Genomic DNA, 138,530 nt, shown 5'->3' on the forward strand with positions numbered 1-138,530 from the left:
CCTGTTGTCTCCCCGATTATTGGAATCCTGGAGCATCTTGGGGCAGGTTACAGCTTCCCACAAAATGTACCATGGAATTGCATTACTATACAGAGGGCTTGGGAAGGATGCAAGTTAGGGTTCCTCCTGATGGTGGCTGAATTGAGGAAAAATGCGTAAGAAATATCACAGTGTCTTTGACAGTCCCTCTCTTTTACAACAGCTGCATTTGCACCTGGGCTATTTCCAACAGGCACTGCGGACTGGTAAGTGAATTTAGCCTGTGCCCACATCTGTTCTGTGCTCTTGGAGCAATAGTCCAGTATCTGCTGCCAGAAGTGCTGTTTTGGGGCACCCTAAATTTATCACTCTGGACGACCTGCATTTCCAACCATGCTTTCCAGCTGAACAATTCTCCTGGCACTCTTTTCATATTACCTCCATGGGACTGATGATTGCTGTCCCTTTTTGTTCTGTGGCAGCAGGGAAACAGAAAGCAACAGGGCTTGGACAAGTTATCTCTGGTCAACCTGCCACCTACCTGGCCAGGGACGGGTAATAGGCAGCATGTTCCTAAAAGCTGCCAAGTTTGTACATAGGTTATCTAGGGGTATGTAACTGCCTGACTGCGTGCTTTTGGTCCCTTTCCTGGTAAATCCTGTCCTAGGTTAATAAAAACGTCATTAGCTGCATCTGGGGGTGAAAGGATCTGGGGGACAAAAGGTTGAATATGAGTCAGCAGTGTTCCTTGGCAGCAAAAGAGGCCAATGACATCCTGGGCTGTATTGGCCAGAGTATGGCCAGCAGCTCCAGCAAAGTGATCCTTCCTCTTTATTTAGCATTTCTGAGATCACATCTGGAGTGCTGTGTCCAGTTTGAGGCTCATCAGTACAAAAAAGACCTAGATGTACTGAAGTGAGTCAAAGCAGAGGCCACCAAGGTGGCTGGAGACTGAAGCATGTAATACATGAGGAGAGGTTGAGTACTGGATTCATTCAGCCTGGAGATGAGAAGCTGCTGGGGGATCTTAATGGTATCTGCAACTGCCTGACTTGGGAGGGTGTAGAGAAAATGGACCCAGACTGTTCTCAGAGATGTGCAGGAATAGGGCATGATGCAATGGTTGCAAGTTGGAACACAGGAAATTGCAATTAGACGGTAGAAAAAAAACTTTCAGCCTGAGGGTGGTCAAGCATTAAAAAAGGGGTCTGGAGAGCTGGCGGGATTTATATTCTTTGAGATATTCAGGTTGCTGTGAGCTGTGTATAGTTCAGTTCTGATTTACCTGGGCCTGTTTTGAATATGGGATTAAACCAGAGACCTCCAGAGGTACCTTCCCACTTACATGACTCTGATTCTGTGATTTCCACGAATTAAAGGCATTTTACCTAAGATATTGTATTTGGATATTTGATTAAGTGTACCTTTTATAGGGGGGATAATCAAATGCCTACTGCTGATGCGCACTATTATCTGCATAGTGGTGTGAAATTTGAATAGATGTACAATGTTTGCATGTTACATCCAGTTTCCAGAGAATGGAGACTGAAATATTCACAAGCATATGTTCATTTTGACTGAATATCATTAGATGAATTTGACAGCATATTTTAGTAATCTGTCTCTGTAAAAACAGATGTACTTCTTCACTGGAGCAGTTTCTTTTGATTAAATTAAAATTTGTGAAAGCTTTTTCTTCAGTGTTACCCCTTGTCTTTGTGCCACATTGCTTTGATTTATGTATATGATCTCAGTACATGCAAAATAGACATATGAATATTATGCATAAAACCCCCTCAAAATAGAAAACTGTATTGTTTAGCATGTCTCAGTTATGAACTTTACAACAGTGACTGATACTAGTTATTACTAGGGATAATTTTCTGAATCTTGCAACAATGTTACAATGAGCCTTAAAAAAATGAGTGAACTTGATATTTTTCTTAAACATTCTGGGTATATTCAAATATATGCTATTATTGAAATATGTGTGCTTCCTTTTAAAAACGGTGGTTTTGATTAAGTTTACTTTTGATGCAAATGTGAAGAGAATTTATTACTACTTTCAATTTTTTGTTTTTTAGTTTTGAAAGCTTTCATTGCTAGGCCCATATCTTAAAGAACTGCTGTGTAAATGCAGTAGACTTCCCTGTGATAGTCATCAACGGAATTATTCTGGATTAATGCACATTTTTATTTTGATCCTAGTTAAATTCAAAGAAACTGATGTAGCTGTAGCAAAGCTATAAGCTTGTGAGCCTACTGCATTGAAACTGGTGGGAATGAGTCTTCAATTGACGAGTGTGTTTGAGGCTAGGGGGTTGTTTGGGGTTTTTTAGCCGATTTAAAGTGTCTTAAGCTTTTTGTCTCCTCTTCTCTCTCCTCTCCTCTTTTCTTCTCTCTCATTTTTGAAGCTTGATGAACGCTTTCTCAGAACATTTCCATCAAATTAAGTGCATAAAAGCCTGAGGTGCACAATTGCTAGTCACTCTGAACATTCATAAGCTGAAAATTACATAATTATTTTTGGTGGATTTCTTTTATTTTTAAGGCTTTTACAGAAAGAATCTGACAGTGTTCTGTTCATACCTATTAATATTTCACACCAAAATGCACTTTTAAAGCTTTCTGGGCTAACATGCGTATCGGAATGATTTCACCCATTGTTCTCCAAATGCAATGCACTCTCACACTTCAAGTAAATACAAGTGTCTGCATTTAGGAATCTAAATTGTTAAAAAGGATTTTAAATGCTTGTGAAACAGCAGGAATAAGGGAGGGTAGGACCACAGCTTTCTGCTCTGTCATAACCCAGCTTTCAAGGTCCCGTAACACTAGGTCTCTGTATCTTTGCGAGGTCACGCTTAGGTTTGTCTAGGAGACTGTCCTCTTTAAGTGAGACTAGCTGGACACTCAGACTAATAAGAGGTGCTTCTAATAGACTTGGATGCTGTCAATAATCCCTTTCTGAACAGTTCAAATATCTGTAATTGCCAAAATACTGTCATTTTGCACTAGGTTATGTTCTCTTTAGTGTGCCATTTAGTTTGTCATTGTAGACGTGATAGAATATTCTGTTACATACCTTGGAAAGGCAAATAGCTAAAAAACCCAAAATCACTTTCAGTAATTAATATTAAATCCTTGTGACTTGAGCAGCCAGCCAGAAAGATGCCATTCTAGAAGGTTTTCCATTCAAAATGAGTAAGAAGCACTGGAGCTGGGTATCTTTTATGAAACTTCATTTATCTCCAGCAGTGCACCTGCCTTCCTGAATATTAGAAAGAAATGAGTCACCAGAAAGTGTTGCCTGTTCACAGAACCGTGTCTCTTGAGCAGTTGTCTCCACAGAGAAGTGCTCTTTAGGTTTTTCCAAGTTCCTTAAAGACCCAAACCCCAAAGAAGCTCTGCTATCGGTGTTTTTGTTGCCAAAGCTGTACTGTAATGGGATTTATCACACCTATGCTTCAGGTAGGACTCTGGTATAGTTTGAATAGTTTTGTTGACCTTTCTTGGAAAGAAGAATACCTTCTGCAGATGCTCATTTTACTGAGCTTTAATATAACCTAGAATTTAAGCCAACAAATTGCCTGTGTTATCTGAAAGGAAAGAAGACTTGTAGTGGCTGGTAGGTGCATTGCAGTGGTCCACACACCCAGCAACAGGAGTGAGATCTCTCTTTGCTAAAAAAGTGTGAGGGAAAGTCTATCCTTGTCCTTTTGCTTGATTCCTCTGCTTTATCTCAATGCTTTTGTGGGGTGCCTGTTGCTAGAGTATTGACCTGCTGTCCATGGAACAGCTTCAGATGTCTTCCTTAGCCAGAGCTGGGAAATGGTAAAAGACACAAACAGGGAACTTCTCACCTTTGCTAAGAACAGCTGGGCATTTAAGGAGCCAGGTGAGGTAGAGCAACAAAGGGCGCAGAGTTGAAATGGCAGGTAATTATCTTTATTTCTCCCCAGGTTTGTTGTGCTCATGCTAATTATGTTCAAGGTGCTTTTGAGGATAAGAAGTGCTAAAGTATTATCCTATAGTTCACATTTAATAATTTTCATTGCTTCTCCCCCTCCTCTTCTAATGCTGTTGACAAATGCAGTATCTGAGCTGCAAACACGATGAAACAGTTTTGTTCTCCCCAGTGGTTATGAATCTGAAATCACAACATAAAAATGGTAAGGAGCCACACGAGCTGTTACCCCTGCTCAAGGTGAGTTTCTGCAGTTTGGATAAAAAGGGAAAAAGTGGGTCGTTATAGCAAGCAATAAAAGGGGGTACAGAAGGCAGGTCATACACAGTAAGTGAACTTCTGTGTGCAGCTGCGTCAGGATCTGTTTCCTGCTCAGAAACAGGAACAGTGTGAACAGATTGTAGCCAAAGCAAAATAAATCCAGAGGGATTTCTGTGATAGAAATGTTCTTTGTGAATCTCCATGTAACACTTTGTTTTAGCTTCTGTAATTAGTAAATACCCTGGCTGTTCTATGACAGTATTTGGCACTTTGTTCTCTCTGGTGATCCATGGGGAGAATTTAGACTAGGGAAGGATGGTGATTAGCACTCAACAGGATAAGTATTTCACCTTTTTGCCCATTTGATCCATCATGCTTTGATAGTGCTGCAAAACTCATCTGTATTTTTGCTTGGGCTCTTCTCTGAGTTTCAGGTGGGAACAGATGACCCAAGAATACTTTCAGCCATTGAATTCTGTGGTGGCTATGCTATGAAACCCCATATACGAACCTCCAGTAAGACATTGTTGTTCAACAGTGTGCTAGTAATGTGTGGCTCAAAGCTTAGCCAAAACAACCGTATTCCTAAAAAGGATTTCATGGGCAGTAGTTGGTGATTTTAATGCTATTAGTCCATGACAGTCTACTTGGCATTAGAATTTTCACTCTGTGTGGTGAAGTGAGACTAACTTAGTTAAAAAACCAACCAAACAAAAACCCCACAAAACAATCTTTACTAGAGAATTAATATATTTGTTAACTACACAGGTGCACTGTCAATTCTGCCTTCACCAACAAAAAGCCCCTCTTAAGCTCTCCTAGGTCCTGGGATAGAAAGTGATTTACTGCCAACCACTGAAATTAACCCCACAGTACCTGACTTTCTGTGTAGCAGAGGCTGCAGGGTTCAGAAATTCCTGTAGCTCTTGGGGCACTATTTGCCTTAAATCTGCTCTTTTGCTTTATACTTTCTTTTTTTTAAAGGATCATAAGGTTCATTGGTGTGCAGAAGCATCTGTCTTCCTTACAGTCTCTTCTCTGTTCTTGGCATAATGGAAAAAGTTTTCATATCTATGTGAATTTCCATTTCCTAGTAATACAAGTGCTTGCTGTACTTTGATTCCTGCATAGATAACGGCACTGGTGGTCTGAACGCTGATCCTGAGGATGAGGGCTCTTACTTCATTGATCAGAGAAACAGCTCTTTGGCCGGGATCTGTAGTAACACCTTTTCTATTGTTCACAAATACTCACCTCTATTTAGTCCAAACCTGGAGTTATATACTTTCTGTGAATTAGGAAAGACAGCAAATTCTGTGCAGTTTGGCAAATTCTCACTGAAATCTCTCCAGTGGTGACAGACCTGATTTTGCTGGAATACAGTAAATATTAGTGTATTTGCTATCACTTGGTATAGTTACTGTGGGTTTGGCATACTTGCACGTGTATTCTCAGACCAGGAATGCAGGAATGCTGGGAGGTGTGAATTATTGCCAGTGGAGGAGCTCTTGTCTTTGGAAAATATTGATCATCTTTGCCCAGGTAGACTAAAAACTTCCTGACGCATTCAGAGAGCATCTCTGACTTATGCTTGGGGTGCCCAGTTTCTTACTTGAGGTATGGGGGGATTTGCTACACTTGAGAACCATAAAGTGGCCCCAAAAATCTGTCTGCTCTCCAGGTTTCCAATGCATAATAGGACCAGGCAGAAGGGTTTGTTCCCCAACTCTGCAGTTACTTTTTTAAAGGGATGATTGAGCTCCCCATTTATGTACTCATTGGTTTCTCTTCTTGAGAGTTATCAGCCAGGCTGGTTTCACAGGGCAGTGACTAAGGGACTTACTGCAGGTATAAACCACAATAAAGATTCATGTTCAGTATGTCAATAATGTTGATGCATGACCATATTGCTACTGTCTGCCCCTGAAAACTCTATTCTTGTGAAATATGATGACAGAAGATGTACAGAAGCGATTTAGCTCCCTCTCAGGATTAGCTGCAAGTCTTTGATATGTTTCTGTATGTTTCTTAGGAGTAGCGGATCATCACTTGGATGAGTTATGTCTTTGGTCTGAACACACATGTGGTAGAGGCAGGCAGGATGGTCATCCCTCCTGACTTAAATAAAAGGTCCCTGGCATGTGCTGTTCTAGGAAAAGTTTATCTCGTGGATGGTGAACCCGCATCCTACATTGCTGGGTCTGGGTTGAGTGAGGAAATGAAAGAAAACTTTTTGCGTCAGTTTGGCAGCGCACAGCAAATAAAATGCAAACTGCAATAGCTTCCAATGGTTTAAACCCTTAACCGCTTTTTACCATCAGCTTAAGGTAGGCTTCACGTGGTAATGGCTCTGACATGACAAGGGAAGGGAAGAGGCATGCGTATGAAATTACAGGCGTTATGGCTTTAGTTAAGACTTAGTTTTGCGTGGTTATTTTGTGATCCTAGTAACATGTAATGTCTAAGCTTCTTCAGTCTATTTGCTACTTATTTCATAGTTGAACCAATTGCATAACCAAGCCAAGACGGAAAGAAAATGGAGCAATGAAGTCCATGGCAGCTGCCTCTTCATAAGTCATTAATTGCTAGTCTGCAGTATGTATTGTAGGGCAGGCACAGAGCCATTACCCCTCTAACTGAAAACGCCTGCAAATGCAGATGTGTCTATGCCAAGGTAACGTGGGATTTAAGGTAAATAAAGCCATCTCCATCACAGAAGGAAAGGTTGCTCTGAGGCCAGGCTGCAGGCTGGAAAAATCCAGCTCCATTCCCTCACTGCCTCTTGGCAGAATGGCTTGGCCGAGTTGGTTAGCCTTTTTGTGCTGCAGGTCCCTGCAGAGTAGCAGTACCTGCCTCACCGTGACTAGAGGGAAAAGTGCATCTGATGCTTCTCACTCCTGCTCTTGCAAAAGCTACAGAAGTACTTCTGCTGAGCTTTTTTGGTGGTTATCCAGTTACATGTCCCAGCCCACTGAGTGCATGCTGGGAACAGATTCCTATGTGCATCATTCCCTCCATTTGGTTTCCAGAGAAAAGCCTGGAGCTGGGTGAGGGGAGGGAGCCCAGTGCATGGCAGCAGGTTCTTTAGTTTGGATGCTCTGGCATCACACTTCAGAATGCACTTGCACAGTATAGAGACACCCCTGATTGCCAGGAAACAGCACTGTGAGCTTTTGATCATCAACACAAACCCAAAACACCTCAGCTTGTTTTTAATGGTTGTGTTTTCAACACCCAGATCTTTAATTACAACACATACTTGTTTTTTCTTGGGCCTTTTGAACAGTACAGCCTTTGTTCTTTCCCTCTGCTGCTCGGGGATTGCTTATGGATTAGAAGCTTCTGCCCTCCAGAGCTGGATGCACTTTCTCCTTGCATGCTCATCCACTGTAGTGCAAAGTAAAATAGGATTGTGGGGGAGTGCTTGAGCTGGTGGGGTGGTGACATCTGTCCAAAGTGGGTGATGAAGAGGATGTAGAAGGTTCTCCAGCAGCACACCGGATAGCTCTGCTTTCTGCCTGGAGAGGGGACTGGGAACAATCCGGCTCTCCAGGGAGTCACTATGAATATCATGGCAATAGAAATAACTCTTACCAAAGTGAATAGCTTTAGGTTAAAGGCAGAAGGAAACCAGATTACTTTACACCAGTGAGTGTCAGACAAAAAATTAAAGAATTGAGAGCAAGTTTTTTGTTGGGTGAAAATACCAATTGTTGTAAAATCCTCTGTTGTACTCACCAGTGTTTCAATGACCTTGTAGTGAATTAGATTAAGAGGTGTTGATTTTAGAACTGTGTTTCATTATCTTTTGATACATTAAAATCGAATTATTTGTTCCCACAAACATTTCCTTATACTTCTGGCTTTCTAATAGTGCTGCCAAGTGCATAAATTTAGCTGCAGTATTGTTATCAGTTCCTGCAGTACATTGGCAGCAGGTGGGACAGAAGCATTGCTGTTCTCTTACAAATAACCTGCAACTGTTATTTCCTGTGCCCTGCTGCAATTATGCCTGTCTTCATTATTAATTGGTGAATAATCCTGCCGTTGCTCACTCCTGTGCATTATGTCTTCCTCCGTGCCCTCCCTTAAAAGGAAAGCATGACACGTTAAAAAAGGTGGGGCTTGCAAGCTGAAGTATATCAAAACCTTCGTCTTTGAGTAATGATTTCAGTAGGATCGCTGGGGCATATTCTGGAGACTTTGGTAAGTGCTCCACACTGGTATGTGATTAGGCAGTGTTTTTTCTCTACTTAAAAGTATATACTTTTAATATGCTGAAATTGAGGTAGCTGTGCATCTGAAGTTTGGCAACATCTTTTTCTTTTTGGAAGCTTTCACATGAAGCCAGCTGCTAGAATTATGTTAATGCAAATAGATTTATCTGAAACCTTTCTGAGAATGGAAGCTGGTCTTGGTTTTTCAGTTGCAGACAAGTTTTTAAAAACCTATTTATTAAAGTCTCTTTAGAACTAGTTATGTTTTGGCACTTTTTTTTTTTAATTAGTCCCTTCCAGGCTGAAGATTTCCTTGGAATATGCTCCTTCAAGTGCTGTGGAAGTCACAGTAATAGTCTTATATTTAGAGGATTATTCTGGTATTTATCTAATGGTTATTACTCTCAAAATGTGTTAGTTTAAGAAGGTTATGCTTTAACACGCTAGTGTGTGCTTTAAAAATGTCTTCCTATATATTTAATGGGTTGGAAATGTGATAGAAAATGAACTGTGTTTGCCTGTTACGTAGACTGCAGCTGTGTCACATCTTTTAAAGTATGTATGATGGCTGTGTAACTTCCAACACTCATGGAGTTAACAAGCTTTGCTCACAAATATCAGCTAAACACTGTGGTATCAATGCAGCTTTTCAAAACTTAAATTTACAAATAAGTCCAAGGTTTTCAGGGTTCCTTTGCACTCTCACTAACTTTTTTCAGATTGCAGCACGTTCATTCTTATCAATTATTTACAAATGCAGTGAGACAAACTTGAAATCCTTTAGTGTTTTGAATGAATAATTTAATGCCCTTGCTTCCTTTTAATCTTCTCTCTGTACAGTTACGTCCATAGTCACTTTTCTGGTGTTAACTTATTAAATCAACAAGTAAAGTAAAACTCTGCCAATAAGGATGTTGCATAGATCCAGACCAAAATGTATTTCTCCCCATGGAACTTTAATCTTGAATTACAGCTTTAAAAATATCTTTACACCAAACATCAGTTGTATGAAACGAGAAGAAATGCATACTGGCTTATTAGGAAATATGTCTCCCAGTGCACAGTTACCATTCTTACTCAGTTTAAGTGATGTGGTGGTGGGGGGTGTGTGTTTGCTTTGTTTTAAACAATGTAGTGTTTTTAGGGACTCTCTCAGCCATCATTGTCTTGGTTGTTACCAAAGTTAGCACTTCACAAGGGCAGGATGATTGCTTTGTGGCTGTAGCCTCTAAAGTCCTCTGGCAGCGTGTCTTTGTAGAAGAGGAACTGCTAGAGCTTTGATAGTTGCTTCTCTGCTTCTAGTTCATGCCTGGAAACCATCCTTGCGCTAGGTAAAATGTGCAAAGCTCGTGTGCTGCCTGGGGAGAGAAGGAGGAATCCTAAAATGTTTGGGGTGCTGGGTGAAACCTGTCCTAACACCAAGGTCAGCTGTCTTCTTGTAGCTTGCCCTGTTTGGAAACACAGCATGAGAGCTACCAGTCTTTTGTTGGCGGACTTCTTGTTTACCAGGCCCTTCTTGATGGGCCCTGAAGTTAGGGACATGCAGGGAAGGGGGCTGTTACCTGCAGGACCCCGGACTTGTTTGTGTTTAGAGGGTTGGTGAAAAGCCAGGCAGGCCTATAGATGGACAACGGATGGCCCAATACTTAGGGAAGGTAAAGCCAGACTGTATTTAACCAGGCCGTATAGCCAGACTATAAAGCCAGAACGACTGTGTTTGCTTTTGCATCTGTCAGTGAAGGAGGGATGCTAGCCAAGTCCCTAAATGATTCACAGGTGGTTCCTTGGACCTCACTTCATGGGTGCCCAGCATGAGGCTCCACTGGCCCTGAAATGGTCTTGGGAAAGTAATGGGCAGAAATGGTAGTTTGACTGCTCTTGGCAAGCTTCGAGTGCTTCGTATTCCCTTAATGGAGCCCTTCCCGTTGGGCCAGCGGAGCCAGGAGGTCACTAGTGCAGGCACACACACGTGACGCCCTCGGGGTTCACGAGCCCACGCACATTCACAGATCCCTCGAGCACCGGCACAGCCCCTCTGTCTGCCCAGCACCCCTGCCTGGATAGTTAAGAAGTAATTTATTAAGAAAATAGGAGAGACTGCAGTGATCAGGTGCAGGGCTCAGCCAGACAAGCCCACCAGGTTCACATGCAAAAGGCCCCTTTTATACCCCTTTCTGCCCATTCCTCCTTTGTTCCTCCCCGTCTGCCTTCCCCTCATCAGCTGGCAGGGTTCCACCTGCCCCCTCCAACATCCTCGAACCTCAGGTTTGCATCCTTATCAGCTGCAAAGTCCCAGTTCCCACACAGTTTCTTGACAGAACTATCAACTAGTATGACCGATGAGGTGTGGTTTTTTTCTTGCCTTTGTCTCCATTAAATTTGCCTGCCAGGTTTGAGCCTCTGTATATTTTGTGTATGGCTTCCCCCTTTTCCATAGTATCCCATTTGACAAGCCTGCCCCATCAGATAACTTCTCTGGAATAAACATTCCCACATTCCACAGCCCCTTATCAATTAGTGTGGTTGACTAGCTTTGGGTCTCATCGCTCCCTCCCTCACTGTCTGTCAGTCAGGTTTTCCCCTCTATTTGTTCTTGTTTGTGGCTTCCTCCTTTTCTTACCCTTTTTTGCATGGAAAAGGCCCTTGAGCAGATGCCCTTAAAGGAACAGATGCTCTCTCCTTCCACAGCCCCTTACAGTTCCTGGGCAAATAAAGCCATGCTTCTCTTCTGGAGATCTGAAGCAGGGCAGGACCAGATCGGTGGCCTCTTTGGAGGTCAGTTTGTTCTAGTGTCTTGTTGTTATGAGCTGTTTTACTAAGTTTGCTACAAAGTCTTTTCCTGAATCTGGTGCAAAGCTTGCCAGATTTCTACCCTTGCTCTGAAGATGGGAAGTGCTAGAGTTATTAATGCAAAGGAGATGATGAACTTCAAAGCAGGAGCATGCTCTATTTTCTTCTGCAGCTTTTACTTGAGAAACAGCGTAACACCTTTCTGCAGTGCTGAAAGAGGGAATAAATGGGTCTGAGGCAGATCCACTGTCTGAAACCTTGAACAAGTGTGCACAGCCTGACGTTTATCTGCAGCTGAAAAGAGTTCCCGTGTGGAAGGCTTAGGGCAGCACAACTGTAGCTTTCAATGGCACATGTTTTGAGAAGTCACTTTTGGATCAGTATTTTGAAGTTGAAATTTGAGGGAAAGATTATGACGAGTGATGAAGAGATGTGAAGAGATTATACACCATTGGGTTTTGAAGGAAAAGGATTCTTTTGTTGTTATTCCTCTGGGCTTAGAATCCCGAATCCCCATGACAGGGGTCTGTGGAAGGTGGTATGGTGCTTAGAAGCTCAGGTGCCTGTGGAGTCCACATGAAATGTAACCAAACTGCTAGACTACGTACCAGGTTTGCAGGTTTGTGCCTGAATCGTGGTATTACATGATTCTCACATGGCATGTAAGATAGCTCAGTGTTGTCTTGGGAGGCCTGAGATGAGATTTTTTTGACTGTTCGATTTTGTTTTGCAGAGGGTATATAGCCTTCCTTTCTTCTTTTTCTGGAGGGATCCAAGCATTTGGAATAGGGTCTTCTCTCTGGAACAATAATGCCAGCCCTGTTTGAAACACTGTGCTCTTGGCCATTCTTGGAGAGACGGGCACTGCTGTTCCCTCATCACACCCCTGTGTTCCTCCAAGGTTTTGGTGAACACTGGTTTTCCACAGGTGCTGGTTCTAAGTGGTCAAATTAAAACCTGTGCCTGAATTAAGTATGGGTACCTTTTTAGGCATCTTCCTTTCATACAACACTAAATCAGTGCAGAATAAATGAGGCTTAACTTCAAAAGTTGGGGACAACTGCACTATGTGAATTACTCAGGTTGCAATATGATGAAATGCACTTTCCAGCCTTTTGCCTTTTCTTGTGTTTAAATCGTTTCTATTATATGCAGAAGGTGGGAAGGAGGAAGAGGGCTTTTTCCGTGCTCTTTCATCACCTAACAGTGATAGAGAGTGATTGAGATCCCAAGCGTGCCGAAGAATTTGGGGGAAGTAGCTCCGGACTTGTACCATGCACAGTAAACAACACAGTCAATCATGCCCCCCCTCAACATGAAATGTTTTTCGAAGTATTTTTAAAATAACTGTGAAGTATAAATATATGTTTTTTTGTGGAAACTTGCCTTTTCTTTCTTGCTTTGGCGGTTGCTCACATCACGCTCTGTCGCTCTATTTACGACTACAGCTTCCTGCTGCCAGTACCATTCCTATTTTCTCTCAAATGCACTGAGTAAATTGTTTTTCACACTTGCTAGTTTTTGGTCCTCAGAAATTATATTCTTACACCGGAATGCTTTGTCAGAGCTCGAGAATGCATGTTCCTGTATCTGGGAGAGAAGCTTTTCGCCATACAGTGGCAGTGTCACCTGAGAGGCAAGCTCAGTGCACACAGCGAGAAGAAAAGGCAGGAGAGAAAATAGTGTTGAAAGGAGAAGTGGAATTTGAGCTCACCACATTAGCTGGCTGCCAGATGTCCTTTCAGGAAAAGACCTTTTCCAATATTATTTTGCAAAGTAATATAAAAGGAATTGAAGTATTTGCTGTTAGCATAAATAAAATTTTGTTCTGTTCTTTGGTGCAAATAAAGTGATGCTCCTTCAAAGACAGTGAGGTCAATACAGGTATCTGCTCTAGAGAGCAACTGAAGTGTGTTTGCTTCCAAGGGTGACTTGTTAACTTTTGGATCCAATAAACTTTAAATCCACTTACTCTTCAGATTGCACATGTTGACTATCCTTGTTACAGGGGCGGACAGAGACCTGAGGGATCGGTGTTCAGGTGCTGCATCTACTCTAAGCTTCTGGCATACGGCCAGACCAACTTCTTTTTACACTCCAGTTCGGTTTTCTCTGTGATTGAAATGTTTCTTAATATCCCACTTAATTTGTAAATACACTGGATTAGGGACTGCTCATTGTCTATAAACACTGAATAGCTCAAGTTCCTCAGCTCACCCATCAGAGACGGGAAGGGAAAGAGAGTTAAGATATGGCAATGAATCGAATGGGATGGCATGTAAGGTATGTTCCTTTCTCAAAGCATGTTAACTTGGAGTTCTTTTTGGAGTGGGGAAAGAGAGAGGAAAGTCTCTTTGTGGTATGAAATAAGAGAAGATATTTTCTCTGAATGTTAGTTTCACATTTTAGGAACCAATACACTTCCTAATTCTTTACGCTGGATTTGAATAACCTCTCCCTTGCCTTCCAAGGGCACTAAGTGTCCTTGCTGGTTTTTATCTACTGAAATAAATGACCATTGCTCCTTCATCTCCCCCTCTGCCGTGCTCTTTCAGGTTTCTATGTCCACCATGAGACACCGAAGAAATGGCAATTTTGAGAGTTCCAGACTCCTCTATTCCAGCATGTCTCGCAGCATGGATGTGTCCTGTAGTGATGCCGTGAGTATCTGGTACATCCTTGATAAGCTTGGGTGTTGTCTTGGGCGTGGGCCCCAGGGGTTATGAATTAGGTCATGTCCGGAGAAGGATGATTGATTTTTCAGTTTTCCCTTTATGGAGAAGTTTTCCTAGCCAACGACCCGTGAAGCAGGAGCGGTGCTTTGTTGACGTGGTGAAAGTCTAAGGACGTATTGCATTCCTTTTGAGCCCTGTAACTCTTTATTGTACGTTTTTAGTCACTTCTGTTTTTAAATCCTTTTTCACATTTCAGTTAGAGACAAATCCTCTGTCTCTGTAAAGAACCCCAACCTCTTCATGCAACTTGATGGCAAAGGCAGACAACATATAATTATGTTAAACATCCCTTGAAAAGCCTCAATCATTTGCTGATCACGGCGATTGTCTGGCAGATTTCTTGCTTCTGGTGGGCTTGCAAGAGGCCTAATGACTAGCTCTTAGGTCTTTAGCAAGTGGTTCCCCCTCCCTTTTATTTTTTTGGTCTTACATCATTGTGGCTTTTACTGGCTAATTATGTTCTCTTCCATTTTCTTTGTTTTGGATATTATAGTCCTTTTCAAAGATGCTTTTCCACTTGGAATAACTTCCTCTAACTGCTGTATAACTACAAGTGTTCTGTCAAAATGGTAAACTTAACTATAGCTGTATGTCTTCCCTTTTCATACCAAACTAAATCTTGGATTGCAAATCCAAGCTGTGCTTAAAAACAAACAAAAAACACCAAACCTCCAAACCTTTACCAGCAAGTGAGAAACTTCTTTTTTTGCTTTCCTAGCTTGCAGAGGCAGATTAGGAGTGAATTTGTGTCTCCCAAGTTGGAAAGCTTCCCCTGCACTTGTGGAGTTTCAAGGTTAATACGAGAGTTAATGGTTAAACAACCTGGAGAGACTTTGCGCTCCACTGAGCTCACATAAAGCATGACTTTAGTTGTTCAGGTCTCCTGCTGGGGTCTTTTTTGTTGAATTAAAATAGCCCCTACCCAAGAGGACGTTAATGTATTTTTTTTTTTTTTTCCTTGGGAAGAAACAGTGTTTCGCCATAGTCTTTTAAGCAGTATCTAGACCAGAGTTAACCACTGTTTGAAAAATATTGTCAGTGCTGCAAGTTATTTGGAAGCATGGCAATGCATGCAAATGGAAATGCTCTATAGTCTACAGCTAACCGTATTGTGCCACCGAATTCAAGTAAGATGTTTTCTATATGGGTCTTTTGGATTAAAAGCCGAAATTAAAATAGTCTTTCCAGCAACTCTTAGGATATCAAACCTGTTTTGCTGTTCAAGATTTTTTATTAGACAGGGAAGCCCTTTTGTCTCTTTATATTGGGCTTCATAGATATAAAAATATTGATATCACGTTTTTTGGAACGCCTGTTTGTGATTTTAAGTAGTCTTTTGTGTCCTGTCGACTGCCATCAGTACTTTCTAGTTGCCTCCCACCATCCACTTTGAGAAAGTAGACTTGCAAATTTGCACCAGTTTTACTTTGTGTTTAAACTGACTCTGCTGTTTCTGAGGTTTCTCCTGTTTTATGAGTTATCAGAAGTAAATTTTTTTCTTTTTCAAGGATTTGGTCAACTTCATTCAAGAAAACTTTAAGAAGAGAGAATGTGTCTTTTTTACAAAAGACACCAAGTCAGTGTAAGCAGACATATTAATCTTGGTTTACAAACGCGGGGGGCTGGGAGCTGCGGGTATTTCTGCCTGCTAAGCCATGTGGCAGGGGTTGGGCAGGGGGCAAACTTTTTGGTTTTTTGTTAAGAGTCTGAACCTAGCAGTGCAACCTCACCCCAGTCTCGCTTGTACAACTCCTTTTGTTGTCACTGCTTGTTTGGCTTGTTTGCATATGCCTGGGGCATTCTGCAGTCATGGTCAAAAAAGCTGGAAGTCTGATGGTGGAACAGGCACCCTGGAGTGCTTCTCTCAGCTCTAGGCCAGTGCTCTCCAAACTATTTTGATTGCACACCCCGTCACTAAAAAAATTTTGAGCGTATCCCCCCAATATATGTTTATTTATAAACTATGTACATCTACTACTGTACTAATATTAAGTACGTTATAAAACATACACAAAAATAGCAATTAAAAAAGGATGAGACAAAGATGACACAAACACTATCTTTATTTTTTTTTAAAGTTTACTTAATGCGCCCCCCACTTTGGAGACCACTGCTCTAGACTGTCAGGAGTTCGTGTAAAAACTGGAAATACATGAGTTTGAGTTACTCCACAAGTAACTTGATGCAAAACTAGGGGCCTGACCTTCATGCTAACTCTGTCAGCATGCCTTCCAGCAGCTCTGTTAAAGGCCTTTAATATCAAACTCCCTATTTGAAGCATAATTGTGGCAATATATAGGTGCTTTCAGCGATGCAATACCAGCACTGGTATTGGTGTATAACAATGTATGTAGGTGTCAGAGCTTTGCATAATTTAAATTTTCCTTTTAAACCCAAATCACAAATTCCACGCACAAGCCTTTACAGCAGAGAGATACAGCCGCTAGGTTTTGCTCAGGCTGATGCTCTCTTAAGATAGGATATTATACTTGCTCCATATTCAGGCATAAGTACTTATGCAATGTAAATTTGAGGACCATAACATTGCTTTTGCTTTTTTGGGTTTTTTTTGTAATCTCAGGAGAAAAGTGATCAAAGTAATGCAGCTGCAGAGTCCTAATATAGAGCTCTGAGGGCTCTCAGTAGCTCCATTCTCCTCTGAAGCTGGGAGGAAAAATGCCTTGGAGAGAGAGAGGGAGGGAAATTAGTCTCATTTCAGAAAGTCTTACTTAGGGTCCTCTTCTGCCATCTAAAATGGGATGTCTGGCAAAGGACCAACAAAGGCTGGAGAGCTGGTTCTTATCAGCTTCTCTTCCTACAAGCCCACTGGGAAAGGATTGCAAGTCATACTTTGTAACTTCCTGGGGTTTTTTGTCTATCTGTTTTTAAGGTAAGCTGGTTTTATTTGCAAGCTACAGCGGAGCAGAAGAAACCATGTAAGTTTTCTCTCCTTCAGAAAGGCATGCTGTAACTTACCTTTACAGCAATCTTCACAGGAGAGCATTACAATCTCATGTTTGCAGTCTGCAAGCTAACTATAAAGGTCACTGTAACCACACAAATTAATGTCCTCATCTTAATCCTTTTGGGCCGATGCATTTATGCATTTTTATTCCCCCCCCCCCGGTATATTGCCAAATTGCACAGCGCTGTTAATAGCATTGTTCCTCTTGCTTTGTCTCCCCATCTACTTTTCTTGTGCTGTCAGCAAAATTAACATTGTGCAAGTGTTTACCTGACGGTGCTTGTTAACTTAGACTGTAGGGGCCACACTTGCTCCCTCCTATTGCTGTTGACAATGCTTGCTGTACTTGTCTGACTACAGTTGTTAGTCAACCCGGTCTTTTCATAAGTAAGGACCCTTTCTCCATGCCCTCTGAGGAAGCAGGGATATAGGCTATGCAGCAGATTTCATGGTCTGTGCTGCAGCTTTTGCTAGGAAAAAAGCTCTCCTAGCTTTCCCAGCTAGTCCTGCACAACCAAAGTGCAGATTCTCCCTCCCCTTGATGCAATTTCAGCGTTGGTGAGGAGGGCATTGGCAGTGACTGCACACCATGCTGTGCAGCGGACAGGGGTGGTGGTGGGGGAAGTGCGCTAGAACACAGCAAACTGCCTGCAGAATCTGCTCAGAAACCAGATGCCCATTCCCTCTTGATGTGAATATGTCTTAGGTGTGCTTAGACACCAGTCAAGCCCTGGGTTTGCATGGAAAGTGATTACGCTTAGTAATCATCTTAGTGAACTCTTCCTATCTGGTTGAGAGCACGAAAAGGGAAAGAAATCATTTGTACACATCAGGTTAGCAGCAGATGAGGTCACTTCGGGTAGTGTCTCATGCCGACTTCTGGTTCATTTTTTCATTTCTGTGCACAGTTGTAGGGTTTCCGATTAAGCTGCTGGTGATCTAACTTGGTATGTGATAAAGAAAGGTCACATAGGTAAGGCCCATCTAGAAGTGTCAGCTCATCTCTCAGCACAGCCTGGTTCCTGAGATGTACTCCACTCCATTGCCCAGTGCTAGACAGAAGCGGATTATAGGAGGAGGAAGCATGATTAGGTGCTGGTCTCAGCAGAGAGTTGGTTCCTCTTAGCTGTTAATTTGTCACGGAGCAAATCCAAGTAGAGTCCCATGCACAACTGGTTCCGTAGCTCCATCTGCTGCTTGGCTTCTTGTGTTTGTACAACCCTGCTCCCAGACTTTGCACTTGATGTGACTGCTACGGTAGGCACCTTGTACTCTGTTGGCTCCAGATTTGCTGCAGAATAACACTTCTTGGAAATGTCCTGATTGAGCAGAAGTTTTGAAGGTGGTTTCAGCTGTGAAAAATTTCTGTCTCTTAATAAACATATCACAGCTTACTTTTCTGTGCTCAGGATGATAACTGGGGGGTTTCATGCCTATTCGCTCTTCTTTCAGGGGCAACTTATGTAAATGTGGATACCCTGAAAATCAACACATAGAGGGCACTCAGATTAATACCAATGAAAAATGGAATTACAGGAAGCACACTAAGGAACTTCCTACTGATGCCTTTGGGGACATTCAGTTTGAAAACATGGGAAAAAGAGGAAAGGTAAGTGATCGTATTAAGGGTATGAATCAGGTCCTGTTGGGTGAGCCATATTCAGAGTCCTGAATCCAATGCCAGTGGAAGCCCCTGCAAAGCAGGGAAGGTGAAGCTGAAGTTGGTTTTATTCTAATGGGAATGGAAGGAGTTAGGCTACAAAGGAGACAAGCTGATTTCTCAAGCCCTGATAATGGGTAACAAAGAATAATTTCTTTGGTGTTGTTTGTTTCATAGGCCAATGATGGGAGTGAAAAGAGGTTATCTGTTTCCAGGCGTGGCAGAAGAATGGGTGAATGAGGGTGATGCTCAATTATTATTTTTCTTTTTTTCATGTGGCTAGTTTTATTGTAATTGCCCTGTAATACAGTTCTGAAGGTGTTGGGCTAGGAGGAAATAACATTAAACTAGACCTGTGATGTGTCTCACTGGGCGTCTGTACCCTGACTACATCAGTGTGCATTTACAGTGGCCGTTTTGTAGTCCCCATCTATACTGAAATGTCATGGTGTTGAGGAGCAACTTAGTACCCTTTTACCCATCTTTAGTGGTGAAGCCAACATGATAAGCTTAAGTGCCTGAATGATCAAGCTCCTGATGAAGGTGCTTTGTTCCTGACTGTCTGACTTTAACACCAAGACAAGGCTGTTTTTGGAACATTGCACCTTTCTAGTGCGGACTAAGTTACGCTTTAGAAAATGGTGTGAGGGTGCATACCAGTGCAACTCGTGGGACAGGAACATGTGTAACATGCTTTGCCTTTGAAGGTGCAGCAGGATCCATGAGGTGATAACCACAGGGATTCCGTATCTGTAGGGATGGAAGACCTTTCTCTGGAGGATCTGTACTCTTCAGTGCAGAAGCTGCATGTACCTGCTTGCTACTCTATCGAATCATCACTCTTACTTCGTAATGGCTTTAACGTTGCACAGCATGTCATCTAAAGCCTGCCTACACAGCTTGCTGACCTATATTCCCTTCCTCCCCAGCTGTTCTATGTGCAGATCGTTGCAGTCTGTGGATGTACAGTGCTCCTTTCCATACAGTCGTATCTTATGCCTAGGACTGGACACTGAAGGATATTGTGGGATGTTGGAATGGGGCTTGTGTGCCCCACACCTTCATAGAGTAATTTGGTTTGGAAGGGTTCTCCAGAGTTTTCTAGCCAAAACTCTTGCTCAAAGCATAACCGCATAGACCAGCTTGCTCAGGCCCGTAACCAACTGAATATGGAGTATTTCCTAAGGTGGAGATCCTACAATGATGGTAAATTCAATGGGGATGTAAGATATCAGTGGAACTTCAGAGGTTTTATTCTGTTTGGTTTTTTTTCCCCCTGTGTTTTTCCTTGGTGTAGGGACAGTGGAGGGGTGGAAAGAAGAAAATAGCTGGTGTTGCTGTTTCTGATGATTTATACTGATACTGTGTGAGGAATCACATGTGGCTGAGCTCATCTGCCTCTTCTAAATGACTGATATTTACCACCAGTGCAGCTTGCTTGAGACAATCAAAATAAATGAGGAAAATCAGAGAATGTTATGTAAATTAATTTGATTTATTTTATGCAAAGTAGCAGAAACGAGGCATTTGGGTGGCAAGCAAGACTGAAGGTTTTGAATCACGCTTAAGCAGATCCAAGTACTTCACAGATTTGTTGATATGCATATTTTAGTTTCATACTACTGTGTTGTAAGCGGCTGTGTACCTTTACTGAAAGAATAAATTATTTGCTCTATTGCAAAATTTCTGAGTTCTCAAAGCTTAAATGTTCTTTCCTCATGCTGTGTCCGCCTTCCCACACTGGAAATTGATTTGTGTGCCCATAGTTGTTTCATGAGGACTCTCAAGGCCACTGTGCATGTTTCAGAGCATACTTTGTTAAAATGCTCTATGTAAGTCTGCTAATCCATCCCATCAGCACATTGGCTGGAGTTATGTCGCTATTCCACATTCTCATTCCCTATATTGCAAGGCACCTGCTGGTCTTAAACATTGCAAAATGTTTTCTCTTGATCTTGTGCACAGTGGGGAGCACTTCAAACCCAAGGTAACCTAAGAGTTGCAGACTATTATCGGTGAGGGTCGGGAAGTGTTATACCCCGCATTATACTTTTTAGGATGGATAAGTCCTAAAAAGTCCTGAGCAGAAATACGAGATGTGAACAGACCAATAAAATCTCTACATTTAATAAGTCCTGCTTGTGCTCTCGTATTTTTGCAGCGTTGCTCAGATCCTGTGACATCCGAGGACATTGCAGTTGCTGTCTTTTATGTTCTGGTAGCCCTCAATCTGAAAAAACGCTTCTCTTGAGTGCCTTTCTGAGTTCAGCTGCTGAAACACTTGGCATCGCCTGTGTTTGAGGGCTGGGTCGGTACGGTTGGGGTGCACCAGCCGGCTGTACCAGGAGATGGCACCGTTGTACCTCGGAGGAAGGACGTGGCTGAACCGAGGGGTTCCCCTGCTTGAGTAGAGTCTGCCAAGGGCTCTGGAGGTGGCAAGTGCCAGATGTATAGTTGGTGGTACATTGACTAAAACTTAGGTGTAACTGAAGTGTGTTTGCAATTATACACCCTGATGATGTATGAGAGAGCGAGATAAGCTGTACGGGCAAGTCAGCTTCAGCATCTTTTTTTTGATACTTGCTTTATATAGATGAAAATGACTTGTAGAAATGAAAACGACTTGTAGAGATTAAAACAAGTCATTCAACTGGGAACCTTAACTGTTGATGGAACAAAGGTAGTCATACAGATTCAAAGTACTTTGTTATCAGTAGGGTTTAAGGAGAAATGCCTTCTAACTACAGAGCTAACAAGATTTGCTGTGGGGATGGCTTACCAGCTGTGTGGAGCAGTTAATGTTTCTGGCAGGCTCCCTTCTCCTGTGGGGGACCCTCTCCTGAAAAACACCCAAGGCTGCATGTGGCTGATGCTTCTGAGAGCAGAAGCTGGGAGTCCCTTAGCTCTCCTGTGTAGCCACTGGAGCCTGCTAGGCTTCCTCTGTCATGTGCTGTTCTGAGCCAAATGCAATGACTGCTCCTGGGAACCGTCCTGGAACAGGTGAATATGTTCTTCAGTTCAGGTTAAATGCCTCTCAAGATGGGATATTTCTTCTTCAAACTAATCCCTCGGTTTTGCTCTCCTGCAAATACTGGGCAATCTATACAAAATCCACTATGATTCAGGTCCAAGTTACTCCTTTTCATCCCTTGGCATGGGTTGTATAGCCATGACTGTCTTCCAAAAGTCCATCACACTAAACAACTAACAATGATGACATTGCAAAGGGGCTCTTAAATAGCATAGCAAAAAAGCCGGAGAGCCTTTTGCGTAAATGGAGAGGTGGTAGGTCCAGCTGAAGCAAGTTTATCTGTCTAGTGTGCTTTATGGCATCCTCGTACAGTGTTAAAGCTTTACTACAAGTTTGATAAAGTTGTGATGTGTTAACTTAAAATGCTGTTAGGAGTATATGTTATGATAGGGACACCATGCTCATGGACCCTGGCATTTGTAGCTAGTCAAATTAAGGCTTTAATAGTGTAATCATAATAAGTCTATAATTATTAGTAGTTCACTTATAACAATGCTACCACTAATCCATAATCCAAGCTATAAATAGCTTCATTACAGTTAAAATTGTTATACTGTAAACTTCCTCGGTGTTGTGTTCATCCTTCTAATGTTCCTCTGAATGCCAAGGCCAGGGCTCTTGCCTGCCTTTAGTGGAAGGGTTTGGAGGCTTTATGCTGACTCCTGAGGTCTTTGAAGGGACACTTTCAGTACTGATCACAGGTGTGATCACTGATCACTGATCACACCTCCTTGGTCCTGGTGTGCTTGGAGTTCTTTCTATAGATTTCTCTCAAGACATTCTGCTTGTGCTCTTTCTTTGCAGTGGTTCTGAATTATACAGTTCTTTTGGTTGTATTTGGTATTTCTAAAAATAGTTGTACCCGATTCACAAGGTTGCACTCAAATAATGACCATTATTGGCCATTGTGATTCGTTTTTACAGACTGGGACCTCTGTTATTTGGTGTCTGCATTCTTCCATGCCACCTTTTATTCTGATCATAAATTGTTAAATCCCCACAGAATAACTATTTGTTACTGTTATAGCCTAAAGCAAGTCAAATGTAGACAATAGTTATTACACTCCTGGGCAACTGCTCTTACAACTATACTCAGCTCAGGCCAAAGAGATCCGGAGAGTCTGCACTCTCAGTTCAGTACAAAGCCTGTGGACTTTTACTAGTAATGGCAAAAAACATATTTCCAGGGCTACACAGTTTAGCTTCTGCCAAATTAAAGATGTAGGTGCAACCTTGCAGTAGTGCAACCTGAGCCCTGCGCTACCCCCTGACCCCACTGACCAGGGTGCTGGAGGTGCAGGTTACAGTTTTGGGCTGAACCTGGAAATGGTGGAGCTGGGAGATCGTAGGGCCAGCAGTTATGGTCTTCACTATGCTGCTGGTCTGACACTAGCACTTTTGTTCTGCTCGCAGTAAGACTGTGCCTTATCCGCAGTAGGACTGTGCCTTATCTCCAGACCTGAGCACTGGTCTGTCAAGAGAGGAGATCACCTTGCAAGTCCTAGTTATGGGTGTGTGGTTGTAAGGGAAGGATAAAGATGCTTTAGAGAAGAAACAAAGACTTGAGCTCTGGTTCATCACCACTTTACCCTTTGTCTACCGGTTGTTGAAATAAGAGTATACATCAGAGAATAAAAGGCAATTCCTGGTCCGTTCCCAGCTATCACTGTTTATCTCTTGCTTATTTGTTTCTCCTCTTTTCTCTCACCCAAGTACATCCGTTTGTCGTGCGACACAGACTCTGAAACGCTCTATGATCTCATGACCCAGCACTGGCACCTGAAAACCCCTAACCTTGTCATCTCTGTCACTGGGGGTGCAAAGAACTTTGCACTCAAGCCCCGGATGCGCAAGATATTCAGCAGGCTGATCTACATTGCCCAGTCCAAAGGTAAAGACCCGCATATGTGTCTGTATTATTTTATTGCTGCATAATGCTGTTGGAGAGGTAGCAGCTGAAAGGGTCAGCAGGGAAGCAGAGCATTCGGTTTGTTTCTGCTCAGCTGGTGCACTTGGGGCAAATGTGACCTAACAGTTTGGAAGTAACAGGGTTGAGAGCTAGCCATCAGGATGCCCATGATAACATAAGGTAAGTTCAGTAGCATATCGTTTGTGTTTAATTGAAGAATAAATGCCTCTTCTGAGGTAAGGTCTTGAGAGGGGATTGGGTTGTTGTACCTTAAAGGTAATGCATTAAGAGGGTGGGTATTCCACTACAGTCTCCCAGGTTATTGCATGTTGTCCCCAGGGGCCTGGATTTTCACAGGAGGCACACATTACGGGCTGATGAAGTACATTGGGGAAGTGGTCAGAGACAACACCATCAGTCGGAGCTCAGAGGAGAACGTGGTGGCTATTGGCATAGCAGCCTGGGGCATGATTTCCAACCGAGAAAGTCTGATTCGCAGTGGTGATAATGACGTAAGAAATGCGTACGGGTTGGTGGGGAAACGAAGAGGAGGCTTGGCTGTCAGTTACATAGATTGTGTCCCTGACTGACCGCTGCTCTCAGCAATAACAGTATCCGTGCTAGGCTGATGTTATCAGCCATGTGATGACTGACTTGAGCGGTCAGTGAAGCTCTGCTTGTATGTTCTGGTAAAGCAGAGCTCAGCAGAATGCTTTCCAGTGCAATGTTAACGTAGAAGCACGTCTGTCTACTTAGCCTGATTTACTGTGTCCTAAAAGATTCAGCTTGGGACCAGCTTTTCCTCAATGTATGTAGCAGTGAGATGAAACATCAGGTGCTCTTCCCAGAACAGGAGGAAACTAGAGTCTCCTCATGTTTGAGATGGTTGCACCTGTCAGGCCTGGTGGGGGGAACAGCATGTGTTTTCAGCTGTGGGCTTAGCGTGTCTGTGTGGAAGTTCAGCTGCTCTAATTTCATATCTGGCAGAATATTAGGGAATATCATCTTCCATGGTTATTCTAGCTGCTGCAAAATCCCTACGTAGTAGCCCGTTGTGGGGATTCCCATGAGCTAAGACATGTTGTACCTGCTGCTGCTGTTAAGGATTTTGCCCATCAATACTATTGTCCTATCTGTCAGATACCCTTGTCTTTTGTCCATTAGATGTTATAGAACATGTCTAAAAACCATCCTGCTAGATAAAGAGAAGCAGTTTAGTTTACTGAGGGCTCTAAGGAGGTTTGAGGGTTGAACTGAAGGCTCTAAGGTTGTTTGAGGGTTTGATCTCAAGAGGTTCCTTCCAACCTAAAAAATTCTGTGATTCCATGAGGTGTTGAAAGTAAATTTGCCACAGATTTCATGTTTCTAGTGGCTAAAGGAAGCATGCATTACTTAGCAGGCTCTCTGAAAGGACTAAACTGTTGCAAATAACTTCCACTGTTCCATTGGCTGAGGTGAAGTTACAAGAGGATCATCACCAATCAGGCCGCTCTTGTAAAGAAAAACTCTCTCTGCAATATATGCTGTGCTGTTGTATGGGGTTTCTCTCACTGTCTTCTGCTGCTGTTGGGACTGTCAGTGAGCAGTGTCTGGGGTCAGGAAATCCAGACTCCTAACTAACAGGGAGTAGTTGGTGGCTAGGGGTTCCGCGGTCACTGGCTTGTCCTTGAAGGCTTGCGCATGCTCTGCGCTTGGATCTCTGTTAAACGCTGTGCTTGTGCTTCTAGGGGTACTACTTGGCCCACTACATAATGGATGATCTCAAGAGAGACCCCCTGTATTGCCTGGATAATAATCACACCCATCTCTTACTGGTTGATAACGGCACCCATGGGCACCCGACGATAGAGGCAAAAGTACGAACTCAGTTAGAAAAGTACATTTCAGAGCTGGTTATCCCAGGTAGGTGTGGGCGTCGGGTTGCAGACCTCCTTCTCCTTAGTCCTTGCGTGCTTTGGGGCTGATGCACAGTGATTTTCTGGGAACAAAAGAGTAGTAGTAGCATCCCCTGGATGCTGAGCTGGAAGGGATGTGTTAATTGCGTTGCATCTTGAGCACTGTCAGGAACAACCAGGCTTCTTCAAAGCAATACCCCTCCCCTGATCCTCCTTTCTGTGCGTGACAATAGTCCTTTGTGGGACACAGCAAATGATCCGTTTCAGCCATACAGCCCTTCCCTCCCTTCCCGCTGAGCTATCTGTTGGAAGGTGACCCACCTACATATTTCCCACCTGGCACTGAATTCCAGGTAGCTGAAGCACAGCTACACAGGAGCTGAAATTAGGCTTTTTCCAAAATACTCATTTTTGAGGGTGATTGATCCATCTGCAACCTGCTCCTAAAAAATTTCCCTTTCAGCCCCTTCTTTGCCAAAATGGAAGGAAATAAAGAGCCTTGTCAGGAAATTCTTAGTTAAAGTTTGTTTTGTTTTGTATGTTTTTTACTGTGTACCTCAGCTGAAGCATACTTGCTGTTAGTCATGACGAAGCACCCATTATCATTATGAAAGTTGGTATGTCTCTTATGTCTCTTAAACACTAGCTCCTAGAGTTATGGGATTCTTAGCTTTTCTTTACAGTTGAAATTGTGAAGTCAGAGGCTTTGAATCTTCAACTTGTGATAAGAACCTTGCACCTAGGCTCAAAATGGTCAAAGCAGTAGGTAAATACAATAAAATCATGTGTTTTGGGGACTTCGGAGCTAGTAAATATTATGATTGTTAGGAGGAAAAAAGCCTCTGTTGGAGAATGGTGTCTGAAGCCAGCTATGCAGAATGTTAGCCAAAACTGAGTTTTCATTAAAAACAGGAAAGGCTGTTAATAGATTTGGCAAAATCAACAGTAAACTAATATCGGAGTGTCTGCATGAACTGCTTGGAAATTCTTCATTGTACTCAGGAAAAATAAGTTGTTCAAACTGCATTAATGGGCTGAATCTTTTTCCCTTTTTCTTTTGGCATGTTTCACAGAATCTAATTATGGTGGGAAGATTCCAATTGTGTGTTTTGCCCAAGGTGGAGGGAAAGAGACTTTAAAAGTAAGTTTATTTCTTTTACTTATTTCCAGGAGCAACAGTAGGGATATTGCTCTAATATTAAAGACATTACTTCACAAGCAGCATGATAAAGTAGACAGTCATTATTTACTGAAGCTTGCCCAGCACTTGCTATAGAAAGACCTTGCTTGCAATTGCATTTAAGCCTATGAAGTTTGTTTCAGTTAAAATTTTCTGTGTACAATTTCTACCTCAGGCTGACATCCTGGAAAACTTTTGGCTGGGACGGTTCAGTTGTCTCAGTTCTTCCATAACAAATCCGGCATGAAAATGTTTATTTCTTGTGTTTATTTGAGCAGCAATCAGAAAAGCCTTTGTCAACCACGTAGCTCTTGATATTTTTTATACAAATTTGCCTAAACTTTGGTTTGGGAATACTTGGCTTGCCCATGCTCAGTGGAGATCAGTGCTTTCTTGTAATATACAGATCAGCTTGAGCTGGAGATACTCCAGCTCAGCACTTGCTTGAATTGACTTGCGATGGCTGCCCCTGAGAACTGTGGGCTGCACCTAATTTAAATCTAGACAGCTGAGCAAGGCAGGAGGGTTCTGCTGACTCTGACCCCTAGAAGGGGAGGGAGCAGGCATCATCTTCAAATAGATGACAGGTAAGAAGAGGATGAACAGAACGGAGAGCAGAGGAGGCAGAAAGAAATTTATTGAAACAGGATGTCTAAGTAATACTTGGGGAAGGGGAAAAAAGAGATGACTTCTAGATCTGTCTCAGTGTTAAATAACAGAATTGTTACTTCCCCCTTCACCTTGCAAGAGTGACAATGAGTGAAGAGTGGCTGGAAAGCTGCCTGGCAGAAAAGGACCTGGGGGTGTAGGTTGACAGCTGCCTGAATATGAGCCAGCAGTGTGCCCAGGTGGCCAAGAAAGCCAATGTCATCCTGGCTTGTATCAAAAATAGTGTGGCCAGCAGGACTAGGGAAGGGATCGTGCCCTAGGGACACGATCCTAGGGCAAGTGAAGTGTACTCGGCACTGGTGAGGCCGCACCTCGAATGCTGTGTCCAGTGTTGGGCCCCTCACTACAAGAGAGACATGGAGGGGCTGGAGCATGTCCAGAGAAGGGCAACGGAGCTGGGGAAGGGTCTGGAGCACAAGGCTGATGGGGAGCGGCTGAGGGACCTGGGGTTGTTCAGCCTGGAGAAAAGGAGGCTGAGGGGAGACCTTCTCGCTCTCTACAACTGCCTGAAAGGAGGTTGTAGAGAGGTGGGGGTCTGTCTCTTCTCCCAAGTAACAAGTGATAGGACAAGAGGAAATGGCCTCAAGTTGCACCAGGGGAGGTTTAGACTGGATATTAGGAAATTTTACTTCACTGAAAGGGTTATCGAGCATTGGAACAGGCTGCCCAGAGGAGTGGTTGAGTCCCCATCCCTGGAGGTATTTAAAAGATGTTTGGATGAGGTGCTTAGGGACATGGTGTAGTGGTGGGCTTGGCAGTGTTAGGTTTACGGTTGGACTTGATGATCTTAAAGGTCTTTTCCAACCTATACGATTCTGTGATTCTGTGAGTGGCCTGAGCAAGGAGGGTGGGACGAAGGGAGCAAAGGGACCTGGCACCAGGGAGTTCAAAGTGAGGGGATGTGCAGTCAGGCTGTGTGGGAGGGGAACAGTAACAGTGAGGACGAGATGGCTCTAACTAAGAGCAAGAAGAAGAGCTGATGTAGTCTGGGCTGAAGGACCTTGAGGAGGAGCTGGGAAAGGGGCTGGGTTTTGCAAGAGGGTAGGATATAATGAAGGGAGTATGTCAGTGTTTGAGTCAGTAAAATTGAAGCAGGGTAATATTTATAATTATCTCTTTTGAAGAGGTGATCTTGGTACTACCTGTTCTGACCAGAGCTATGCTGTTAATATTGAGGCTAATCGAACTGGTTTGCCTGTCAGGATGACAAGCAATGTGAACTGAAAGCGCAGTCTCTGTTACCACTTCATTGCTAACATTAATCAATTAGTCTGAACCACTCTGTGAAATTTCAGATCATTATCCCAGCCTCCCTGTATGTTTCCTGGGTGTTTTGGTTCCATTCACATGATTAATTTTAGCTTGCCCACAGGTAGATTGTAGGTGAATACAGATACAGAGCTCAATGTGTTCATCAGAGGTCCTAAGATGAAACTAAAGCATCCATTCAGGTTTTAGAGCAAAGCTTTGCTGAAAGTGACATGCTGAATATGCCCATCTCTCCTTTTAGTTCCAAATTACCAATGTTTAAGAGAGGATTTGACCATCACTGAAGGAGCTGTTTCTATATGCCATGCAGTGTAGTTACTTGGGCAGCCTTGTGATTACAGGTATATTTTGTAGACCTCAAACCCACTGTTAAGAAATGATACATAACACAGACTTACTAGCCATCTAATCAGAATGAATAAAAACCTTGTTAAATCAAATGCATAATTCCTGGCAAGAGGTTCCTCTGAAAAGTGACTGGATGATAGTTCAATTAAGGGTTCATGCCAGTCTCTTGGCTTTTTATTGATGTTACTAGTACAGAGACATTCATGTCTGCCTTCTCGCTCATTTGTAGGTGAAGCCATCTTCTCAAGGAGTAAATAGAGTTTCTGATCAGCCCAAAATGGCACAGCAGGTTCCATGCTGTGGATGTCTGTCCTTGCCGTGCCTTGATCTTAGTGGTGTTGGCCAGGAAAGACTTTCTCAGCTTCTGTGACTTGTGCATGATGACAGGAATCAGCTTTAACAGAGGAGAAGCAAAACTGTTTCAAGCTTCTGTTTTAAACTCCCTGTGATGTAAAACATGCACTTTAGCTGGACCCTTCTTAAGAAAACCACTTTGATCTAGTTGGTAAGAATCATAGAATTGTTTAGGTTGGAAAAGACCTTTAAGATCATCAAGTTCCAACCCTTCACCTAACACTGCCATGTCCTCCACTAAACCATGTCCCTAAGCACCACATCTACACGTCTTTTAAATACCTCCAGGGATGGTGACTCAGCCACTTCCCTGGGCAGCCTGTTGCAATGCTTGACAACCCTTTCGGTGAAAAAATTTTTCCTAATATCCAATCTAAACCTCCACTGGTGTGACTGGAAGCCATTTCCTCTTGTCCTATGGCTTGTTACTTGGGAGAAGAGACCAACACCCACCTCTCTACACCCTCCTTTCAGGCAGTTGTAGAGAGCGAGGAGGTCTCCCCTCAGCCTCCTTTTCTCCAGGCTGAACAACCCCAGGTCCCTCAGCCGCTCCCCATCAGCCTTGTGCTCCAGACCCTTCCCCAGCTCCGTTGCCCTTCTCTGGACACGCTCCAGCCCCTCCATGTCTCTCTTGTAGTGAGGGGCCCAAACCTGGACACAGCATTCATGGTGTGGCCTCACCAGTGCCGAGTACAGGGGGACGATCCCTTCCCTAGTCCTGCTGGCCACACTATTTCTGATACAAGCCAGGATGCTGTTGGCCTTCTTGGCCACCTGGGCACATTGCTGGCTTAGACCGGCTGGCTGTTGACCAACACCCCCAGGTCCTTCTCTGCTGGGCAGCTTTCCAGCCACTCTTCCCCAAGCCTGTAGCATTGCATGGCGTTGTTGTGACCCAAGTGCAGGACCTTGGACTGAGCCTTGTTGAACCTCATACAATGGGCCCCAGCCCATCGATCCAGCCTGTCCAGGTCCCTCTGCAGAGCCTTCCTACCCTTCAGCAGATCAACACTCCCACCCAACTTGGTATCGTCTGCAAACTGACTGAGGGTGCACTTGATCCCCTCATCCAGATCACTGATAAAGATACTAAACAGAACTGGCCCCCGTACTGAGCCCTGGGGAACACCGCTTGTGACCGGCCACCAACTGGATTTAACTCCATTCACCACCACCACTCTCTGGGCCCAGCCATCCAGCCGGTTTTTTACCCAGAGAAGCGTACGCCTGTCCAAGCTGTGAGCAGCCAGTTTCTCCAGGAGAATGCTGTGGGAAATGGTGTCAAAGGCTTTACTAAACTCTAGGTAACCAACACTCACAGCCTTTCCCTTGTCCACTAAGCAGGTCACCTTGTCATAGAAGGAGATCAGGTTGGTCAAGCAGGACCTGCCTTTCATAAACCCGTGCTGATGGGGCCTGATCACCTGGTTGTCCTGTACATGCTGCGTGATGGCACTCAAGATGATCTGCTCCATAACCTTCCCTGGCACCGAGGTCAGGCCGACAGGCCTGTAGTTCCCCGGATCCTCCTTCCAGCCCTTCTTGTAGATGGACACATTTGGTAACCTCCAGTCAACTGGGACCTCCCTGGTCAGCCAGGACTGCTGATAGATGATGGGAAGTGGCTTGGTGAGCACCTCCGCCAGCTCCCTCAGTACCCCTGGGTGGGTCCCACCCGGCCCCATAGACTTGTGTGTGTCTAAGCGGTGTAGCAGGTCGCTCACCATTTCCCCTTGGATTATGGGGGCTTCATTCTGCTCCCCGTCCCTGTCTTCCAGCTCAGGGGCTGGGTACCCAGAGAACAACTGGTCTGGCTATTAAAGACTGAGGCAAAGGCGGCATTAAGTACCTCATACTGTTCCTCATCCTTTGTCGCTGTGTTTCCCCCCCACATCCACTAAAGGACGGAGATTCTCCTTAGCCCTCCTTTTGTTGCTGATGTATTTATAGAAACATTTTTTATTGTCTTCTACAGCAGTAGCCAGATTAAGTTCTAGTTGGGCTTTGGCCCTTCTAATTTTCTCCCTGCATAACCTCACGACATCCTTGTAGTCCTCCTGAGTTGCCCGCCCCTTCTTCCAAAGATCACAAACTCTCCTTTTTTCCCTGAGTTCCAGCCAAAGCTCTCTGTTCAGCCAGGCTGGTCTTCTTCCCCGCTGGCTTGTCTTTTGGCACATGGAGGCCTGTTCTTGTGCCTTTAAGATTTCCTTCTTGAAGAATGCCCAGCCTTCCTGGACTCCTTTGCCCTTCAGGACTGCCTCCCAAGGGACTCTGTCAACCAAGCTTCTAAACAGGCCAAAGTCTGCCCTCCGGAAGTCCAAGGTAGCAGTTCTGCTGAACCCCCTCCTTCTCTGGGAATTGAAAACTCTGTCATTTTGTGATCGCTGTGCCCAAGACAGCATCCAGCCATCACATCACCCACAAGTTCTTCTCTGTTCAGAAACAACAGGCCCAGTGGGGCATCTTCCCTTGGTGGCTCGCATACCAGCTGTGTCAGGAAGTTATCTTCCACACACTCCAGGAACCTCCTAGGCTGTTTCCAGCAAGAAGAAACATCTTGCTTTTGTCATGGACCTGCTATCCAATGGACAGGAGTAACGTGCTCACAGTTTTGATGACTCGGTTGATTTTTTGTTCTCGTGAAACTGTCCTTTCAGATAGCTAATAGAAGTTCTGTCTTTCCAGTAGTTGATGATTACTTGCATTGACTCCTTTTGTGCAATTTGCTGGCAGACAGCTTATATTCTGGTGACTGTGTTCTCAATGGTAGTGATCCAAATGAAATAAATGTCTGCTGTTACGGACTTTGCAACAGGAGGGCTAATGCTCCTTCCATCATTATTTCAACACCTTTTTTTTTCTTGCCGATAAGCCATCTACAACATTGCTGTGTGAGAAATCACATAAGTAGCTCCTTGGAGACATTCAGTAACATTGCAGTTTGATGTTCTCATGGTGCTGCAGAAGTGATCTCTCTGTAAAAGACTGCTGCTTTCATCTCCAGGAAGTAAAGCCAGAGCCCTTGTACTCAGCTGTGGTGTTAGTTGAGCAATGCTGTGCCATAAAACAGCAGTGACTAGCTAGGCAGTGTTGTAATGTGTCCTGAACGCCATTTCCACTTGGCAATTTTCCTGATCTGCTGATCAGCTCTAAAATTTGGCAGATGGTGATTTCTGTCCCTCAGTTTCTGTGGGGCTCTTCACAGCCCTCTGTCATTAGATGAATGCTGTTTTAAAGATTTATCACTGGTAAGGTATCAGTGGGTAGTAATAAAAATACTGCTCTGGCCCATGGGTTTCTGTTTTTCTCGCCTAAGTCAAACCTACAATCTCTAAGTCTTCTTACTGAATAGTGTAAGCTCTAACAACACAGTGATGCTTCAAGTGATCACCTCTCCCTCTTTGGCTTCCTAGTCTATCAATGTGGCCATCAAGAGTAAGATTCCCTGCGTTGTGGTGGAAGGCTCCGGCCGGATTGCTGATGTTATCGCTAGCTTGATGGAGGCAGAAGGCACTCTTGCTTCTTCATGTGTGAAGGAGAGCTTGCTCAGGTATCTGCCTCGCACCATTTCAAGGCTCTCGGAAGAGGAGACTGAAAGCTGGATCAAATGGGTAAGTGCGTACTACTGCAGGGAGCTAGCGAGGCTGAAAGTGGGAGAAGGGTAGAGGAAGCAAGAGGTCAGGAGCAGCCAGTGACTTCCAAATCAGGGATGTGGCTATCTGGTGATACTTATAGGATGGGCAGGGCTCCTTGCCATGACATATCCCCGAGGTGTGCGTTTAACAGGATTTAAAAAAGAAAAATTCCAAACTCTTCTATTTTATAGGGATTGGAACAAAAGGGGCAGGGAATCGCATTATTTTGGAAAGGCAGTATATGTCTGGGTTTAGGTCTGGGCACAGGAGAGCTAAGGCCAGATGTTTTGTAATGGTCTGCTCCCTGGATGCTTGCAATTCCTGCTGGATGTGTCTCTTGGCTGATGTGCTGTTGGTGTCGCAATTCCCTTGCATGCTTTATGAAGGTGGAGAAATGGGATATCGGGCCTCGCACTGCTAAATCCTGCTGTATTCCTCAGGGACAAAGGGTTATCACTGCTACCCCATGGACTTTCAAATTTTTGCAAATCTACTTCAGGATTCTCTAATTTGTTCCAAAAGTTTTTGTCTGTCTTCCTGCATCCCTTAAGATGTCAGGCAGCACAGATTTCCCTTACGGACTAGGAGCGGGGCCTTTAGGACTAGCAGCTTACTTGGTCAATATTTTGTCACAGCAGCATCCCTACACCATCTCCATTGGGGGACACTGTTGCTAAATAAAGCGGTGACTTACTAGTACTGTGTACATGGGATGCCGTTGAAGGTACAGGACTGTACATACAGCAGCAAATTCTTCTTTTGCTTTTCTCTGCCTCTTTGACCAGAGGTGGAGCCTTGAGGATGTAGTCACCATTGTGATCCCATATGTAACTGTTTATTACAAGACTGTTTTCCAGAGACTGGGGAAACTGGAGAACTAAGGAGAGCATCTGCTATCTTGGGCTGTATGGGCCAGTCTCAGGAAACTGTTCTAGCTCTCTGGTTACCTGACCTTCAGATGGACCTGGGTTTAGATATACTTCTGCTTTCCTTAATAGTAACAGAAGAAAATGGATCTCCAGAAAAATCTTAATGTTCTGTTATTTTTCAGAAGTCTTACTTCCAACAACACTTCAGCTCAGTGAACAATCCATTAACTTGAGCTAATTGACTTTCTCAATTAACTGCCCAATGCTTTATCCTGGGGTCTGATTCTGTTTTTCTCTCTTGGTTAATTATCTCCTACCCACGCTCACAGTGGGGAGCAGGGAGTGGGGAGTGATGGTGTATTCAAACCTCAGCCAAAGTTCATAATGGGGGATGGAAAATGTTATATTGCTTCCTGTGCTCTTAAGGCCCCTCCTCTCAGCTTTCTGACCCCCCTTTAACTTTTTTGTTTTGTTTTTGGTTGGTTGGTTGGTTTTTTAATGAATGTACCATTCCAGGTTGTTTGCAGGCCCCGGAGAGGAATTCAGATGCTCAAACTTTTGTGTGTATTTTCTTTGATATAAACCAAGCAAAGCTTGTGGTATTGAAGTTTAAGCAGCTATTGTTTCTGGCAAGGCCTGAGTCAAATCTCTTGGTCAGAGCTTGGCCGAGTGAGTCTATGGGACAACCTGCAAGTTCCACTGGGCAGCCTGCTCCACTTGAGTCTGTTTTGAGCAGCAGGCTTGGACTAGATCTCCAGAGCTATCTTCCAACTTCAACAATTTTCTGCTTCTGTAATAAGAAGCTTACAGGAAAAAGGGCAGGAATAGGGCATGGCCTTTTGCAGGGATAGTCCTGCAGAAACTGAGTCTGAACTCGCACTTTGAGCCTGGGGACTGTGGCGTCCAAACCTGAAGAGGAAGATCTGCCCTCTGAGCAGACCATGAGCCTCTGATTTCCAGAAGGAGCTCTGCACTGGGGAGTGTGGAGCTGCTGAAGGCAGTTTTCCCTGTTCGGTCACCTGGCCACGCTCCTCACAGCTTCTGCTGAGCTGCCTTGGTGTGTACCTCCTCCTGCAGTCAAGAATGGCTAAGATTATTTGTTTTGTATGTGCTAGAATGAAAGTAACTTTATAAGGCTTGGTTATGTAAGAAATTATCTCTGTTTCTGACAAAGCACAAGGAGGTAGAAACTGTTCTCTAATAAACTGCTAGACATTTGTCGAAACTTGCGCTGTCACAAACTGTTTTTTCTTTATAAGCAGTTTCTAATTACTGAGATTATATCTTTTTGGTTATGATGTTCTGCAAAGGGGAATCACAGTTATTTGCTGTATGTTCAGAGAATAATTAATCTTTGGTGACTTTAAAATAAATCTCATTATCTACTTCTGTGCGGACTTGATTAAATTTTAACTGTACGTGGGAATAGGACTGATGAGAAGCGGCTTTGCTACAATGTGATGGGAAATTTCTTTTAAAGATGCACTAGGAGATCATCTACTAAACAGCCTAGATTGCTTTGAAATGGGACTTCTTTTTGTAGATCAAAGAAGTCCTTGAGAACCCTCATTTGCTGACAGTTATCAAAATAGAAGAAGCTGGAGATGAAATTGTGAGCAATGCCATTTCTTTCGCTCTGTACAAAGGCAAGTAATTGTTTTTCTGTTTTGTTTTTGTTTGGTTGGTTTTTTAAATAGATGGAAAAAGATGGCTATTTATTTTCTAGAACAGTCTTACTTAGAGCAGTGCCATCTCTCCAGAGTTAAGCTCCTGCCACAGTGTGGAGCTTGTCTTCATCCGAAGCAGTGTGGACAGGCTACAGCAGCATTATGGGATCTGTTAGCGTGGGTGAGATCGAAAGCCAGTCCAGATAATCAGGAAGGCATTTAGCAGAGCGTTGGGGATGCTGGGATAGCATGTCTGAGAGTAGCACGCAAGTGTGCGACACAACAGGGAGTCAGCAAGCCAAGCAAAGGATCTTTTCTGGTTATACTGCAGAAGTGGATTACTCAGCATCCTGCAATGTAAAAATCAAGTATCTTTTGGTATATATGTGGATTTAAGAGGTTTGACCGGCATTCAGCAGGGAGAGAAGTATCCAGTTAATTAACGATCAATGTGCAGGGCTGCTTCCTAACTCTTTCAAATCCCAGTGACTAGCTACCGTGAGTAATTCAGACCTGGGCTCTGTACTACTCCAGCAGAGCAGAACTGGTACTCAGTGAAGGTTGCTGGGTTGACCTCATTTTCCTGTCTGCGCATGGAGGAAGCCTATGAACGTTACAGCTTCTCATGATGCTTCTTGTGTAGGGCCCCATTGGGAACCCTGCAGAATTTCTTTTGTGTACAGGATGCAGGACACTGAGGAGCCTGAAAGAAATGTTGTGCCTATTTTGGTTGATGAGATGCTCCTAGCAGCTTGTTTGTGCTCTTTGTTGGACCATAAATATGTTTCTCACCGTCCAGCATCCTCTAAAACCCAATCAGGAAGATGTGCATGAAGTCTGGGGAAAGACACTAGATAGGAGTCTTTTCAGGTAGAGTGTGAAAAGCAGAGACAAATAAGTATGCCAAGAAGCTCTTCTGTCTCTGGTCTTTTACCTAGAGGATTGTTCCTCCTCTGCAGCTTTCAGCACCAATGAACATGACAGAGATAACTGGAATGGGCAGCTGAAGCTGCTGCTGGAGTGGAACCAGTTGGACCTGGCCAGTGATGAGATCTTCACCAATGACCGAAACTGGGAGGTACAGACCACTTCTGTCTGAGTTCAGTGACATGGGACAGTGGAGCAGTGGGAACAGAGACATCGTAAGTGGCTGAGACAGCCACTATCTCAGCACCCCAACCTTTGTGTTGATAAGTAAGAATGTCTGTTCCTCCTTGCCCTGACATCACTGATTGCAGAGGTTATCTGCCCGTGCCAGAAATACTCTAGGCCATCCAACAAAGGCAATTGTATACAGAAAAAACTGATTCTGATGAAAATGTGTCAGCATGAAGGACAATGTGGCAGTTAGCCACGTGTCAGGTCCTTAGGTAAGCTTTACATTTCTCATGTGCTCCCTAATACTTGCTTTTCCATTTCTTCCTAGTCTGCTGACCTGCAGGATGTCATGTTCACAGCCCTAGTGAAAGACAGGCCCAAATTTGTTCGTCTCTTCCTGGAAAATGGCTTGAATCTGAGGAAGTTCCTTACCACAGAGGTCCTTAGAGAGCTGTACACAAACAACTTCAGCAGCCTGGTGTTCAAGAACCTGCAGATCGCAAAGAACTCCTATAACGATGCACTACTCACATTTGCGTGGAAGATGGTTGAAGACTTCCGAAGAGGTCTCAAAAGAGATGACAAAAATAGCAAAGATGAGATGGAGATACGTCTTTCAGTAAGTGATGAACAGTTTGATTCCACTGTGCATCCCCTGAAAGGAAAAAACAAAAAATATGTTTTGTTTCTGGTATAGCAGGATTTGCTTTAACGGTCTCAGCCTTGTTTTACATTTAACATACTGCCCCATTTTACAAATGCATGTAAGGGTCATTTAACTACAAGAAAAATGGGTGAGTTTGGGTGTTGAGTTAAAATATTTTCTATCAGATCAATCAATGCTCTAGTTAGGCTTGTAATTTATACCAATATAAATTCAGAGTCTGGTACAGAGGTGCCAGCTGGGCATGAGGAATTTGGACTCTTATTTTTGGTACAGGCTCTTGTATCTTAAACCTTGCTTGTTGCAAGGGTGTCAAGCACCTTCTGGACTTTGTCACGTAGAACCAGTCTTGTTAGTTACCACAGCACAGTAGGTCCAAACATCAGATCCACATCTGAGTTTCAAAACTGGAGCTCGGGCATCAGATAGGAAACTTTTGAAACCAGTTGTTGACGTCAGAGATGCAATACAATACACGTGACATTCGGGGGAAGCTTGGTTTGAAAATGCTGGTTAGCTTTGAGAGTTTCCATCAAACCTTGTGGTTCTTAAAAGTTTTGTTGCTCAGGAGTAATTTCGTGATGGCTTTACCATCCCCAGGTGCTAATTGCTCTAATGCAAAGAAGATGGCGGTATAGAAACTCCTCTCCGTTTAAGTTTTTGTGAAGTTCAGGGTCTTGCTTAAACACAAAAGGCATATTGGTATAAAGTTAGTATTCCTTTTCAAGGATGTTAATCTGTGTTCTCTAAACACAAAGTCAAGCTGTGAATGAGGCTACCTGAACTGCATGGGTTAAAGCAGAATGTGACTTTGACCCAAATGTCCTTTAATGCCAACTTTAGGAAAAACAGGGAGGCTGATTCTTCCACATCAAACAGGAAAATATAAGGCCTTAATATAAATATAAAATATAACCTAACTTACGTTAGTGTGTGACAACTGCCAGATAGCTGTGAGAGAGGATCGGTGGGCTGGCTGTAAAAGGAAGAAAATATGAAAACAGGAGAGTGGCAGGCTAGGATTTGTTCCAGTTAAAAACAGTTTGGTGAGCTTTAGTCTGAGGAGTTGTTGCTCTTTTTTTCAGGATGATTGTCCTATCACAAGGCACCCATTGCAAGCTCTGTTTATTTGGTCAGTTCTTCAGAACAAGAAAGAGTTGTCTAAAGTCATTTGGGAGCAAGTAAGTTGAATTCTCCTTTATTCTTCTTTGCAAACAGTACCATGGTGTTCCTTGTCTTTGGTTTGTAGGCCTTCAAAGGCTCTGGATCCATCTTCAAACACAAAGCCACAAGAGATAATTGCTAGATGACTCTGTTAAGTAGGTTTAATATTACCCATGTTGTGATTGGGTGTGGATTTCATACTTTCCTTTCCTAATGTCATATCTGAATCAGCAATCCAAGCTAGCATTTACCTATAGTTGTATGTTCTCATCTGTGTTCAAGCTTGGATGCTGAGTTCCCACTCATTCCACAATACAGATGTGTTCTGATCCCAGGTATTTGATTGAAATCCATTTCTAGTTTTGATTAGACGGTACATTTAGTGATGATTGTATCAAATACATAATTCGTAGGCTGTAAATGTGAGGTTAATGCAAGCAAAGCTAATGGATGCTCCTGTTCATGTTGGTCTTCGTGTCCGAAACAGAGTGCTTCTTCCCTGTACGTGTGGATGCACACTGGTCTGTGTGTCCAAAAGAGAGTGCTTCTTCCCTGCACGTATAGATGTTTTGAATGGAACAGACTAACGTAGTCTGGGCAGTTCTGGGTACACCCAACTGTTCCAGACTGGTGGACAGTGCAAATGGTAGTGTAGCTCGTGAGAGAGCAGACCCTCTTTTGTGAATCTTCAGCCAGAGATGCAAAGCTGATATATAACTATTAAACATAAGACCTTTTCAGACTGGCCACAAAGTTGTTGTCAAAGCAGTACGCTGAAGGTTACCATTCGTTTTGTGGAACTGGATCTTCATTTGCCAGTCTTGACTGGGAACTGAGCAGCTGCAAAAAAAGGGGGATAATTTTTAAAGAATATATCACATTCCCTTCGCAGAGGGCTTTGCATGACTTAACTCTATCTCCATAGACCAGAGGTTGCACTTTGGCAGCCCTCGGGGCCAGTAAGCTCCTGAAAAGCATGGCAAAGGTGAAGAATGATATAAATGCTGCTGGTGAGTCTGAGGAACTCGCTAATGAGTATGAGACAAGAGCAGTAGGTAAGTGCCTTCTTTAAGTCCTTTAGAAATTTAATAGGAGGGATCAGAAATCAGGAAATTTTTTCCGTTCTTGGAACATTACTTGTTTTAATGATCTCCAGGTCTGGTGCGTACCAATGATTGCATAGTGATGTTTTTATTTTGTGCAAAGCAAAACTGATAGCCCTGCTGGTTTTGTTCAGCAAAATGCAAGGCAAGATAATTCATTCAATTTGCCTGAAATGCTGCCCAGAAATCAAGCCTGAATTTTAGAGGAGAGAAATGACATCTCAAAAGGAAGTAGAAAGAAAACTTTATTTAGAAAACTAGATATCCAACATTAAATGCTTCCCTTTAATGTCAAAATGTGTTTTTACTGCTTGGAAATCTCTTCCACACCATCTGTTCCCAGTAGAAACTGTGTGTCCTGTCTGAACAGCTTGCCTCCAAAAGTGGGTGTTGTGGGGGTTTTTTGGGGTAGAGAATTCCTTTCATTGGGAAGAAAAGCTACCTAGCTCTAATGGTGAGGCTGAAGAAGAAAGGTGCCCAGAAATAGGAAGGAGAATATAGAATAAGAGAAGCTTTCTGCATGAGTGCTGGTAATATTCAGGTTGAGAAAAGCCGCCCATCAAATTTGCAGGAGTACTTTTGGGGCATGAGAATAAATTGCAGGTTAAAAGTGGATTGAATTCCTAAATTCTGAACTGCAAAATCACATACCTTCCTTATCCTAAGATGACAAGCAGTACTGTTGCTCATTGAGAATGCAGATCTAGCTCAGTTATTCTTCTTCCTTTGTATGGCTTTCAGTTTCTCCTATTGCAAGGACTGTCAATAATTCAGAATTGAGCCCTGCATCTCATGGGCTGAAGTGACCAGTAATTTCTTATTTAATGAGGGCAATGGGTGACAGGAGAGTAGAGGGATGTTCTGTTTCTTTTTTTAGGACTTCCATTTCCTGAGCAATAATGCTGATGTTTCCTCAGTATCTAGTTATCTTGCAAATTATTCAGAGAAACATGCAAATGAAAGCCAGCACAGCTGGCAGATACCAGGGCAGGGATTAATTTGTAGCACCCACAATTTACAAATTCAAGCTCACCTGTGGTGCACCCTGTGGAGCAGGACCTCGGTTCCTAAACTCGGAAGGAAATACATTACAGTTGCCTCTGGGGCTTTATTGCAGGTTATAGTCTTGTTCTCTTGCCTGATGCAGAAAACAGTGGATCTGTAACTGCATTGCTGCTCAGCAATCTGCTGTCATCAGCATAAATCAGATTAGGTGACAGTTAAAGTGCAATAACCCTGCAGGTTGAATAAGGAAACAATAGAAATGTTGCTGGAAGGGGCTTCTGGAGACCTCTAGTCCAATCTTCTTGAGGTGGTGTAACCACCAGGACTAAATCAGTTCAGTCATGGCTTCATTTAGCCAAATCTTGAAGATCTCCACAGATGGATATTGTTTTTATTGCTCCTAAAATCAGACCGTGTTTGTTCCTTTTCTGGGGCTCATGGAGACTAGACTGACCTGTTGAACTTCTAGCTTTATTTTTATTTGTGTGTATGTCAGAATGACTACAAAGCTATTTCACTATCCACTAAGGAGTGGCATAAGGCCATGATGAAACTATCTTGCTCGTTACCAGAAAGTATCTCCTATTTCACAAGGTGAAAACTGCTTAAACAGACTTTCTTAAAGGTGTCTGCATCCTTCAGGCCTGATTATTTAGCAAGACATTTAGAAGTGAACAGGTCCCATTGGAGTCTGTCTGTCAAGATCTGTCTGCATGTTGTAATGTATGTGGCAATACCAGTTGAGAGTATCTCTGTATTTGTGCATCCTGACAGTCGTGGTGACACAGCTGTTTGTGAAATGCCTGGGAAAATGCACTGTTGGAGAGAAGTGAATCTAGTGAAGGCTGGTGTGTTTTCTAAAAGGCGGGATCATTCTTCAGGGCAGTTATGCTCTGTCACAGATACACCAACAGAACTGCCTTCAAGTAGGAAACGTCTAGAGCTGGAAAGAGAAATAAATTTTCCCTTTGTGCATTGCTACTGGCAAAAATCTATGGGCAGAATAAGATGCTCGTGACTCTTCTAAAACAACTATGTTTGCAATATATTTCCCGGTGAAAAAGCATCAGATTCTGCCCTTGTTGTTCAACCCTACTGTTAATATGGGACTCCTGAGACTGACTGTAACTCATTAGATCAGTGTTAAATGAATGAAAAGGAGATGAAACAAGCAGATACACTGAGTCATTTGAGTAGGAGAAGTTAATATTTTTTACTGAGTTTTTTAGTGCAGAACTCAATGCTATCTCTGTGTGAGCTGATTTAGTATTACAGTTTTCCATCCAGACATGAATTCTGTGTGAAAGCTTAACACATGCAAGTGGGGTTGTAAAGTAATGCACACATTGTTTTACCGTGCTGAAAATGTGGAAAGAGTTCTTGTATCTGCATGCTTTAATATTATAAATGTTATACTTTGGAAGTCACTGAAGACAATTGCATCCAAGTTGGTGGGAAATTGAGTCTGAAGTTGGAGCTCAGTGTGGGGCTGCCTCTTTCCTCCAGAGCTGTTCACCGAGTGCTACAGCAATGATGAAGATCTAGCTGAGCAGCTGCTGACCTATTCCTGTGAAGCCTGGGGAGGGAGCAATTGTCTGGAACTAGCAGTGGAAGCTGAAGACCAGCAGTTCATTGCACAGCCAGGGGTGCAGGTAATGATGTCAGTGAAAAGAAGGTGCACAGATTACTGTAACTCTTGTGATCTGGGTAGCTTAAAAATAAGCGAATATTCTTGCTGTGAAAATGCTACATCCTCGTGAGCAGTCTGTGAAAGGCCAATGCTCAGACACTGTCCTTGTGGAAGTGAGAGCCTCCAGGCAAGGTTTCCCAGCCCTGTGAGCACTGAGCTTTGCACGGCGGCAGCTAGCCATGTCCTGCAGCATGCTCACAGAACCAGCGTCTGCAGTGCTGTGAAATGCATCCAGAGAGTACTGACTGTGGCTGGTGAGGGACAGGGTGTGTGGCTCCTCTTCTTGAAATAGGAGGTAGCTGATTTGCCCACAAATGCTAAGTCAGGAGGGGAAGAGTTGATTTAGAGCTGTAAATCATAATGAGCTAAATGATGAAGACTGCCTGAAGTGACTTCTCCCTTGGCACAACTCCCGTGTATGCACAGTGTGGATGTACTGCCCGGTGTAAAGTGCCTTATAAATCAGGTCAAGTCCTGCTCAGCCTCACTTTGAACTCCTTGTGTAGAGTGGAGGGTGGCTGGACTAAGGAACCGGCACACTGTTGCTGTGCTGGGTAAGCTTTCTGTGTTGTTGAAACAGGAATCCCAGTTATTTTGATTGAAATCTCAAAGTTTTTTTTTCTAAATAAACTGTTCTCTAATAGCATTCCTAGGTTATTTGGTTGGTGCTAGAACAAATGAGGATGTGTTCTTCTTCCCTGCAGAATTTCCTTTCCAAGCAGTGGTATGGAGAGATTTCAAGAGATACTAAGAATTGGAAGATTATACTGTGTCTGTTCTTTTTCCCTTTAATAGGCTGTGGTTTCATCTCATTCAGGTAATCAACTGGCTTCTCATTAGCAGAAGTATAGCAAGTCAATTAATTGTAGAATCATAGGGCAATTCAGGCTGGAAGGGACCTCTGGACATCATCCAGTCCAACCCCCTGCTCTCAAAGCAGGGTCAGAGCAGATTGTCCAGGACTGTCCAGTTGGGTTTTGAGTATCTCCAAGGATGGAGGCTCCACGGCCACTCTAGGAACCTGTTCCAGTGTTCAATCACTCTCAAATAAAGATATTTAACGGCTGAATGAGCTTTTGACAGATCCTGTCCTCACTCTGATCTGGAGTTAAGATGTGCCAATTTACTTGTGTGCCTGAAGTCAGTGGATGCAGAAGGGCATTACCTTTAAAGTAATGTCCTGTATTAGACTTTGCACCTTTCTAATTTTCACTTTGACAAATAGCACAAATGTTTCCAGGCATAAGAGCTATGCTTTGAGACCTTTTCCCTCTCTTAATTCCTCAGGAAGAAGCCTGTGGAGAAGAGTAAGAAACTCTTCTTGTATTATGTGTCTTTCTTCACCTCCCCCTTCGTGGTCTTTTCCTGGAATGTCATCTTCTACATCGCTTTCCTGTTGCTCTTCGCCTACGTGTTGCTTATGGATTTCCAGAAGGAACCTACCGTCCTGGAGATGATCCTTTACGTGCTGGTCTTCATTCTGCTTTGTGATGAAGTGAGACAAGTAGGCAGCGCTTGCAAACCAAAAATGTTTAGTGCTAGGTTAAAAGCCTTGTGGTTTTTCCCCTCTTAGTAGCATAAGGCAGTGCAGGCTGCTTTTAAGTTACAGGAGAACCACATCTTGGTAGATATGTTCAGGCAACTCAAGGCACAATTGATATTTTAAAATTTTGCTTTCCCCTGATGTTCAATTCCTACTTATAGCCCAATAGGTGCAGTGTCCATGCACCAACAGGGATGTGTATTGACTTTGAGGCTGTGTGGATAAGCTGATGCCAGTGGAGATATTTCTCAGGAATGCTTGGCTTGGATTGCCAAAGCAGTTGAGAATAGGAGGTTAGATTTAACACATTTATCTGGATGCATACCTTTAGATCAAATTACTCCTGCCTCTCTTCTCCATGTCCCACCCCTTTTTTTTCTTTTTTGACCAATAAGCAACATACCATTATGTATTTCTGGTTATCTTTTAATCACAAATACAGTTTTTGCTAGTTTCATATAGTCCCAAGGACCAGCTTTGGACTGCCTGCACTGCTTGTGCTGGTGTGATGTGGGAACAGCGTGTGGGAGTGCCTTTATAGCCAGCCACATAGTTGATATTCTTCTCACTTCATATGTAAGGGGACATATGAAATATGTTGGTTTTCAGGCAAGCTGGTCTCTACCAGTCAGCGTCAGAATAGTGGGAAGATGCTGGGGAAATCGGAAGAGAAATGGGTGTGTGGTTTCAGTGCAGTGCTGCTTTCTGATTGTCCTGTAAGGCATTAGTCTCCACATGAGTGTTTGTGGGTGATCTGCTGGATCAGACCACCCTGCAACAACATTTCTTACATGAGCTCAAATGACATGGCTGAGCATTGATGTTACTGTGCTTAACTTGCTGTGTGGTCTTTTTCCTTTCTAATAGTCAAGGTGGTACCCTCTTTAAGGCAACTTTACTTGCTAAGGAAAATGGGGGAAAGGTAAAAGGCTGTTGCAATGAAAACACTAATGGAGTGTTTGTTTCTGCTGATTTAGGTTCTGGTGTCTCTGGACCTGTTGTTGCACTTCCTGTGTACCCAGCAAAAGTCCTGGGGAAAGCCTTAGGGATAGAAACCTTTTTTCCTACCAATGTCACTATTTCTCACTACCCCGAGCAGGTAGAACAGTGTCGGATCCCAGTAATCCCATTAATAGCTGGTGGCCAGGCTGTGCCAGTTTGATTGTGGGAGCAGAGGCAGCTAAAACAGAGACTTTATTCAAGATTTAAAATTATCTTAAGCCAGTGTCCTGGCTGCAAACCTATTTTGCTAAGGAGCAGAATGCAGAGCAGTGTCCCAGTCCTCTAAGCTTCTCAGGAAACTTTCTCCCTGGCTTCCTCCGAGATAGACTGGGTGTGCATTGGTCTAACTCTGCAGTCAAAATAGTATCTGTGTCCTTAATATTTAAAAAAAAGAGGGATGTCTCAGATTCTGTTTTCGCATCAAAGGAAAAGTAAGAGTAACGTTGCCTGGGGTCCCACTGTAGCTGCTGCTGTCAGATAACTAGTTTTGGGGAGAAATCAGCCCTCTGATTAGAGAGTGGTGTGTCTGTAGAAATGACAGCTACTAGAAATTGTTCCAAATCTAAAGCAGATTGTTTCACCGTTGTGGAGAACTGAACTGTATCTGAACCATGAACCACTGTCTCAGGCCTGTTTTCACTTCTGATGGTCCTAGAGATTTTTAACTAGCTGGAGCTACTTTCTGATACCCCATTTAGAGCTGTCATGGCAATAGTGAAATTGGAGATGCCTTTTTCCTGCTATCTTCTTAGCCACATGGATGTAGCCTCCAGCCAGGTGAGTGGGTAGACTTGTGGGGTGTGCAGGAAAACCCCCTTTTCTCAGAGAAGGAATCTGGACAGAACCGTGCACGTTAACTCTTAGCCGTGGGAACTACTTGATATTTGAAGGACTGAACTGCACTGCTCTCTCGGTTGTTCTCACCTGTTTGCATGCATCTGCCTCTGTTTTCTCCCTTTCTGCTTTAGACCAAAACCTGTTTCCTTTCCTCCATGCACAATTGTGCCCGTAATAGAAGAGGCATCAGGCTTAAACGTGCTGCATTAATACAGCTGTAGTGCAGTGATATGCTTATTGCTTTATGAAAGACATTTGAAGCCAATGTATCTGGTTGTTCACATAAAACACCAATTCACTGTCATGTATAGCAAGACAAATTATGTTTGATTTAGGGAGTTACTAGACAGAAACAACCCAATGTCATGGGTGTCAAGACATGCTGTCTCCACTCAGTGCTCAGCCTTTGGTACCTCAAGAAAGGTGTGTGTGGGTCCCAAGATGCTGAAATAGTGTCTGGTAATACCTTGAGCCTGACACCTTGGTAGCTGCCACACCTGTCCATCATGTGATGCATCCCATCATGTGAAGAAAATGCAACAATTGTGCAATTGGAATAGCAAAGTGGGGCTCTCTACTCATAGCTGCTTCTGCGTTTAGAATAAAACTCCCCTCAGTTTCCCCTAAAAGTACTGAGAGCAGAACTGCCTTCCTTCAATAGGCCAGTTACAGAGAGATTCACTGATCAGTACTCTACTAAGCTTTGGTTATTTCAATGAAAATTAAAAAGAATTATGATCGGGGACTTGGTCTATTTCTTCAGGCCTGGTGGAGGTTTCTCCTGGTTAAGTTACTTGTCCTAATGAGTCACCTCTGACTTGTATCCAGAAGCTGGTTCTTGCGCAAACTCTGGATCCAGGGTGCAGTACCAGTCAGTCTGGGAATGGGCAGAGATTCTCACTAGACTTGCAATTCAGAAATAAAGAGCCAGGTAATTAAAAGAATAAATTAAATTTGCATCTTTGATCAAAAGCATGTGTGGTGGTTACTTTCTGCTGTTTTTCCTTTCCAGTGGTACATGAATGGCAGTAAGTATTTCTCAGATCTGTGGAATGTTATGGATACACTGGCAATCTTCTACTTCATAGCAGGGATTGTGTTCAGGTGAGTAGTATCTTTTCTTGTGGCCATGTTAGGGCTTTTCTTCCTTTCTGGGTTTTGACTACAACGTGTAATGAGATTTTGGGAAACGACGTGTTCGTGAAACTCCCTGTTCTTTATGAAGGTCCTGATACTGCCAAGTCTTGACACTAAATCTTTAAAAGCCAATAAAGAAATAAAATAAAGTGATTGGGAGAATATCTGCATGCAATATTTTCTTTTGTTCGTTTAATGGAAGTTGAGTCTATCCCTGAAATCAAAGGTGGCTTTAGGAAAACACAGATCTTTTTGGGCCAGCAGGACAGCCCTGCTTAATGCTTAGGTTGGCATGAGCATGTTTAGAAGATGATATCTGAAATGGGCTTAGGTTTCATGACAATGCCTTCAAGGCTGGCTATATAGAGCATATCAGACAAAGTTGCAGGGTAAGGTGGCTAATATCTCAGAGAGTCAGAAGTTCTTTGGGATTTTCCCTGGCTCCTATTATTGACTATTTAGTATGGTAATCTGGAGTCTTTGAGCTTTAGTGTGTTGTATTTAAGGGGACTGTAATTGTACCTACAATAGTCTAACAGAATGTCATTAGCTCACATAAGCTGTTCTACAGGAATGGGTGAGTTAACAACCATGACAAAGAAATGATGGAAACACATTTTACAGTGTAATTGTTCAGTCAGCTGTAACTTAGTTCTTGTTGCCTCAGTGCAGCAGAGCGGTCATTGCACTGATGGTTTTGGAGGGCTGTGGGAATAGGTAAAGGTACAAGATTTCCTTGCTGTTAATAGTTTTAGAGGGGAAGATGTAGCTAAGATAGGAAGGCTGTAAACAAGGTGTGCATTAACCAGTTCTACCACCTGTCATCAGGTGGGAGTGGGTGGGAGAGGGCATGGGGCCCTGTTTAGCTGTGCTCGGTTTTCCAGTTACTCACTTTCTACTCTCCGTTTCAGTGTATTTTCACCTGACTTCTGCATGCTTTACCCAACGCTTATCTTCATTTTCTTTTACTGTCTCCATCAGGCTTCATTCATCTGATGAAAGCTCTTGGTATTCTGGGAGAGTCATTTTCTGTTTGGACTACATAGTTTTTACTCTGAGGCTGATCCATATTTTCACAGTTAGCAGGAATCTAGGACCCAAAATTATTATGCTGCAGAGGATGGTAAGATTCTGGCAGCTATTCAAGAGAGTCTAAATAAATGATGTGACGCCTTGTTTTTCCTCAAGAGTGAAAATCACCACCGTTCTGATGATGGCAGCAAGTTCTCTCCTTCTCTTAAATCTGCTAAACAGGATTAATTAAGATTTAAATAGGAACTAATTAAGATCAGGGCCTCTTTCTCTCCCTCTGCACAGGGAGAGAATAAAGATCAGGCTGAAGAACAGAAGAGGAAATTTGTTTCCTGGTAGCTTTTGTCTTACATGTCCTAAATGTTTCAGTGGTATAGTCCATCACTCTTGTTGCTCACATGAGCATTCCCCAAACAAGACAATGATGATAAATGGTATAGGAGGAGGATTTCTGTCTTCTACTGCATCCATCACACAAGTAACTGGAGAAGCAGGTGGTGAGAAGTCTCTCATGGAGTGGCCTGGCTGATTCTGTCCTTTGTAGCTGGAAGGGATGTTTGCTAGCAGACTGGGAAAGGTAATAGGAAGAGAGTGGGATTCCATATAATGCAGATATGGCTTGCTGTAGGTATGGGAATGAGGAGCATTGGAGAGCTGGAGTATGTCTGCTTGAATCCTCCTTCCAGTGATACCTCTGCACACACGCACATATACTCCAAAGAAAAGAGATTTGAAGTGCACTTAACACGGGGAACATTTGGGGAATGGCACTCAAAGGGCACGTGAAGTGAGTATTGCTGGATGTCCTTAGGAGAGGTTTTCCCTGTCTTTCTGCATTTCTGCAGCGGTTGGGTTGTCTTGTGCCATAGCAAAGGATTGGTATATATGGAATTTAAAAACCAGCTGTGTGGTGACAATAGGAGCAATAGTGTGGTCTGCAGCTTACGCAGAAAGCCTTTGTTTTGCCTTTACCACTGCTGCAAAGTGGAGCAAAGTCTAGAGATTATCTGGTCCTAGAGTGCCTTATTATATGGAAGCAACGATACAGGGTTGTTTCTTGTACATCTTTCTCTTGTTTAGCCTTCTTCAAAATGGATGAGTTTTTGAGTAAGTCTAATAATAAAGATGCTTGGGGCTAGTGGAAGGGCAGATCTCAATGGAGGTGGGTCTGCAATAAATGGGAAAGCTCAGCTGGGGTACTGCCAGCCTTCAGTTATCTGTGTACTGTTTAGAGCTAGACATTCATGAAACCATTAGCCAGAGTGTCTGGACTATAAATGCTGGTTTGAAGCCATCCAGAGTGGCATTTTCAGAAGTGGTGGCTGCTGTCACCTGACACTTGGCTGCAGGATCTGCAGCTACAGTTGTTGCATAAATAGTCTTTATATGTGGATCTGGCTTTTGTGGGTGGACCCTGTCTGATCCAGGGAGATATCCTATATTCTGAAACGTGCCTTGGTTTTCTGGTTGTGTAAACATTTTTGAAGTTCCCTGAGTGGGAATGATCAATTATTTGTGTGTGTGTGTGTTGGTGACTGTAAATTTATGAAGCAGTGATCTGAAAACATGCATTAAAATGCTGCTTTTATAACATTTGTTCTCCACCCAAATATCAAATCAGGGAGAAAAAAAAGGCATCTGTGGCTTGCAACCGGCATGCAGTGGAACACTGATGCGTTTGCTTGTTGTCCTTTTTCAGATGATAGATGTCTTCTTCTTCCTCTTCCTCTTTGCTGTGTGGATGGTGGCCTTTGGTGTGGCCAGACAAGGCATCCTGAGGAAGAATGAGCACCGCTGGGAGTGGATATTTCGATCCGTCATCTATGAGCCATACCTGGCTATGTTTGGCCAGTACCCTGATGATGTTGATGGTAGATATCTTCTGTGGGAAGCTCTCCCGGGTGGGTGGAAGGCTCTGTCCTTTCAGTGGTTGTCCAGTCCTGTGTTGACCCCTTTCCTCCAAGCAGCAACAAGGCAAGGTTTTGTGTCTGATGGGGAGGTGGGGAAGGAGGAGGCCACACGTATTGTGGTCAGTGGCAGTACCTGGGTCTGGACCCAACAGAAAGAGGGGGAGAGGGCTCACTGTTTGCTCTCCGCTCTCACCCTCTGAGGTACCACCTACAACTTTGACCGCTGCACCTTTTCTGGGAATGAGTCCAAGCCGTTGTGCGTGGAGCTGGATGCCAACAACCAACCCCGCTTCCCAGAGTGGATTACCATTCCCCTTGTCTGCATTTACATGCTCTCAACTAACATCCTCCTTGTGAACCTGCTCGTGGCTATGTTTGGGTACGTAATAAAGGAGCGATCACTTGCTTGTAATCTCTGTATCACTATCCCTCTGAGAAAGGGAATGAAGTCCTGGAAAACAGCATGAAGCCAGGCCTTGGACTCTGCCTGTGTCTTTTGCAGAGGAATTGCTGGGAGTACTCTGGACAGGATTCCCAGCTTGAAACAGACCTCTCGAGTTAAGGGTGTGGTGTGGGAAGATGAACAAAAGCAAGGTTATTCAGCATTTCTCATAGCAGTCTGATCAAAACTGGTGCAATGTCCTGGGGATGGATTGCTGCCTGTCCTTTTACTACTTCTCTAAGTATCCTTTGCACAGTGGGCTTAGTACAAACCCCTGTGGTTCACGCAGGGGGTGATAGCTGGGTCAGTGCTTTACCAAGAATGAGTTGCTGCACAACTGACCTTGCTAGACTGAATAAATGAGTTATTATCACAGTCTTTTTATGACACTGTGGTTTTATTAACCAGAACTGCTGTGTGGTGATGATGGGTGTGTTACTGCTCTAGTGGACCTGCTATTTATTGTTCTGACTTATACCACAGGCAATGAGCCGCATCTTCTTGGGACGTACAAAAGGACTTTGTCTTGAAAAATGCCATCACCTCTGTTTTTATACAGTGATTTATCTGTCTGTGGGTCTACCAGTCAGGAGGCCTATTTGGGCACCTTGTGAGGTGTTACACCATGCAGATGGATCAGACAGCTGAACTGCGGTGCTGGTAACTGCTGACTGTATCACATAGCCAGCACTAATTTGCCAAATAAAAATTGTTGCTGTCATGCACGTTATCAAATATATATTGACTGCATTGGGACCAGCAAGAGCAAACCATAACTGGTCCTCAGGGAAAAGTTTCCTCAGCTTCTTCCGGAAATCTTTGGTGTTTACACTGCAAGCTTTGACACAAAGTTGAGTTAAAAATGGGAAGTCCTTCATAGAAGACTTCGGGAGTGTGTTGCCCTCCTGTCTCACTTCTGACTTGTGAATACAGTTGGATCAGTGCTGTGGCTCTCTTCTCCTTCCCAACCCTGCTTCTTTTCTGCTTTACACTTCGTTGCAGCCTAACAAAAACACTTACAACCCCTGGGCACCATTCTTGAGGTCCGCTATGTTTATTTTTGTGTGTTTTGATGGTACTTTGGCAGTGACAGACTTGGCAGGAATTTGCTTTGGCAACAAGAGTATTTACAGGAACTGCTAAGGACTCTTGGTTTGCCTCAAGAGGATCTCTCTTCTGAATGCCAGTGCCAATTTTTCCTGGCCTGAGATAAGATGTATTAGCGTGATGAGTTGAGAACCCCTCAGCTTTGGGATGTGCTCTCCCCTCTGCTCTGAACCTTTCTTCCCATCCTGACCTGGGCTCCAAAGACAGTCAGAAATGTGACTTTTGAAAAGGCGGCTAGGACTGGTGCAGCATATCTATTTATTGTACATGTGTTTTCCTAACCTGCACAGGATCTGGGGACAGAAGACAATGCTTATGCTCCCTAGAAAGGGTGAAAGCAGTTCACATTAATAAAGGAAAGTATAGCAGTAAGCCAGCTCTACCCTAGAAGCCTTTGATATTTGTTACACTTATTTTAACAGCACCTAATGGTAAAAGTTCTGGTTTGTACACTTATGCCAGTAAAAACCTAGTTTTTGCCAGTTCAGCTTATTTTGTGGAAGGACCCGGCACGAATTCTCTAATGACACTCTCAGAGCTTTGCATAGTTCATTTTAACAATAAACTGAATGATTTGATCACGCAGGAGTGCTGCATTGTACTGAACTCAGGAAGCCCGGTGGGCGAACAGCAATCCCAGATGTTTTTTTCTTGATGCAGTTAGAAACATGTGAATCTGGGATGGCTCTTCCTAAGACCAGTGTGTACATAGTATTTGTCAATCTTTAATAATGCTGATGTCTATTAGACACCAGTCCAATCAGTGTCTCTATATGTTGTAATTATAATTATATATTAATTTTAACAACAGAGAATCCAACTTTTTCTTTGCATCCAGTATGCATTAGCTGAAAAAGATGAATATTACATTTTAGATACTTCTGAAATTCAGGATTGTGTTTATCTTCTAAAACAATAGATAATTTCCACCAGGTGAATGTTTTAGCTTATCTCACGTAAGGGTCCGTTAGGATCTCAACACAGACAATTTGGAAACATTCATCTGCCATTTAATGTCAGCAGTGAAAGGTCAGGCAGTCTGTGAGCTGTTTGCTCTTGTGGTTGCTGCTTTGCTGGGTTTGTACAGTGCTTAGTATAGTAGGTTTGATCCATGCCTGGAGCATTCTTAATGCCTCTACTAAAAATCTCAGGAGCTTTTCATTTTTTGTAAATGTTCTATTTTTAGGGGGTTTTTTTTGTGTAGAAAGAACTTAGCTGATGAATTAATGAGACACCATATCTTGCAAAGCAGCATTCTGTTCTCATGTGTCTAGGCTGGAAGAAAATTGCCTAGAGCTAAGGTAATGAAAGTATGTGTAGTATTTTCTCCCTGTTCCTATTTTTTCCAATTTATTTGTAACTTCAGGGTTTTTTTCCCTACTGTCTTAGTTCCTCCCATTTTCAAATTTCTCTCTAAAAAGGACAAACTCACTAACCTCCTGATCAGTAAAAATTACCAGCTCCAGGATGACTTTACAAAAACATGACTATACAAAAACATGCCCTGGTATAATAAAGAGAAATGCTGTGTTACTTGGCTCTGAGATGGAGTTCTTTGGTGAATAACTAACACTGTATGTATTTTCTCTTTCTTTGCCTGTTAGTTACACTGTTGGATCAGTACAAGAGAACAACGACCAGGTGTGGAAGTTCCAGCGTTACTTCTTGGTCCAAGAATACTGCAGTCGCTTGACTATCCCCTTCCCTTTTGTCATCTTTGCCTACATATTCATGGTGATGAGGAAATGTTTCAAATGCTGCTGTAAGAAAGAAAGTAAAGAGCCATCTATTTGTTGTGAGTAGGATTGTTTCTTACTGCCTAGAAGTCAGCTTTGTGGCAGGTTTTTGTGGCAGGAAGAATTGCAATTCTTCCATGGCATGGTGTGCTTAAACCAGGCAGTTAGTGTTTTGGGAAATTTTCAAGGGCAATGTAAACCTTGGAGGAGGTGGTTGTACTGGAAGTGAGGAACAGCTCATTCATGTTCTCCATCAAATGCAGAACCACTCTGTTGCTGGAAATCTCTTCAGTAAGATTCAAATCAAAGCTCCTGGCTGCTTCTCAGCCATAATCTTCCTTCAGTACTCAAGATGCATACTCTCTGGGATATGGGGAATTATATTCCTAACTCCTTATGCTAAAACTCCAATTGAGCATTGCTGTGATCCCCACCCTCCAACAGCTTTGGTTTTGGTCTGATTAGAGAGCTTTTATGTTCTACCATGAGAACATGGCTCGGCTTGAGTTATCTGCAGAGTTATCTAGTGGTTTCTTGTTCAAGGCATCTTGAGGCAGATTACCTCATGTATGTAAGTCAATTAAGTCTTCAAATTAATCCTATCAGTTTAGGGCTGCCTATGCTGCTTCCTAGCCTTGAAAAGGCTTTTTTGTATTAGAGTGCTGAATAAATTCATCCAGAGCCTGCAGCAGCTGAAAGTCATCTTCATGGTCTGCATGAAAAATGTAAACCATTCCATTTGTCATTAGCATCTGATAGTGCATCCCTTCTGCACTGTTCCCAAGTGGCAGAGATCCCTGATCTTTCATGCTCTGAATGTTTAGGTGAATTGTAGAAGAGGTGATCTTAGTCTCTGCTTGCCACTCAACCTTCTGGAATTGCATTTGTCTGGAATTGTCCTTCCATTACAGTCTCCCAGCTAATACAGCTAGTAGCTGCTAAGGCAGCCTAGTAGAGCACAATCGTCTTCAGAGGCTCTTCTGCCTGCTGGGGAGTGACTGAAAGAGAATGCAGAGTTTCCTGGCCCTCTGGGCATGGCTAGATGGGCAACCTGCCTGAAAAATGCAGGAGTGGCTGAGTCAGTCCTCTAGCTATTTCCCCCTTATTTACCCTGTCAGAGGGCACAGATATGAATTGTTTTAACAAGCTTTTTTTCCCCCCAACAAATGGAGTATTTTTTCTTTTTTTTAGGTGCCATTCAGAAGCAGATGAGAGAGGATAAGTTGAGTTAATTGACAGGCTTATTCCCATCCATCAGCAACCTGACTGTTGCCCTGCAGCACAGGCTGGATTTGTTATTAGTTTAGGAGAAAGATGCCTGCTTTGGGATATGAAATTCCTTAGCGCTGACTAAACTGTTTTGGCTGTGCAAATCACTGTTTGGTTTCCTTGCTGGGGAGGTTGTTTAACTGCAGATATTTCTGCCCAAGTGATGCACAGTTGATGCTGCAGTTCTAAAAGCAAATGAAAGAATTAATTAGATCCAGCATATCATTGTGGTTGAACTGGTGACAGGAACTGAGAACTGCATGGAGAAAGCACACTAATGTATTGACTATTGCAAAATCCTGGCTTCCCCACTTACCTCTTATGGAAATGGTTGGGATTCGCGTGCTTAAATGCCTGTTGGTATCTGGGAGAACAACTGCGGCTGTGTAAGGTCAGAGGAGCACTGAGTGGAGGAAATGGGACTTCAGTCATTTGCCAGCTATGGGCTTCTTTTGTCTCGGCTAACTTTTTTTATTAAAACCCATGTAGTTTGTGCTGTCCTATTAGAGCAGGGTAAAATGCAGAAGTATTATCCTGGAGGACTTTGATGCCTCAGAGTGGTTTGCCCTGTGTCACTTTAATTTACAGCATCAACAGGAGATGCATTTTAGAGAAGACAATGCTTCATCATTTTGAAATGTTTTAGTTCAATGATAAATCAAACAACATGGTTCTTAACACGTTACCCTTAATGATCCAATATGGGATAATGTAGAAACAAACAGAAAGCTTAAACCCAGACAGGAACTTTCTGGAATGGCCTATTCCTGTTGAAGTGGCTGCCATTTCACAAAGCACTTGCCTTAACCAAGACTCAAAAAATTCCAGAAAGACTTTTGGAGCTTCTTGGGTTTTTTTGTTCATATTTCCTTTTTTTAACCAATTCTGGTTGGCAGGAGCATACAGTAAAATGCATTAATGTCAAGTTTATCAGAGCTGTGTCACAGGTGGGAAGTGGGGCTGCCAATGCTCTGGATGCAGAGAAGGGAATCGTTAACCTCTGAATGCAAGCACTAACCCAACCTTTTTGCATCTTAGCATTGGAAAGACAAATTAACTGAATCTAGTGGTGTTGTTTTTCTTCACATGCATTTTCCAGGCTCAAAAAATGAGGACAATGAAATTCTGGCATGGGAAGCTGTCATGAAGGAAAATTACCTTGTCAAAATCAATACCAAAGCAAATGATTCATCAGAAGAGTACGTCTGCCCTTCTTTGTCTTCACTCTCTAAACTTTCTGTTGAATATTTTTAGTGAAGGCAGTTTTCAGCAGCTCTAAATGTTTACAAACTAATGAGTAGATAAATAAACTCAGCATAAATGTGCCTCTTCTTTTTAAGTAAAATGATGGCTTTTTTGTCAGCTGCTGCAGACTGTCTTCAGAAATAATTGATTGGGCTGGTAAAATGCTAATGGCAATATTGCAAGGGTTATAATGGCATATTATGCACACTGTAGCTGGGTTTTAATGTTTTAAACCGTTTTAAACACACTTGTTCCAAATGTCTGTCACAGTATTTCTCAAATCATTTCACCTTTCTGTACCTGAGTCTTTCTATTTTGCCACCAGAGGAGAAACTGTTGTCTTCCTATAGTGTTTTGAGGTCTCACCGTGGAAACCAGTGCTATAGCTGACTAGTTTTGTAACATTATGCAGTTAGCAGAGAATATTTAGTGTTAGACCTGGAATATCAAGTGTTCCCATGGCATCAATCTATACGGAGGTCTGTACTTAATAGCATGAGTAGGAAAGACCTCTGGAGAGGGGAGGATGCTATTTGGAATGATGGTATTTGAAGGCTGGTGACTTGGACTACTCTTCTTTGCCAAATCAGGACGCTTTATCTTTGGGATCTCAGTGTTTTCAGAGTAATGGTATAAGAATAAAGAGAAATAGAAAGAAAGCTAGAAAACAGCACACAACAGTAACCTGCTGTGTATGATGGCTTAATTTTGTAGCTAGCTTCCAGCAGCTTGAGTATTTCCCTAAATCAAATGTAAGGGAAGAGCTGATAAGAATGGGTAGGAAAGATCGGACTCTTCCATGCCCCTCTGCCCCTGCCGTGGACATTGCTGTCCGCAAGTAAGTGTTTACGTTAAGACCACCCAGAGGCACTCAGCATTGGATAAGAAGCCAAACAGATTAGGAAAAAAAAAAGCTTTTATACTGGAAGCAGAAGAGGCTTGACAAGGAAAATGGAACAATGCAGCACTAGCAGTAATTCATATGTTAGTTAATATACTTGTAATAAAAACAATGCCAAACCACCTGCAGCCCTGCCTTCTTGGAAGGAGGAAAGACTGGTGTTCCCAAGCAGGAGTGTCTGCAGACAATCTGTTTTGTAACGAACCTCTGACTACAGGCAAAGAGGGCAGTCTGCTGACAACTTCAGACTCTGTAGTTGCCTTAGCTCCACTCTTTGGCCAAAGATGAGGACTAGATCTCTTAGCTCCAGGTAGACTTCTGCAAAGCAGTTCTGCACAGTTTTGTGAAGGGGGGAGGGGCGTTAGCCAAGGCTTCTCTAATACCTGGACTCAGCCTTCTCCTCTGTGTCCTCTTTCTGTTTTCAGGCTGGTGCATCGATTTAGACAACTGGATGCAAAGGTACTTGTGTTTCAGACTTCTCTGGGGGATGTGCCTCTGTCTGGTAAAGCAGGTAGTGGTCCACAAGGAAAATGAGCATCACCAAGAGTCATGTGCAGTCTTTGTTACTATCGCCAGGACCCCATTTTAATTGGGCTTTTTTAACGTGCTCCGTTGCACCTTTGATTCCGTATGTAGCTTCATATTGTGCTGAAAAATGAAGTAGAAAGATGCTTGCTTAGCATTAAAGAAGTGTTTCTCAGTGTTCCTTATTGGATGAATAGAAGTAAAAATAACTTCTATCTTATAAAACTGCAATATTCTGCTGTGTAACAGGCCCATGGAACACTGATGGGAAGAAGGGGCATTACACACTTAGAGTATGCCCTTCTCAAACACGTGTTCTGTCAAGTTTAGCCTCTAGTGCTGAAGGCATGAGGTAATTAATCCTACTTTTTTGTTTGTTTAACATCTGCTTGTAAAATGAAGTGGCAGTTCAGATATACTGTGGAAAGCCTGGTGGTGCTTCAGATAGCATGGGCAACACCAGCTAGGTAAACAAAGGATGCTCCATACATATTGCAGGGTGGAAGGCCTTTAATTATGATTAAAATGACCAATTCTTACCTGATTCACAGAAACATCCTGTGTTGAAGCAATATAAAGCTACCAATCTACTAGAGAGCACATCATTATCAGAATTGTCATAAAAGTATACTTTTCATGACTGTGATACTGAAAAGACCTTCATAATGGATATTTTTTGAGGGCTTGAATGAAATATGTATTTTTCCTCTGAAGTGGAGAGTTGATTTGGTGTGAAGAACAGACTTTTAAAAAGTCCAAGGGTGAAAAGGCCCACATATACTTCAAAATGCTTGTTTTGGTTGCTGTCAAATAATTTAGATTACAAAATAATCTAAAGATTCAAGACTTCAATTCAAGACTGAGATGGAAATGGTGAGCAACCAAGTATGTGTCTAGTGATACTCCTCTTAAAACTGAAAGAAAATACAATAACTTTAATTCTCTGCTGAAAAGCAATACCCAAATTGTACCTCATATTCCATGAGGGAATACCTTACAGCAAGCTGGTTTGTCTATTCATGCCTTTGGCTTTAATGACAGAAATGTACTGAGGCCAGTGCTTAGGAGTAGTGCCCTTGAGAGCAAGGCACTCCAGGGATATCTCACTGGCTCTCACTTGAGATGAAGTCCTAAAAACAAGTCTAAGGATGTAACTTGAGTCCTAGGCATGAGCCTTAATTATGGGGTAAGTTGATGCAGATGGCCTGAGGAATAATGGACTTCAGTTATGGCACAGGGAGGGTTTGAAGGCAGTTCCATGTGTCAGAATGAATGCTCCACAAAACTCCACTGACCTGCAGTCTCAGCTTTGAAGGAGCACAAGGAGATGGAGTATAGATCGGAGCTTGTAGCTGTCATGATGCCTGCTTGTCAACTAGGTGAAATACATATGCATTAGGGCTCACTGCATTAATTGCATTGATGAAAACTGTAATTGGGAGTGTCCTTTCAAGCACTGTTGCCTTTGGTATAATATTTGGAGAGGCAATTACTTGTAACTCATATTACTTATTAGCATTGCTTTCCTGTGAAAAGCAATATTAACACTGCTTCATTTGCCACCACAGCGTGGCTACTGAATACAAAAAGCAGTCAGTTATTGCTTTCGAAGTCGTGGCTGGCGCCCACAGGGTAGCCAGGGAAGCAGGAGTTCAGATAAGGGCTTTCTTTTATACCTGTTGTTGCTGATCTTGTACGGTATTTTCTAGGGTATGTTCTAGGGTATTTTAAGGTATTTACTACTGCTTGCTTGTTTTGTTCTCTTCCTTTCCCTTCATCTCAAGCTGCGATCATCTGTTGGAATGAGTTAGACTGGCTTTATATAAACAAAGCTGCCTTTTTTTTTTTTTTTTTTTTTTAATTCTTAAGCTCTCTGATTTGAAAGGCCTGCTGAAAGAGATTTCCAGCAAAATCAAATGAATGCAGCTGAAATCCAAGAGCAGCTACCTGAGCAGGGTAAGCCCTCTTTAAATCCGTTCTCTGACTTGAATAAGTTTTCAGCATCTGTGATGTTAAATTGGTGTATCTCTGGAAGAAGAGTTAGTATTAATTATGGATGCTTGTATTGATGTTGTCTAATACTGGAAAAGAAATAGGAGCTAAATTCTCTTCCTCATTTGTTTTTTCTGAAAAATATAATTTTCCATCTGGTGTTTCTAACAATTTTTGGCAGGGTTTAAAATATCTAATTTTGCTCCCTTACCTTTGAAAAACTGTGAATAAACCAAAGTTATTTTAGTTGTCTTTGTACTGGAGATCCTCTGGAAAATTAGGAGCTGCTGTGCTGGATCCTTTACAGTTGGTTCATTTTAACTCTGAAGAACATAAAAACCAAATAGAAAAGACAGAATTGTGGATAGGAATAAGGTTTATTTTCCCCTTGTCAAAGTGGGGCATTATGGCAGATCACTGTAGCCTTCCTGTGTCCTATACGATAAAGAGTGCAGAGTGAAGAGTTGACCCAGTCTCCAGAGCTGCAGTTCAGTGTCTGGTCATGAGCCTTGTGTCCTTTTTCATCGAGTTCTGCGGAAAAACTGGGTTGGAGCCACAGGTACCAGTGGGATGTGAAAGCCAGGCAGAATGTTGATGGACACAGAGAACTCTTGTCTTCTTTAAAGACAGCAGGTTAAGAAGTGTAGCTGCTGACAAGGGTGATCTGGAACGGCTTGATCAGCCTGAACATTAGAGCCTGGCTCCTTCTCCCATGGAGGGTTTTTCTGCAAGATAGCTTATACCTGTGCCAGTGCCAAACATTCCTGAATCAGTTGTCTCACTATTTTTTCAGGGATAACTTTATATTCACTTGACCTGAAGTTCAGTTTACTTATGAATGGCTTTAACCACCTAATAAAATCTACAGGGATTGCCAGTTAACTGGGAATTTTCTTGGGTGCAGTAAACTCACCTAGAGAATAGGCAGTAGAATAATGGAACTCTGGAGGTCATGTAGTCTGTCCCTGCTCAAAACAGCACCAGCTCAGATCAAAGGTAGCTGCAGTTTGGCTGAAAAATAGGTTGCAATTCAGTAAGAACAAATGCAAATTTTACAGTTACCTGGGAATTACTGGCTACACAGGCACAAAATGGGGTAAAATCTGATGAGACAGCAGTTCTGCAGAAAAGTATCTGAAATTGAATATTAAATAGCTAGTGGTTTGTTGTCTGAGAGATGTATGAAGTAATCCTCCTGCTGCTTATAGTGCAATGAATCCTCTGTTGGGTACAGCATCCCATGTTAGCACTAAGCTTCAAGGAAGACGATGGAGTGGCCGGAGAGTGTTCGGAACAGTGACAAGAGAAACTGCAAGTCTTAACAATGTAATATGTAGAAAGGAGTGAATGAATTATGGTTAGCTAGCCTGGGAAAGAAGATACCTGTTTGTGATGGAGCTTGTGGAAATGACTTCTCATGATACCAGTGCCTTGAAAAACTGGAGTCCCTTTTCAGTTTATGCCTGGTAAACTATCTAGATGGCATCCTGGTTGTGATCAAACTGTTTTGTATGTGAGCTGTCCTGACTCTGAAGCTGAGCCTTGGCAGTCCACAGTACTAACGTCATGGTGTGAACAGAGAGGTTAGTGTCTCACAGGAAGCAGATGTGTGTATTGTGCTATCTCATCTGAAAGGGAGCGCTTGTCTCTGCACTGACCATCTCCAATATGAGATGCTGGATTGGCCATTCCAGGTACTTTGCATGCAGGTGTTTCTTTTGCTTTCACTTCCTGACAACTAGTATCTCTGCTACTCTGATGAGACGCCATGTTCTGGATGGGTGCTGCAAAGAGCTCCTTGATCCCCAGTGTTGCACAAGACATCTGATTTTCCGAGCTGATGTCATGAGGAAGAAAGCAAAACATTAAGGTGGGCTAGGAGCTCTACTCTAATTTTTTTTCTTTTGCTCACGCAGGTACCGATTCATCAAGAATAATTTCTCTGAGCTGGCAGTAACTACCAAGCAAACGGTAACTGATCCACCAGAGTGTCAACGTCTCAGCAGGAGTTACTAGGATTTTTTTCATTTTTTATTTTTTTGATAAAACAGCCCTTTCTGCTTGTTGCAAGATGATGGTAAAACATTAAGACGATTGTTTATCTCCTGGCAGGACTCCCATGTTACCCAAGCTCTCCTTTTTCCTCATCTCCCCTGATGTTCAATGGCAGCAATTAGTCCTTGTCAGCTGCTGTTAAAAAGCACTCCTAATTCCAAGAGTTCTGCTGCTGCTGCCAAAATCACTTTGCTTTTCAATTTCACTCAAAGGGGTCTGTTCATGGGTTTCCTTTAGCCACTAATTGCTTGTCTTAATGAATCAATCTCCCTTCCCTTTCCTTCATGTAGTAGCCAGGCCTAGCTTGTTACTTGCATGGCCTGTCTGTCAGACCTGCTGAGGTCTGTAATGCTGGCATGCCAGAATACAATGTATTTCAGCATCATCCCCCAGAGGAAAGAGAGCCTTTGGTCCAACCATGGACCCACATCTCAGACTCGACATGAACAGTGTGGACTTCTTCCTGCTCTACCTGGAACTGTGCAGCAATGCAGAAGCTCAACTATTACAACCCTGCATGGGAGAGATTTAATTCATCTAGAAAGTGTTTCCAAAGGCCTTGCGTGCAATCCTTGCTTGTTTCTTTAGTGATAATTTGTATACTTGGAGTATTGCAATTCATTTAATTTTTTCAAACAACTGTTTTGCAGATGTTTGCATTTTGAAATGGAGAAGAGATTGTTGGTCAGCTTTAAATATTGTGCTGCTTGCTATGGTGAGGTTGCTCTTTCTGGTTTCTGTCTAAAATAGCAGCTGAATCTTGTGGCATTTTGTGTGGTACAACTGGATGCATTACCAGCTGAATGGAAACCACTACAAATGGCATTTATTTGCCTTGCAAAGCATTGTATCCGTCTTCATCCCCATTGTCTAGGAACGATCTCCCATGATGTTTGATTTTGAAGGTTTAGGTACGTTCCTTTTGCTGGCAATGCCTATCATAGTCCATACACTTTACCATGACTTGTAGCTACATGACAGTCTGAGGGCTGTCAGGCAGAATATATGGGTGCTTACATGTGTGCCACGTGAGGTCTCCAGATGAGTAGTTGGGTAGATGGAGAGAGAATTTTTGCTGAAGAAGAACACTCCCCAGGTGAGTCGCCTTGACCAGTGGAAATACAGCCATCTGCTGCCTGGCTAGAAACCAAAGCCTGTGCGCAGGCCTACCTCTGTGCACAATATTCCAGTCCATGTGTGCTGTGAAAACATGTTGGTCCAAGATGGTGAAGACAAGACAAGACCGTTTTGTCTGTTTTGGTGTTTGCTTCAGTACAGGGATATGAAGTGCTGTTGTACGTGGGGAATGTTTCTACTTTAGGATGCAGCTGATTGAGGTGCAGCTTACTGACTGAGGAGGCCAGCACACGCATGCATTGTTTACTGGAGCTGCTCCTCTGCTTGTCTTCGTAGCTGAAAATGGAATAGTTTTACAGGGAAAACTGTGATGAGGCATTATCAGAAAGGTTACTGCTCTTTTCTTGCTGCTTCACATTACCTAACTTTACTGTATGCTGTGCATTACATGATCCTGGGGAATATAGCACTACCAATAGCAGCATTACTTGTTTACATGTAGATATATTTGTGTTTCCCTGTTAAAAAGGACTCAGGCTTTCATTGACTTCATGGCAGTTAGCTTGCATCATAAATTATTGAGATAAGTTTCCTTTCTAGAAATTATTTTTTCCTATATCATTTGTATGCCTTGAATGTGAAAATTGTGCTTTTAGTTCATTCCTTTCATATATAAAACCTGCAGTGTACTTGCCAGCAGCTCTAGTGATCTGTTCTCTTCTAAAATGGTGAATGTAACTTTGAAACATCTTCTGAAAACTCAAAACCCCGGAGTCTGTCCCTGCCCACTGCTGCAGCCCTTTGCCGCCAGCCTGCAGCACACACACGCTCTCTTCCCTCGGGCGTGCGGCCCCGCGGGCTCTTCTCCAGGCTCCTCTCCCTCCCCAAGCAGCCCGGGGGTGTCGATGGAGCCCCGTCCCAGCTGGGCTTTGGCAGCAGGCTGGCACCGCAGCTCCCCGGGGAGCACCCAGCCCTCTGCTCCCTCCAAATGCTGGCACCAGCCGGCTGCTGGCTGGGCGTCGTGGATGTCCTGGCAGGGAAGGCCAGTCCTGGGTGCAAGGGGAGAGCGTGCACCAACCCCTTCCTTCCATCCCCTTGCGCTCTCTCCAGCTGGCAGAGAACAGGAGCAGAGCAGACGAGTACCTGCACCAGACCCTGCCGTACCTGCAGAGCCCACAGGAGCCCATGCGAGAGGCGGCCATCAGGTTCATCGGTGAGCCACAAACCCCAGGAGTCCCTCCCTGCCCCGCTGCAGCTTGGCCCCAGCCCCAGCTGCTGCACCGGCAGCAGGAATCGGCCCTGTGGCCGTGGAGCCCGAACTGCCCGATGCGGGGCCAGGGTGGCCACGGGGCTGCCTGCCACCCTCTCCCACCCCTGCCCTTGGGTGTCACACTTGGGGAATGCCCCAGGCTCAGCCCTGCCGGGAAGCTGTGCTGCTGGGGCTGGCGGGATTTGTGATGGGCTGTGTGTTCCCAGGGCTCGCTGGGCGGCACGTGAGGGGTCAGCGGGAGAAGCTCCAAGTCATCTACAAGGGTGAGTGAGGGCAGCGGGGGCTGGCGGGGAGGAGGAAAGACCCTGGGCCGGGAGCTGCAATCCCTGCCCCAGCTGGGGAGGGCTCTGCTCCCTGCGCGGGCAGGGGGCGGCATGGGCAGAGCAGAGGGAGATTTCAGGGGCGCGTGGGGGATTCGTGGCCAGCACCTTCTGGCTGATCCTGTTGGCCCCTGCTGTCTCCTGGCCATGGGGAGAGCTGGGTGGGGTGGCCCTGGCAGGAGGCGTTCCTGGGGTCCTCGCAGATCTGGGCTCTGACCTTGGTTCTGTTCCTCTCTGTTCCAGCCCTCCAAGGCATGAAGGATGATACCAGCTGCTCCATCTCAAACCTGGCGGCTCAAACCCTACTCCTGCTAAGAGCTGCAGAGAGAAAGTCTTCTGGATTCAGACTAGCAGTGCTCCAAGAACAGCTCCAGAGGACATGGAGGAGGAGAAGACCTTATCTCCTGCACACCAGCTTTCTGGTGGTGGCAAGGCTGGGTGGCTCCTGGCCTCTCCCTGCCTGTGGGACAGCTTCAGACCTTAGGCCCTGCCTGTCCCCCTCGCCTGCTCCCAGGTCATCCCTCCGCTTGGCCTTCCGCGAATAAACAGTCCAGCTTCTTCACCTTATCTGCGTGTCTTTTCTTTGTGGAAACAAAACGGTGGAAAACTTGGTCCCTGAAGCACACAAGCCCTGGTCCTGCCTTTCATTTGCCCCATGTGCTGTGTGCAGAGGTGGAGAGGAGCATGGGCAGTTCACAGTGGAAAGGTCCTCCAATAGGGTCAGTCTCTGTTCTGAAGGTCCTGTCACCTTCACAGATGCAAGAGGACCTTTCTCCATCTAGCCTGGGTCTCAATGCTGCAGAGGAGAAAGCTGGCAGCGGATTTTAGAATGGCCTTCTCCACACAGGGGCAGATGGGTTGGGGTGCTGAGCAAGGGGATGCTGGCCTTGGAGAAGGAAGTCCTGGAGCTGTATTCCTGCTGTTCCCTGTATATTTCCTAGGTGTTCATTGCTGAGAATAACTGCTATTTCATCTCCTGCCCACCCCTCCACCAGCCGACTGGGGCCACCATCTCGGACGGCAGCTGGAGCTGCAGAAGGCATTCATTGCCCAGGAGCCCAGCTAGGCTGCTGGCTCCTGGCCCATTCCTCAGCTCCTGCCTTGCTGCTGCAGGGATCAGCAGAGGGCAAGGCAGTCTCACCAAAGCGTGACCAAGGACAATTCTCAGGAGACAGGGCCTTCCCCTAAGCAGCGGCACCCCGGCTCCCCAGGGCAGCACCACAGAGATGAAACCTCTCCCAGTGCAACTCCTACCCTTTACCACTTGTCTTCTCCATGTGGCTCCTTGTGAAGAGAGGGTCTGCATCCTCTTTGCAGCGACCCTTTAAGTACTGTGATGAGGTGTCTGCCCCCAAGCCTTCTCATCTCCAGGGAGAAGACACCTAACTCATCCAGTCTTTCCTCATGGGGCAGGTTCTCCTGCAGGTGCCGACGGGCATCCCAGCTAGCTGGTGGCTGTACAAGCCTACCCAGAGGCTTAAGGTCTCCAGGGAATTAGAAAGACTTATTAGATAGTGCTTTAAGGTTGTTGGAAGCATGGTGGTAGAGACCAGGCAAGGGCTGCATTCTGCAGCAGACAGGAATCAGCCACCTGGCCAGGATAGCCTGGGGTGAGTAGAGGTGGCCACCCAGACAGAATTTTCTGTCAGGGAAGCTGCTGTCCAGGCGGAGGGCTGCAGAGACGGCACCCTCCCTCCTGGGTGGAGGAGGGTGGAAGCTCCACCTGTGCAAGGTGTGCTCTGGTGGAGTCACTCAGGCAGCGGGTGGAGGAGCTACAGGAGGAGATTAGCAGACTATGTTGTATTAGGGGGGGTGAACAAGAAATAGAGAATTATTCAAGGCGTTGCGGGAAGAAATACTAGGGCCCTTTGGCACTGACCTCCAAGGATCACCAGACAAAAAGCTTCAACAGTGAACCGACAGCACCTTGGAGAAGGAGGTGCTGTGGTCTCTGGTGACCTGTGGGACCAGGATACCACTTCACTCCTCTTCCTCATATGTACCAACCGGCAACAGATATGAAGCCTTGCCAGCGGACAAAACCGATGAGCAAGATTCACAGGGAGAAACTGCACCAGCAGCACATACTAAAAGCTGCAAAAGGAAGCATCAAGTGCTACTAGTGGGTGACTCTGCTGAGAGGCACCGAGGTGCCCATCTGCCGGCCTGATACACAGTCAAGGGAAGTTTGCTGCTTGCCAGGAGCCAAGATCTGAGATGTTACAGAGAGACTACCACAACTGGTAAAAAAGCACCGGCTACGGTCCCCTACTTCTTTTTCCGTGTGGGCCAACAGAACCTGGTCTTCACAGGTGACTTCAGTTACTTGAACATTTGTTGGGAAAACAACACAGCTGTGTACAAGCCATCCATCAGGTTCCTGGAATGCATTGAGGACTGTGTCCTGCTACAGATGCTGGACACGCTGACTAGGAACAGTGCATGCTAGATTTACTGCTCACAAACCAAGAAGACTTACTTGACAGCATAACTACCAGTGTTATTCTTGGATACAACCACCACAACACTGTGGAGTTTAAGACCTTGCTGAGCACACTGAAGACCAGTAGTAGGACAAAGACCCTGGATTTTAAAAGAGCCAACTTCAACTCCTCAGAGCCCTGCTGCAAGGGATTCCATGGGAGGCATCCATGGAGGGCAAAGGAGCTTGTAAATGCTGGGAGTTATTCAAGAACAGCCTCCTGAAAGCACAGGAACAGTCCATCCCCTACAAAAGGAAAGGAAGAAGGCAGAACAAGAGACCACCCTGGCTTAACAATGAGTTTTGGGTGTGCTTAAAAGCAAAAGAAGCAGCATACTGGCTGTGAAAAGGCAGCCAGATAGCCATCGAGGACTACAAGAACCTTGCTAGGGCATGCAGAGATGCAGTCAGGAAGGCTAAGGCTCAGCTAGAAAATTGGCCAAAGATGTCAAGTACAAGAGCGAGTTCTTCAGATACATCAGCAGTAAGCAGAAACACAGGAAAGACGTAGACCCATTACTAAGCATGGCAGGGAAGCTAGTCACTAATAACGCTGACAAGGCGGACATTCCCAATACCTTCTTTGCCCCTGTCTTTACCGGCGTAGCGGGACCCCAGATCACAAGATCAAGTAGCTATGATAACGCGTGTGTCGACCCACCAGTAGCGGAGGAATGGCTGGACGGCAGGCTCTTGCAAGGGCTCAACCCACATAAATCTATGGGTCTGGACGGAATCCACCCCAGGGTGTTAAGAGAAGTGGCTGACATTGTTGCAAGGCCACTATCTATAATATTTGAAAAGTTGTGGAGATCAGGGAATGTCCCTGAAGGCTGGAAGAGGGCAAACGTCATACCCATGTATAAGAAGGGCCCATTAGTCTTACTCCAGTCCCTGGGAAAGTAATGGAACAAGCCCTCCTAGAAACTGTTACTAACCAAATGAAGCAGGTGACTGGGAAAAGTCAGCATGGATTTACCAAGGGCAAACCATGCCAAACTAACCTGATCGCCTTCTACAACAAAATAACATCTGTTGACATGGGGAGAGCAGTGGATGATGTTTACCTGGACTTCACCAAAGTGTTTGACAGTGTTTCCCACAGCCTTCTCCTGGACAAACTGGCAAGAAACAGATTGGATGGGTGGTCTGTGAAATGGGTAGGAAATTGGCTAACAGGTCACACTCAGAGGGTGGTAATGGTTGTTACTCAGGCTGGAAGCCTGTCACAAGTGGGGTCCCCAGGGATCAGTACTGGGCCCCATGCCGTTCAGCATCACGGATGATGGGATTGAAAGCACCCTCACCAAGTCTGCTGATGCCACCAAACTGGGTGGTGAGGTGAATGTGTCAGAAGGGAGAGCCATCTTACAGAGGACCTGCGTAGGCTGGAAGGGCGGGGCTGGCAAGAACAGCATGAAGCTGAACAAAGACAAGTGCAAAGTCCGGGACAGAATAACCCAAGAGCCCAGTACAGGCTGGGATCTGTGTGGCTGGGGAGCAGCCTTGCTGAAAGGGACCTGGGGGTCCTGGTGGACAACAAGCTGAATGTGAGTCAGTAGCGCGCCGCTGCAGCAACAAAGGCAAATCGGATCCTGGGCTGCATCCACAGGGACGTTACTAGCTGAGATCGATGCATGATCATCCTGCTTTGCTTAGTGCTTGTCAGGCAGCACCTGGAGTACTGTGTCCAGTTCTGGTCCTCAGAATTCAAGAATCCCCGCCCCTGTATAAGCCACAGTCAGAAATCAAACAAAGTGAGACGGGAGGTAGAGGACCCTTCTAGTCTATCTTGGACATTACTGCAAAACAGCTGAAGATGCAGCTGCTGCTTCTTCCTCCACCAGTATTTGGGGTTTGCCGACACTGGATCTGAGCCAGGTTGTGCTCCATTGTCCAAAGACTGTTCAGAGCAAGCATGAAAAATGCTATATGCACAGCAGAGAGTCCTGGATATTGCTTAAAAGAGCATCCTGTGGGAACAAGGATCTGGTCACTCTGTCACTGAGAACAGACTGGTTTTGCTCTCATGACTGGAGGCAGGAGTCCAGAGATGTGAAGAAGACAGCAGCCAGCTTGTGTTTGCAGAGGCCCTGGGGCTTTAAGTCTGAACCTACACCTGGAAACACACTTGGAGAAGTAAGAGCTAGAATGCCTGTTCCAAAAGGACTGTAAGTAATTCAGTCTTGCCAGGGTTTAAGTGTGTGTGTGTTTTCCCCAAGAAAACTACTAATTTGGGTAAATCCCTTTGGAGGAAAGGGGGTTGCTTCCCAAGGAAAGTGCTTCCCAAAAAGTTCCCAGTGAGTTAGGTACAAATGTCTCTTTTGGATCTCGCTGTGGTCCTTCTGCTCCTCCTGGCCTGCTGCACTTCAGCAAGGGGCAGGGGAAGGGAGAAGGCATTTCACAGCTGCTGCTATGAAAAGCAGGCTTGGGTTCTCCCTGCAGCTGCGGAGACCAACTCTAAACATGGTCCACCCAAGCACCTGCCAGCAGGGTCTGTTACCCACCTTTCAGATGAGCAGGAGCATCTCTGCCCAGCCGACAGCCCCAAAGCAAGGGGGGCACACAACCCCTGTACAACAAAAGAAATCCTGCCGGGTGAAATGACTGCTTTGTTGTCAGTGAATTATTCAACATTAAATACACTGTTGTGGTGGCTGGCTAGCTCCCTGGGACATGGTCAGTTCGGTACAGCAGTGAGAGCTGAGAGTTACAAGGCCTTTACCCACACACGCACATCTTGTCTATTTAGGCTGTTTTAATCCATGGCAGTATGTATTTGCCTGGCTTTTGCTGCTGTGCCCCAGGAGGTGATGGATCTATCCCGCTTTTTACTTCCTTTACACAATAATCCAAGCTGGGGGTGCATAAATTTAGTGTCATGATATTCTAGCGCCTGATCTCTCTAGGCCTGTGCTGCTGCTTCTGTGCTGATGGAGAAGGTTGCAGACAGATGGAGAGTTAGCCACAGCCTCTTCCTTGGGGGAAGCTGCTCTGGCCCAGGGCCAGCACAGAGCTTGAGCTGCATGGGCCATGCACCTTGGAGTCCTTCTCTGTATGGCACCCGCTGATCTTGATGTGTCCCTGGCCTCAGGAAAGGGTTGGAAGGTTTGGCTCCCAAAGCTGCCTGCTAATTGCCCCTTTCTGTGCGTCTTGGAGAGAACTAGGTAGGGATTTTTGGCAGCTGTTACTGCTGGGCATTAGCAGACCTTAAAATTGGGGCATGTTCTTGAACGAGCACAGCTTAGACATCCTGAAAGGAGCTGGATGCTGTTTGCTCTTCTCTGTTGACATGCGAGGGTTTGTCTGGTTTCGAGATGACGCTAGACTGGTGAGGGTATGTGAGGGGGTACGATGTGTACACCAGTTGGCCTTTAGACAGCCAGTCCCGTCACCCTGGGTCCCAGCAAAACCTCCTAGCAGTCCTGCATCCACGTGTGGGTGCTGGTCAAGACTGCGCTGTCCTGGAAATGGAGGCAGCTGATTTTAAGCTTGCATGGGTACCTACATGTCAAGCACAACAATGTTCCTTCAGATACCCTTCAGGATATACCTGTCCTGCCGGGTCTCCCCTGACCCGATGGATGCTTTCCACATCTCGTGGTACAAGTTGCTTTCCTGGGGAGATGTCCTACGTCTGTCCCCAGGCGTGGGGGTCCTGGCGTGGGATGAGAACCGCAGGGACGGGAGGATGCATCATGGCCCGCTGCTGACATTCGAGGCTCCTGGGGGAGCGGGCGCTGCTTGAGGCCGTGCCTCTTGGTCAGGAGGGACACGTGCACTGCTGGAGCCTGTCGTAGGAATCTCAGCACGAAAGCAGTGCCTGGGTGTTGTAAATAAGCCAGTCTGTATTTCCTCACAGAGGAGGTGGCTTACATGTTTTTGCCCCTGGCTGTCTCCTGCTTTTCCATTATTAATTTGATTTAAAACATTGATATGATACTGTCTCAAGGCAACTTTGTGTCGAGTTATTTTCCTGCATCCCCAGTATAAATGGGTAGTAGCTCTTGCTTTATGCCATTCCTATTATTTTTTTTGTGTAGGATGTTAATGTATTTCCAATAACAACATTGTAAAACTGTCATCTAAGAAACATGTAAATCTGATAATCTCCCTGTTAATTTATGATATGAGTTTTCTGCTATCAGGAAATCTTTCTTGTGAAAAGGAATATTAACGAGATCATATAAAATGCCTTTTTTTTTTTTAAGAGGTATTTGCTTAAAAGATGTAGATTTGTTCTCCATGGTAAACAGCTGAAAACCATTGTGTTTTATCTGCAATGTGGGCTTGGTCTGAGAGACACTAAAATGACATACAGTTAAAAATATTGGCTCAAGCAAGGATATATGAGTAAGCGAAGGCTGAAAGCGTTCTGCTTGCCTAGGCTCGTGGCTGGTATGCAGGTATTGTGAAAAAGGATTTGTGTAATTTAGAAATTAATCATGGGCTGTAATTAAACCTTGATTGCAATAAATTTGCTTTCTGTGAAATCTCAGGTTCATAAATACAGGATTGTTTCAGCAGGAGCAAAAATGCAGAATGAGGTTGTAACCACATGGCTGTATTGCCTGCAGCAGAACTGCTGGAGGTGAAGTGTTTCTTGGTTTCTACAAAAAACCCTTTTGCTCCCTTTTGGCTGGAGTGCACCCAGTTGCTGAAAGAAAGGGCTAATTTATAATGAATAATTTATTCACAAACTTCGTCTTTCTTTCCTTTTCTGCTCACAAAATAGTGAGCAAATAGACGTTCTTTCTAAGAGGTTTTGTTTGGATGTTAGAATTTTTTTTGTTTTGTGACTGGTATCAGTGTAGAATTTGAACTACGAAGTATGCAGGAAGTTTGTGCAGTGTTTTGTACTTGGTCGTATACGTGTGCTGATGGGGTCCTAGTGCTTATGCTGGACCTTAACTGTAAAACTGAATCTCTGTAAATACTTGCTGATGGGTTTAGATTGGGAACACTTGATAGCTGATTCCCACAAGTGTTTTTTTCAGGGAAACTTGAACACACAAAGTGTTCCTACCTTGCTGGAGCTGTACTTGTATAGAATTAGTTGCTTTGGATGACTTTTGCTCTAAGACTTGTGGCAGCGTATTTCCCCTAAGTCTCTGCCTCTTGCAGTGTGGGAGTCTCCACTTAGAATCATAGAATCACAGAATTGTTTAGGTTGGAAAAGACCTTTAAGATCATCAAGTTCCAACCCTTCACCTAACACTGCCAAGTCCACCACTAAACCATGTCCCTAAGTGCCACATGTACACATCTTTTGAATACCTCCAGGGATGGTGACTCCACCACTTCCCTGGGCAGCCTGTTCCAGTGCTTGACAACCCTTTCGGTGAAAAAATTTTTCCTAATATCCAATCTAAATCTCCCCTAAAAGCAAGAAAAAAACCAAAAGCTTGCTGCCAGCCCTTAAAATGGTTAGCAAGACATAAACTTGAACTATAAAATCCACAAATCTGGACAACAATCTTTACCCATTCTATAATTGTCTTCAGTCTTTTGGCTTTCTGGGGTGTGATGCTCAAATATTTGAAAGCTAGGAATCACTGCTGTCGGTGATGACTTTGATGCTGTTCCAGGCACTGAACCCTTGAGAGGCAGAGGAACTCCAATGCTGCAAAAACTGTTGAATCAGGGAGTACTTAATGCTGCAGAAAATGCTTCAGGAGCACCACTCGTGTTACCGTTGGAGTTGGCTTATCCATGCTAATGTATATCTTTGTGCTTTCTGCCAGTGCCATGTGATTGCATTTTGCTAGCCTGAATGCCCTTAGGATATTTGTTCGTGTGCTCAGTACATCAGGAAAGTAATTGTATTTTTTTCTTAGAGCTGGCCATTGCAATCAGGTTTGTCTGCTAAATGCAGCCACTCACGTAACAGAAGCAGTATCCCATAGTCGGTGATGGATTGCAATGGATGCGAGTGTGGCAGGTTGACCCCTGCTGGCAGCTCACCCCCACCCAGGCACTTGCTTACCCCCACCCCCAGTGGGATGAGGGAGAGAATGGGAAGGGCAAAAGCAAGAAAAAAACCCTTCTGGGTTGAGATAAAGACAGTTTAATAAGTGAAGGGGGCGGGGGGGGGGGAGAAAGAGAAATAGTGATGCAAAAGCAATCACTCATCACCAGCCTGGGCAGTCCCTGAGCAATGGCTACTTTGGAAAAACTCCCCCCAGTTTGCTTGCTGAGCATGGTGTTATGTGGCATGGAACATCCCTTTGGTCAGCTGGGGTCGGCTGTCCCGGCCGTGTCCCCTCCCAGTCTCTTGCCCACCCCCAGCCCACTCGCTGGGAGGGCAGCACGAGAAGCAGAGAAGTCCTTAATGCTGTGCAGGCACTGCATTACCTGAAATACCTGAAACATCCATGTGTTACCAACACTCTTACGGTCGCTAATCTGAAACACAGCACTATGCCGGCTGCTGTGAAGAGTACTAACTCCATCCCAGCCAAACCCAGTACAGCAAGTTATGATTTGGAACAGCAAGCTGCACATTTAAATAAACTTGACGAAATAATTATATACCTAGGAAGAGACTGCAAGTGATGAAACAGAGAATTCACTTGGAAATGGTTGCTCAGTTTGGCTGGAAGCAGAGGTGAAGAGGGTGGTGAATGGTGCTTGACGATGCTGACAGATGCTTGCAGATAAACTTTTGTGAGTTTATGGTGAAATCAAACCAAGGATTTCAAGGGTTTCCTCCAAGCATAAATGGAGGAAGAAGTGTTGTGATAACTCTGTGAACCAGGGAGGATGAGTTAGCTTTTTCAGACTGGGTGCAAAAGCTGTGTTGCATGATAGCGAACCCAGATTCGATTCTTGTTCCTGTAGTGCTGCCACAGGAGGTGGGGGTTTAAGCTTCGTGTACATGCACGTACAAGGGGATTGATGAAAACAGTAGAACTACAAGAAGTTAAGGTAGTGCTGCCACAGGAGGTGGGGGTTTAAGCTTCGTGTACATGCACGTACAAGGGGATTGATGAAAACAGTAGAACTACAAGAAGTTAAGGTAGTGCTGCAATGACTCTGTCTCAGAAGGAAGGTGATTGAGCAAAGTGCCTACTGACTATGATCAACCAGGATCTACTCTGGATCCCCAGGTGGGCCACGGGGTACAGGTGTTTATCAGGAGTGGTCCCAGTTGCTGTGAACCTGCTGCCTGGCCTCACAGAGAGCCTGATCTGTGAGGTCTCCCCTGCAGGACATCAGGCTGTGTCTAGCGTGGACGGGTTTTGCTTGCGCGATACTGACCGAATTAGGCAGACTGATAGCGTAGAGGGCTGCGGCAGGTGCCCCATGGCTTTCCTGGTCAGGCCTTTTCTGCTGTGGTTCAGTCCTGGAGCTGATCTGCTCTATAAATCTATAATGAGAGACACATAGGAGGTTCAGCAGCTCTTCTTTGTACTGTTGCCTTCTTCTGTGTGGGTGTAGGTAATCACTACTGGTTGGTTGAACTCTAGGATATCTTGTTTTGCTTTCCTTTGCTGTACTTGCTGAGTAGCTGAGGTTCCTCCTGTAGCTGTAACCCAGAAGCACTGTTATCCTTGTTGCAGAAAGGACCAGCACCCACTGGGGCCAAGTGGTCCAGGGAGTCTATCAAAAAGGAGGACATGAGATTTGGGGAGCAGCTGGCCAGCACTGTGGTCTGTCTGCCTCATACAGTGCTCTGTATCTTGTCACTTTTGCACGGGTAGTGCACAGGATTAGTGCTCTGTGCTCCGGCTGCCAGCGGGCTAGCAGCCAGGACGCTTGCTCCCCACTGTGGCTAACTATCTCAGTAATGGGTGGGCAGGAGGAGGCTGTAGCACAGGTAGAAGATGGCAGCTGGGACTGGAGTGTATTCACACCAATAGGGAATCCCTTAATGAACAAGACTTCCCAGAGCTGAAGCGTGCTTCTGGTGGAGAAAATGTAATGCAAAAATGAAAAGTAAATGTTAGGCTGCTTGGGATTCACCTTTGTAAGGAGAACATGACCAGCTGTGGACTGTCTCCTGAGGAGCCTGGGTTTGGGTGTGTCTGAGAGAGGAGAGGCCTTATCCTAGCTTTGGGCTTTAATTCTGTTGGTTGTAAAATGTGAGCTTAGGTGGCCTGGCTTGAGTAATAAGATTGGGTGGATAATACCTCTTCTGAGAGCAGTGTGCTTGGAATCAGAGTTGATTCACCTGCGTGGCCCTCAGCAATTCATAGGGAAAAGTGTCAGCAGATGTGCAAGACAAGTCCCTTTTAGGCTGTTTCATTTAAGCATGTGTCAGATGCCTAAGCACAGCCCTTGAATGAATTCATAAAACTAATTGCTCCAAGTAATTAAATGAGTCTTACTTAAAAAAAAATACACCACTTCGCTGTATCTTTTCAACAGAGAGGACACAGGTGCTCATGCCATGGCTAACCTGGGAGAGCAGGGTCTGTGTTGTTCTCAGTGCTGGGGGAAAGGGGTGATTAGGACAAGGCTTGGTGGTGGGATCCAGAGTAGGTCAGACAGCGTAGAAGGAGCTACGAAGCTGCTCCTGAGTGAGGAGTGTCTACTCCTAACTGTGCTCGTGCTGAGTGGGTGTCTGGAGGTATGTGCATACGTGGAGGAGGAGGTTTGGGTACCTGAGTTTTGTGTTTGAGGGCTTCCCCTCAAGAGGTGGGTTTGCAGAGGGCCTCCATCCTGTGGTGTGCACTCACCAAGGGACCGGCATGCTGTGGTGCTCTGTCCTCGGACATTTTCCTCCAATCCTCCTTCTACTATTTGCACTTGTTTGTTCTCTGTGGCTCAGGTAAACACCTTCTGCAGTCAGTGCCTCTGCCTCTTTGCGTGATCACAAATGAGCTGTTTCTAGGAGTGTTTCTAGCGAGCGTAAGGGCTGCCTGCATCCCTGCTTTTGGTGGTGTGTTTTTTTTTTTTACAGAAACTGTGGCTATGCACTCTCTGTTGAACCAGGACCAGAAGTGATTTCTTGGGTTTTTCTTTGCCTCATTATATTGAGCTCACCCCTGTACAGTCCAATCTCAGGCACCAGATTGGTCCCTTTCAGCATCTGAAAGTCTTTGTGGTTTCATGTGTACCCTAAGACTTTTGCATCCCTTGCTAAATGCCAGGCTGCTGCTGTGCAGGACATGAGACAAAACACTGCCTGGAATTGCCTGTTTGGCTAATTCTTGGTATTGCTGCTCATGACTAAAGTAATTATTTAAAATATATGCTGATTTAAAGCTTGAGCTCACCGCCAGTGACTTTTTATCTAATGTCTAAAACCTCATATAACTGCTCAGAGACTCTAAAAAACAGAGGTGAAAATGACAGCTTTAGTATTCAAGAATCCTTGAAGATCGTTTGGACTTCCGATTTTTTCTGGTTATGGATCTTAATGCCTCTGGGAAATTACAAAAATATACTAATTTTTTTATTGAGAGAAAGATTGTAACTTGAAGAAATAACGTTTTTTTAAATTCACACTAAAAATTCATGACTCGTGTTCCTCTGAATATGCACCTTCTCATGACTTGCAGCCAGAAACAGCCCTTTGTGTGTTGAATTACACCGATGCTGAGGGCTGAGGTTGAAATAGCATTAAAAGGAAATGCTGGTAATGGGACTGAGTACCAGAAAGGCTGAGCCTACTTCAGCAGTGCAAGCCACTTTCAATAAATGGCAGCATGAGGCTCACTAGGGACAGGGCATGAGACTGGTGGCTGTACTCGGCAGTCGATGGCTTCAGAAGTTGGAGGTGAATGTTTTGCCTGGTTTCACCAGGGATTTCAAGTTTTACCAGGGCTTGGTTTGACCGGTGGTTGCAAGTGCCTTTCGCTAAGCATGCAAAAGGATGTAACAGCTGAACTACCTGAGAAAGTGCCCTAGGGAGAGGGAGAAAACCTTGAAAATTATCAGTACGGTCAGCAAAAGTTAAAAAAAAATTAAAAACAGTTATAGCTCTTTGGCTTTGCAGGTAACAATCTTTGGGTCTGGAGGTAATGTTTACCTTGCATCAGCTACAAAGTTGTGCCAGTGACCCGGTAAGAGCTATTACTGCTGACCTGGCAGGCAGAGGGAATATAAATATTTAAAGTTTCAAAGGCTCAAAGTAATGAAGTGAGACCTGTGAGATTCTGCTGCAGCCTGTGATGTTTCAGAACAGTCATCCAGTGTGTGTTATGGAGGTTTTGTTTGCTTTAATGTGTGCTTTCTGTTGCTTCACTCTCAAAGTCCACTTCCAGCAGCAGCAGTAGAAACTCTGGAGGTTTAGGTCGCCTTCATTAGACCAGCATGTACGGGGCACCTCGGAAGTGCAGTGCAGAAGGGGTTAGGCACTACCTCTACGCACTTACTGAAATGTTTCCTTTAGTCTTTGTAAAATTACTGTTGAGACATCAGTTCCAATGGTTTTCAGTCTTGACATAGAACAACTCGGTGAGTTCTCCCGGAGCATCAGCAAACCTTGCAGAGTATGAAACTTCCATGGTGTAAACTCCAGACTTAATGACATGTATCTGGTTTCATCCTTAATACTGTAGGTGTGGGAAGCTGGGGTATCACTAGATTCACTTGTCTTCACTTTACTCTCCTTTTGACCACCAAATCTTCAAGTGCTTTACAATGGAAAGCTGTACGTGGGGTTGAGAAATGCAGCCAGCATGGCAGAGGGTACCATCTTAGGAGAGCGTGAGAGCAATTAGAGAAATTGGAAGAACAAAGACTTATTCTCCATCCCAGGTGGTCAAGGGCTGGAGAACGTTCAGCAGCCCGCAGGCAGCGTCTGCACTGGCTGTATGATCAAATGCTAGTTTCTCAAGGGACATGCAGACAAGATCTGAAGGAAATCAAAGCTGAGTCTCTGTTGGTGTCTCTGAACTATGGATCAGGTCTCAAAGCCTCTGTTAGTCTGAGCAAAATCTAGAAGCCTTTCTCCTACCTCTATTGGCTGTCAATACAACAGTCTTCTGCATGTGTGATGAAGTTACTCATGGAGAAGAACTTTTAGGGAGCCTTTTGGTTTTGCCAATGCCATGCTGGGAATTGGCAAAATAATTGGGAATAGGGAAAAAAAAAAGAACATGCTGCTTTGAATTTAGTCAGGTTTTCTTTTCTCTGAAGGGACATCATTAACTTTCATCTGTCATCTGGATGGATGGGAAACAAGGGATCAGGAATAGCTCCTCAGTGCCTGGGATGCTGTTTAGACTGTTTTCAGCCTACAGGCATGTGATGATGCTGGACGATTTACATTTTAAATCAAAATGCATCTTGTAATTACCAAAATTTCACTTGCAAAGAGAAATTATTGTTCTCCCAGTTGTCTGTGAACAGAGCTGACTTGATTGCTGGGAGTGAAAAAAGTCTGAAAACAGTCATCTAACAGAAGCTCTTTAATTTCCTCTTTTCTTAAATGGTGCATATCTGTTTGCTGTGTAGATTAAACTGGATACAACCCCCCTTCCTCTGCCCCAAGGTGCTTGGCATCTCGAATTTGCTGGTAGTAGACTCAAAGTTTACTCCTTAAATTGTGAAGAGTCTTTCTCCATCTTGCCCCCTCTTGAGTTTCAAGAAGTTTTGTATTTTGGGGGGTTTAACTATCACATTTGTCCTTTCTAAAAACATGTACATATATATGTGCCCATATGCTTTTTCTGTCTGCTCTGCAAGCTCTCTCTCTAAAAGTCTTCTCAAACTTCTTCAGTCTGGTTAATTGGGGGGAAAAAAATGTTACCCTGATCAGAGACATTGTGAGCTCCATTGCTGCTGCTGCAGCCAGAAGCCTTCATAAAGCTGCAGACGAAAAGGCAGCAGGCAACAGGTCAGAAACATTTATTGACTCATTTTTTGCACCTTCTCCATTTTGTTCTGCCCTGTTTTTGGTCTGAGGCAAAGGCTTCACCTTTCATAACTTCTTGTGCCGTGGCACCATTCACCAAAACGGCTTGTAGTACCTAGTAATTCGTGGCAGGGTCCTTGTTGGCAGATGCCAAGAGCTGGTCCCTAGAGGAAGGGAAGGATGCTTTGCTCTTTCAAGAGGATGTTGTCCTTGGTCTGTGTGGCCATGCCTGTTGTTTCCTTAGCATAGGTGAAACAAAAACTTTCTGTTCTGAATGTGCCAGTATACGAAGAGTCTCTTGGGTTCAGGAGTTTGACCTTGGAGGCCTTCTGCAAAGTGTTGAATTTCACATTGAATTCCAGTCACTCTTCACAAGTTTAGTGGCGTTCCTAGCCTGAAGCTTCAGGTACAATGTCCAGTCCAAAGCGAAAACCTCAGACCTCCTCAGAAACCCAGAACTTGGGGCACTTTGAGTCTGAAAACGTAAAATTGTTTTTACTGCTTAAATCTACTGAAAGCAGAGGTTTCCCAAGAATGCTTCTTTTCAAACCCCTGCCCCAAAGGCAAATACCCCATCCTTCTCCTGTTGGCTGTGCCTGGCCCTTTAGCCCTAGGCAGGTGGTACCTGTGGAGAAGCTGTGAGTGGGGACAATGCTGTGCCCTGCTCAGCCTTGCCTTTCCTCCCACCAGCATGTGCCCGAGCCTGTTTTCTTCCCAGACTTTCCCTTCTCCCTGTTCCCATCCTTCCCCCCCCCAGTTTCTACCTCTTCCCCAGGTCCTGTCTCCGTCTGGGTTGAGCACCCTCAACCCAAATGCGCCTCTGACATGGACAGTGAATGAAACCAATTTTGCTGTAACATGAATCTACTGGAGTGTATAATGTATCTGTGGAGAGATAGGAGAAATATTTACCAAGTTCATTACAGACTTAATGAGCCGGGATTCAGAGAGGTGGAATAGCAAACATCTCTGTTCTCTGGATGCTGCAACGCAAAGCCAGAGCTCTGCAGAGGAACTTTCATTTCATTAAACAATTTTATTTTCAAGCCCCACTCAGCATTACTACAATCCTCCTGGCAGCATTTCCTAGTAGCTACTCTAAGAGGAAAATCTTTAAACCCTGTTTAGTAGTTAAAATTACTACTGGACTGGCTACAATGCTGTGGCTCGGCAGTTAGGAAGCAATTTTACACATTCAGGTTGTGGTGGAATATTAACCGGTCCCCGCATGCAAGAGGCAGATGGTTCCTTTTCTCGGGATGAAGTTGGAAGCTAAATGTTATCCAAACTACCACAGCAAGTTGGTGGTGAAGCGTGCTGGAAAACAATAAGGACCCTGGGGGCTCCGAATGCCAAGTTCTTTCCATTCAAGTGGTTCGAGCTATCTCGTTCTTGTGTTTCATTACCGCAGCAGCAGCACGACTGATTGCAGAGAAACCACCGCAGAAGCAGATCAAACAGCGTATCGGAAGGTTTCCTCCGTGATCTGAGGGAGCGTGGTCTTGGCTCTGGTTGAGAAAAGTCGGGCATAGCGCAACAGTCTCTGTTCTTGACAATCTCCAGCTCAGTTTAAGTTCTCCGCATTGTGGTGCTCTGGCGTGGCTGTAGCCTCAGAAGAATATTACTGGCCTCCCTGTGGCACAGACAGCAGTTAAGGAGAACTGGGAAGCAGGAAGGGCAGACCCTGCTACAGATGAGTGTGTCCAAGAGCCGGGAGAGAGTGTCTTCAGCTGCAGTGAACAAGGAGAATGGATGTACAGAAGAGGCTCTGCCTTTTGACTGGGCAAAGTTTCAATCGGCGTTTTTGATCATGTTCCCAATGCTGAAATCCAAGTTGGCTGGTAAAAAATGCCCACCCCTTTTTGGAATACGTGCCCACATCCACGTCTCTCAAAGCAGTGCTTGGGTGGGATGGCACACACGTGGTGTGGCACTAGCCAGTGGTGTGGCCCTGGCGAGGTTCCTGTTTGGCACTGTGTCTGCTTGTCCCCCCCGGGCATGGCTTGTTCCTAGCACACTCCCTGTGTTCACGTGCAGCTCTACCAACTGGCACACAGACTCTTTCCTGGGGTGTACCATGGCTCAACAGGTTCCTTTTCTAGGATCTCACAGCAACAATGGGGACTGAATCCAGTGACCATCAAGGCCCACACCTGGGCAGTTGTTTCTGTTGTGTCTTAGAAGCGCATTGCCTTTATGGCTCTTTGCCTTCAATGACTTGCAGTGTGAGTGATACTTACCCGACTCCATCTGTCACCCGGGGAGTCAGATCCCCCAGTGTGCAACCTTGTGATCGGCTGCCATCCTGCAATCTGACAACCTAACAACCAGAAGCAACTTCATCCTCTTCCTTATTAAATCTGAGCCGTGGTACTTTGCATGCTCCCATGTCTTTCCTTGAGTGCTTGTCATTTGAGAAGTTCTTAAAATGACCCTGTGCTGCATAATTCAAGTGGAACTGCGATTTGAAGGTTAATGAAGGAATTTCACACATGGGATCTTCAAAATGAAGAGCTTTGTGAACAGTCAGCAATGGATGAACTTGTTTGAAGACAGCAGTTTCCCTCCCAACTCCCATGAACAGCCTTTAAGCACTTAAAACCCAGGTGCATCTCTGAATCTTGCTGGAAGTGTTGCAGTGTCTCTGTTATGGGGTAGTTGTGGTAGAGTGATAAGATACGTTGCCTGTATCTGGAAACCAAGTTTCCAGCGAGTGCCGAGTGCTGTGTGTTGGAGAGGGTATAGCAAACACCTTGCCCTGTTGCAGTCTGGCTCCATTTAGCTAAGAGCTGAGGTGTCGTGTCCAAGCTCATCCCTCTAATTCCTTATGATGTTTTCAGTATTGTAGTCAGGCCATAATTTTCCAAAAATCCCATTAATTTCTGTGCTGAAACAAAAGCCTGGGGCATCTGACAGGGGAAGCATCAGGGGGATCTGACAGGGAAAACCAAATGTCCACAGCCACTCGCTTGTTTGGTTAGCTGGGCTCAGGCTTGGCAAGACTCAAAGCAATGTGGGAGTTCTTCTGGCATGTACCAAATAGCAGAGGTCCCGGGAGCTTACACAGACCTGGGGTGTCCCAAGGGTCTGCCGTGTGCCTGGGAGGCTTCTGTTGGATGCTTTGGCCTGCAGGGTGGTCCACGTGGGTGCATTCCTATTCCGTGCTGGGGAATCGTCCCCTCCTCGGGGAACGCCAGCTTGTAAGTGCCATCAGTTGCTGCCAAGACACAAGGGTGCTGGGTCCAGTGCTAAGGAAAGAGTTGACTCACCAGCTTTGAATGGATAACTCATGGCTAACAGTGAACAAAATAACTAGGTTTTGCCTTTGGCTATGGAGATATCACAGATTCAGTGCTTCCTTTTAGTACTGGGAAAAAGGCACTGCAGCCCATCTCTTATCAGAGAACTGCTAAATGGAGAAAAGCTGACAGCAAATATTTACCCTCGGATCAATTCTGTTTAAAGTGCAATGTTTGTAGCAGAGCTTGGACACAGGAAGGTCAGGTGTAGGATCAAGGCTGCATTTATATAAAGACAGAGGAATATGCACTGGAAACCCTTGCTTAGAAAAGGAAAAGACCAGAGGATTTTGAAAGTCACGCTATGACGATCTTAATTTTTGTCCTCACACTGAGCATTTTCTCGTGTTCAGGTAAGTTGCTCAGAATGGAACCACGTCCTCTTTCTTACGGTGGTTTAGGGAGGAAAAGTACAGGACCACACTGAACTTCTAATGGAACTGTGCCTCCATCTCAGGGTTTCCAGTGTACGACTACGAACTCCCTGTCACAGAAGAGGCTCTCAATGCTTCCATTGCAAGGATCAATTCTCAGTCTTGGGGGACAAACCTGTATGGTGTTGTCAGGAGCCATGTCAGAAGAGTAAGTGTGCAGACAGTGGAGATCCTTTACCTGAAATATGCTTTGCTGTGGTGGAAAACTTTTTTTTACCCAATCCCGGAAACCCAGATTTAGTTGGAGTTTTCTGATTTTGCTTGGAAGAGGGTGGGTTTGAGGCATTATCTGAAGCTATGGCTTTAGGAACCTAAATATTCTTTGTATGTTGGTTTGTAATTAAAAATACTTTAGGAGTTCAAATTTTATACCCCTAGAATAGAAGTCTTTGAGGGATGTCCTGTAAGATTTTGTTCAAAACTGGTGGTTTTTAAATACCTCCAGCTAACTGCTTTGCTTTGGGCATAAAGTAACTTGGTCCATCTGAAGGTCTCAGCTGAACGTCTGCACTGCTAATTAAATGCCACCACAAACACATTTAGGATTCTTTCTTCAATCTGTGTTTGCATCATCTGTCTCTACATGCCAATTCTGGTTTAAATCTACTAGTGTCTAAATGCAGGCAGGAAACCCTTATCTGTTTTAATTTGTGTTGCTAAGAATTATATTGGATACCCAGAGTTAAGGAGTTAAAGCTTCCTAATTTAAAGTTAGCAAGTCCATGTTCCTGAACTTCCTCAGAACCATTCTGTTCCTATAGATGACATGTATCAAGTCTTCTGCAAGAATGAATGACAAGATGACTTTTGGATTGATCTAGTTTGGAAAAAAAAGTCCTTGAAAGCAGTGGGGATTTGTTGTTCATTGGGGTTTTATTTTGGGGTTTTGGTTTTTTTTTGAGTCTCCCATCTTGAGCTAAAACATTGATTAGACTGTGAGAAGGAGAAAAGAAAATCCTAATATGTCAACAAAAGGAACCAAACTCTCTAAAGTTTGCAGTGTGACAATGCACGCTGCCCACTGAGGCACCTGAGCTGACAAGGAGCGACTCTATAATCTGCATTACCTCAATTGCTTGCAGTCGCGTGATTTACTTTCCAAGTCATGTATTTGCAGTGGACTTCCCAGCAGTCTAGATATCCGAAGCAGAGCTGTTAGCACCCTGGTTCCCACAGAAGAGGGGGTAGCATGCAGGAGTAATGCTATGCTTTTCTACCTTTGACAGCTATAGTCCCCCCAGCTGACTCGAAGGAGTAGGAGGATCCCGCAATGGGCTGTGGGGTTTCAAGTGAAGCCCGCCGTGGAAAGCTGTTCTGTGTTGCTGTTGCCAAATCTGCCTAAGAGAGTAACTCCTGAGCACAATAAAACACCCTTTCTCACACCCAGTAATGTGCTGTAAACTGGGCACTGAGCCGCAATGCCCTTATGTCTTGCTTCTGCTTGACAAAGAAGCAAGGTTGCCATGTAGTGGGCATAGAAGAATGACAGGCACTAATTAGATGTTGTCTTGACCTTCCTTTTACCAGGTTGACATGTGGAACAGCGATGCTTATAGCCTAGAGCTGCAGTTCAGCATTCGTGAAACTGTGTGCACGAAGGCTTCAGGGAGAGACCCATTCACATGTGACTTCAAAATAGGGCCTTTTGTGGTAAGTGCATCTGGTGTGAATGTGACCCCCCCTCCGTGTGTGATGTTCTCAGGACATGTAGAAAGTCTCCCGGTGCTGAAGAATGACTGGCTTTCTGACAACACCACCAAACCCAAACAAATACAACCTCCAGCACGGAGTGGGTGTTAGATGGGAAGGGTCGCTGCTGGGAAGCTCTTCTGCCTGGTCCGTGGGGAACACAGGAACTGCTCTGAGCTGAAAAGAGAGGATGCGTGTCTTGGAGCAGCATGTAGTGAAAATGTCTGTGTGCTTTGGGACCAAATCCTGGAAGGAAGGCGTGGCTTCTTTTCTAAGATAAGACTGTGGAAAAAACTGAGGTTTGACCTGCTTTTGTCTATCATGCATCTAGGCACCAGATAAAGGCTTCTCTTCCTATGGAGTGCAGATTCCCACTCTGTGCTGACAGTGCTGATCTTTCAGATGTTCAACTCTCTTTTCAGCCTGAAATAAACACGGATCAGGCTCTTGATATAGCTCTTGCTGCACTCTGATTCTTAGATGAACAGCTTTGGTGTAAACACATTGTCTTTGAATCTGGACTTCTCTGTGCACAGTTATTTTTGACAAAACATGGCTCCCATTACAAGCTTCTGAGTGGTTGTGTCCTAACTGCTTGCACAAATCTTACAAAGCACGTGGAGTAGCTCTTGAGTCCCTGTGTGCAATGATGCCATACTGTGTCAGACTTCCACAGAGATTATCTCTGGTTCTTTGTGCTGCTCCAAGCTGAGCTCTTCTCGCGTCTTTTTCCTCTGTGAATTGCTGCCAAACTTATCTGTCCTTCCTGGGAACAGTCTTTAGGGAAGAGCAGGGATTCTGGGAAGGCACTGAACAGATGGTGCAAAGGCTTTCCTCATAGTTTATGAGTCACACTGCTACCTCAGGAGGTCGCTTATCCCATGAGGAGGGGATTAAACATCTCTTCGAGTATCGCTACTCTTGAGCTAAGCAGCTCTTGTGTGCATGTAGATGGGACAGCATGGAATTGATGGTTGTTGCTAAGTTTTCTTTACAGATGCAAGGGTTTGCTGCCGCGAAGTTATCACTGTATCCTAAACAGACACCATCCCTCTTCTTTTCTTCTTGGGGCAATACGGTATGAAAGATGGTGTGAGGATCTTTGTTTTCCAAACTTGAGTGCAGGTGTTGCTGGAGTTTCTGTCAAATCGTAGGGACAACTTCTTTAAAGGTAGTTTAACTTCTAGAGCTGGAGCTGCCACCAGCATAGCCCTGCACAGCTCTTCTGTTTGTGCTTGCTGATGCCAGAGCTATGAAAAGGATTTGGAGATTTTCTTCTACCTCGAGCGGGCTCAAGGCTTCCTACAGCTAACATGCAATTGTGGAGCAATAACTTGTGTGTAGTCATGTGCTGCCAGAATACATTTGTCTGGCCGCAGTCTGCTCCAATAATTTGTTAGGTGTATAATCTTGCTTGAATTTCTTCCTTTTGGAATTTGTTTTTAAAATCCCTGTACAAGTTCCCATCCCCAGTGAAACTCCCGTGAGAAGGTTTGTACTGTAGCTTTGCTCTACAAGATTTGCTCTATTTTGATCTGTTACAGCCAACCACTTTCTGCAGAAGTGTTGTGGAAGTCTCTGGTGAGCTGATCTCGAACATTATCGTGCAGTGCCATCATGGCGCATCCAGCTCCGAATCAATGAGCAGCGAGGAGGTAAGAAAGGGGAACACCGATTTCTGCTGCCTGGGGGAGCAAAAATTATGCTCATCCTCTTTTAAGGATAAGTCGGGTGTATATGTGTGAATTGCAACTCCTGTTGCAGTTGGAGGTTTTGATCCGAAAACTGAATGTGGTTTGAAATCCAGCTGTCTCCTGTAATGCTTCACTTTCCATCAGCTGAGAGGTTTGACCTTGCTTGATGGATGCCTGGGGAGAGTGTGAATCTCTGCGGCAGTCTGGCACATCCACCAACTCCGACACTCTTTCTTCATTGACATATAGAGTATGTGCCTGGAGAACAGTGATTGGCACATCTTAGAAACAAATACCGATGACTCTGGCTCTGTTACCGAACCCAGCTCTCAGCTGAGCATGTAATCACAGTATAGCCGAAGAACATTTGCTCTACTGAGATTTGTGTTCCCTTTTTGAGCTCTTATTTGGTTTTTAAGGTGTGATTAAATGCCAACCCCACCTGTGAATTCCTGCTAGCTCTTTTCAAATCATGCCAGAGTCCACTTTTTCCGTGAACTGACACTTGAAACTGCGTGCCTGCACTTACAGCACAGATCTGCAGTTGGTGGTGTGCTTGAGGATTATATGCAGGAAACAAAGACAGTTTCATAAGCAAGGTGCCAGAGGATATGGGCAGCTTTTATTTGTGGAAAGTGCAAGTGACTAAATGAATAACTTGAAGCAAATAGGATTCTGTGTCACCTTCTCTTGGTTTGAGTTGCCAAATTAGCTTGTAATTTATTTTTTTTTGTTCAGAATGTCTATTCAGAGCTCACTAGTGAATGCACCACAGGAAGTCCTGATTTGCAGAGCAGAAAGACTGCATGTGAAGTACTGAGATATGTAAGGTAGTCTTGGATGTTCAGTCTGTCCTCTGTGGGTTAAGCATAACTCTTGTTTAATAGGGCAATCCGTATAAACACTTGCTTTTACAAGCAGACATTTTCCTGCAAGTCTTCTTTAACCATCACTTAAAATTCAGTTCTGCTGCCAATATTCCTGCTGGGGAATATATTTCCTGCAATGTTAATAAGGAATAAATGCCAAAGGGAATTATTGCACATGAAAAGGAAATTATTTCTTTCTGCAGAGGGCTGCAGCAAGTGTAGCCAGCTCTTGCTCTAGAGCTGTAACTCAGTTCAAGGGATCTCAGCCTGGTTCACTGTGGATGGTGTTGGTGTAGCTCCCGTAGCGCTGGTGGCATTTGGATAGGAGAAGGAATTGTGATTGGCCAAGGCTGGCATCGTAATACTGGGACAGAGACCAACAAAAGAAGAGTATAGAGAACTTTTAAAAGAGTAATTTGGGATAAAGGAGTCAAAGAGGTGCCCTGTGTAGCTGCAACAGACTAACTCTGCTTTCCAGGCTCTGCTTTCCTGGCTTTATCTGTGCTGCAGGAAGGTCAGGTAAGGTATTAAGTACGAAAGAGGTTGACCTGAGAGCCTACCTGCAACTGCAGACTTCCTTAGCCACACCACCGCTTTGCAATAGTATCAGCAGTAATCTTGTTTTCAGAGAAATTAATAATGAAGTTTGGAATTACTTCAGGGATCACTTAGTACCTGAGGAAACGAAGGAGAGGCTGACTTCTTGACAGAGGAGCTCTTTAAAGAAATGTCTTTAATTTACAGATGATGCGTATGCCGATAATGAACCCCAACAGGCGAGGCAGCAGTCGCAGAGAAGGTAAGCCGTTTTTGCCATGCTGGACTGTCCTGGAACATGTTGGTTTGCCTTTTGGATCATTTGTTTGGACCATCTGAAGGTCATCTGTCTGAGGGAGAAGAAAATACGGAAGACCAGCAGTTTGCTCGTGTCACGCGCAGCTGTTTTTTCCTGTGCAGAGGGATGTCTCATTGAGGAAGCGGTGAGGGCATTAGGCTTCAAAGTTGGGCAATGCTGAGGTTTGTATACTCTGTGTAAGCATCTTCTGGATTGCCCGATTTGTGCTCTCATAACCAGTACTTGTGTGCGTCCTTGAGGTTGCCTTGATGTTGTGCAGCATGCTGAATGAACACCTGTCTGAAAGCATATAACACTCATGTATGTCTCCATGTTCTTTTTTTAAAAGACGTATTTGCTCCTGAAGCCTTCCCTTCAAGGGGAAGAGGCGGCAGCCGTGGAGACTGGCATAAACCCAGCTATTTCAGCTCTGGCAAGACTGAATAATATGGTTTGGGTGAGTACACTTCAAAGTGTAGCTTTTATGCACCTGTCTGGAGGTTTGCGGCAGGGTGGGAAAGTGACTGCTCAGGATAAAGGACCTCTTTGGGAATGTGTTTCTTGGCTGCAAGCATGTTAAAAGCCATTTACTCTGGGCATTTGTAGGACTTGCTTGTGGGGAAATTCAGTGACACAGAATACAAACAGCACTATCAGCACCATCGACAAATGTTGATGGGGTGGCAACCTCTGGTGCCCACGGGAGGTCTGACTGAGCAAGGGTCTGACCAGTTGTCAAGGCAGCAGAAGACGTTTTTTATTTTCCCCTTGTTGCTTCATTCCTAGGAAGACATCCAACTACAGAGCTCACGGCTTTCACTCGCTGTCAAGTAGTCCGTCCCACATGCTCATGCAAACACCAGTGTCCTGGTGTGCAGGTAGTGTGAACAGTGTGCAAGAAAACCAATCTGCTGGCCTGAGTTTAGTGTAGGGCTCAAGCCTTGAGCTACAGTTCTGCCTTTTTGCCTCCATCTCTCTTGGCTGGCAGAGACAAATTTCTGTCTAATGTTTCATGGATACTGTAGACCTTACCCAGACTAGTTGCCCTTAGCAGGGGTGTATCACTTGGCTGTGGGATCTGGAACGTGCCCTGGCTGTGTATTGGCAAAGAGGCAGATGAGTTGTTGGGTGCCCCATTCTGCCCCGGTCTTTCATCAAATCACCTGCCATTTTTGTGCTGGTGCTCTCCTCACACCCATGACTTGTTGTGTATCTATTCATACTGCAAACTCTTGGAGGAATGGCCATGTCTTTGTGCCGAATCTAATGCAATAGGGCCCCGGAGCCGCACAGGTCAGGAAACAAAAAATGAATGTGGTAGTAAGGTATCTGGGAGAACCAAGATGCAGTTTACCCAGGGCAAGTGTTTGTTGCAGAGAAGCTGTGAAGGAGATGTTTGGAACCCAGTTAATGGGAATGATAAAGAAAGGCGCTCATGATTCATTGGAGCTGGCAAGGCCTATCCTACACAAACCACCTTTGCTGACCTACTTCTGAGGGTCCACGTGGAGCACCTCTAATTGCTGCCGATATTTTACCTGCCATCTTAGGAATTAATCTAAAGGGAAGTGTTTCTGAAAGACTTTTAGCAACACAGAATGGAGATCATTCTTTGGCATGCTAAACAGTTTTAAAGTAGTTGGGAAAAGAAGAGGAAATTACTTAACACTATGTCTTTGTGATTAAAAAGGTTTCACACACTCGCTTGGGTACATATCATTAGCAGGTCTCTGTCCCTGTAGAGAGTGCCAGAACTGAATGCTCCATGTGTGTGGAGCTCAATTCAGGCCTGCTGCATTGGAAACAAGACAGTTTTAGATGTAATTTAGCACCGATGACTCACCACAAACTAACACATGTTACTCATGAGCATATCTGTGGTAAACCTATATGTGCTGAAGGAGACATACCCCCTACTCTCCTAGAAACTAGATAGGAAAGGAAAACCCAGTCATTCTGCTAGGTCAGGTCTGCCTTTGTAAAAATGATTTCATTAAATCCATATGCTGTTTTAGTTTATCCATGAGCCAGTAAAGGTGATACGCTGTTTTAATCACTGCCTTTCCTCTTATAGGAATCTCTAACTTTTCTAAATGTCTTTGAACTTCCTTGATCATGTTGCAGTGGCATTCTGGTGTGCACTCTATGTCCTTCTGGGTAGCTTTAACCCAAGGAGATGGTGTGGAAAGACGGAGGCTTACTGCAGAGTAGCATAAGGTTGACCACCTGTTCCAGAGAAGAGAGGGACAAACTTTGTAAATGCCTGACCATTGTGGGCTGCTGAGAACCAAACTGTCTCAGTCTGGCTGGGTGAATTTGGGTTGAACTTTCTTCAACCGATCTTCCAGAAAAGTTGTGGGGAAGGAGGTCTATGTGCTCAAAATGGGCAGACATCCTTTTCTTTGCATTTGGAAAATGCCAGGTATTTTAAATAAATTATTTGGCTCTCAAGAGGAGCTATCCCCATTAAGCAGTAATCGCAAATGTTTGGTGTTCCTGGACCTAATGTCTAACAAATCTCTAAACCAGAAGCAAGCTGTAAAGTCTTCTTGAAAGAGAATATGAAACAAATGGGGAGAAATTTATGGTTCGTGAAAATCTGTGCAGTTCAAGTTTTAATACTTTCTGCTTGCTCTTGAAGAGTTGCAAGTGTCAGTTGTGGAGCTGTGTTTCATACCACTGTCCTAGGTTTTGGACATCTCGGAGGCAGACACATCAGGAGATTAAGGGATATTTTCAAAATCGCTCAAAACTCCTTGTTTCTCTTGTTTTTATTGATTTGACTTATTATTAGCTGTAAAGTCTGGAGAGAAGTCTTACTTCTCGGTTTCACTTGTATCCAGAATTAGAGGGTTTCATCTGTGGGTTTAATTTGGAGCCACATGTATCCAAATTATTTCGTGTATTTGAGGCCAAGGAAAGCTATTAATGGCTTTTTTTCTTGTGTTTTGGCACCTGTGTGATCATGGCTGGCATTATGACAGGCCATAGTGTGATGGCAGTGTTTGGTGGGGCATGGGAAATATGTGTTGTGTTTTGAGATGGCAGTAGCTCAGCTAGCTTAGCTTAGCTGAGAATATTTTGGGGGAGGCTGAGGAAACAGCAATTTAATAACAGAAGACTTTCATCTCTTACTCAAAGAGCCTGTTGTTGACAGGCAAAGCTAGAGAAGTTCAGGTGAGAAATGAAATGTGATTCTTTTTTTTTTTTTACGCAACAGTATGGGTAACTGACTACTCCAAAAATTACTAAGGCAAGTGGCTGAAAGAGTTTTTCTTGCTGGATTTTACATTTTCTGAACTAGATCTTCTTATCTTTTTGGCTACAGGAATTATTTCAGGGGAATCCTGTGCCTGAGTCAATGCAAGAACCTAAGGCTAAATGATCTCCCTGGTGCTTTCTGGTTCTTCTTATTTATTAGAATGCGCTAAATATTCAAGAGGAGAAAATCAGTGCAATTGTTATATAAAGAAGATCTTTTTCAAGTCTGCAGTCTTCAGACCCACCAGTCTGCTGATGCCTGCAGGAGTTAGCAAACTGCATATGAAAGAACCACATCAATGATTAATGAGCTTACTCCAGTGACAAGTCCTAATCAGATTTTCTGGATTTATTTCCTAGTGCATCTCCGAAACTGGGGAGATTGTAAAATTCACATGTCATGCTGTGGACCAGACTTTCCAACGAATAGCTCAGGCACATAAGCAAGTGACAGCAGGAGAGCCAGCTGCTGTACAACAGCTGATCACCGGTTAACAACCTTAGCCTGCAACAAGCGTTAAGGTCATTAGTTAGCTTGGCTTGCCCGGTATGTGCAGAGCTTGTTGGAGCTGTCTCAGTTGCCCCAGTGTCAGCAAAGGGCATGTTAGTGATGCAGTCAATCCCCTGCTGAAATTTTTGGGGTGGAGGGACTCCTGCTCTGAAAGGATGCTGTTTAGCGCACACACACACACAATATGAAAAGCTTTTTGAATGTGCAAAGGTATGTAGAATTATGGGTTCCATTGAGATGGAATCTGCTTTATGGTGTTTGTGGCTCTGAATCGCAAAGAGGAGCCTAAAAAATGGCTCAAGTCCACCTAACACCTTGAACCCCAGAAAGCAAAAGAAAAGGGCCCCAATGCTCCGCTCTTCCAAAATCAACTGCCTAAGGCAGTTGTCTTTGTGCAGGGAGGAGTCCAACCTGTGACTTATGTCTGGAGTCTCACCAGCAGTGCTTCATTTCCTTGAACAGGAAAATTAAGAAGAAAGCTCCTGCCTTTGCTTGCCATGTACGTGTAGATTGTGAATACTGATTTTCTCTTACTGTCATTAATCACACAAGGAAAGTGTTTTTTAACAGACAATCAGATTCCTTCTGCATCAAGTCAAGGGGCTGTGATTTCCTCTTTGAGTTTTCTACATTTTCTTAAAATTACTCTGGCTGAGTTCTCACCTGGCATAGCTCACTGCTGGCAGGAACGTGGTGATGGCAGTTGTTACAAGCTGATTAGCAGCCTTGCAGAAGTAGAAGTGAATAGACTGGCATCCTTGAATATTAGGGGTTTTTTTTCAATGGAAGAATAACTGGCAACATTGGGCCTCTTCTGCTCATACCCAAGAAATCCAGGATCCAACCTTCAGAGTGAAACGGATGCTTGTTTGCCTGTCTTCTAGAAAAATAATAACGGAGTAGGGTGCATAACCCTCCTGGGGCATGGAAAGAAGAGCTTTTATCCCCAGTGTCCTCATTAAGAAGCTGCTTGATTTTAGTTCCAATTTTGTATTCTCATGGCTTCCTATATTCTGTCTTTGTTTTTTCCTCTCCATTCACCCACCCCACTTTCTACAGTTCTCAGAAAACAGCTTATTGCTTTCTGGGGAAAAATTGAAGCATCAGAGGGAAGGAAAATCCCTGCAGAATGGGATCTGTTGCATAGTGCATGAGCTCCATCTCGGATCAGCGTTGAGAGTGAGAGCTCGAGCAATTTATCGCTTAGGCAACGTGGAGGAAATGACAGGCTACCATTATATCCCTCCTGCCTTGGAACCCGTCTGTGATAGCTAAGTCCTTGGTGTCAGCTGGCATCTGTGATGTGCTGTAGCAGAGAAGACAGCATGCTTTCATCTGTTCAGAGGTGAAGGACTGAAATTGAAACAGACCCAGGCAGGACCTTTCCTGATGCTCGGGTCAGATCAGGGTGCGGGGATGAAGCCCAGGTGTTACAGCAGAGAGGAGAATCGCTGTGACCATCTCTTGTTGATATTCTAAATGGCAGCGATTTTTGCCTTGCCCTTTGCACACCTCTTCTGGATCTGTTTTGAAGGATTAGACCCACTGCTGCACTGAGGAAATTGTTCCTGCTTCTGGAGGATGCAGAGCTTCGATGATTCCTTAGACTTCGCTATGTCTTTAAGGCCTGATTGCGAGCCCCTTAATTTAATTGCTGGAGAATTCAGTGAGGAGCAGGACTTCAGTGGAGGAACAGAAAGGGCTCTCAGCTGTCTTCCAGCCTACTGCTCCATGTTGCATTTTGCAAGCACTAGAAATGAGCTTGTCAAAGAATTATGCAGGTCGGGAGGGACCTCTGGAAGCTCAACCCCTGCTCGAAGCAGGGCCAGTTTCATGAGGCTGTGTAGCTGAGGTTTGAATGTCCCAGGATATAGATCCCTCATCCTCTCTGGGCTCCAGGTTCAGTGTTGGAGCACTCTTGGGGGAAGATTTTTCCTTAAACTGAGCTGGAATTTCCCATGTTGCCACTTGTTCCTGTTTCTTCTCTTGTCGCTTGGTCCCCAGTGATGAGTGGAGCGGCTGGTCCTCATCCTTTGGCCTGCATCCCCCACCTCCAGGGCTGGGCAGGACCCAGGCGCTCCCGGACAAGCTGTTCTCAGAGGGCCGCTATATCTGTCACTACCACATGTGTGGACACTCTTTTCTGGCACAAATCTATCCCTAAAATTCTACTAACAAAATTGTCTTACAGAAAAATTTCAGGTTGCCATGGTGACAAACTTGCTGAAGACACAGCGTAGGCTACAGACTGCTGTAGAAGCAGTCACATGTTCTCTTTGAAAAACATATCTCAAATTTCTTGTGCATATTGTAGCTCTCAATTCAGATACATTTCTCAGAAGACCATACACTAGCTTATAGCCTCAACCATGCCTGCTTTTGAGACTTTACAATATGTGTTGGTTTGTGTCCCGTGTTACTTATTTCACTGTTGTTAATTTTTCTAGCAGTCTGGTTCTTTTTTTTTTTTTTTCTTTTTTTCACTAATTAGCAATTGACATGACATTTTTGCACATGAAGTGTTTTGAATATGCAGGTTTCTTTTTACAGATTCCTCACGGTGTGATTCTGATGCTAAACAAATTAATTACCAACTCAGTGAAGCTGAATACATTTTTTCCGAGGCCATGGATGTTTGGTTAGTTCTGTGAAGTATGAGACAAATTTTGAGCTGTGACATTTCTCCCCCCTTCCTTTTTTTAAAGTAGATTGGAGAATGAGAAGAATCAAGAATCAAAGATCCAGCACGTGAAGAAAGAACCTGATGCCATTTCCTTTTCTTTTTCGTGGGCAACTATTCTGTAATGAAGTGACAGTCTTCCCCTAAACTTAACTTTCTGCTGTAATGTCAAATGACCATTGGATGAGCTCATGAGATGCTAAATGCATGCACTTGTCAGTCGATAGCCGCCTTCTGATGTGTTAGAGCTCACTGGGAGGACTGTCTCAGACACCTAACTGTGTCCAGTATGTGTTGTACCAGCTCATAATGATGCTATTAAAGGATCATTATTCCATCTGCTTGTTCTGCATTGCTCTCTGGTTGCTTGTAATTTTCTGTAATGCTTGTAGCTAATTATTGATTAATTCAAACTAATAAAGGCACTCAATTCCTTTTTCTCTGGGGTACAACAGCTGTGGACAGGGTGTCTTGCTACAACTCCAAAGGTGTGAGTTTTAGCCCACCAGCGATCTAGCTTTAATGGGTACTTGACCACGAGTGTGAGGAGCTGAGTGATTGTCAGGTACCAATAGCTTTGGAACAAGGCCAGGTTAGAGCAGACCTTTGATGTATTCCTTTCCTGAGAAAGGGGTCTTTTTAGTCTTGTCCCTTTCTCTCTGCTCCATGCAACAGAGGTCCCCCTGCAGCCCTTTGGGAAGGGAAAGGTTACTGTGCAGTTTGGGGGGGGGGTTTGTCGTTTGCTTTTTTAAGGCTTTACCGCCAAGTTGGCTCTTTGGTTATGGTTATGGTGTAGGCTGGTATTAGGGGTGGGCTTCTATGCACACCTAGTTCACCTAGTGCAGATGTGACCACGCTGGACATACGCAAGTCATCTGTAAATAGGCAACAGAAGCTGTTCCTCCAGAAGCAGTCACGTAGGAAAGTCTTTTGTATGTAGCGAAGGTACTGAAGAGGTGGGGTTTTTATGCAGTTGGAATAACAGCAAAGGTTCATCCTGAAAGGGTTAAATCCCTGACAATCCCTGACTAAGACCTTACTGTGATACACAGACTTGCGTTTTTTTAGTTTCACTCGCATCCTTGTTCTCTTTTGTTCTCTTCCCCTGCAAAGATAGTTTTGGTTACCTGCTGAGCAGAGGTGATGATAGGACATTTCCTGTGACTTCTTACCTGATAGGACTAAACAGGCCTTGAGCGAGCTCGTTAGGCTTCCTAATTAAATCACTGATAACAGCAACTCAGGAGGTTTGTGCCGAAGATAAGCACCAAAGAACTAGCTTAAATCGACCCCCTTGTAACATTCCGAGGCCGAAGGACTGGTGAGCTAACTCAGTGACTATGTATGGACACAGGAAGCCCAAAGTTCAACTAACAGACAACGTGAGGAAGACTGTGGAAGACCACCGGGAGGGTGGAAAGACCCTCACCCTAATTTTACTGCGCATGCTTGGACTATGTAAATGAATTCCGGGAACCCATCACCATAAGACTGCCCTTCTCAGGAAATCTGATGAATATGTATGATTTTTCTGTATGTGAACTGATGTGTTGTGCTAACCTGGCGGACCACTTGTGGCGGAGCGATCCCCAGTGCTGCAATAAAGAATACCTGCTTAATAGTCATCCCGACTATTGAGTCCTGATTTCGGCTTTTCACGGCAACAATCCAAAGGTTGGTCACACCGGCGCCTGGATCAGCAGGATCATAAGGCCTGAGCAGCCCTGCGGTGCAGGGAGTCTCTCCCGACTGAGCTGCAGACCCTGCTTCAAACTGCACACCAGAGACCCTTGTTGCAGCCGACCTGTTTGGGCAATTTGGTTCCCTGCATGTTACGTGACCCGAGATCCCAATGAAATAGTTTTCCTCTTACCCAGCACTCTGTGAAGCATGGCTTTCCACTGCTCCTGGCTGCAATGGAAATAAACCAGGTGAGGAGCTTGCAGTTTTGGGACCGAATGTGCTTTTCTCCCTGTCTTTCTCTGTCTTTCCTTCTCTGTTTCCAACTCTGGGTTTTCTGGTACAGGAGGGAAGAGGCTTCTGGGGGAGGTGCCCGTTGCCTGAGCACTGGGGATCCAGCTAGGTGTTTTCTACTATGGTCGTGATGGCTTTGTGCCAAACTGGATCAAAATAATAGGTGCATTTCCTGAGGCAGAAACGGTCAAATTAGTTGGATATCTGGTGGAATACAACAGGGCCATTTAGTGCTGAAGAAGTCTTTAAAACACGCTGAAATAACAAAGCTGTCTTCTTTAGGAAAAAGTATCAGCTGGGTTTTAAGCTCTGCTTCCGTCCCTGTTCGCTCCCACCGCACGGCACACTGGCTTGGTTTGCAGTTCTGGGGCTGCACTCCCTAGTACTCAGCTGTCTTTCTCAGTAAGTGGCGGTCACGGGAGCTGCAGAATTGATCGCTGGCTCCTTATCAGTTATACAACTGTCCCTCCTTTCAAAATCAACTGATTTTTCTCTCTAAAGCAACTCCCCCATCCAGTTTGACTCTCAGTTAATTTTCCTTGCTGATTGCAGCAAGGTAACCTGATTTGTATGGATTTCTGTCTCATAAACATGACAACACGTAGTCAGAGGAGGCCTCGATGATTACCCGTAGCAGCAGCAGGGAGTAGAAGGAGGCGGAAGGTGCCGATAAGGTGTAGAGTAGAGGTCCAGCAGAGGAAGGGCTGTTTTCCTTTCTCATGGTGGTTTTGCTTTGCCTGTGTCAACAGGATTGGGAACATCACCCCTTCCCTCGTTGCGCATGCACAGCTCTTGGGACCCAGCGTACTTGCATAATCTGTTTCTCTGCTGCAGTCGAGTCATCTTTGCTGGGCATCTTCTTCCTAGTAGGGGTGACTTCACACCTTTGTGCTGGTCTTAGACAGAACCATGACTTAATTTAAAAGCTGGTGGAAACAAACAGTTTAGCTGCTTTCTGAAACCCCTGAGCTCAACTGATTGTGGCCTTTGTCTTCTCATGTAGACATGTATGTCTTCCTGTTGTTGCTGTGAAAAGCCGAAATCAGGACTCAATAGTTGGGATGACTATTAAGCAGGTATTCTTTATTGCAGCGCTGGGCAGCACTGGGGGTCGCTCCGCCAGGTTAGCACAACACATCAGTTCACATACAGAAAAATCATACATATTCATCAGATTTCCTGAAAAGGGCAGTCTTATGGTGATGGGTTCCCGGAATTCATTTACATAGTCCAAGCATGCGCAGTAAAATTAGGGTGAGGGTCTTTCCACCCTCCCGGTGGTCTTCCACAGTCTTCCTCACATTGTCTGTTAGTTGAACTTTGGGCTTCCTGTGTCCATACATAGTCACTGAGTTAGCTCACCAGTCCTTCGGCCTCGGAATGTTACAAGGGGGTCGATTTAAGCTAGTTCTTTGGTGCTTATCTTCGGCACAAACCTCCTGAGTTGCTGTTATCAGTGATTTAATTAGGAAGCCTAACGAGCTCGCTCAAGGCCTGTTTAGTCCTATCAGGTAAGAAGTCACAGGAAATGTCCTATCATCACCTCTGCTCAGCAGGTAACCAAAACTATCTTTGCAGGGGAAGAGAACAAAAGAGAACAAGGATGGAGTGAAACTAAAAAAAGTCTGTGTATCACAGTAAGGTCTTAGTCAGGGATTGTCAGGGATTTAACCTTTCACTGTCCTAGGCAAAGGCATGGGTGAGCAGAAGAACTTCCTGGGCCGTTCCTCTAAGACCATACTTTGTCTCCTGGAAGGGATGAGGTGGATTGACACGTGAGCCAGCTTCAGCTGTGCTCATACTCTTTCCTATTTCACTCTTGCTTTTCCCAGTTCCCAACAGGCAGTTCTCTTGGCCTAAAAGCAGACATATTTTGCTGATTTGGCAGGCCTCTGCGTCAGCAGAAGAGGAGGGGAGCATGTTTGCTACAAAATCCTTATATCGTGGCTCTGTATATCTGGGAAAAGAGACAGAAGAGACCACTGAGTTTGATAGTGGGGCTTTCGAGATCTGGAGTAGAAAACTTGTCTTTGAGGTAAGGGCTGGCTAGCTGATGCTGGAATGATGAACAGAGCCTGTCCCTTGCTCTTTCAGGTGCAGTGTGTTTGGGGAAATAACCATCTATAAGCAAACAAGAGTAGAGCACTACTTTCCTTCAGGAAGCTACTTCCAGCATCATTAATTTACCTTATCTGCCCTCTGCAGACAGAAGTTCAGCGGCAGGCATCTGTCTCTGCAGTGATTTCCATCACTCATGGGATATACTGCCACTACATTGTCACTGGCAATGCCTGGACATTTAGGTTACTATATATACGCAGTTATTGTCCGAGCTAAAAAATCTTACTACTGTTACAATGAAAACAGAGGTTGCCTCTGACCTCCAGATGTGACCCTTGTATAGAAAAGGTCTGCTGATCTCTTAGCGTTGCTAACACAGGTGTCCCATGAGCAGAAACTTCTTGGAAGGCAGGACTTTGCAGTCATGTCCCTTGGGAACGAGGGCAGGAGCTTGTCTGCAGACAAGCACCATTGTAGCACACGCGCAGGCTGTAACATCTCCTTGATAGACATAATGAAAGCAATGAAAGGCCAGCCCTCTCCAGTATACCTGGGACACCTATATGCTAATCATATGTGCACTTCTGTAAAAAAAAAGGCAAAGAAAACACTTCCCCTCCCCAGCAAAATGGATTACAGGTACTGTAAGCTCCTTGCTGCATGTATGCAAATACCTTCACACGTAGAAGCTGATGTGGCGTCTGCTGTGCAGATGTTTATCTGGTGCTGGGGAGTAATATTTTCTTTGCATTACTCAAGTCTTTCATGGTCTGAAATCGCTGACTCAAGCACTTGTTGCTCCAACATACCAATGATAGTTGCTACAGATGTTCCCTTCCAACTCCCATGCCTGAGAGTTTGGTCTGAAATACCACAACCGTGTCCAAGAGCAAATCTCTCCTCACTGTGACTGAAGCCTGAAATCCTACCGGGGTCCTGGTTCTGTTCGTATTCAGCCACGTCCTCACACTTGTGGACTCCCAGCCTCCAAGTACACTGGTAGGCTCCAAAAATGCCTTCCTCGGAGGGAGCAAGCTCAAATGGAGAACTTTACCATCAAGCCCTTTTTGCACTCCTGCACCAAGAAATATTTTGACTCGTCCATTTGCATGCTATGTGCTCCATGGCCACCCTCCCCAAGCTATAACTTACAATAGCTTTGCTAAGTGGTAACCAGGGTGCTACACTGGAGTTCAAGTATCGCACCGCCTTTCTTCGATGTTGTACAAGGGACATCGGCATTCTGCATTTAGTATAGAAAGGAGGAATGCTGTAAAGAGCAAGATGCAGAGCAAAGTACACTGAGGAGGAGGCAGGCTCTGTGTAAGCGGACCACTAGTTTTGTTGTTGGATTTTGCTTGGAGAGTGAAGATTTATGCAGCAGCAGGGACAGGGAGGGAGCTTTCCGCACACCGCTTAGAGACCCTACTTGCACTGGAAGGAATGTGCAGAGTAGGAATTCTCCTCTTGTAGACTTTGAGGTTGTTCAGAAACTCTGAGACAGCAAAAAAGGGAGCTATGTCTGAAGGGAGACAGCAAAACCTTGCGGTGTTAGACTGGGGCTTGCTCCATACAGGGACTTTGTGGCAGTTTGTTTGAGCCTTGCCTCACCAGAAGGTAAAAATGTAGTCACCCTTTTAATGCAGGGCATCTGCAGCAGTTGTAGGATGAGGAAAGAAGTGAGGACTTACGTTGATTTGGACTTATGCAATAATTTGGGGAACGAGGAGGAGCAATCACGACTGCCTGCTGCGGCTGGGCAGCGTCAGCAGATCCATCCCTGCAGGCAGCGAGCGTGTCCTACACAGACCTCCACACCTCAGTTTGTCCCTGTGGAAGGAGGGAAACTGCTGACTTTTTACTCTCTGTGACAAGGTAGTAAAACCTGCATTCAGGGCAGAATCAGTCCTTCTACATGCATTTTCTTTTTTCTGTACACTGCAACGCTTTTTATGCTGGCAGTGTCTGAGCAGGAATTCCCATGGTGTGGCATGGATGAAGGACAACACCATACAGTGGTGTTGCAGAAAAACTGGGCTCTGTTCCCTTCTTGCCCTTCTGTCAACACTTGGGGAAACACAGCGGTATTTGGGCTCCAGGGTGTCACAGCATTTCATTTCCCAGAGCCTCTCTTTGCCATCGTGCCATAGATGCTCAGTGAGAATTGCTGCACATAGTGCTTGACACTGGTACGGTTTGTGCCACCATGGGAAGTGCGCTGGTGTGTTGGTAGCCCCAGAGCAATTCTGTTCACTTGGGCTAGCTGGGAACAGGTAGAAATACCAGCAGCTAAGAGGGGTTCGGTGCTACGTGAAACTAGTCTAAAAAATTTCTCAAAGGGCAGAGATAATCTCAAGTGAAAGCTGCGTGGAGCCTAGCCCATGTTAAAAAGAAGGTTATTGCTCATCCTGAAGGAATGTGGAGATTCCTGGCATACACTCTCCTGTCAGCAACCTAATCTTAGGTGGGTGACAAACCAGACTGACCCCTGGATGATCTCTCTGAAATGAAGGATAGGCTTTAATTGCCAAGCCCATGTCCTAATTCAGAGCAGTGAGATGCTGGGATCAGGACCTGAGCGTTTTCGAGTCTTGACTCTACCGTAGAACGTGCAATGGCCAGTACGTCTGCACATGCAAGTTCAACACGGAGGCTTGGGAGGGTTTAAGGAGACACAGCTGTGCTAAGGATGGAGCACACCCCTCATGGCAGAATTAGTCAGTAGCTCATGCTGAGCATCAGCATTACTGCTTGGGCTGTTCGTGAGCGTGGCCGGCCACTTCTGCTCCTACTTCCCACCGGTAGTGATGCCCACTAGGTGTCAGAATTGAATAAATGCAAGGCTGGCACAGGGGAGACAGGATCCCAGTTTTCAAATAATTCTGACTTTTTTTTTCCCCTTCTGATTTCTGTCCTGCTGTGTAACAAAATGACTTTTGGGGAAGGAGGATCTGTTTAAATGGTGAAGAGAACAGGGGGGGAGGAGGAGAAATGACTGAGACAAAAAAATCCTGGCCAGGTTAGAGTGCTTGTTTTGCATGTGGGAGCCCAGAGCTCAAGTTCTGCTCCAGGCTCAAAGATGGTTTCACTTTTTACTGCTGAGGACAGTAGACTTTTCTCTCTCCTGCATGACAAACTTATCCTTTTTGATAAAATGGCTTTTAATCAAATTTCCCAGCCATCCCTTGCCTCGGACTACAGGCTGTAAGGTGCCTTTGGTAAGAGGAAAGTTAGAGAAATGCTGGTTGCAGAGAGGGTTTAATTTTGTAGTTGAAGCTTTCTACCTGTTCCTCTCACCCCTGCTCCTAACTCCTGTCTCTCCTCTTATTCAGGAGCTCAGCTCACGCACTGCAGCTGATTAACATTAGCGAGGGCATCACAATGGCTCTAAAGATTAGGTGCGCTAATTAATGCTTGCACAACCGGGAAGAAATTGGCTGCTGTCTGACACTTCACAGCTGCCACTGTATTTTCTCCTTTCAGACCTTTTGATGGCTTTAAAATCCTCTTTTTTTTCTCTTCCCAGGACAAATTGTTGCCTCAGTCTCACGGTGAAGGGGGGACTCTCTGCAGGAAACAGAGCAGCAGTGGATCCCTGGAACCTCAGACCAGTTGTATTGAATGAGCTTCTCGGCATATTGCTGGTGGGGTTTGGCGGTGCAGCAGTCAGAGCTGCCATGTGGAGACCAAGAAGGTCTCCCAGCTGGCTCTTGGCCAAGGAGACATGTTCCTGTAGTTTTTCTTCCTGTGGCATTGGTGGGGAAAGCTCATTCTCCTTTATGGTGTTCTCGCATGCCTTGCTTAGTCAAGGGTGGCTTAAAACATCTCTCAGGGAAGGAAGCACTATGTTGAGTGACTTGTTGAATGTCCTTGTCCTGGCCTTAGCTGGTTCTTCTCTTCCCAGAATATGGTATTTCCTTCCTGCTTACCTTGGGTCTTCTTCATACTGTCTCTGTGTCACTTGGTGAAACAAGAACTTACCATTAGGGATTTTCGCTGTACTTGAGTCCAGTCCTTAGTTACTACTTCTGACTGAGCTGTAAGTTTGAATCTTTAGCAGCAGCAGCCAAATGAAACACTTTCCTGGCATGAGGAAGAAGCAAAACAGGAGTCAATCCTTTACTGAGAGGCCGTGATGCTAATAGCATTAGGAGAACACTTTTCTATCTTTTTTCCCCAGTTTGTTGCTCTAGTCCTGTTTGATTCCTCAAGCACTAAAATGCTTGGGGACCTATCAGATTCATTGATCATGAAGTACCTAGGCACGTGCCCCTTCCCATCTTCCAAATATTGTTTGATTTTTAGACTGATACTGAAGCCAGATCCAGCCGTGCATATCTGCCTTGATTGTCAACACATGTGGTACTTGTTGCAAAGACCAGCAGCGGATTTCTTCCGCAGCTTCGCAGCTTCAGTCCAGGCAACATCGGATGGCTGATAGTGCACTTGGCAATCCTCCATGTGGTGAAGGCTTCTGAAAAGGCGGTAGTGATGTGTCCACGGGCGTTGCTTGTTCTCCGTGACAAGCAGGGACTCTGTGCTAGAAAACCAGTGTTAGACCAGTGCTAGAAAGGGAAGCTTAAAACCTGAGTCTTAACTCTTTCAAGGAAGTCAGGCTCCTGGAATTGGTCTAGATGTTCATTGCAGATTAAGTTGGAGAGAGGTGAAGCTGGAACAAAATGGAGGGCAAGAAGGAAACTGGGATTTCTTGTTGGCCTCCAGAGACCAAACTGGTTTAGGGCATTAGCTATCTGTGAGACTTGGAGTTGAAGAAGGAGACCACCAGGAAAACCACAGAGCCTGGCAGGATCCCAGGGATTATAGGCCATGATTAATGAGAACTTAAAAAGAATCTTATGTGCTTTTTGAGACTGAATCTTTTCCTGAGCAGTGGGGAGGTGCTGCTGCTGGCTGAGCCTCCTGATCTGGAATGAATAATGGAGAAAAAAATAACAGCCTCCCAAATTGAAGGCTGTTGATTTAAGTGAAAAAAAGCCCTTATAAAAAATACGCACTATGCAGAGGTCTGGGGGCCAGAAACATTTAAACCTGGAAATATTAAAGCAGTAAGCCTCGTGTCCACACCAAGCGTATCAACTGATATGATCTTGAAAGTGTGTTTGGTGTATAGCAATGTATTGGAGTCTTGCCAGCGCTGTTTCTGCAGAGGAAAGCTCACAGTGTTTGGGATGCATCATGAAAGCAGAGGCCTGATCTAGACTTCCAAACAGCCTTCCGACAGGCCTTCCTAAAGAGAATATTAGAGAAGTGAGATAGGTATGATGCAAGGTGAAAAAGTGTCATGGCTCAAAAATTGGCACGGACAAAATTACAAAGTGAGTGGACGGCACTTGACAAGTGCAGCTGGTGCAGAGCTGGTTGTTGCAGACAACCTCTGAGACCGCGGTGAATAGTTTTGTTGATGCAGGCATCATGCTTCTCGAAAAGGGCTGCATGACACCTGTGGGTTAGTGGGAAGGGGCAGCGAAAACCCAACCATTTTTTTCTGTGCATGTTTTAAAGGTCTGTAATTTTCTTTCGTATTTGAATACTGAAGGCATTCTTGTTCAACAGTGAGAAATCTCCATTAGGCAGGTTTGCCAGGTACTTTGTGAGATCTAAAAGGGGAAAAAAACCAGAAAACCCTGGGACGGTCTCTGATGCGGGGACTACTAAGGAATATTTTATACCTTTCCTGCTTAGTGGAAGGGTCTTGCAGAGTATTTTGAGGGGAAGAACCACTGACTATAGGAAATGCTAGAACTGATTGCAAGAGCTTTTGACTTGTTTGGTTTTCTAAGCTGGTTAAAAACTGTTGTTTCGTTAATTGCAAACTTTTTATCAATTTGGAAGGAACTGATATAAATGCTTGTCCATGGAATTGTTTTCAGCTTCTTGAGCTTCTAAATGCTTTTAAAGGATTCACAGGTCCTGATGGTGAATTTTCTGGAACAGGCAGTATCAAAAGATAACCCAGGCCCCACACCATCTTTCTGAGCAGAAAAAAAATGTTCCAAATAGATGAAGTTATTGCATTGAGAAAGACTGTCACAAGAACAGGAGCAGTGCTCGAAGCCTGCCTCTTTCAAAGGGTTGGAGCAGCGGATCTGTGCATCTGCAATGTGTTCAGTGAACCAGAACACAGGCTTTTCTCCAGAAAGCTTACATGCCAAAGTCTGCAAATACACCTGCTAAAGTGGGGGTGTTTGGGGAAAGGTCGGAAGTGAATGGTTGGGTGCTGCTGCTGCTCGCCCGTGGTTCAAAGGGTGTCACAGATTTAGTTCTTTCACTGAAAGAGGATGGAACAAAAGCCTGAAGCTGAAATATTAGGCCTTGGCTTTCTGCACCAATTACATGATCGAATCTTCTTTAAAATTACTATTCGCTACGACTATTTCATAACGAAACGACTATTTCATTGCTATCTGCCATTGCACAACAGGCTACATTCTGACACTTCTGAATTTCTTGTCCCTCTCTGACTGAAACAACTCTGCAAAAAGTTGCCAATAATCTAGTTTCCCAAAAAATCCTATTTTTAGGAGAACTTAATATTTATTGAAAATGTTGCACGGTCCCAGTGTGAACAAAAGCACAGATACTCAGCGTGGTGCTCATGCCTGTCATCGATTGACATTTGCGTGTTGGGTCTGCTGGAGAAGAGCAGCTTGGAGCAGAGGGCTGGAGTTCCACAGGGACACGCTGGTAGGCTGGAGTCTGCCATGGTTTGAATGCGAATGCTGCCGGCGATGCAGGAGAGTCCATCTGTTTTGTGTTTGTACCATGCTCTGATGATGCTGCAGGGCTCTGGGCCTGGCCTTGCAGGGGCTTCAACGGCCAATGTGCCCAAGAGCCGGGCTTGTAGGAGTAGAGTGTGATCTCTGCAATGTGCACCTCTGAGCAGCCAGAGAAATTGCAAGACTCAGGTCTAGGGTCAGCTAGAGTCTAGTCTAGAAATTGCAAGACTCAGGTCTAGACTCTTTGTCTAGGGTACATGATGCCAGGGCATCAAGTCCTGCTATTAATTTAAGGATCTGGGAGACCTGGTGTTAGTGTTTTTTTCCAACCTTGAGTGCTCTTGGACCTGCCACCCTTTATACAGCCCTGGTATGCACAGTGGTGGAAGGAAGTGGGCTTGTTCCACCCAGGAGCTGTCGGAGCCAAGGGCTGATTTGGCAAAGGAGGAGGTTTCTCGTGCTTGTGCCTCCTCTTTCCTTCTAGAGAGAAGGATCTGTGTTTCACAGAAGAGATCTGTGTTTGCACAGAAGAGCTGCTTTTCAGTTCCCAACTAAAGGGAGGCATGAAGGCTTTCTTTGCCCATATGTGTGATGTGCCAAGAGTGGGCAATTTACTCTTTAGCAGCCCATGACACATGGCAGAGTTCAGTAAAGGCTAAGCTGGAAGTCCGGTAAGCACTTTCTCTTGTCCTTCGCGAAATGTCTTATCTCTTACCTGCTGTCCCTGAGTTCAGTGTATGATGTGACTGCCGTGCTGCTGATGTCCTGAAAATACAGCCCCTAATGTGTTAAAAAATATTGCAGCTGCTTGTTACAGGGTTGGTAAACGATGTTCTGAATGGCTGAGCCTAGCGTGGGCCAATACTCTTTGCCAGTTTCCCTTGCACTAATCCCATATAACGTAACCACAGAACATGCTGTTGCATGAAGATACAGTGAACAAATGCTTTGCAATTATTAGAGACCCGTAGATACTTGCTAGCGTGGAGTGCTGCCCGGTTTGTGGTTACTTGCTCTTTGGAGTCCACTTTTAGAGTAGAATTAAACAAGTCAGTCACCATCTGGTTCCAAGACACTGAGTTTAGCAAAAACAATAATAAAAGTCTGGCTCCCCTCTTTTCTCCCCCTTCATCCTGCTCTTCACTGATCAGGGACAGCCAGTTCAAATGTGCAAGTAAAATGTGAGCTGAAAACATGAAAGGCAGGGAGACAAGGCAGCTCTGGAACTAGGTTAGAGATGAAACGAGCCTGAAATTTGGCAGCTGTAGGTAAGGCTGGGTGGCCCTAGGGAAATGGCTTGAAATGATTGATGAAATAAATGATTAATGAAATGGTGTGATTAGCCCATCACGGGATTGCATTACTGTTTGGATCCCGAAGACAGAAACTAAGAGGAGCCAGCTGGGTGTGAATGATGTAGAGGGAAGAGCGCAAGAGCAGCATCTCCCAGAAGGCAAGTAGATTCCTCAAGGCAACCTCATGTTTGCTCTATTGGACCCCACAGGGTCTAAAATATGCCCCTCACTACTGCCCTGTTCAGAGGATTGACTCATCATTTGCTACTAGGATTTACCACCTGCACAGCTATCCTTTCGCTGTTCAGGTGGCTCAAAAAGAAGGCATTTCATTTTAGGCATTGGTATTTGCTCTTACCTTCGCTGCCACGCACTGAACACCTGGGCAGAGCAAGATTTTTGGTGTATCAGGAATACTGGGTCTCCTGGGCTTCCAATGGCTTTTTGGATCGGGGCAGTGTCAACCTTGGGGGTTCAGATCTCGTTCTGCTTTTTCCTGGCAGATACTTATTTCAGGAAAGCAGAATGTTGGTGTGAGTTGTTCAAATAACAGCTAATCTGTCACGCTGCTAGTTGTGTCAGTGCAGTCTAAATAAGAGATCGATCTATGTTTACACTCCCCCCGCCAACTTCTTGGAGAGGGAAGATTTCAGAGCTTGGAGAGTGGCTTGTGGGAACTCGTTGCATCTGCCGTTAGATTAGTAGATTCAGACTTCGGAATGACATAACTATGCCCGCGAGGGGGTTTTTTGCCAGTTAAAAACACAAATACATCACTGTTGCTCTAATCCAAATGTTTACAGTGCAAAATACTGCCAATCAAACTCTTGTGCATTAGGAGTTAGCTTGAAGAACCAGTCTCTTTGGGCCCATCAGATGACTTCTATGTTTCCAGAACTGCAGACACATGTGTTGGCTTTCCATGGCTAGCGTGTCCTAACAAGTGGCTACCTCCTACTGTACAAGCTTATAGCAAAAGCTGTACCAGGAAGATGCCGTTTCTCCCAGAAATTGCAGCACCTTCTGGCCATTTAATGGCGACTGACTGGGGTGGCTGGAGACTAAATATGTATGTGCATGTACACACATACACACACGTGTATGTATAGATATAAAAGTTGCTGTCTTTAATATCTAGAAGATTTTCTTCTCCCCCTTTGCTCTGCAGTTCTTCAGCTGTCGTTGATTAGGAGGACACTTGTATAGAAACCATACAGTATAGAAATGCCAGATTTTTTCACCTCTTTCTTTCTGACATGAGTGACTTCTTCAGCACGGCCTGGTAGCTGAGGTGGTGTTCTGCACAACACAGGTCTGGGCTGTGGCCCTGCTTTTGCTGCTAAATAGAGAGGCAGCTAGCTTTGCAGCCCTGTATTGTCTCTAAGAGCTTCACAGGGAAAACCAGCTCTGTATGAAGGTCATTTATTTCCCCAAGGGCAATAAACTTACGTGGAATGGATTGTCGAAGGACTAAAAGTTGGATTTTTAAGCAGTCCTGAATTTAGTCCTGGGTAGCTGTGCTGTAGAAGTGGGGTATGCTCAGTCTTTCGTAACTGTGTGGGTGTAGAGTTCATAGTGTTGGTTACTCACTAGGCTAGATGTAAGCTCTGGTCTGCTTGGAGAAAGGTTAAGACAAAAAAATGTATTTCTGTGTGTCTGTCCTTTGCTCATTCTTTCCTCCTTCTTAACAGCAAGACCGTGTTTTGGGGAGTGCGTGCTCTTTCAAAGGCTTGGATGGGACTCTTGGGCTGGGTGACATCACCGTTTAAATGCTAGGTGGGTTTCAGGTACTTGTTAATGTGGTGAGCACAGAGTCATGAGCCAGTGAATTTGGCTGACCTTCTGCAAGGCACTGACATCAGGAGATAAGGACCTCTTATGAAACCACTGAGGTGTTACACAAAAGCCATTCCCTCCTCTTGCTCCAGCTGACAACAAGGCTGTTTGGGTGGCTCCTTCACAAAACTTCGTGGGACTTCTGTGAACAATTACCCATAATGGTTTGCCTCTGAGGAAACTTGCTCTGACTTCTGCCATGTGCTTGGGCTATGTTATGGTTAAATGCCAGTGGGGCACTGCGGCTACGCCGCTTTTTGGCTGAACATCAAGAGGCACACATCCAAATGTCAAGTTTTTTTCCATGTACACAATCTAAATCTTTTTTAAATGAAGGGATTAAAACAAGGAAGCAGAAACGAGGTCTCCGTGTGATCACTCCATGTAATCCGTACTGTCCTTGACGCTGCAGAGGAGTTGCGTGACTGCCTTTGGTCCTCAGGAAAGCCAGACCTTGCAGCCTTTCCTTTGCTGCAAAGGTGTCCCTTGCTGAAATAACCAGGTAATTGCCTTCAACTGAAACCTCCAGGGCATGGAAAGTTACCAAATGCCGTGTCATCAAGACCAACCATCTAATGTTGGATTGCTGTCTCGCCCTGCTGAGTAGGCTGGAAAGCCTTTGAGTCCAAAGATCTCTAAGATGTGTCATCGTCATGAGACAGAGAGTGAAAAAAGAGCTGTACAGAAGCCAAGTGCACTGGCGTCTTCTTGGATGGTACCGGTGGAGATTTTGTGACACAAGGAAGCCATCTTATTTTTTTCCAGGACTGCTTTCCTTCAAGGTCTTGGGAGCTGAGAATCCTTAGGAGAAATGTTATAGCCCAATTTCTTGCTCTCAGACTCATCTGCAACCATTCCCTGGCTTCTGAACATCTTGCAGGCTCATTGGGATGCTGGGAATACAGACGGTAACGCTCAGCTGCTCTTCCTGCTCTTTCCTCTGCCTGTCCGTCTTTCGTTCTGCTGGATATGATGTGCACATCTCAGGGCATTGGGAATCCTGACAGTTGCTGAATTCAGTTTCAGAAGCCAGACTGTACTTGCGATTTGATGTTTCTTTGAGTAAAGTGAGGGATGAAAAAAAATCATTTTTTTAAAAAGATAGTTTATAAGAAGAAAATCATGCAGAGCAAAATAAAACGGCATACTGAAAGTGATTGACAGGGTGGTTTCATCAGCTGCTTGCTCTCACAATAAGCATATACTTTTTTTATTTTAAAAAAAAGCTTTTCCAAGTGAAAGCTATCTTCATTGCAGCATGCTGCACCTTGTCGTCTCTTGGTTTAAGTGAAAGGCAATGATGGCTGCTCCCCTGAAAGTGGCAGTGAACAAGCCAGTTCTGCTGCCTGCAGATTCCCAGGTAAAAGGCATTGTGGAAATGTCAGAAGAGTATCTCAAGACTTGAAAAATCAACTGTCATTGCTTTCACCTTAACGTGAAATAATATGCAGGGAGGGGGGAGAAGATAGGACAAGCAAAAACTGAACTCCAAGCCAAAAGTAGGCCTACCTCTGAAAGCAGTTTTCTGATCAAGAGGTCCCTTTCTCTCCACATGTGGTGGGTTGACCTTGGCCACCTGCCAGACGCCCTCCCAGATGCTCTCGCACTGCTCCTCCTTGGCAGGACAGGGGGAGAAAGTATGATGGAAAAAGCTCACGGGTCAAGATAAAGACAGGGAGATCATTTACCAGTTACCGTCATGGGCAAAACAGACTCGCCTTGGGGGAAATTAATTTAATTTCTTGCCAATTAAAATAGATTTGGATAGTGGGAAACAAAGACAAAAATGAAAACACCACCTTCTCCCCACCTCACCCCGCTTTTCCCAAGCTCAACTTCACTCCTTCATTCCCAACTCCTCTACCTCCCCTGGCCCCTGAGGGGTTGGGGATGGTTGTGGCCAGCTCATAACAGCTCTTCTCTGCCACTCCTTCCTCCTCACCCTTTTCCCCAGCTCCAGTGTCGATCCTTCCCAGGGGCTACTGTCCTTCAGGATGAACTTGCCTCTACGTGGGCTCTCCATGGGCTTCAGTTCCTTCAGGAAATATCCAACTGCTCCGGTGTGGGGTCCTCCATGGGCTGCAGCATGGACATCTGCTCCACCGTGGTCCTCTCCGTGGTCGGCAGGGAAATACCTGCTCCCCTGTGGTGTCTCAATGGGCTGCACCTCTTCCCCCTCCTTATTCTCTGGCCCTGGTGTTCACATGGTTTTCTTCCTCACTCCTCACTGCTCTCTGACATGTGTTGCCCATTCTGAAGTATGTTATCCCAGAGGCACCACCAGCTTTGCCGGTGGGCTCAGCTGTGTCCGGCGGTGGGTAAAGTGCCTTGCCACTTACACCCAATACACCATACCTGCAATAATCACTTCAGCGCAAGATTTGCATTGCACCTGCATCAGCAGTGCCCTCAGCCTTAACAAAATGTTTTTGCACATCAGCCTCTGTTGCTTTGTTGATCCAGGCAACGCGCTTTTACAGTTGTGCTCTCTGCACCCAGCGCCTGCTGGGAACTGGGCAGAGGCAGCAGAGCAGCTACAACGGTAGAGAATAATGGTCTGAGAAATCTGCACTGTGGGCAAATGAATTTGTCCTCGGGGCTTTAATTTCTAAGTCCAATGCAGGAAACAATGTTGACCTTCTCTTGTGAAATATTTGGGGTTCAATTGGTAACTGTCCTAATTGAGACTGTAGTGAGATTGCCAAGTTATTTAAAATTCCTATTTCCCTGTTTGTTCTGGCCTTGCAACGTAGCGTTTAATAAATCCGTTACAACACTGAGAATTAAAGACAGTTTAATAGGTTGTCACTTCAAGTTTATGTTATTTTAGCATTTGCATAACTGCGTTCATGATTTTGGCACTTAACCCGAAGCCACTGCAGAAGTTCTAGCTCCTTGGCTCACCCAGCAACAGAAAGCAGGGTTGGGGGTAGACTGCAAGGGTTGATTTTCCTGCAGGGTGGGCAAGAATGTTCTCCATGCTGGTAAAAATAGGCTGCTTCTAGTTCAGCCAGGCTAACGTATCTGAAGCAAATTCAAGTCTGTAGTCCTCCCACTTCTCTTCTTTCCTGGCAGCTACTACAGCAGTAACAGCTGCTTGTGGGCCTTAGCTGTACGAGCTGCTGCTTCAGCCCAGGCAGCTGAGATCTTGTTCCAGAACGGAAAAATCTGAGCCCAATTCATCATCTGTGTTAAATGCCCCCACGTCACATCATACCGAGTTGAGCTGGATGGCTCATTGAACAAAACCTCCACGTCTCTGGAACTTGCCAGTACTTCAGCTGGGTATCTGGAGTAAAGAACCTTTTTACCCTTCTCCTGGTTTTGTTTTTCCTGGTGAGCCATCAGCCACGTTTTCTCAGGAAAATGTGTTTTAAGAACACAGTCTGCAATATCTTGGATATAGACCTACCTTTTTGTTTGGAAGGAGATTTTTGGATATGCCAGTCAGAACTGGCTGAGGTTCCTTTTCGAAAAGATTTGTAAACATCTAAAGTAACCACAGTGCCCTGATTTAAAACCAGAAAATGCACAGAACAAAAAACAGGCATATGCAATACAAGTTGCACACTCTGAGCATCTCATATTGCACAAAGGGTTCAAAAGCCTGTTAGATAGGAGAAAAAACGATTTGTAATTACTTCTTGATGGTGTCTGGATGAGACAGTGGAGTGCTCAGTTTGACAGTAGTACTGCTGAAATAATGGGGAGTAGAATACCAGGAAAGCGCTGGAGGCAAAATGAACTGGGAGTTTTCATAGCCGGAGTCCAAAAGACGCTGAACTGCAAACAGTGATGCAGGTGTGCCTCCGTCTCACAGAGCCTGAGGTGCTTTCTGCCTGCCAGAAGGGGATGGAAAAGGACCTTTGTTATGGAACGGATGGTGAGCTCCTGTTTATGCAGAGTTTCTCATCTGTAGTTGTCCCGAGAGCGCCCTGGTAAGCTAGTTTCTACATCTTAGAGAAGAACTTCTTCCCCAAACCCCTGACTACCTGGCCATGATCTTTAGAACTCAGTTTTTAGTATTTAGCTCAGTATTTAGCACTCAGTTTCCCCTTGTCCCTGTTATCTCTTATCATGCTGCATTGCTATCGATGTATCTAGCCTTATCTAGGTTGTTCTAAAAGCCACAGTAAACATTTTTATTTGGTCTGTCGATGTGAGTGTATCTTACTGTAAGGCAGAGCCCTTAAACTCTCCTAGTTCCTAGCTTATTTCTAGGAAACAGCAGGTGTCCAGTCAGAAAAACATCACCGATAGAGCCCATTTGCAATCTTGTTTTCTGACAATTTTCCCACCTTTGAAAAATCTTTCAGAGAGCTCGTTTAAAACCAGTCCTTCTATTTTTGGAGACACTTCAGCTTAATCTTGACCTCAAAATATCTGACTGAGCTAATATCAGATTCGATACTCTTCAAGGTTTTTTTTTTATGTGGAAACTTGACACTTCCACTTTGCACCAGCTGTGATGAAGGAGATTTCTTAGGATTTCTGTAGGAAAATGCTCCCTTGCTAATGCGTTAGGAGGATGGTAACAGCTGCTGTGAACTGGCAGTGCCCCTGGAGGCTCCCGGAGTTCAGGCAGTAAGGGCAGAGCGAGACAAGAGAAGGTGAAGCCAGCAGCTGGAGGAATGTGGGGAACGAAAACAAAGGATACCCTTTAGTCACGCCAAATGTAAACGTGAACGCTCCGTATCACTGGCATCCAACTAAAAAGCGGAAGCGAATGAGCTAATGAGACGCCGAAATTAATGCGGCATGCAAGAATGCCGCTGATCCAGAGCTGCTCGCTGAGCAGGGGTGGGAAGCAGGTGAGAGCTGAAGTGAGGTGCTAGTTTCAGAAACGGCTCCCACCTTACCTTTTGAGCACGCTTGCAAAGCCTTTGCTGAATTAGAGAGGCTTGAAGTGGGTGTCCTATCTTGCATGTGTGTGTTTGCTGCTGTTTGTGTTCTCTGATTTTAAATTATTCAGGAGTAGCAGCTTGTTAAACAAGAAGCCTGTTAGAGAGCAAGAGCTGTGCTTGGAAGGAGGCAGAGGGAGAGGACTGGTGGAGCTGTGTTGGCTCCTTAAAATGGCTTTGATCTTAACCTTGATACGAGGACATGGAGTGGAAGGGTGAAGGTCCAGGCTGCTCCCCTGGAGCAATCAATGCCCTTCCCACAGCAGGAACAACTGCTGCTGCAGTGTTGCCGCTCCTGCCCCCCCAGAAATGGTTCCTGTTTCATTACCCTGAGAATGACTTAAGCAGACACTACAATTTGACCCATGGCTCAGAAGCTTGAGAAGTAGATGAGCCTAAATGTATATTTTTAACTTTCTCTGCATTCGTCAGAGTTAAAAGCTGAACATTCTCTGCATGAAAGCGGAAATTGTGTTGATTGCTTGAGTCAGAACTGGAGAAAAAGAACCTCTCTTCCCCTCATCCTTCCTTAACCGCCAATGACAGGCTGTAATTGTAGCAGTGTGAACAGTCGCACCTACTACTGCATTGCCAACCAGGGCTGCTAGGAGTCACTTTCTCCGATATTTAGTTCTTACCAGGCTGTGACCTGAGAAAGAAAGGGTTTGCCGCGCTCACAGGAGGAGCTGGGCTATGTGTAGGGTGCCTGCTGACCTTGGTTGCACGCGGGCGTGGGATGTGGCTTTGGAGATGCTGTGGAAGCCCTGTGTTTGGAAAACTGCCGCTCACCATCTCGGTGAGAGTCAGTGGCAGATGGCAGTAAGCATCAGTTGCTGGTCTCCAACTGCACAGTAACAGCTTCTCTGATTTCTAGCCTTTTCACACCAAATGTGTGCGGCAATGGATGGGTCTTGTGTCTGACCTAGTACAGCCCCCAGAAGTTTCCCGCAGTAGTTACATTTCTCCAAACGCTTCATAGCATTAACAGTCCGTTTAAATAGTGGTCATGTCTCAGACTTTTGGGGGTGGATGGTAGAGGCTGCTGTAAACGGCGTGACTTCAGTACATAGCTGGACAGAGTTGGACTCAATGCAAGAATACCACTAGAGCTATCAAGTATACAGGTAGTCTGTCTTCAGCAACCGTCAGGATTTTTCTGCCCCAAGATAAATTTTTATCTTGTAGTATGAATCAGTTGTGTCCTTAAGAAAACAAGCAAACCCACAAAATCTGAGTCATCGCTCTTTGCCTTCAGTCATCTGCTGGTAAGGCCAATACGAGTGGCTGTCGAGTGGGGCAAAACACCGCTTGCACCTACCAGGCCCTCTATACACTTCAGTTATGTTGGGGGGTAGGGGACACTACCCCTAGCCAGGGCTCCCTGTCCTCCTGGCAGAAGCCTTTCTGTAAAGTGTTGAGATCATGGGGAGAGTGACCATGCATACATAAGTTTCTGGCAATTCCTGTTTCACCCTTTAATTAGCTTGGTTTCCAGAAGTGTTTTTACCACCCAGTTATGTACCAGTTAAAAATTTACCTCTGCAAAACCAAACTTGGTTCCCTGTATATAAACCAAGAAATGCTGGGACTTTGGAATGCAAGTCAGTAATGCTGTTGCGGTGGTAGAGATGCTGATTCCCATGGACAAACCCAACACCATCCTGTGCTGACGTTTCTGGCTCATGTCTGACTGTGAAGAATGAGTCAAGCCAAGCTCTAACAAGCTGTAATACCTACCATTACTCTTATCTGGAAATGGTGTTGAGGAGTGACTGTCAAATATCCTGTTACTCTTACAGTTCCAATTCCACTTCAGCTTTCTGAAAGCAAACTACTTTGTGTCACATGTAAACTCTCTATTTTGGGTTATGCGACTGCATGCTGATTTTCCAGTAAGTCACAGAAACGTGGAAAAAGAGCTACGCTGAAAGTTTGACACTTCAAACTTGACTAGTAGTTCCAAAATCAGGGTCAGCTTTGCTGCCTGTCACTTTTCAGCCAAGGGGATAAAATACACTTGGACAGGGATTTCGAAAGCTTTCTTTGCAGCAGTAATTGTGGGAACTTGGATTCTGCAGGACCTGAATGCCGAGCAGCCTACAAGGAATCTTGAAATCATCTTTGATATGCTAGGGCTCCTTCTACATGAAAAGTTGTAAAATCTGCCTGAGACATCAGCAGTTTTTCCAAGAGGAACTTGGCAAGCAGGCAGGAGGCTGTATGCTCTTGTCACCTCGTGTAGGCTGTAATAAATGCCAGTGGGAGTTGCGTGCTTAAGGTATGGATCCACAAAGAGCATTGAACACAGTCAACTCACGGTTTGCAATCCTTTCTTACCTAGGAAAAGCACTCGTTGAGTAGAAACCTCTGGATGATGTGCCTAACTCCAGTCTTTCCCACAGTTTTCAGCAAGATTTTTGGACATTCTTGTTCTTTTCTTCATTTCATTCAATATTGAGACCTTTGCCTCCTACAGTTGCCTTCTAACGTGGTATCTTGCAAATGGTGGGAAGGCGTTTTGTGTGTCTTATGGGTGTTTTGGCAGAGAGTAACCAGGGTTTTGAAACCGTTTGCAGAAGGTGTCTGAGAGACATCGCTAAGGAAGGAGCAAAACTCAGCATCTCAGCATCCTTGGCACTCTTTGTGTCCTTTCAAATTAATTTAGCACCAAAATGATATTATCTCCTGAGGACCTAGGTGGGATGAGACTAACCTGGCCACCTACCTGTGTACCTGAAGAATGACCCCTCTGTAATGCACGTAGCTAGAGATGCTTTTCCATTTGCCAACTGATTGCTTAATGCTCTAATGCTACTCAAATTAGAGCTTTATATTAAGTACACTACTTATTAATTAACAGCAATAACCAATTGCACTGTAAGATAATTATTTTGCCCAATAACAAAATACTTTCCAGGAACTCTCAACTTCTACATCAGCTCTAGCTTGCCCCTGGCTTTCCTGCTGCTTTCTTTCAAACTTGACAGCTATCGGTGGCTGTGTAGAGGCTTTTTCATACGAATGTTCGTTGTCACGCTTCTGCGATGATTGCTCCTCTGAACTAATACAACTGAGCCTGTTCCCTGAAGGTCTTACCAAGACCTGTTCATGCAGCTTAGACCCTGTAGCTGTCGGGTATTTCAAATATGCATGAGCTACTGCCATACTTCTGGACTATTTATTTCCTACTCAACTGTCTGTTTTGCGGTGGATTTTTTCTTTGTTCTCTTTTTTTATTTGTTTGGGGGGTTGTGAAATTCTCCCTGGAAAAGTGCAAGCGGAGAGCATAGCTGAATCTTAATTCTGCCTATCACTGGCTTGATAGATGGGCTTGAACAAGTCATCTAACCTGGCTGGGTTTGAAGCTGTGTCAACAAATACAGTGCTGTGTCAACAAATTGAAAAGCACTAATTGAAAGCACTGTAATTAGAAAACTATACCCTGGGAGATTTTTCAGGATGCTTCCTATATTTCAACAGCAATGCCAATGGAATGCATGGTACTTTATAGGAATAGCTGCAAGAAATCCTAGATGGAAAATTAGAGGCACAACCTTTGTCATCTTACCAAAATAGCAGTAGGGAGCATTGCTGAGAGCTGTCTGTGAGGGAGGATCCAACGCATGTCAGATCCTTGCTTCAAGTTGACAGCTCAGCTCTAGCCGTGCCTGCCTTTCTGTGCTGCTTTCTTCAGCGTCCCACCTGGTGGTAACTCTGCTGAGGGTTCTCCAGTGCAGAGAAGCTGCCAAGTGGACATTTTTAGCTTATTTATTAAAACACTAGGAAGAAGATTTATATATATATATTTTTTTTAATGCACCTTTCCCATATCTTCCAGTGATACCGCTTACATCATGGAAATTGAAATGCAAACTCAGAGCTTCGTGCAAGCTTTTGAACTGCTAGGGACATCTGTTGTTAGTGCCATGGGCAGGCTCTGGAACAGACAGCGCTGCTGACAGCAGGCAGGAGAAGATCTGTCCGGACAGCGTTAATCACAGTCTTTGGCAGGCTGGGTATTCGAAGCCAAGCACAGATGGCTGCCCGTTCTGCAGTAGCTCCCTTCAAGTACGAACTCGCCATTCTTTGTAGCCTGGTGGTATTTTGTGAATCTCTCACTCATTTCAGCACGTTTTATGTCTTATGCGCTCACCAGGCACGGACTGCCGTAGTTCTGCTCTACACTGACACTGAACAGGCAGCTCAAATTTGATTCCCCACTGCACTTCTCTCCCATGTTGGGGTACAATGTCTGTCCTTGTGGCCGGCATCTCATGCCATTTAAGTGTCTTTTATTTGAAGGGGCTCCACTTAACAAGAGAAATAGATCTCTTTCAGCTTGAGTAATACTTCTTTATCTCCTTTCATCCCAGTCACTGGGAACTAGATTAGGAGGAAACGTAATGCAGATCATCGATGAAAATACACTTCAACAGCTTTGCATCTGGAAATGGTCCTAGAAATACCATTGTTCATTGACAACCGATTAACAGAAACTCTTTACATAGTCATTAACATACCTGACTGAGGCTTCTGTAATAATTAGCTGTGTTAATGCTTTCATCAGGCTAACAAAGGAGGCAAGTCAAATCTCACAGCACATTTTCAGTGACTCTAACAGAAATGTAACTGTGAAGGTCATCATCTCAGTTGCCTAATCTGAACGGTGCCATAACATCAGCTAGGCACTTAGAGCTTTCCTGGTGTTAAGACCCTAAGTGGACAATGAAGATCGCAGCCAACTCCTCCAGGACTCCCACATCATTGTCACCCAGGTTAGTTTTAATTCACTAGCACCTCTTGGGATAACACTTAATATCCTTTATTACTTCCGAGATGGAAGCAGTTTATATTAGCCCAACAGCTGCTCCTTGAATACAGATGAATCATTTATTGATCCCTCTATGATACGCGATTTGTACTGGGTGCAGGTGCCCAGGAGCTGGCAGGGGGGCTGCAGGGGGCCTCTGTGAAGGCCCCAGCTGTCTCCAGTGGACCCACTGCAGGGCACAGCTGAGCCCCCCAGCCACAGGTGGGGCACCTCTGGGAAAACGGTATTTAAGCACGGGCAAACACACCAGAGAGCGGTAAGGAGTGGAGAGAAAAGGTGAAGAATAATTGGTCTGAAAAGCTAGTACTGGTAGTCTATGTTCATAGACTATGTTCTAGAACATATGAATCTAGAACTATGTTCACTAGAACATATGAATGTAGAACATATGAATGTAGAACATGAACTATGTTCACTAGAACATATGAATGTAGAACATATGAACTATGTTCATAGACTATGTTCTAGAACATAGCTCCTATGTGTAAAGGAACAAGCTATCGGTGAAATAGCTTTAGTTCACGATTTCTAGGTGCTGGTTCAACTGGCTGGTAACTTGTTCAAATAGAACTACCCAAAGAGCATGTATGTTTGTAAGCTCTATACTTGCATGTTGACAAAATACCTAATGTAAAGATGCTGTTCTGTTGAGGATGATCCTCGTCATCGCTGTCAAAATGCTGATTTCCTTTTGTAAAGGTAAGTCTGTGTGTGTATATGTACGCCTCTGCGTGTGCATGTAAAATGAAATTAAGCAGAGAGTGTTTGCTTGCTGATTAAAATCAGTGTCTATAAATAATTCTAATGTTAAATGCTGCCTGTGCCCTGCAGAGTTGTCACTTGATGTTTTCTGTTAGTTTAGCACTTAAACAGGAGTCTTAAGAGTGAGCGTAACGTTGTGTTTGAGTGGTGGCTAACTCGCTGTCCATAGCCCGGGAGGTATAGGGTGGTATTGCGTATAGCCCTTGTATCAAGGTCCAGCTGTGTCAGAAGAGCAGAAAATATCCCCCCTGCTTAAAATCCGGGAAGGCGCAGTGACAGGTTTCTTGGTGGAGTGCTCTGTTTCAGTGGGGCTGCGTTACCGTGCTGAGCAGCCTTGCTGGGACCCCGGCTCCCCGTGGTGTCTGTGCAGCAGCTACTGTGCAACCAGGAAAGCTCATTCCAGTGCTCCACATCCATGTTTTGCCAAATTACGCCCTTCAGTACTTCTTGTTGCAGTGATTACTCCGATGAGATGCTTAAAGAACCTCAAGGATTCACCCCGTATTGTAATTCTTCTGGAACAAATATGGGAACAAGTACTGGAAAAGGAAGGGTGTGGGTTATTTTGCAGCATGGTATTTCTTCGTTTGGAAGCATCACTTTTGCAGGCAATTACACCGTGCTAGCAGAACAAATTTCAGTGAGCAGTAGATAAAATTCATAATTAATGAGCTTTGGCTACCACAGTGCTGGTTCTGTTCAAAATAAACTTGCATTCCACACTTGCTTTTTTAAATACTGATGAGTCTGCCATTAGTAGACTCAAATGTCATTTAGATGTATATAGCCTAGGGGGAAAGTACATTCTTCAGCTGTTTAGTACCTGTCCCAGTCTGTTTTCAGGGATATGTTGATTTTGGCCTTCTGGGCACAAAGCAGTAAGAAGAAAAACTTCCTCCTCTATCCTATCTAAAATGCTATCTGTATGGCAACACAAATTTATATTGGGTGAATACCTAAAGCATGAAATGAACGGAGATGCCTACATGAGCTGGCTCTCGTCTCTGGTATTAGTCTCTCCCTCCCACTGCTTTCCTCCCTCCTGGAGGGAAATATTGACAGCCCTTTGCTGTGGCTTGCCTGGAGACATCTCTTTCCCAGCCAGACAGCAGTGCAAGTGGTGGGCTAGGAGGATTAGAAAGGCTTTGAGCTCCCCGTGGAAAGGGGGAGAGTAGTTCTGAAGAACCTTCACCATTAGAGCCCTGGGAGAAATAGCCACAGAAATTCCAGGCTCTTGACCTAAAGAAAGCAAGCCAAGCATTGCAGGCAACAGCATAGAGAAGGAAATACCACTTTCTATGCTGGAGTCAGAGCACAGAACATCACCCCTCCTCCTTCTGCTGTGTCTTGCAATGAGTGCCTTGGTAATCGAAGCTGATAACTGCAGGACAAAATCTTCCCTGGCCTTATGGGCTTTCTTTGGCACTTCTTGCTCAGGAACTTCTCCTATTTGAGGCTGACCAAATAACCAGGCCGTAATACAGGAAAACTGACAAGCTTCAGACGGTGGTAGCAATGAGCCCTGTCTTGCTTTGTCAGTGACAACAGTTGAAGAAGTGGCCGAAGGTGGTGGTTGTGTTGCTTTTAAGCAGTACTAGCTGGTCCTGCAAAGCATCTAGGAGATACTATAGATATTTGTATAGCTATTCATGTACCTTGCCTGTTGCTGTGATGCTGTGTTGCCTCCTTCTCCCCGAAGCAACCTTATATTGTCCCCACAAATGGCCGTGAGAGAGCTGTTGGGCTGGGAAAGAGGGATTTGGAAACAAATCTGCAAATGCTCTTGTGTTCAAGTCTTTTTACAGGCAGCTTGACACTCTGGGATGGCACTCTCTGAGCTAGCAGACACTTGCCAGGAACTTGGTTAAACTCCTTGTACTGTGTTTTCTGAGGAGAGTCCCATGCAGCATCTTGCGAAAGGCAAGCTCAAACACTGGCGCAAAGCTCATGAGTCCATAGAGAGCTCCGTGTTACTGCTTCACCATGTAAAAATTTGGATATCCCTTCTTTGGCTCACGCTTCATAGAGCAAACAAAATAACGTCTGGGCTTCGAAATGGCAACAACGAAGATTTGGGCTGTATGTTGGCCGAGCAGATAGGATCATGTGAGGCTGCGCTGAGATCAGGCAGATATGTGCAAACCTGGCGGGTGAGACTAGTGGTAACTGAACCAGAGCCATTAAGGTGATCAACATAAACTTAATTTTTATAGGACTTTTCTCCCTCTTGTTTTCCACTAGAAGATTAGGGATAAGCCCTGTCTACAGCTGCTTACTCTTCACCAGTCAAGAGGTATCTGCAAGGTGAAGTTGTCTGCCCTATTTCTCACGGTGCAGAAGCAGTGTTGTTCTGGCCAGTGGGGAGAAGCAGCCTGCATGCAGAGGGGGTGTTGGGGCACGGGGGGAAGGAGGAGACGCTTGTGAGTCTAGTGTCTGTTGGTTTGGGGCTTGTTGTTTGGTTTTTTCTGCCTCTGCTAGCCCTAGCTAGCAGAGCCCTAGCTAGAGTGAGCTGGTGGCCCAGCTCACTGAAATGGCTGGGCTAGCGAAGAAAACCTTGAGCTTTATTGAACTTAAGGCTGCCAGAAGAACTGATGTGTCAAGGGAGACCCCCTTGCAGAGAACACTTTGGTAGAGGGTTGTTTCCTTGCTGGCATGCTCAGTGATCTGAGTGAGTGTGTTTGGAGGATGAGTAGTGGAGCCAGTGATTTGCTGCAGGGAACTGGCTGAGTCTATAACATGGGGCTCTCCTGATGGTTCAGGCTGGCATCAATGGATTAATTGCTCGCAGAAATCTGCAGAAGGTTATAAATTAGCCCTGGCTGCTCAGGTAACCAGGAGAATATTCATGAAACAATCAAAGCTGAGAAAAGGTGAGCTGGGAAAGCTTAATTGGTGAAAACGAAGGAAACCTCAGCAGCCAGCTCAAGTAGGGTTAAGAATCACAGTGTGATTAGATGCTCACATCTGTCAAGCCAGAGCAGGGTTTTTAATCTTCAAACCAGCCTTCAGATTAGCTCTGCCCTGGCAGAGATGCTAGAATTTATTATTTTTCATCTAATTGAGTGAGATGGTTGCCTTAAGTGTGGTGAGAACATATCACCCAGGGACCTATTGGGGAGGGCAGAGCATTTTCCTTGCTTTCAGATCTTGGAGACCACGTCTCGTAGGAAATTAATATATATCTAAGGAGGCTCAATTTTTCTAATAAACTACTTCACTTCTTCCCTACTGTATCTACTGCAAATGTTTATCTTTGGCCTGCTGCCGGTCCTGTTGGTAAGAGAAGCTGGCTGTGCAATTTTGTGTAGCTGTGTTAGAAGCCAAATAAATTCAGGTGCTGGAACATGACCTGTGTGTGTGCACCTGCCAACTGATGTTGTGAAGACATACATGGTCACTTAAATGCTGTAACTTCCATTTACCAGTGAGCCGAGGTGGGGTCAGGCCAGGACAGAGACCCCCAAGAGCTGCCTTCTCCTGGGCGGGAGGTCCTGGGGGCACCCGATGTGGCGTAGGAAATGGGCAACAGACTAGAAGCTGCCCGTTGAGAATAAGAAACCCAGCTCTGTATGGGAGCAGAAGTGGAAAAGTAATGCTGATTCAGGACTCGGTGAGCTTTTGGAGTTCTTTTAAGACTTTGACATCCTGTTTGGGACAAGCATAACCCATGGGTCTGAAGCTCTCAAGAAGCAATATCCCTCTTCACCTGCTTTTTTTTTTATAATCCCTATTCACCTGCTGTTTTAGCTTCAAGAGCTTTAAACAGCCTTTCAGGTGGAGTAGAGTGTGCAGTGTGGGTAGAAGCACCTGGTGCCTCCCACAGATTGTAGCATGTTGGCAAAGGGTTTAATATTCCTTTAGTATCCCAGTCCTTTTATAGTCTAATGCAGTTTGCAGGGCATGAAAGAAAACCCAGCTTCGCAGCAGGATTCAAAGGGAAAATAATGAATCGTGGTCTGCTTCAAATAATTAAAATATGCAGATATTTAGTGATCTATCAAGGGGTATGAGAGAGTAATACAACACCCTGTCCAATTTGTTTTAGAGCTAGAGTTTGAGCACTCTAGTATAAAATTATAACCTACGAATTAATGACAAGAAAGTTAACTGTATCTAGGTCAAATCCACATGTGAACCTCCACAAAACTTTTGCTTCATTCAGCTTTTTCACAATTATCTTTACTTTCTGTTGCCTCAAGGGAGGAAAAAACCCTTTGATTTAAAAAAAAAAGGGGCATTTTTCCAGTTTCTCTTTAACTTTTCCTCCCCGCCTTATTTTTAAAGTAGAAAGCTTTTTCCTTTTAAAAAGGGGGGGAAAAAAGGTTTGTTTTATGTATGTTTTTCAGTCAAGGTTGTTCAAATTCAACCAGTCCTATTGTGGTTGTAAAGGAGCCATAAAATTTCATTACTGCTTTTCCACAGAAACCAATTCAAGTGTCCAAGGCTTAGTCTTGTGGTTTAAAGATCTCTCTCTAGAATTGCTGCGTGCCTCTTTTCTATCCCTGTGCGGCTGCCAGGTTCAGTTCACATTTACTGAAGTATTTCTTTTGGGACTGAAACCAATTAAAACTGTGATGAATTAGAGGTTCTGCTTTTGGGTTAGCTCTAAATCTTGGCTTTGTGTTCATGAGCATCCCACTTTGCAGGTTACCGTAAGGTTGGATGTACTCTTTCTCACTCTGATTTATACAGAGACTGTGAAGAAGAGGGAGCTCTGTTGCCATCTAATATTCTGTTTCTAGCTGAAGATCTGAATGGTGGTTGTTTTGGGGTTTTTTTGGTTGTTTTTTTTTCTTTTTTTCCTGTGGGTAGGCACGGCTAAAGCATCGTCTTTTGCTGATGCTTCCCTGGCGAGGTCCAGCCTCAGGGCTCTGTTTGCGAGACTGAAATACTGGGCTGCAATTAGTCTTATGTTTTCTCCAGGGAGATTTTTAACTGGATTCCTGTGTCAGCAAATGGAGCTATTCTTTGTGTGAAATAGTGTAGCTTGTTTTAAGTATTTGCACTTGTTTCCCCCTCTGAACTCCTTTCCTCTTTCTCTGACATCTGCAGTTGGTTTCTAGTCCGCCCTTAGCGACTGCGGGCATGTTGAGAAAGTGGAGTCGTACCCGCTCGTGTTTCTGTGTGGCCTCGGATGTGCGGGTTGTGCAGCTGCAGGGCTTTGCTGAAGATGCAATCCTGCAAACCTGTGGGTGGCTACAGGAGTCGCCAGGCTGTCCCTGTTAGCCTGGGAGATCTTTGTGAATGTGCGTTGTCTTTTTGGTGTAACTTGTTCTGTCTGCACTAGGGAACAGTGGGATGAAGTATGTGGGACATGGTAAATGGTACAAAGAAATCATATTCCACCCATATACTAGTGATTGCTCTTCATTAATAGCCCTTCAAAGAGCTTTAAAGTGGCCATAAAAATAAGAAACAAAGCATTCAGTTTTAGCTCCTCTTTTTCCCTTTTGTGTTAAAAGTCTTAACATCAGATTCCTTCGAAAATGTAACATCTCTTCAGGTTTGAGGCACTAGGCTTAGTTCCCATACATCTTCCACCTTTTAGAGGACACACATACAGAAAACTGGAGTTTGAGAGCATGTCTGGAATATTTTAAGGCATTCTCTTGGCAAATGATGTCTGGGATATGCCAAGGCGAACTCCTGGACCCATGAAGCTGGGGCAAGATCCAGCACACACCAGTTCTTTGGTATATTCATTACTGTGAGAAGAAAACCAGGGTGCCTCGGTTTTGGCAGCACTACGCCAGTGTGAGTTGTAATGCAACTTGCACGTCGCTAATCTGAAAACTGCGGAAGGGCGTGCACTCCTAGGCTGAAGCCTGTTTATGGCAGCTTTTTTACTGAACTACGTACAAAGCCTAGTGCTGCACCTTATGTTTCTGCCACATGCCAATCAAATGTATTTGGTAGCTGTACAGCTGAGCTGGCATCATCTCAGAGCATACATCTTGTTTCCAAAGCTATTCCAGCTTGCACAAGCAATGCGTGAGAGCTTATGGCAGTGTTGGCCTGGTTCTGTTAAACTCCAGCTACTTCTGCAGCTACTTTCAGCCTGGTCCCAGCCTGCCTCTTTCAAACTCCTGCTTCTAGCTGGGCAGGAGGAGAGAATGAAGTACAACCCCACCACCCTCTGGAAAGCTTTCATCGATGTTGCAGGAGTTAGTAGCAGTAGATTGACGGATCCTCCTCTTCCTCCCCTGTTGTCCTGAGATTTGCCTTTTAACTTGAATGCACAGCAGAGCTTGAAAAGATGACATTGATTTTTTCCTTTATAAGGCTGCTACAGCCTTGCAGAAAAGAAATGCTTCTGCTCCGTTGGCCTTCACTGGCTGCATATTCATCTCCTGCACGCTGCTGCAGTGAGCTGAAAGGCACAGTATAGACTGTTCTGTGCCTTCGCTCTGGCCCTTTGCATTTGCCAGGAACAATTAAGTTCCTGCTTTCCTCCTCCCTCTTATGGGTCACTGTTTTCTCTCCATTTTGGTAAGTCCAGGTTCTAATTTTCTTAGTGATAATGTGAGGAAAGAAGAAGAAGAGGAGGAGGAAGGGAAGAAGAAGAAGAGGAGGAGGAAGGGAAGAAGAAGAAGAAGAGGAGGAGGAAGGGAAGAAGAAGAAGAGGAGGAGGAAGGGAAGAAGAAGAAGAAGAGGAGGAGGAAGGGAAGAAGAAGAAGAGGAGGAGACACCCCCCCTGCATTCACTCCCCCAAAAAACCAACCCCAAAACCAAACCAAACCTTGGGCAGGGGAGTGGGATATACTCATGTCCTGACTGTAATGATATGAGCATTATCCATACAACTGGTCACACTAAAACACTGGCTTAAAATACCTCTTCACTGGTTCCAGAGATTGCAATTTGAGTCAGCCTATAAATTCATCTTGACCATTCTGCCTTGTCTTAAACTTGATCTTTGCACCAAGGATTGCTTCAGCTGCTGACCAGTGCAATGAGGCCTGATCCTTTCCCTCTCGAAACCCCCTCCTCTCGTGTCCCCGAGTGATTAGTCGTCTCCTCCGTAGCGCTTCCCCCCGAGCAGCAACATGAGAGCAGCGGCACCATGGCAGGACGGTTGCGACCACTTCATTTATCTACTGAAGGCTTGATTAAACTCGAGAGGACTCCGGTGAAATTGCTGCTTGCTCCCTCATGTAATTACCCAGCAAACTGCTCACCAGGAGCCCAGACACAGCCCTTGCCCTTTGCTGAGGCTGCTAGCAAGCCCTGCTCTGTGTCGCTGAATTGCGCAAGCGGAGGTTCATGCTTGGGTATCCCACGTGTGCTAAAAGCGAGCTATCGCTGCGTGGCTGCTTCGCCTGACCCACAGCGAGGAGCATCTGTGCTTTTTAAGTGCCCCTGCTAGTTGCAGACAAGGCTACTCATGTTTCCCAGGTGGCCCACGGGCAATAGTACAGCCCTTAATCAGAATAGACCCTTCTGACAGCCACAGTCTGAATAAATATCTCTTCCTCGCCACCTTTTCATTCTCATTTCGCTTTCCCCGGTGGCTTGCACTCTCTCACCACCACCAAGAAAACAGATTTATTTTTGAACGTGAAGCTAAGCTGGCAGCAATGTAACACCTTTTCAGCTCTCGCTTGGTGTAACTGCAGGAATAAATAACTGCTTTCTCTTTCTAGTCCCAGGAATATTTCAGCTTCCCATGACTTTTCAGTAGAATTTGGTTTCTAGGTAGTTGTGGCCATGCATTGTTTGCATCTGACCCGAGGAGACTTTCATTGCTCTGGAGTGATAATTACAAAGGGAAACTGAAACCCCCAACATACAAGTCCTGGTGGATCCCTTGTCTTGGGCACAAGGGCAAGGCAGAGAGGTTTGCTGCTGCAGAGAAACCAAGGACTAAGGAGACCTTCATGGGCACAAAGGGGCTAGTGGCTTCAAAAAGTTGCAGCCAGACCTTTCAGCCTCCACAGCCCCAACCCTTGCCCTGAGGGTGCCTAATCTTGAAGCATGCATTTCAAGAACAGATGAATGTTTGCTGGTTTAGATATGCTTGTTTTCTCTGCCCATGGGAGGTGCAAGGCAACCTGTGCTTGAACTCCTTGCACCCCCCTGCCAATGCCTAAAAAGTCCTTAAAAAAACCCAATGTGCTTCCAGTTCAGGGGGAGTGCTTGGTTTTATACAAATGCTCTTGGGCACTTCTAGGTCTGTAACTCTTGCTGTTTCCTTGGGGTGACTGTGGGAGGACATGATCTCTGCTGAAAGGCTCTGCCTTCCGTTTGGTAGCACTCATTGCTTTTCAGACCAGTTTCTGCAGGTTTATGGCCACCTGTACAAGGGTTTGACCCACGGCAGGAGCCCGTGCTTTTGAGTGTGGGTAAGTCTGGGCCGGAGGCACGCTGTCCCCTTTCTTACGGGGTCACGCAGTGCATGAGGATGCTGTCAGGAAGTCACTGGGGTGTGCGGAGGAGGCTCTGAGCAAGAGTCAGGCGATGACTGCCCGGGATGGAGAGGGGGAAAGCTGTACTCCCGCTTGGCCCCTTGCAGTGCGCTGAATGGGGAATTAATGGTAGAAGCCTGGAAAGCCAGCACTTCCCTCTGCCAGACCCCTCTGCCAGAGCCATTCCACGTGGACCACCTCTGCTTGCTGAAACAGGAGACAACCTGCCCTTTTGACTGCATTTGCTAGCAGTTTTGGGGATGTTTTTTCTTTCTCTGGCCTCCCACGTGGAAAATAATTCTTCCAACATGCAGATGGCAGCTCCCTTTGCGGAGGGGCAGGCGTGTGCAGAAGGCTGTATTTGTACTTTATTCGTAGAACAAGTGTACGTATCATTTGCAGGGTGTTACTCAGTATTATATTAAAAATAGTTACTGTGTTAAGCTTCTAATTCTCACCTTTTTGCTTGTGCTCCTGATTTCGGAGCCATTTGTGATTTACAGTGTAAAACTTCTCTGCGGTTGAGAGAGCTAGTCTAGCTTTCTATGAAATGTCTACAGCTTTCTTCTAAAATCAGTTCAGTGTTTCTGGGAGCTGATAGTTAGAAACATAAAGATTGGACTTATTCTAAAACTGCCACAGTTAGACACTGGACATCTATCTCCCGGGTTGAACACTGACACCTAAAAGCACAGAGTTAGTCTGGAGTGAACGGCAATGGTGTTGCTGCGTAACTGGACACTCAGGTCATGAGTGGGGAAAGTGGAAAAATCCTCCAGCAGACTGTCAAGCTGCTGAAAGTTGGCATTAGAAAAAAAAAGTAATTTTTTTAATCTTCTAGCTCTTCTCCCATTATTTGTGCAACACCAGTGGCCTTCTGCCCAGAATGCTGCAGCATTTGGATGTGCTGCATTTCTGGGCTGCTGCTCTCTAGGGAGTAGAGATGAAGTGGGATGAAGAACAGAAAAAGTGATTTTTTTTAATTTTTGGTTTTTTTTAAGCAGTATAACACCCCCCCCCCCCTTTCCCTCCTGTATTCTGTCCCACTTCATCTCATGATTATTAGGAGCCTCCTGCCCCTGCTTTTCCTTTCTGCCCCTGCTTTTCCTTTCTGCCCCTGCTTTTCCTTAAAACATGAACCCCAAAAAGCAAATGCCTTGGACTGAACTCATGTGGCGGATGCTGCTTCTGCGCTGGACCAGCAGCAAGGTACTAATCCCTTAGCCTGGCAGACTAGAGACCAGTCTGTGCATCCCTGGGGCTAAGTGTGAGTGGCAACCATGTGGGCAATGAGCAGGCTGCCAGTACTTGGTCTGTGGCTGTCCTCAGCAGGTAGCCTGGCATCTGCAGCAAGACCCCATGGTAACAGCATCTTGTATGTCCTGGCACACTGGTTAGCTGGGGCAATGACTCCTGGATACAGGAGCCAACCCAGGAGCTGTCGCTGTGGCTATCATGTCAATGTATGCATAAATTCTAGCATCATCTTTACCATGAAGTTATTAATGGAAATCATCACCCTCATTTAGTAGCTGCCATCACTTAGTAGATTAACCTTTATCAAGCAACTTTGCTATGCCAGCTGCATGGCAAAGTAATTACTTTTAATAGAATATGCCCTTGATTTAAAGCCACAGGGGAAGCAATTAAATTTAACAAAGGCAAAAGCCATGACTTATAAATGAAGATAGATGGCTTTTGTTATCTGTTTCATAAATTTTATTGTGTACAAGTCTTAGAAAATATTCTATCATCTCATGTTTTGGGGTTTTTAAAATGTGATATTAGATTCTTTTACTCTAAGGATGGATTGAATGTCATCAGTACTGGCTCTGGGACTTGGCTCAGAAATAGAGCTTGGTATCACTTACTCAGGTCACAAACGACTTGCAGGGGGCTTCGAACTTGAGCTGCCACTTGCTTCTGAGACCTTTGCCACTTGTGTTCAGCATGAAGAGTATACTTAATGATCTCTTGGATCACCTGATCTCTTCCCTATATCTAGCTAATTAGGTAGCACTTTGCTTTAAACCAAGGTGCACCCTATACTGGTCTGTGCATCTATAGACTTTTTCAATTAAGATTGTACCAGGGAAAAAGTGTTGCTCAGTGTGTATCAGGTATCCCTGTGTGATGGCCCTGAGTATGTTAGGTTTGCAAACAGTTCATGAGCGACAGCTGCCCTATGCACTTCTGTTCTAAAGTTATGGTGATGTCCGAGCTCTTTGGGAGAAAAATCTGTCCTAGTTCTTCCTTTAAACAACTACTGTGTTTGCTTGGAGAGCTTGGCATGTGTATGGATTGGCATTGGGCCTGTTAAGAGATGGGCAAGGGAAGTTTGGTTTGTTTTTTAATTGAAATGGAATCAGATACACTTGTCTGCTGGGGAATAGTTTCTTCTGTGTGGGAGATGGAGATTGTAGTTGTAAGAGTCTTTGTGGGCTTGTATAGCAAGGTGGATGTCTAGTGTCAGTCATGTTAACATACTTGGCCAAAAGGAAATTCTTACATTACTGGGTTGGTTTTAGGTGTCTTAAAAGTTGGTGTGGTTTTTTGTGGTGTGTTTTTTTTAAGTTTTCATGAGTGAGATGAAGGTAGTGAAATGCATAGTCATCCAGATTTCAGTGACTGGGCAATGGAAATCTTGTGAGTAGGTGCGGAGGGTCCCTGCACGTGGAGTGAGCGTGGTGGTGGTATCTTGCCATGGCACTCATGCTGCAGCATCCACGCCTAGCTGAGCCTCCTGTGCCTTTAGCTAAGCTTGACTGACTGCAAGACAATCCAAAAGGTTCAACAACATAGATCGGGCTGCCAAACCCAGTTCAAAACTGGGCTGTAATAGCATGGTAAGAACAGCATGGTGCAGGAACAACTCCTGGGGAGATCATGCCAATGTCGCAGTGGGAGGTTTTTGTAAGAGCCTTTAGGAGAACTGTTTAAGGAGAAATGCTTACCAGGAATCTTTGAAGTGGAAGGCATCCTGCTGTGGGGCAGGTAGGTGCCGGGTAGCATCGTGTGGTCCCTTCCAGGCCTTGATGTCAGGAACCAAAAATACGAATGTCCTTTTCCTCTTCAGTTTAACCCTGACATATTTGGCTTGGTTTAGGTGTAGACAAGGCCACATGTCCTGCCCAGACCTCCAGCCAGACTTCTCTCCTTCCTCCACCACCCTGCTGAGAAATAGCTGGGTGCCAGCAGCACGCTTCAGCCTGTATGAGCACTTACCCTCAACCTAATGTAAATGGTGTCCCCTAGATGTCTTACTTGCTGACAGCGGTTCCAGAGGACCAGGGCTAGAGAAGAGGCTTCTCAGCAGCTCCTTTGAGCAACTGTGCGCCAGGATCCTTCAGGAAACCTATGGAGCCATAGGGTCGTTTATGCGGAATGGGGAGACCTCTCCCGAGCTGCAGTGCTAAGAGTACCGTATCTGCTGTGGATGATGCAGCTGAGCGAGGGTCCCTCTGCTCCAGCAGTCCATTTCCAGGTGACAGACTGAGTCTTGCTTCTGCTTTGAGTACAAACTACACAGCTAGCCTTTCCATATTAGCCCAGAGCGTATTCCCTGTTTATTTTGTTTCTTGTGCCCTTCTTGGGGAGCAGCAGAGTCCTTCATTTACTATCTCCAAGCAGTGCTCTAGTTGCTCTGCTCTCCGTTGCAGAATCTCCAGCCTGCAGTGCCGTCCCTCCGCTCGCCGCCTCCGTGACAGATGCTCAGCTACCAGGAATGCTGACCCTCCAGAGTGTTGCTGGAAATGTTTTGGCCGGATGAATGTCAGGATGTGCTTAGTAAATGGAGACAGAAAAACAGTGGACTGCAGCCCAGGCTTTCTCATAGCTGTCATCTGTGAAGAGAAATCCTCTTTGTTCTGGTTTGTCTGTCAGAGCAGCTTCTCTTCACTTTGCAATATGTTGTAGCAGGGCTACTTGGGCTCAGAGCCCTGACTTGGCTTTCTTCCTTCAGTTCAGCTAATATCTGCTTTGCAATCAAATATCTTTGCCTGAGACTTCGAAGTTTCTGTTTCTTTTGAAAAGTGGAAGAAGCCAGTGGTTTCTGACAGGCGTAGATTAGCATGAAGTGTCCCTGCTCTGCCATAAGTCTCTCTGCTGATATGTCTTCCATTTCCTGGGGCCTCTTGAGGTCATTCCCTCACTGCTTTCATCCTTTGTGAAGCTCTGGGGTGATTTCTGCATCCCAAACGCTGCCCTTAGATGGCTGGTGTGCAGAAGGGCACATGCAGCATCACAGCCTCTGCATCAACTAATTGCCCTCTGTGAACTGTCAGCACAAAATTCGGGATATCAGTCCTGAAAGAGGCAAATCCTTCATCGCTGCAAACTTGAGTTCCCAGGGGTGATTGATTTGATGGGAGGAAAGGGGGTCTAGGGCTCAAGCGGTGTGCTGGGAGACTCCCTCTCTGCCACTGAGTTTCCAGAAAGATTTGTGGAAGTCTTTAACATATCGCTGTTTGTTTTGGTTTTTTTTTCCTCGTTTGTAAGAAGGTAGGAGAAAACATCTCCCATGATGGCTTCTTTATATAGTTTCATAGAGCTGAGTCTTGGCCTTTCCCTTCAGCATTGGGAGCAAGGGAAGAGGCTGGGATGCAAGAGCTGGGAGCTTCCTTGGGGGCTGCTGCTGCTGGGGAAAGCAAACCAAACACCTCTGGGAAAAACTCGGGAGCCCCAGGTCCTTCCTATGAGACTGCTAGTGTCCTAAGCAGCCTGTCCCACACCTCTGCAGCCCCACTGCACACTGAGGAAAGCACGGAGACCCCTGCGTGAACTAGGGAGCAGAGCAAAGCCTTTGGTAATCAGTCATTGCTCTCTGAATTTCCACTGTCGCGGTGGCATTGTACGTCGCTGCTGAGGTACAGGGAGCCCTAGCTGTCCTAGGAAACCAGGAGTGTGAAGGCTGAGCTCGCACAGGACGGGGGATGGAGGCGAGGTGATCCTTGCAGGGCGCAATGCAGGTATGGTGGCCTGTCCAAGCTCCTCTGCCATGCGTGTGCTCTGGAAAGACCTTGCTTTCCTCCGGGAGCTGATTTCTAGTTAGTGCAGCTAATGCAGGAAAAAAGCCTGACAGCTCTTGGGGAATGGAGCAGCTCATTAAAGAGGAAATAGGTTTCATCCTGTGCTAGGCAGCTTTGATTACCCTCCTGGGAGCTTTGCACCACCTCTCCTCTGCTGTGCTGGCAGACCAAAAGCAGGGTCTTCACTAACTGCATTTTCCTCACTTCACACTGACCCTCACCTGGGAGATGCAGCATTGCTGTTCCTTGGACTGGCTACAGGACATACGGCTGTAACATTTCTCCAAAGACCGGTAAAGGTATCTGTTTAGGTATCTGTTTAGGTATGACTCTCCTGGAAGGGAGGGAACAGGACTGAGCTTTGTATTACCTTGTTTTTCTCTCTGCCACAAAGCTGCTTGGGTTTTCTCTGCCAGTGGCTTAGTGCCTGTCCTTATTTTTGATCCAGTGGTTTTATTCTCCTTTAGGGAGATTGATTGCAATGAAGAGGATGTTCTTTGGCTGGTGGGGTCAGCTGTTTCAAATGCAAAAAAAGCCTTAAAGGGTGCTTTAACTACCTTTTGTAGAAAAGGGTAGATACACATTTCTGAGCAGGTCCCACAAGCAGCTATAGTCTGGCAGTGAGCAGCTGCCTGTGCACGTGCAAGGCCAATTAAGATGCAGTGCTGCTTCAAAGCTTTCATTTAGTCTCAAAACAGGCTTCTAAAAAGCAAGAGAAAAACAACTGTATTAAAAAGCAGCTGTTATTAAAAACCTTCTGTTCGATGTTGGGTTGAATGGGGTTTTTTTTTTCTTACGCTTCTCCTGGGGGTGGAGCTCCAGGTGAACTTCACACCATGCGCTCTGCTAGCCGGAAGGCAGGCAAGCCTGCTCGTTTTGGAGTGTGTATGTGCTTTTTTTAACAGCAAAACAAACAGCCCCCTGCAAGAGATGGGTAGGCAAGGGATAGGCGGCTGCTGGAACACCAGGTGACTTTATATGATTTGAAAATAAACCGCAGGTGGTTATGCAGAGGAAAGACCCAGTGTCTCTAGGAGTTGGTTGGATGTTTACTATGGAAGGGGTTGGAGTCCAGTTACAGCCTGTCTGCAAATTCCCGACACCCAGGAAAGGCTTAAACGGTGACGTGGATGTGAGTAAAGAATGAGCTTTACCATGAACATGTTAATAAAAATCTTTTTACTAGCAGTGCAATACATTGACGTAAGAATTCTGTATCTTATGTATGCAGTGGAAATTAATCTGGATTAATTTGAGAAACTAAACGTGATTAAAGTCACTCTTTTGGAATCGGAGGAGCTTTTTATTTGATTCAGTTTAATTGGCTTACAGAGTGAAGTGGCTGTTCTCAAAAGGGTGTCCATACCCGTGCTGTCTGTGGAAGCATAAACTCTGAACAAACCCTTCTCTATCCGGCCTTTGGGCTTGCCTGTGGACAGAGTAGTTATATTGACAATATTATGCCACGTAAGTAAGGAGAACTGCGCTCCAGGCTTGCTCTCGTCTGGGATGCTGCGAGAGGTAAACGCTGCAGTTGACACCTTCTTCTGCAGCAGGTATTGGGAGTGTGGGAGTCGTTCTCGGCACCCCAACGCGGAGAGGCCATCTCCTCTACACCTTCGCTTTCGTAAGTGGGGGAAAAGGCCACGACACTGTCAATGGCATAGAGAGAAGGGAAGGAGAACCCCTTGCTTATCTTCCTTTCTGCTGGGAGAACAAAGAGGCAAAAAACACCATTGCATGCTGGTGTTTGCCCCGTGATCAAAAGCACTTCTGCGTTTTATAGCCAGCCCCGGGGATTTATTGCTGTAAGAATCTCTGACAAGTTAGGGCTTCAGGATTCCCAAGGGGATTATGTGCACAAATGACAATATCCCCTGGAGTAAATATTAAAGCAAACTGGGGTTTTGAAAAGAATATTAGCCTTCACGTCTGGGGCTCTGTCACCTTTAACTGCTCGTGCTTAAGCAGACTGCTGGGAATTCTCCACCCACAGACACCAGCCTCTTTAAAGAGAAGGGCTGGGACAGACTGTGGCTGCTGGTGGGGCTGGGGACCACATGAGCTGTTCTCCAAGCCCGAATGGCAGCGTCCATGAGTCACTGCTGTGCTGGGTCTCACCCGAAGCAGTCATTTCCAGCCCGAAGGGATGGGGGGCCCTGCAGGTCAGAAGGAAATGGAGGGTGCCCCTGGCTTTGCAGCATATCAGCCATGGGGTAGTCTCTCTTCTGCGTCTGAAATGTGAGACTTGTCCTTCAGCGTCAGCACATCAGAGCTGGCTCAATGCTTTTCAGCAGTGTAAGCAACACTGAATTTGGCTGCTCTAAGGCTGGATGACCAGGCTGGCTTTGTCCCAGAAAGGGAGGGCAAGGCTCTGGAGACCCAAAAGTGTGGCTCTTGCAGCTACCCAAGGAGAGAAAGGTGTTTACTGTGGGTGGAAGGGGCTGTTCCGTGTTGCACATCTTCAGCCTTTCTGCGCATCTGCTGCGCGTGCAGCAATGCCCTTGGCCATGCCACAGCTCGGAAAAAGCACAGTAGTTCAGAGCAGGGACTGAGCCTTTCCAGCAATGTTTGCTGCTACCCTTCCCAACTTTCCTGCCAGCAGCCTGCTGTCCTCTCCCTATAACAACTGCTTACAAGGGCAACCCACAAGATTTGTGCTCCTGCTTGTGGCCTTGCTCCTGTGGACCTGTTCCTCCTTCACTTGCAACAGGTAGGCACCCAGCCCTTGGGAACCGCTGTGGTGCAGAGATCTTGGTAGAGAGTGCGTAAAGCCAGAAGCTGGTTTTGGTCGAGGTGTAAGTCACAAGCACTTACGTGCGGTTATCTGCAGAGCACCTAACAAAGGCAGGTTCCCTCCGGAGGTGGGATTTGTCAGGCGTCTCCCGGAACAGGGAGGAGGAATCGCTGATGGTGTTGCAACCTCAAATGCAGCAGGGCAGTGGAGATGTACCTCTCCACTGAAAATCTTCTCCCCAAGGGGTGCATGGGTGCAGTGCAAAGGTTTGTTTTTAAAAATCCCGTTGATAGAGTCTGTCTATGCTGCTGTGGCTCTGTCTTCATGCCATTCCTCATGCCATTCCTCATTCTAAGTTACTTTAGGTTTTCCCCCCTTTTTTTTCCCCTAGAAAAGCCTTAAATGGATCTATATTTAGAACAGGCTGCATGCTGCCTGCAGGCTTTCTGACAGCAAATAATGATCTTAATAGGGCCCCCTGATACATATCAGGATTATTCCATTTCTAATGCTCTGTAGCTTGAAGCTTGAAGAAGGTCTGTGGTTTTTTTTCCTTCCCCCAAGTGCTAACCACCTCTTGGTGTAGGGTAATTGAATTTGAGTCAGACAGGGCCTTCCTGAAGATGGGCTTGCTGCAAAAACAGAGGCAACACTGAAAGCTGCGCAGCGATGGGGGAGTTTAACTCTTCATTCTCCCCGAGTCTTTACCAGGCAGAAACCATGTTATTCCTCAGTGTGCAGATGGCTCCTTGCCATGAGCATTGAGCACCGCTTAGATTGCTGACCTGGCTGAGATAGAAAGCAAGTGCTGTATGAAACGTTATGGAGGAGCAGATTTCCTCCCCATGGGATGAAGCCAGCATTATCTCCTTAGCCAGCAGCCCCAGGTGATGCATCCTAGAACTGTGGGCTGCTGTCTCTTGGAGCTTGCTGTACGTGAGGGGGTACATGGTCATGGAGCAGAGCAGTGGTCCTGCGCCTGGGAGCCTGCAGCCCCACAGGACGCTGCTTGAAAGGGCTCTTGCCTCTTTAGTTTCTCTCCTGCTGCCCCAGGGAGTTCAAAGGAACGGCTGAAGGGTCGCTTCTGGCTGATTCCCATTTCATATCAAATTTAAGGGTTGACCCCTGGTGCTCTGGGTTCACTTTTTTCTTTGCCGCCACTGTCAGGGATGAGGATTGCTGCTGCGAATGGCTGTTCTGATGTCTCCTGTCAGCTATCATAGGACCCTGGAGGGGTCTGGTCTCCTTGGATGCACAAAGTATAATTATGCTCTTGTGCCCACCATGTCTGCTCTGCTCGGTCTATGTGGAAACCTGCTTCCTCCCCCAGTTTTGACCTACGGCCACAGCCAGTGAAAGCAGAGTCAATGTTTCTGGTTCTTATAGCTCCCAAATGAGCTGGTTCTCTACTGAAACTTCTGTGGCACTGTAACTTCTTTTTCTGTCTTTTGTGGTCAGCATGCCATGGCCAAATGGCTGCCAGTGCCCTCTGAAGACAGCTGGTTTGACGGATCATACCAGCTCCTTTCCAGGGATGATACAGCTTCAGTTCAGCTATGGGGCATCGTAAGCTGGATCTTCCAAGAGCTCTTTTCAGTGGCCTATAAGCTTGTTTGCTTTGCAAAGCACTGACTTAAATAGTGAGTGAGTGAGGCTGACAGCAGGCACTTCTTGCAAATGAGGGGAAGACAAAATTGATGCTTTAAAGAAGCATTGTTGTAACATGGGAAGCTTTCCCGTGTTATAGTGTTTATCTGCTTAAGCATGTTACTACAGCTGTTGTTGCTTTTTCAGAACATGTGAAAGGTTGCGAGAATATATCTGTTCTCTGCTCTATGCTTTACTTTGCATCGGGAATAGGGAGATGCCATGGTGGGTAGAATTAATAGCATCAATTGTTGAATACTGCTGTTTTAACATTGCACAGATTATTGCATTTAAGTAAGTAGGATAAATATTAATTAAAATACTTGGTCTGCAAGACTTGTAGAAGGACTGGAAAATCAATTGCATTCCTCTAAGGAGCTTGTTGGAAAATTTCTTTTTTTTTTTTTTAATTCTTTGTAGATCTTGGTGTCTTGCTGTGCTTGCTAAACCTCTGTTTCTTCTACACTGCTGTGTCTTAAAGCAATTGCCCCATAAAACACCACAGCAGTGGGGTTGGAGAGCAGTGAATTTCAGTGGGAAACTTCAACATGCATTACACATAAAATGAAATAGTGAGGTTTTTAGATGTCTTGATGGAGAAATGAATATATAGGGAAAAACCGTCTTGGGAGGGGGAAAGGTGCAGAGTTTTCAGCTGCTGACGCATGGATGAATTTGACGTGCTGTATAAAGACTGTAATAAAAGAGCTCGCCTCGTCCTTGTGCCCTTTCTGCATTGGTGGCAAAAGGCATCAGAGTAACTGTGTATTTACTTGTGAGGAGCTGAGAAGCCACGATGCTGCTTGATAAACTACAAGGCTTAGGGATCTATCGGTAGTATTTCCAGGACAAGCAGGGTAACAGGGACAGTAATTCAGGTTTCTTTCTCTTTGCTGTCTTTTTGGTAAGAGATCCACAAAAAGCTGCTGCTGCCTCTGAACTGCTATTTGTTGTTGTCTCGGGGAACTGCCACCACCAAGGATGGAGTTGGGTGCCTACTAGCAATGCCTGTGAGCAGGAATCGTAAGAGTCGGTGCAGTGAGTGGGGAGCCAGTCAACTCCCCAACAGAATGCCGAGGAGGGGTGTATGCCTGGGAAGCCTTCCTCTTGCATCCTCGTCTCTGTGCCGCAGCACCCATTGGACTTGGCCAAGGCTCTGCCCTTCCCACTGGGGAACTTTCCAACCTCTGCCGCGAGGACCTGCCTCACCACCCCCCAGCTCTTCAAAGATGGGTGGGCTTGTACTGCCTGGGGCCTTTGATGGAAACCCTCTGTCTGACATGGCTTCTGTGTTGTTATTGAAGTCACTGGGGATATTCGGCAATTAGCTGGAAGCTGATTGCATTGCATGGTGAATGTCACTGTGATGAGATAATTAGAGCAAGCACCTCAAACTCATCAACAGAATCCTTCCTGACGGGTGCCCAATTTGAGGCACGCTGGATGTGCCCCTTGGTTTCAGGACATCTGTAACCTGCCTCCAGATATGAGATTAGACTGCTGGCTCTAAGTAATGGTCAAAGAAAAGCCTGTTCTGCTCTTTCTTTGCATCCAAACCTGTGTGTCTAAATAAAAATTGAGCTTAGGTGAGCATGTTTGTGTTCCTCCTGCAAGGGGTGCTTGCGTCTTCCCTGACCTTTCTCTTTGCAAAACACTATTGAAAATAATTTTCTAGCGAATGGGTCAGGCCTTCCCCTGGAGAGATTGGAAGTGGATACAGCTGTGTAGCTCCATGGTTGTCGTTTTGTGTCTGGCAAACTGGCCTTAGGAAGTACTCAAAAAGTTTCCTTAACAGCCAGTCTGGCAGAGCAGCACCCAAGTATGGTTATCTCTCTGTCTTCTACCTGAAGCCACCCTGTGTCTTGAGTATTTTCGTTTTCCTATTCCTTCTCACCCCCTCCCTGCCCTGGCCTGCTTTTTTTTTTTTTTGCTTGTTAGTTTGGTTTTTTAACTGCTTGTAGATTATTTTTTTTTTAGCAAGCAGATATCCTGAATTAGAGATCATGACAAGTACATATTTATTGTTGTTTCCTGGCTGTCCTGCTGTTGGTGCTCACGATGCAGACCTTATTGTTGCATGGCTGACATCTTTAATCATAGTTATTCCATACTTGAAAAGCTCTGTGTGCTGAATAAGTTGCCTTGGGCTTTTGGGTTGCATGCCACAAGTCAGCTACTAGGGACTGTGTGTTTCCATTTGAAAATGGAAGTGTGTCTTCATCCTGCTGCCCTACAGCCTTCTGCCGAGGGTACTGATGGGGTACTGTTTGCCTGAAAGGAGGCACAACGCTTGGCCCTGCTGTTAAACTTGCCTAGCACAGTCTCTAGCCTCAGTGTGATGTGGGGCCACCTTTCTGGGAGAAGCCCAGCCTGCAAGAAAGCCATTTTTGCAGTGACAGAGGATGTGAGTGCAGAGTCTGAGAGCAACAGGTGATTGCAAGTAAATCTTGAAGCCAAAGACTGAAGTTGCTGCCCTCACCCAGAAGTCATCACTCCTCTCTGATGCGCAGTGGCCAACGTGTGACTATCCTTCTTTGCATGCAAAGAAAAAGGTGTAATTTGCTGAGGTGTTTAAGTGAATCCCATTTCTTTTGCATTGTAACAAATTTATGGTAATTATACACATAATTACCATCTGGGACAAATATTTTAAGTTGTGCTGTCCATTAATTGGGAAGCTCGGTCTTTGTACGCAACGTTTTAGGTCATGTCCAGGAATAACCACACCCCTGTTTCTTCTTCAAATGAAAGAACACGATTAAGAGGCAAGAGGCTAACACCGCATGGCTTTGTAGGAAAATACTTGCTAAGCTTTCTGTGGGTTGACATCTTTGACAATGTTACTGAAATAGAATTAATAAAAAAAGAAAAACTGGAGTGGAAGAGATAAGAGCACTTTAAACAAGCTTATAGATGAAAGAAATGATCAAGCTCATAGACAACTTGCATAATACAAATTGGGTAGTAAGGGCATGTGCAGTAACTTTTTTCCGCAAGTCATTAAAGTAATAGACCTCCTTCATGTCGTTGGCTCTTATGTGAAGAGGCAGTAGGTAGTCTTTCTGGAGATGAACAATGAGGCACTGAACATGTAGCTGCAGTAACAGGATAATGAGAGAACTGAAGTAAAAAGAAAAGTCTTTGCTGTATTCTCTTCACTCTTTTTCTTGACACTACAGTGAAGATTTTCAGCCCAGAGGATATCTAAGCTGCAGTTCTGAAGATGGCAAGGA

The 138,530-nt window shown here is 44.9% G+C and overlaps 2 protein-coding genes across 15 annotated transcripts; both read left to right on the plus strand.

Annotated features, from left to right (window-relative positions):
• Positions 1-8,371: 8,371 nt before the first annotated feature.
• On the plus strand, positions 8,372-64,076 carry TRPM8 (transient receptor potential cation channel subfamily M member 8). Of its 13 annotated transcripts, none has more exons than XM_072874674.1 (29): positions 8,372-8,413; positions 13,770-13,874; positions 15,458-15,531; positions 18,367-18,523; positions 23,319-23,496; positions 23,854-24,026; positions 25,242-25,416; positions 26,483-26,550; positions 32,643-32,840; positions 35,277-35,379; positions 36,360-36,478; positions 36,827-37,117; positions 38,248-38,343; positions 39,252-39,381; positions 41,941-42,086; positions 42,829-42,941; positions 43,412-43,628; positions 46,519-46,610; positions 47,625-47,766; positions 49,375-49,546; positions 49,787-49,964; positions 52,739-52,929; positions 55,239-55,338; positions 56,711-56,744; positions 58,680-58,766; positions 60,719-61,768; positions 62,620-63,147; positions 63,411-63,467; positions 63,768-64,076. In XM_072874674.1, the coding sequence occupies exons 1-25, from the start codon at positions 8,372-8,374 to the stop codon at positions 58,728-58,730; spliced, it is 3,345 nt and encodes a 1,114-aa protein (XP_072730775.1). In that variant the 3' UTR covers positions 58,731-58,766; positions 60,719-61,768; positions 62,620-63,147; positions 63,411-63,467; positions 63,768-64,076. The 13 variants fall into 13 exon arrangements, with proteins under 13 accessions (XP_072730775.1, XP_072730774.1, XP_072730773.1 ...); XM_072874673.1 differs by having other exon boundaries at positions 60,719-60,773; positions 61,508-63,147; XM_072874676.1 differs by lacking the exon at positions 8,372-8,413 and adding exons at positions 13,547-13,605; positions 16,840-16,885 and having other exon boundaries at positions 60,719-63,147.
• A 17,339-nt stretch (positions 64,077-81,415) lies between these two features.
• On the plus strand, positions 81,416-93,458 carry SPP2 (secreted phosphoprotein 2). 2 transcript variants are annotated; one of them, XM_072874721.1, is made up of 7 exons: positions 81,416-81,464; positions 81,569-81,693; positions 83,073-83,195; positions 84,779-84,889; positions 86,542-86,596; positions 87,000-87,089; positions 93,110-93,458. In XM_072874721.1, exons 1-6 carry the CDS (start codon positions 81,416-81,418, stop codon positions 87,077-87,079), a joined length of 543 nt encoding a protein of 180 aa, XP_072730822.1. In that variant the 3' UTR covers positions 87,080-87,089; positions 93,110-93,458. The 2 variants fall into 2 exon arrangements, 1 of the variants encoding a protein (XP_072730822.1); XR_012044380.1 differs by lacking the exons at positions 81,416-81,464; positions 81,569-81,693; positions 83,073-83,195; positions 87,000-87,089; positions 93,110-93,458 and adding an exon at positions 83,998-84,312 and having other exon boundaries at positions 86,542-86,571.
• Positions 93,459-138,530: the final 45,072 nt, after the last annotated feature.

This window comes from Ciconia boyciana, chromosome 10 (assembly GCF_034638445.1).
Source record: "Ciconia boyciana chromosome 10, ASM3463844v1, whole genome shotgun sequence".
Lineage (NCBI taxonomy): Eukaryota > Metazoa > Chordata > Aves > Ciconiiformes > Ciconiidae > Ciconia > Ciconia boyciana.

Excerpts from the sequence above, each read along its gene's own strand:
- TRPM8 (XM_072874672.1), top strand. The coding sequence starts at position 8,372 with ATGATTTCAGTAGGATCGCTGGGGCATATTCTGGAGACTTTG. Across the intron at positions 49,965-52,738 it reads CTGCTCGTGGCTATGTTTGG|TTACACTGTTGGATCAGTAC; the intron begins GTACGTAATAAA and ends TTTGCCTGTTAG. Across the intron at positions 56,745-58,679 it reads TTAGACAACTGGATGCAAAG|CTCTCTGATTTGAAAGGCCT; the intron begins GTACTTGTGTTT and ends TTAATTCTTAAG.
- SPP2 (XM_072874721.1), top strand. The coding sequence starts at position 81,416 with ATGACGATCTTAATTTTTGTCCTCACACTGAGCATTTTCTCGTGTTCA. Across the intron at positions 81,694-83,072 it reads TCAGGAGCCATGTCAGAAGA|GTTGACATGTGGAACAGCGA; the intron begins GTAAGTGTGCAG and ends TCCTTTTACCAG. Across the intron at positions 86,597-86,999 it reads AGGCAGCAGTCGCAGAGAAG|CCTTCCCTTCAAGGGGAAGA; the intron begins GTAAGCCGTTTT and ends TTGCTCCTGAAG.